Genomic DNA, 144179 nt, shown 5'->3' on the forward strand with positions numbered 1-144179 from the left:
ATTTTCAGATATCCTTACTTCATTCCAGAAATGCATCCAGATATGTTTCTTCTTAACAATCAGGAAACACATAATAAATGCCATCATTTCCATGGTAATTTGAGGCTTTTGTGGACCCAAGAAAATTATGTTCTTAAATTGGTTCATTGCTGTGGGAGTGAACTAATTATAAACCTTTGAATAGATTAGATTCAGTTAAGGGGCATTTGAGTAATGCTGAGTAAAGCATGGCCCAGGGTGGGTCTTAATCCTCATTCTGGAGTTCTTTATTAATGGAATGACTATACAAAGAAAAAGGTCTCAGAAACAGAAACTCCCAGAAGTTGAGAAGGAAATTTACATAAGTCAGAAGCTGAAATCAATGGAGCCCGTAAGCTAAAACAAAGCACTGAAGCCAGAAGCTAAAAGAAATGGGCCAGAGGAGAAAGAAAGAATGAGTGGAAGCATCCATGTGCCTGATCATCCACAGTTGCAATTTGGAGAGAAAACATTTGTAAGCATGTAAATTAATAAATTTCCATTGTAAAAGCCAATCAATTTCTGGTATATTGCTTTGCCAATGTTTAGCAAACTAAGTCAATTTCCCCCCATTTTGAAATTCTCCTACCCTTCTTCCCATTGCCTCTCTCTTGCTCTCTCTCTCACACATGTCCACATACAGACTTATACCTACACTGACCAAAAATTACCTCCTATTCACTCCTATTGAACAGTTTGAAGTCTTTCATCTATTTCTGTTTTAAGTTTCAGATAACATTGTATTTCATTTCTCTTATTTTGAAATTTACACAGATTTTGTTTTTATTTTGTTATAATTTATTTTTCTTACCTAACCACTACTGTATTAAAACTGATTCAACAAAGTCCTAGGAAAGTTGATATTTTGGAACTTAAATGATTGCAATTATATTTTTTAAAATACAGATTTTGAATATGCAATAACAGGATTTTTAAGTACTAAGAATGTATTGCTGTGTAATACAGGGACTATTTTTAATTTTTTTCCTGATTATTCATTGCCTTATCATGGCATTTTCTTTAGGCATACCATTAGAATTGACTTTTAGGTGAAAAGTCAGCCTGAGAATTTACTAATGTGTACATGAATCTCATAATTTAATATTGCATGAATGCATGACTCCCAAGAACATTTTTAAATTCCTGGCCTTTACTTATATGACATTCCAAAAAGCCTTGAGAGTAAGTAGAAAGAATTTGGACATCATTAGATGATAATAAAGGGAAAAGGCAGAGTCAGAAAATGAGATCAGGCAATGAGCTATATAATTTACAAATTTAAAAAATTAATATTATTCAGCACCTTGCTCTTAGCCTAAGCAGCTAAATGTTTCTTTCATTTTTATTTCCCCTCAAATATAAAAGATAATCAGGACCCAAAATAACAATAATCCTTCCCTTTTAAAAAATTTTTAAGTTTCTGCTTCAGTAGATGGATTAAATGTTATACACTAGTGTGGGCACGGACCTGATGAAATGAGATTCATAGGGAATGTGATATGAGGGAAAAAATACCATTTTCTTGGTGCCACGTTAACAGAAATTAAAATTGAGATATTCAATTATATATTTTAAAAATTTATATTCAAACCCATTAAGAGAAAGAAGTCAATTCAAATAAATAAATGATGTTTGCCTATGTTTTTATTACTATCTCAGTGATTTCACTGTTCTACAGTTGGTTTCCTTTGCCGAACCTTTCTACTGCCTACAATATTCTCTCTCTCTCTCATTAAATAATAACTGCTCCTTCAAGGCTCACTTTATATTGTGGGTTATTTTTTGTATTCTTTTTTTAAAATTACTTCCTCTTTTTTCTTTTAATTTTTTCTCATTTTTAAAATATTTTGTTTTCAAACTCTTGTGTCAGGGACTGACTTTCAATACCTTGCAGCAAGGGAGCTACTTAGAAGCAAGTCATCTGTCAATGGTTTAGCAACAGGTTCCCCATGAATGTACAGTGCATGACAGGAGAGGGGACAGCCCCTTTGCCAGATTGGTGGCGATTGACTCTGAGGCCAATTGAGTCAAGTCTCTCTTTATTTAATTTATTTATTTATTTATGCTTGTTTTTTGTATTAAAGTTAATAGATCACAAATAATATTACATTAAAAAAATAAGAGGTTCCCATATAACCCATTCCCTAAGTCTCACTTTAAAACTGAAATGATGCCTCTATTTCCTGCCCAACTCAACCCACAAAAATGTCTGTTCCAGAAATATCTTTATTATTTGTATTTTTAAAATAATCATAGACATGAAAAATATAGTTTATATGTTGTGTTTTCCCAGTTAGATTCAAAGCTTGATTATAATTCAAAATATTTATCTGTATCTTCGTATCCCCAACCTACATAAAATAAGCTTAACTTTTTGCTAGTTCCAATTTAATTCTAAAATAAAAATTTTTAGTACTAGGAAATAGTTTTAAAGACTGATATTACTGATTAATATTGAGCCTAATGCATTAACATTACAGTTGATTATTTAAATAGAAATCTTTCCCTGTGGGTTGACTGTTTAGAATTTTTTTTCCCAAGTGAGTAAATAGATCACAGGTAGTACTTTATGGGTTTATCTTCTATCAACAATCTCAATATCCCCTTTATGAAAAAGCTATCTATGATTTATGTTAGAGAAAAATGGTGCTCACTGGGACATGGAGACTGACACAATGTAGGCAGGAAGTTTATTGGAATGTTCTCCCAATGGAGGGGGTCTGAAGACTAGACTTCAGTCTACTCATGGAAAGTGGTTGAATGTAACTTTATACAGTACATCAATAGGTGGGGAAAAATTAGTCCATTGGGAGGAGGTTAGGGTCTGAATATAGCCTGTTGTTAATAAGGGGCTGTAAAATTGAATTCTTCTTTTGCATGGCTTGGGGGTAGTGGACTAGGAGGTGGGGAATTCTTGGAATGCAGGGGTCTGTTGGTCTGGAATGGATGAGTCTTGAAATGCAGGGGTTCGGTGGTGTAGAAGGGATGAGGGTCCTTATCTGCTCCATTCCCACTGTGATATGGCTCATACTTGGGGGGAAATATGTCCTCTGCATGTAGGCATCTCACTAAATCTTTCAGAATAGAGTCACAGACCTGGTAATCATTGCAAATCTTGTAAGGGGGAATTTAAAAGTACATACTTCAGGAAATGCTTAGCATGTGTAAGGAAATTAATAATGATTTGGAAAGTCATATTTGTAATCAGGTATGCTTTCTGATTATTTTATTTTAAAAGGTATATCCAGTAAATGGAGAGAACAAGTCACTTCCAAAGTATAAAATAAGTTATTTTTAAATTGCTGTATATTGTCTGTATGAAGACAGTGATTATACTTAACTTAGAGATCAGATATGAAATTATTTTTACTGGAGATCATATGGGGTACAAAATTCAGAGAGAAGGAAAAGCAAAATCTCTTTGATAAATTGAACTTTTAAAATTTTAAATAAGTCCACCTTCAAATTAAATGGCCAAAGGAAAATACCTAGGTAGGTCCCACAGAACTTGAAACGGATAGCCAAGAGAAGATGGGATCACAATGGAAACAATTTGGTTTAAAAAATTGTGGGAGAATTTCACAAAGATTGCTATCACTACTGTGAATATTTGGTTTCATATCAATCAGAGGAGACAGAGCAGAATATCTCTAAGACTTTTATTGAATGACAATGATATCTTTGTCCATAATTAATTCAGAAATCCAACTGTAATTTAATATTCACATAGATCTAAATTCTAGTTTTCTGTGGCAAACTAAAGCAGTTTGCACTTCAGTCTCTGAATTCATTTGTTTATTTTTGTTATATAGTTCAGGTCATGTCTTTGATAACCATACAAGGAAAGAAGTTATCATATAATATTTTAATATCTAGACAAATTTTATAAAGACTGGTGAATTGGAATGGGAACAAAAAAGAAACATGTACTGGTGAGAAAATGGAAGTGTGAAAGTTTGCATTTGTACTTTTATATAATATAAAAGAAGGCAGAATATGATAACCACTCCATAGAAAATATTTGACTCTGAATATCTATCTTAAAATGGCTAAGGGATACAGTTTCAGTCCAGGATTGTCTAAAGAAATTTGATGGTGCATGAGGGTTTTCATAATAAACTTCTGATCTGAGAAATAAAGTGTGCATCATTGAAAAGGATGGATGGATCAGAAAAAACATCCTTTGTCAGAGCTTTAATTTTATTTATTATGGAATTAAGAAAAATAAAGTACATATAAATATATATGTATAACTTAATATATTTCAAGTTTTAGACAAAGACTTGGGAACTAAGTGCAGATAGCTATAGAAAGCTGCCACAAATTAACTTTTTTCTATAGTTCAAGTGATTAGAATAGTATATGACATATAATCACACAATAGGGAATTATAAATATTTGTGAATATGGGTACAATTAATGCATAGCAAAAAATGAATAATATCTAAAGTTACTCTATATTTTCTCCTTTATATACTCATCACTACAAGCTAGTATTTAATAAACAAGAATTAAAGTGTAAACAAACAACTGTAATTAATTTATAAATATTTACTGAATATTTATGTTCTATGGAAGATACTAAAAACATTTTTCCTGACCTCTAGAAGCTTAAAAAAAGAGTATGGATTAGTAAAGATGTGAGATCTCCTAGTTGAATATAAGTACACATACTGGTAAATTTTGGGAAATAAGGTAAATTTTGGGCTGAGTGTAATCATGGTGGATCCTGACTGTCACAATGATTTTTACCTCATTCCAGAGGGAGGAAAATAGATACATTGTAGTTCTTGAAGAAAATAAGACTGATGATAATGTGGTTTTCATATTTAGATTAGCAGTATGCTTGGAGTAGATTGAAAAATTGAAAATCTAAGTTCCTTATACAGATCAGAGATCTGCTGATAAGGTCTTACCAAGTGGTTGGGAATGGAAAAGAAGACATGGGAGAAAAATACATGGAACGTTGTTATATACAAGGAATTATAGATAAGCCGATGACAAGTAAGACATAAGAATGAAGAGCATAGGAGTTAAAGAATTTTTTTTTCTGATTTTATATCTTTAAAGTGATAGCTAATAGAGGAATAACAAGGGCATCTGGGTTCAAAGAAAAGATGGGGAGGAATTTAGTCATGTGTACGCTAAATTGAAGTTAGTAGTTGAATAGTTCAAGTATAAATGTTTGAGATCAGGAGGGGTAAATACTTGGGATTCTTCATCTTCCTATACAGTTTGACTGTATATTCTTCTTCTACAATCATATTTAGAATCTCTACAGTTTAAGTAGTGATTTTAATTAGGTTTGGAATATGAAAATACACTTAGCACTTCTTTCAGAATTTATACGAATTATGCAATTCTTCTATATCAGACATATTGTAAGTAGTGGAATTCTAAAACTAAACTAAATTTAGAATTAGCCTGGTAAATGTCTAGTTTTTACTAGAATATGCATTTTTAACCCTCCTCTACTTCATTTGTAATCTGTAGGCAAAGAACATTAGCGTTATAATTACCGCTTTTAAAGTCTAATTTGCAAACATTTTATTGGTTGACTGAACTTAACATCCATTAGGAATGTCCACATCTGGTCAGATGGGGAATTCAGTGTTTCTGTTCCAATCCATACTGCTGAGTTCAGATGCTTTTTACTGGCTGGTTTATAAATCTTTGTTTTTTTATAGCTATTCAGTGGGCAGGTTTATATAGTATATACCTCCCTGAAGCAGTTTTTTTCTTATATCATCTGGTAATGAGAAGATCATTCACACTATATAAAGGCATGACATTTGGAAAGGAAAATTAATCTGATAAAATCAGCCAACTACCAGGAATGACCGTATTTCTATTTTATGTTTGGAAATTATTTAGTACTAAAATCATGCAAAAAATAACCAATGTTAAGTAAAAATAGGAATAAGTAGCACCAGCATACTCTTTATGCCTTCTGTCATGTACATTTTCCTAGGAAAATATCTAAATAAAAAAAAACCAACACTATAATTTTAGTGAGATTAATGTAAAATTTGAAAAGTGAAAGAAAAGAGTTTGGAATAATTGTCAACATCATTATTTAAAATAAATATTAGTCTTGTGGCAAGACTCTCATGCCTGTATATGTAGATCTTTGACAGATATACGTGACAGTCTAGCAGCAGTTATAGACATCAGAGTCCCTTAATGTGAGGATCAATTGTAATGGTATTTCGTGACTATATCAGGGATGAATGAGAGACTAAATAATTCATTCACTAAGGTCCCCATTGTTGTGTTTTCTATGTCCAGTCATTATTCTGGGAACCAAGGACACAGTTTTAAACAATGAAAAAGAACAATTTCAAGCAATATAGAAATGGTCCATGCTTTCAGAGGACATGCATTCTAATAAGGGAGAAAAAATTAAGGAATAAATTGATGTAAATAATGTATGCTACATCAGGAATAAAATGGAATGATGAGGTGGAGAATGACTGTTGGGTGGTGAGCACAGTGGAATGGGTAAGGTGGGGTGACTATATAAGACAGGTTGTTCCGGGAAAGGTCTCTAGCAAGACATACATTTAAGATGACACCTTATTGAATTATAGGAGAAAATCATGCAAATAGACTGGTAATCAAAGATCTCTGGAAAGAAGATGCATAGCCCTGGAAAACAATAAAAGTAGAAAGTATTGAGGAAAAGAAATTGAGTAAAGGGAGGTTGATATGAAACCATACTATTGGGCAATGAGAAGTAAGTGTTTACATTAAGACAGAGTGTTAATCTTTGGACAAGCTTCTGTTACTTATTACTACTAACAAACTCTAAATTTCTGTGATATACTTTCATACTTTTTTCTCATTTTAATTATCTGGAATATATATTATGCATCTGTGTATGTTAGTATAAACATTTTATTTTTGAAGTCAAAACTTCTTATTATTCCAAGTCATTCCAAGTCAGATGTTACCTTATAGTTAATAATCTCCTCAATTCTCCAAGGAGCAGTTATTCTCAATGAGCACCAAGCCCATGGGGTTGGAGAGTGTGTGTGCAGAAAATAATTGTGGAATTTTTCATAATAATAGTGATTGAGGAGAAGCTTCTATTATTTTGTGGGAAATGGTCAGGGATATAATGCATGAAACAGTCTTCCATAAATAATTTCCAACAGACTACACAACTTATAAATATTTTATGGACAATATTTGTCTCAAATGTAAAATGTCTGTACATCTGGGCATGATAATACTGAAAAACTTACTGGATATTTCACAGTCTAGTGATATAGGTGAAAATTAATATGAAGTTGGAAGGTTAATTAGATTACAAATATTTTATTGATGTTATTAAGCAGTTGAAATTATTCAGTCAAGACATCTATGGCTAGTCAGTGCATAATTTTCATATGCTAATAGTAATAGTAAAGTGAGACGTTTCATTTGCTAAAAGCTGCTGAAAACAATTGTATTAGTCAGTCAAAGGGGTGCTGATACAAAATACAAGAAATGGCTTGTTTTTATAAAGGGTATTTATTTGGGGTAGGAGCTTACAGACACCAGGCAATAAAGCATAAGTTACTTTCTTTTTTTTAAATTTATTTTTAATTGTTTTTTTTTAAGATACATAAATCACAAAAAAAGTTACATTAAAAAATATAAGAGGTTCCCATATACCCCACACCACACCTCACCCCGACTCCTTCCACAACAACAACCTCTTTCATCAGCATGGCACATTCATTGCATTTAGTTAATACATTTTGGAGTACTGCTGCACTGCATGGATTATAGTTTACATTGTAGTTTACACTCTCCCCCAACCCATTCAGTGGATTATGGCTGGATATATAATGTCCAGCCTCTGACTCTGCAATACCATTTAGGACAACTCCAAGTCCCGAAACTCCCCCACATCACATTTCTTCCCTCTCCCTGACCCCAATAATCCCTCTTCCAACTATTCTATTCCTCTCTTCCCCCTCCTCTTGGAGCCCATAGTGACAAACAAGCTTCACTGCTTGAAGGAAAGGATTCATAGATACCTGCAACAATGCTGAGGGCTTGATGCACTAGTTTGCACTCCCCCCCCGCCGGGAGCCACCCATGCTCTCGAGAGACACCTTCCCCTCTGCTCAAGAACACCAGGCCTCCCCAGGATGGGACATAACAACTTCCCACTCAGTATGGGTCTCCACCCACTGATATAATACACTATATCATGATGAGCACCCACACACTCCCTAAAAGCCTGCTCCAGGTGCACCCTCTGCCAGATGACCCCCATCAAACACCTTATAGCAGTAACTCTTCCTTATTATATATTCTAAAGAGTTTTCTCAACATTATACTTGGAACACCTACCCAAAAACCTCCCATGTACACTTGCTCCCCCATCCTTCCCCTAACTCTTTTAACCATCTGACCCATCCTCCCAAACCTAGCCTCCCTTAAGTCTGCAAAGCTCAACCCAATAGTATCCCTATGCCCATGCCTCATCCCTTCACTGCACAACTACTTACCTCCACTTTATCTTAGATTTTTCCCATGTGGGTATTGGCTCACAACCTTCCTTTCCCCCTATTTCCTGTAAACCTATCTTCCAATCTCTAGCTCTCTGAGACAGCTCAATTTGCTTACTTCATACCAGACAGGTCACATAGGATTAGCCCTTCAATACCTGGCTTGCTTTACTCAACATAAGGTCCTCAAGATTCACCCATGTTATCCCATTTTAGTACTATATTCCTTCTTACAGCTGAGTAGTTTTCCATTATATGTATCTGCCACATTTTGTTTAACCATTCTTCTGGTGATGGTCATTTGGACTGATTCCAACTTTTGGCAACAGTGAAAAATGCCTCTGTGAACATCGTTGTGCATATATAGGTTCACATCTTTGTTTTTAGTACTTGTGGGTATATACTCAGTAGTGGAATTGCTGGGTCATATGGCAAATCTATAGCTAGTTTTGTTAATGACTGCCAAACTGTCTTCCAAAATGACTGGATCCTTCTACTTTCCCATCAGCAGTGGAGAATGATCCATGTGCACTTGAAAAGAATGTATGTTCTTCTGTATTAAAGTGTAATGTTTTGTTATGTCTATTAGGTCCAGCTCCTTTAATATATTGTTCAAAGTCTTTGTTTCTTTATTGATTCTCTGTTGAGATGTTCTGTCCAAAGTTGATAGTGGTGTATTAAAGTCCCCTACTATAGTTGTAGAAGCATTGATTCCTTCACTTAATTTTTCCAGTGTTTGCCTCATGTATTTGGAGGTACTCTGGTTGGGAGCATAAATGTTTACCATTCTTCTTTCTTCATGAAAGATTATCACTTTCACTAATATGTAGTGTCCATCTTTGTCTTTCATAATAGTTTCACATATAAAGTCTATTTTGTGTGGTATTAATATAGCTATTCCTGCCCATTTTTAGATATTGTTTACCTATAAGATTGTTTTTCAGCCATTCACTTTCAACCTCCTTGAATTCCTGGGTCTAAGATGGGTTTCTTGTAGACAGCATATCAATGGGACATAGTTCTTTATCTATTCTTCCAATCTGTGCCTCTTAATAGATGAGTTTAATCCATTAAATATTATTGCTTTCAAGGAATTACTTACATTAGCCATTATTTCTTTTGAGTTGTGTATGTCATATTTAGTTTTTTTCTCTTTTTGTCTTTTTAGTTGTTCTTACGCTCTCCTCCAATTCTGTCTCTCCTGTTTTTTTTTTTTTTCTTTCCTCCTCCGAACTCCCTTTATATTTCTTAAAGGGCAAGTTTCTTGTTGGCATACTTTCTTAGTTTCTGTTTATCTGTGAATATTTTGAACTCTCCATCATTTTTGAAAGCCTGCTTTGTTGGATAGAGTATTCTTGGCTGGACATTTTTTTCTTTCAGTATCTTGACTATGTCATACCACTGCCTTCTTGCCTCCATGGTTTCAGACGAGGAATCAGCATTCAATCTTATTGAGTTTCCCTTGTATATGACGGTTCTCTTTTCTCTTGCTGCCATCAGTAATTTCTCTTGTCTTGAGCATTGGATAATTTGACAAGTATACATCTTGGGGCAGGCCTGTTGGGATTTATGCTGTTTGGGGTGCACTGCATTTCCTGCACCTGTACATCCATCTCCCTCAATAGGTTTGGGAAGTTTTTAGCCATTATTTCCTCCAACATCCCTTCTTTCCCCTTTCCCTTCTCTTCTCCTTCTGGGATAGCTATTGCATATGTTTGTGTGTTTTGTATTGTCATTTAGTTCCCTAAGTCCCTGCTGGATTTTTTCTATCTTTTTATTGATCAATTCTACAATCTGTTTGATTTCAGATTTACTATCTTCCACATCACTAATTCTTTCCTCTGCCTCTTCAAATCTTCTGTTATTTACTGAGAATGCATTTTTTGCCTTTTTAAAAAATTTATTGAATTACATCACTCTTACATAAACATATATAAACATACATAAAAAATGTAATAGTTGTGAACTTACAAAGCAAACATATATAACATCATACTAGACTCTTGCACCTCACCCTACCACTAATACTTTGCACTTTTGTTAAATCTTTTAACTAATGATAAAAGATAATTGTCAAAATATTACTGCTAACCAAAGTGTTTTCCCCAACCCCCCTATTATTATTATTATCTTTATATATTTATATATGAATGTACATAAACAATTAAGTGTATAGTAAAAGTTGTCAACTTACAAAGCAAACATGCATAACATCATATAGGGGTCCCATACATGAACCCTCCACCAATGCTTTGCATTGCCATGAGATGTTTGTTATAAATTATGAAAGAATATTGTCAAAATCTTACTACTAATTATAGTCCTAATCTTATCATTGATGTATTCTCCCCCAACCCACCCTATTATTATTTTTAATATATTTTTTATGACAGAAGTTGTAAACTTATAAAACAATCATGCACATGTGCAGAATACCCAAAAACACTCCTCTATCAACACACTACACTGTTGTGGAACATTGGTTACAAATAATATAATATCATCTGATTGTTATCACATCCATAGTGTACATTTGACATACATTTTCCATACTTCCCCATTATTAACACAGTACATCTTTGGCATAGATGCAAGAATATTATATTATTATTACTAACCACAGTCCATAGGTCATTCCAGTTGTATCTTTCCCATGCTTCTCTACTTTCTCACCACCCTGCAATAATAATATACATTTCCTCTAGCTAACAAAGGACAGTTTTGCGTCTGTACCATTAACCACAATTCTTATCCACCTCTTGGTTTACTGTGCTATTCTGTTCCTAGATATCTCTAGTATTCTGTTAATTGGCATTTACATACTTAGATTACCATATTTAGCCACATCTCCATTTTTAAACTAGCTGTTACTACATGTTATCATTCACTTTATACACTTTCACACTTTTATAGTAAAGCTAATTAAAACTGCTATGTACATTTACATCAGTAGTCCATATCAGTCCTCCTCTTCTCTCCTTTAAGAATCCACCACCTACCACCAGGTCTTGAAGGTATTTTCCTTCAATGTCTTCTGGAAGCTTTATGGTTCTTGCTTTTATTTTGAGGTTTTTGATCCATTTTGAGTTAATGTTTGGATAAGGTGTGAGATAGGGATCCTCTTTCCTTCTTTTGGCTATGGATATCCAATTCTTTCTGCACCATTGTTGAATGCACTATTCTGCCCAAGCCATGTGGATTTGACAGGCTAGTCAAAAACCACTTGACCATACATATGAAGGTCTGTTTCTGATCCATCAACTTGGTTCCATTGGTTTATGTGTCTGTCATTTTATCTTGATGGGTTTGTTCAGTTCATTAGCTTTTCTGTCTAGTCTCAGGGTTTATTTGAGTGCTTTTTTTAGGATGTGTGTCAATTCTTCTCTTTGACACTTTGTTCTTATTCTATTTCCCTGTTGTTGTCTAAGTTCCCTTGAAGGAAAATATTAGGGATGTGAAAGGAAAAGAGGTAAGAAAAGAAAAGGTATAATAGTAGTATTGATAGTAAATGTTAGCAGAAGAACCATATGAGACCTAAGAGAGTGAATATTAAACTCATGTGTCCTGTGTAGAGTTATAACAATAACAAAGTTGTGTACCTACAGTGAGATGGTAAACTGAATATGGAGAAAAATATAGCATGAATAAAAGCAAGTGTTTCCAGAAGAGAAGGAAAGAGAAAAGAAAGGACAATAACATAAAGAGTAAACAATAGATAGAATATAGAATAGAGATGTTAGAAATAAAAAGTCAGAAAAAATGGGGGATAAATAGAGAGAGGTGGAATGCAAGAGAAACAATAAAAGATGGATGCTAGAAAGATATAAAGGGAAGTGGATAGCATTGGTAGCCAAAATCAGTACACATAGAAAAGAGGAAATCAAGGATGAGGAAGTACAGCAAACAAGAAACACTACCTGCAGCATCTAATAGAAAGAAAAAAAGAAAAAAAAGAAAAAGAAAAAGAGAAAAAAAAGTGCAATGGGGGGATAAAGAGGAAGGAAAGATAAGAAAACAAACAAATAAAATAGGCCAGACTAGGCCTCAAGCAAATTGAAGTCCTCTTTGCAATTGAATAAACTGCTTAGGAGTCTATCCTTGCCCCTTTCTCCATTCCCCACTTCCCTTTATCCCAGGACAGCAGGAAGGCTATGTGAGAGCTCCCCTTGGAGATTCAAATGGGACCCTGGTGAACCAAGTTACTACAAAAAATAATGACTCTTAGTTTCTTTGAGAGAGAGCACACACAACTTCCTGGGAACCCTAAATATGCTATTAGAAACCTACCAAGCATGTCTTACTGTCCCCCTCCCTTAACTGTGTTGCACAGGACTAGTTAATTGCCTGACTCCACCTTCTCCCAGACCAATTTTCCCTATCCCAGGGTGTTTAGGTAAATCAGGCTCTTATCAGCAGACTCAGGATTTTGTCCCCACTCAGCTGTTTTTTTGCAGGAGACATGATGAGGATGCACTTACTCAGATGCCATCTTACCCCACCTCCCAAGAATAAGTTACTTTCCTCACCAAAGTTTATTTTCACATGTTGTAGCAAGATGGCTACCAATGACTATGAGGGTTCAGGCTTCCTGGGTTACTCTCTTTCAGGGTCTTGCTTCCGTTTGCTGAGAGCTAATTCCTGGGGCTCCAGCTTAAGGCTGAAGCATGAGACTCCAACATCAAAACTCCAACATCAAAAACCCTCTACTCTGTTCTTTGCCACGCCTTTTATGTGTGAGTCCCCACCCACCAAGGGGTGGGTACACAATGCCTTACTGAATCCAATATAATCTCATATGCCCAGAGGAAAAGACCAATTTACAAATATAATCCAATATTTCCTTTCGGAATTCATGAATAATATCAAACTGCTACACTCCACTCCCTGAATTCCAAAAAACAACATTGCAATATGTTAAAAAACAACCTTAAATCCGTTGTAATGCAAGTACTAAATCATATCACAATTTAAAGAAATACAGTTTGTGCTAGGGCAAAGTTCTGTCTGCTATAGACCTCTGAAAATTACAAAACAATTCATCTACTTCCAATACACAAATGGACAGACAGAGGATAAACATTTTCATTACACTAAGGAAAAATTGGGAGGGAAACATGAGTCATGGATCCTCTACATTTCATTCTCCATTCAATTTCAATCTGAGAGTCATTCTTAAGATGATAGTTTCTTCTTGGGGCCATATGGGGGCTCACCTTTTCCACCAGCTTGCACAATGACTATTTTCTTGGTTCCACCCTCATCAAGCATCTCAGTGTTGACCAAGCTTCAGATGTCTCCCTCCAAGAGTGTTGAGGTTATTGCCACATCTTATCCAATCTTAGGGTTAGGTTCTTAACCCCCCTAGTACAGTGATGCAAAGACAATATTCCTCCTAACCTTTGGCATACAGGCTTAACTCTCTCAGAGTAATAAGTTGGCCACCTGGCCTTCCATAACCTTTGGGGGACAAGTCCACCCTCTTAGACCTATGGGGTGCTGGCCTTGACTGTCTTCTCACGGAATGTGCTCCATTCTCTCTGTACTCTGGGGCAGCAAAACTCTCCCAGAACATCAGTCAGGACCATCCACCCTCTTCAACTGCTGGAGCAAAATCACCCTGTCTGTACATATGGGTGGGGTTCCTCTCTTGGCCCAAGGTGATGTCCTAATTCCAGATATCAGCTTCCATTGTTTTCCTCTTAAAGCTGTTTCTCCTTCAATCTCCCCTTTCCATGTCCTTTTTATTCCAGGCTGAGAGTGTTTTTGTTCATACAGTTCTCTTAAAAATTTTGTTGGTTTAGCATGCAGGAATTAGGGTTCTAAGCCATCAGGCAGTAAGAATTTCCACAAGTTCCTTCCTAAATAACTGCATCTTCAATCTTGATTTATCAGTTCCAAGTTTAGTTAAGTCCTCCAATGGTGCACTTTCATCTGGGATCTTGATTTCCAGAGGCTTGGAATTTCCAGAATCAGTTTTGTTTCCTTTATGCCCAACAGTTCAGTCCTCAACCTGTCTCACTTGTCTAGCATTTTGCTATAAGTTTCAAGCAGATGTCAAGCAACATTATCTGGGTTTACTTTGGAAATTTTTTCAGCTAAATGCCCAGATTCACCATTTTCAAATTCTATCTTCCATCATAAAGCACCAGAAGTTAATCTTGCAAAGTTCTCTGCAACTTTGAAATATGGATCACCCTTCCTCCAGTTTCCAGTAATAGTTTCATCATTTACTTCTCAGGCATCAGAAAAAGTCTCTTTAGCATCCATCTCACATTACTTCTTTCTAAGCCCTTATCAAAAATAACTTTATGTTCCATATTGCTACCAACAGTCTCTGCAAAAAAATTTAGACCTTTTCCATCAAGCAGTTCACAATTTCTTCAAAAAATATCCCTTACCCATTTATAAAACTGTTCCAGTATTTCGGTGATTGCAAAAGCACTTCCCTACTCTTCAGTACCAAATTCTGTATTAGTCAGCCAAAGGGGTATTGATTCAAAATACCAGAAATTGGTTGGTTTCTATAAAAGGGTATTTATTTGGGGCCAGAGCTTACAGATCCCAGGCCATGAAGCATAAGTTACTTCCCTCACCAAAATCTATTTTCATGTGTTGGAGCAAGGTGGCTACTGATGTCTGTGAGGGCTCAGGCTTTCTGGGTTCCTCTCTTCAGGGTCTTGCTTCTGTTTGCTCTTTGAACTTACTTCCTAGGGCTCCAGCTTAAGGCTTCAGCATCAAACTCCAACATCAAAAACTCTCAACTCTATCCTTTGCCATGCCGTTTATCTATGAGTTCCCACCCACCAAAGGGTGGGTACTCAATGCCCTACTGACATAGAGGTTTACTTGGGCATAATATCATATGTCCAAAGGAAAAGACCAGTTTACAAACATAATCGAATATTTCTTTTTGGAATTCATCAATAATATCAACCTGCTACAGCAATGCACCAGAAATGAGTTGGCTTTTACAATGGGGATTTATTAAGTTGCAAGCTTACAGTTCTGAGGCCATGAAAATATCTAAATCAAGGCATAATCAGCCCATGTTTTCTCCTGGAAAGTAGCTGCTGGCTGTTTTGGACATGTCTCTACCATGGCAAGGCACATGGGAGGTACATGGTGGTGTCCGCTGGTCTTTCCCATCACTTCCTGGCCTCCTTGCTTTCAGCTTCTGACTTCAGGGGCTTCTTCTCTCTGCCTCTCTTTCCATATTCATACTGTTCATAAAGGGTTAAGGTGACAGGATTAAGAACCACATTGGGCCACACCCTTCCGAAATAATCTGATCGAAAAGTCCCACCTATAATTGGTTTATACCTACAGAAATGAATTAGTTCCAAGGACATTGTTATCTGGAGTTCATCCAGTCTTAAACTATTATATGAGATATTATGAGTGATTTGATATACATACATACATATGTACATGCATATACAGGTTTACACACTTTTATTAACAATTAGAACTTTTATTGAAAACATAAGGTAAGAATCTCACATATTAATTTTTTCACTTTGGCAGTCAATTTGACTTGACATTATTTATTGTCCTCTTCTTCTTATCAGGTATGTCAGTACAGTATTTAAGTACTGATCTCAGTAAAATTTTTATTTTAATGTCTTCCTTTCTTTGCCTTCATTTTCCTTTATTTCCCATAAAGAATAACTTCCTAGTTCTGTTACTTAAGTAAAAATACATTCATTATACATTTTAGAAAAATCATATCATTGGATTTATATTTTGAAATGCATATTCTTTCATATTACTTTTTAATTTGCCCTTTGTTTTATAAGTAGAACATTATATTGTATTTTTTTTTGAAATATATATGTCAAAGACATTATCTCTGAATTTTTTTTCAATATAGTAGAAGAAAAGTGTACAAATATTTATTATTTAAACAGAGTTTGTGTCTGATGGAGTTGAAAAATTAAGCAGAGAGTGGTAACAGGCATTTTGGAGCAAATTCATTTGAAGCATGTATTTTAGAAAATGCAGTTTTAATAAAAGTTCTTTAGAAGAGGGCCTGATTGAAGGACATATATTATATGGCCTCTCTGATATGAATTAAGAAATCAAGTAGACTCAGAGAACTAGAGTCTGGAAGATAGGTTTACAAGAAATAGAAAGGGAGAAGAAGTTTGTGAGCCAAAGCCCATACGGGTGAAATATGTGATAAGGTGGAAGTGAGTAGTTGTGCAGTGAAGGGATATGACAGGTGTGTAGTGATACTATTGGGTTGGGTGATACAAGTTTGACAGGGGTGAGGGTGGGTAGGGGAGAAGGTGGGGAAGGTGGGTCAGATGGTCCAGGGAACTGGGGTAGGGTTGGGGGAGGGAGCAGGTGAACACTGGGGATTGGCAAGTATATGGTTGAAACTACAAGATTAGGAAAGCTTTTTTGGTAATATGACAAGGAAGGGTTACTGGTTTAGGGTGTTGGATGCAGGGGCATTTGGGATGGGGCACATCTGAGACAGTCTTCTAAAGAATGTGTGAGTGAACATGGTTAGTGGCTATGTTTCAATATTTTTACATCAATTGCAACAAATGCACAAAACACATATAAAAGGTTATTGATATGAGAAAGGAGAAAATGGGAGGATGTTGGTTGGGTATATGGGAGTCTCCTGTGTTCATAAATTCATGAATTCACAGTATGTGAAGTTACTGTGACTTAAAACTTCTTTGCAGACAAAATGAAAAAAATAAGACATTGGGAAGAAATGGAAGAAGATATCACTTTACAAAAATACAACAGATATTAGAGTGATGAAAGGCAAAGCATCAAAAAATTTTTAAAATATTTTTCATTATTTTTTAATATTCTAATTTCTAAACTTTATTTTAGTTTTAGTTTTTCTAAATTATTATATTTTATTTTTATGTTTAAACTTATTATTATTTTATTTTCCTATTAATTTTATGTGGCAAGATTTTTGGCTTCATTTTTGAAGAAATTTTGGACTGCAGAAAGGTTACAACTGTGGCAGAGGAGGATCATTGGTGTGGTTGTCAGTGATGGGGGTGTATGGGAAGTAGTTCACCTGGACATACATATAAGATATTTAAGTGTGTTAAAATGTTCATGGAGTATTGTCACAGTGGATAGAGATTCACACAAAAGCTGAAAGAATTTTGAATTCCTATCCTGGGGAGCTCTGCCACATTCTCTAAAGGAAGAGTAACAATCCACCAAGTGCAGGACAATGACTAGTGCAGAGGGTGGTCCATTGATGGGCCCTTGAAATTGACAATTATGCTTATAAGCATTTGCTCTTGAAATTGCAACTTAACCTAGTGCTGTAGGGTACCTAAGTGTTACCTCCTGAAAGCCTCCATGTTGCTCAAATTTGGCATCTCTCTAAGCCAAACTCAGCATATAAATGCATTACCTTCCCCCCAGTGTGGACATGATTCCCATGGATGAGCCTCCCTGGCACCAAGGGATTACTACCAAGCACCAACTAGCAATGCAACTGGAAAAAGACCTTGAATAAAAGGGGGAAAATGCAAAGACAAATGAGTTACCCAGAGGTAATGCTTATGCACATCTCAGCAGGATCTCATAGACTGCCAAAGTAGATACTACCTCAAATAACAGGGCTCCTGAGGACCCTGAAGACACCCAAGTCCCATGGTCATGGTGGATAGGTCTGGATTTTGGTGCCTTGCCAAACTTTGCAGTTTGTGCCCTACTTTGCAGTTTGTGCTCCTTAATGTGACAGAGTTGGTCTCAGTTGTGACTTCTCTACACATACCTTTTCTATCCCTTCTATTTGAACCCATAGTTGGTGCTGAAGGTGGTAGGTATACGTCCAAGATACTTGAGTCTTTGGTCTCTCCATGTTTCATCTGGGCTTTGAGCCTCAGGGGGGTTGCAACACCTACTCTCCAGTTCATTGGACTCGCCCAAGACAACTAACAAGGAAGTGAGGGTGGACAACCACCATACCAAGGAAATGAGAGAATCTACAACTGCAAAGAAGAGAGTCCCATCCACCAGCCTTATGGGATTGAGTCCCCCTCTCAATTAGAGTTGGGGTGGGCATCATCATCCCAGAATCCTCAGGTTTGGGAAATAAAATATGGACTAGAGTGAACTTACTGGTATTCTACTATAGACTTCTTGTGATTCTAGCAATGGAAGAAATTACATCATTGATATGGAGACAGTGGTTCCTGGAGATGCTTAAAGCAGGGAGAAGGAAAAAGAGGTGTAATATGGGGCTTTTTCAGGACGTGGAATTGTCCTGAATGACACTGACAGATACAGGCCATTATATACCCTGCCATAATCTACAGAATTGAGTGTGAGAGAGTGTAAACTATAATCCATGCTTACTGGCAATGCTTCAAATGTGTTCATCAATTGCAATGAATGTGGGGAAGTGTGGGAGGTGTGGGGAGTGAGGCATATGGAAACCCCTTATATTTCTGTGTGTAAGATTTTGTGTAATCTAAGTATCTTTAAAAAAAAAAAAATATGACAGTGTCTGTGCCTGAGTGGAATAATGTTAACATTAGAAAAAGGATTTTTTCCCAAGTTCTAATAAACAATACTATGGACTGTATTTCCCATATGATTAATTTTATTTTGCTCTTGTAAATTATTGATAGCAGAAATAAAGTGCTACTCTTCCTTTATATTCCCTGTAGTACTTAATTGTTAGTGGAGATTCGTACATGGAGTTTCCTTTAAATACACCAGATTTCAAGTTATAAGTACAGATTAGAGGTGGTATTGTTTGATTTATTTGCACATAATAATAAATAACCATTTGTAAAAACAAACAGTTGATTTCCCCAATGCTCGCATGTGGTTTTGATTTCTGGTGAATGGAAAATTCTGTCAATTTGGCCAGGTATAAGTGTAGCCCACACAATGGGAATGAAAATCCAGAATGTTACAGATCATTTGACATAGAATGTTCCATAGGCTCAGTTACTTCTCAAGAGTGGGGGAAATTTTCCAGGTAATATACAGTCTATAAATCATCTATTTCTTCCCCAAAAAGCCCAGTAAAATTTGTAAAACTCTTTCTACTGTGGCAGCTTATAAAGATAAAATTTTTGTAGGCATCAGGCATTTTAGAGAATATGTAATTTTCTTTGTCATTGCATAAATCTGGAGAGTTGCTCTTAAGAATAGCAGCAGCTAAATGTATATATATATATTTGATGAATATTCACTATGTAACAGATCTTCTGCTGTGCAAAATAATACAGGATATGGTACAACATTGTTGAAAGGAGAATGAATAAAAGATGCAAATTGGAAAGTAAACAATGAAATCTTAGTAGTGCCAGGACAAGAGTAGGTAGGAATAAATATGTTGACAATTCTACACTGAGGTTGGATTGACATTATCTCAGGAATTACACTGTTATGTGCTAGGTAACTATGTTTTATATGATCAATAGTTTAATTCATGCTTTCCCCTTCATATATATTATTTACCGACTTATACATCTTTTCATTAACAATTCTGACTATTAAAAAAGGGCCTGCATGTAAGTGTTTTATCACTGGGCCATAGGGTAAGTGGAATAGTTGAGAGCAAAGATTCCTGGCTGCAAATTTAATATAAGGTTTTATGATCCTTTATTGATTACTTATTGCATGTACATAATTTTATGAATTTGTCATAAAGATGATAAGTTCTCTAATTTACGTTGGAAGAGATAATTGAGTGACTTACTGAGAATGCAGCACAGAGAAAGAGGAATGGAAAATAAAATAGAGTTTAAGAGACATGGATGCTATTATTGTATTATTTACTGTAGTTCATGGTTATTGTAGAGTTTCAATTTGGGGTGATGAAAAAGTTTTGGTAATGTGTGGTGTTGATAGCATAACACTTTGAATGTAATTAACAACACTAAATTACATATTTAAATATGAAAAATAAAGAGAGGGGACTGTGGGAGGATGGTGAGGAGAATGATGGGAAGATGGCAGAGTAGAAAGCTCCAGGAGTAAGTCCCTCCATCAAAACAATTATTGAACTTATAGGAACTGCCTGTATCAACCACTATTTAAAGGCTCTGGAGTCTAGGGAAATGCTGTGCAGCATCCGGGGAGGAGCTGGAGGAAGAGACTGGAAATTGTGATAAAGACCATTAACTTTATTTTTGAAGAAGTTTTAGACTACAGAAAAGTTACATTGAAAATATAGTGGATTCCCATACACTCCTCCCTCCTCTCACATTTCCCCTTATTAATAGCAACATACATTAGTGTGTACATTTGTTACAATCGATGAACAAATATTGAGGCATTGCTATTAACCATGGTCTATGATATACATTATTGTTTACACTTTGCACCTTGCAATTTTATAGGGTTTGGCAAAATGTATAATGGTTTGTATTTATCTTTGCAATATCATGCAGAATAATTCCAATGCCCTAAAACTGTCCTATGTTCCACCTATTCTTTTTTTCTTATTTTTTAAAGATTTATTTTTTATTTATTTCTCCCCTCTTCCACCTCTCCATTGTCTACCATCTGTGTTGACTCGCTGTGTTCTGTGTCCACTTACACCCTTGGTGGCACCTGGAAACTGTCTCTTTTTTGTTAACGTCATCTTGTTGTGTCAGCTCTCTGTGTGTGCGGCGCCACTCCTGGGCAGGCTGCACTTTTTTCAAGCTGGGCGGTTCTCCTTATGGGGTGCACTTCTTATACATGGGGCACTCTCACGTGGGGCACCCTTGTGTGGCAGGACACTCCTTGTGCATGGCAGCTCTGCCTGTGGGCCAGCTCACCACATGGGTCATGAGGCCCCGGGTATCGAACCCTGGGCCCTCCCATATGGTAAGTGGATGCTCTACCAACTGAGCCATATCTGCTTCCCCCAACTATTCTTCACTCCATTTTCCCTCAGAACCACTGACAACCACTGTCTATAAATCAGTGTTACAAGTTCTTCCATTACTACAGTAGTAATAAGTCTACTATGGCCCATGGCTGTGTTCTTCCCTAATGTTTGTTAATTCCTCAGTCTTGAGGATTTGGGAATAGTGATGCCAACTCTGCTTCAGATTGAAAGGGGGCTTAGATCTTATGGGGCATATGGAAGAAACTGTTTTGCTTGCAGTTGTAGATACTCTTTGATTTTTGGGATGGGGTTGTCCATCATCATCATCACTTAATTAATTGTCCTGGGTGAATCCAGTGAACTGGTAGGTAGATGTTGGCTATAACTTTGTTGAGTTTTGGTTTCAGAACTCAACCAGCATATGAACAGACCAAGGTTTTAAATCTCTGGGACAAATATTTAATGGGTATAGTGCTAATTATAGGTTCAAATAAAGGGGTATAAGAATCACACAATTGGAAGTCATTAATGAGTCTAAACCTGTTACAGTGGGGAAATAGGTTATCATATATTTCAAGGTAAGACCCATGGAGGGCTGCTGATTTCATGGAGTTGTGTGCCTTGTCTATAGTGTCCAGATATCTCTAGAGACCTCAGGAAAATCCCTATTTGAGTCTGTTTATTATGGTAGTTGGTGAGATTCGCTTGAGAAGTGCATAACCTCTAGAATGACCTTCCAACTCACTCTGAAATCTCTTAGCAGTAAATACTCTTTTGTAGTCAAATTTTTTCCCCTTTTGGTCAAAGTCTTTTTCCAAATGTATCACTCGTTGGGGCTTGGTAATAATTCCTTGGTGCCAGGATGGCTCATTCACAGGAGTAATATGCCATGCTGGGGGTAGGGGGTGCGGGTGGGGAAAGGTAGTAAGTTTATTTGCTGAGTTTGACTTAGAAAGAGCCATATTTGCACATAAAGGAGGTTTTCAGAAGGTAATACTTAGGAATAGATATTATTAGGCTAAGTTTCAATTTTACAAGAATAAGATTCATAAGTACAAACATTACTATAGAGCTTAGCATATTGGTCTGTTTTCTTTTATTAGGCAGTACATATCTACTCTAGAGATTCTTGCCACTCTATTAAAGAATGTAGCAGGATTCCTCAGGATGGTAATTTAATATTTTGTTGGTTTTGTGTTGGTCTGCACCCAGTGAGATAACACCCTATGACCATATGAACACATTAATATTCCATGGAGAAATGTCCCAGGTGAACCTGGACCCACATGTCCCTCCACTCTGCACCATTGACCTGCCCCTGCCATAGTTGCCAAAAGAATACTTCCACAATTGTACTCTAAACCTCAGTCCTCCACCTCCCCAGAGTTTACCTGTTCCTTCCTCCAGACCTCTCCCCAGCTCTGGTGATAAACCTACCCATCCCCCAACACACTTACACTCATACTCCAGCATCATCAAACACATTCACATCACTGCACCACCCTCGTCCCTATCCACTGCCAAACTTTAACCCTATCAAAGATTCTTCCCTGATTGAGCCTTAGCTCACCACTCTCTACTTGCTTGCTTTCTCCTGGTAACCTATCTTCCAGATTCTACTTCTGTGGATCTGCTCAATATACTTAATTCATATCAGTGAGATAATGCAATATTTGTCCTTTAGTGACTGGCTTACTTCACTTGACATAAGGTCGTTCAGATTCATCCATGTTATCAACAGATGAATCTTAAAGACAGTAACCTTTAAAATTGCAGGAAACAGTTACAGGACTACATTAACCTGGCAAGTGCTGAATTAAGACAACTCTGCTACAAAAGCCATAGAAGAAGCTCCTGGAGTCCTTGCTGGCCTTTATCCCACCCTTTCCACAACACAGAGTGGAGCCAGCTTGTGCTCACATTTTGGGTCCATGGCCCTGTTCCAGCAGGAGCATAGTGTACCCTGTGTGCATACTGTCATAGCATACTGGGGCACATGTAAGTCAGTGCCAATTTATTGGGTAGAAGTTTGAGAGACTGATCTGGTAAAAATGTCTTGGGCTTATTTCCCAGAGATTGTCCTGAGAAGCCACTTTCAGATACCTTGACAACATTAGAAACAATTAAGTTGAATTGATCTGGGTTGAAAAACTATTTGCATTATGACTTAAAAGAGCTCTCAGGAGAAGATGAGATCTATTTCAAAGGGGGTAGTGGGGAATTCACTTAAAGATCTGTAAATGGAAAATTCCTAAGGCCACTAACAAACATAAGCCCAAGAGAAGAAGAAACTTCCCTGGCTCAGGCTAAACACAGTTTCAGAGAAGGCAGAGGAACCATGTGCTTCCCATTTGCTTTGTGTTGATCTGCTTGGTAGGAGGTCTAAGCTCTAAAGAAAAGCACCAGTCATAACAGAGCCAATTTTCAAAGAGAAAGAAAGGTGTTTTTGCCTTGGGTTGTTGTTTTGATTAGCTGCTGGCATACAGGTAAAATATCTATGTTATCACTAACTGGATACAAACATAAGGGACAGCCCAGAGAATAAATTTCAGAGTTAACATTTTAAAGACTGAAATGTAGAGGAAATGATGACCCATCCAAACATTTATAACACAGAGAAACAGGAAATGATGACCTATCCAAAGAACAAGAAAAAAATTGAGAATCCATCAACAAAGTTGACCAGACTTTGAATTTATTGGACAGAGACTTTAAAATAATGATCCTCAATATGCTCAAGAAGATAAAGGAAAACTCAGAGAAAGAACTAAAGATTATGAAGAAATCAATGAATGAACAATATGAGAATCAGTCCAGAGAAATACTGGAGTTGTAATTAAAATAGAAAATTCCTAAGATAGTTTCAAGACCAGATTGGAGATGACAGAAGAATCAGTGAATATGAAGGCAATATAACTAAAAAAATTTAGACTGAACAAAGATAAAAGAATAAAAAAGAATGAACAGAACCTAAGAGACCTGTGAGACATCATTAGCATACCACAGTATGGAAGTCCTGAAAGGAGTAGAAAGAGGCAGAAGATACATTCAAAGCAATAATGGAAGAAAATATCCCAAGTTTAATGAAAGACATCAACATGCACATTTAGAAGTCTTTAATGGTCCCCAAACAGGATAAATTTAAAAAGACACAGGCCCAGACACAATAATCAAATTGTCCAATACCAAAGGCAAAACAGTAGAACCCAAAAATATATGAAACTAATAATGACAGATTTGAAGGGAGAAATAGACATTTTTAAATTAATAGTAGTAGATTTCAGTACTCAACTTTAAATATCTAGATAGAAGTTCAATAAGGATACATAAGACTTGAATGATACTCTAAACCAGCTAGACCTATTAGACATATATAGAACACTTCACCCAAAAATAGCAAAACACACATTCTACTCTAGTACACATGTTTCTTTCCACATTATAGACCATATGTTAGGTCATAGAACAATTCAATAAGTTAAAAAATACTGAAATCACACAATGTATCTCCTATGAACACAAAGAAATGAAGCTAGAAATTAATAACACAGGAGAAAAAAGTCACAAATATGTGGAAATTAAACTATATACTCAAATCACCTATGGGTCAGAGAAGAAATCACAGGGAAAATGAGAAATCTTGGGGCAAATGAAACTGAAAACAAAATATACCAAAACTGTGGATGCAGCAAAAGCAATGCTGAAAAGTTAAACTATAACTCAGTTGCTTAGATTAAAAACCAAGAGATAATATATGGGGAATTGTGAGAAGATGGCATCAGACAAGGCAGACAGGGCACAACTCTCACAAAAACAACTGAGAAAGAACCACAATCTGCTGAAAGACTTGTTTTGTTGTCAGCGGAACAGAACAGTGCTACATAACTCCCAGAAGGTTGAGGGACAGAGAGACAAAGAACTCAAAACAATGAAAGTGCATTACTAAACCCCACAACAGCTGGGATGGGCTCTTGTATCCCATCCCCAAGATATTAAGCTGGGTAAGACCTCTGGTTAACAGCAGCTGGCTGAGAGGGGAACAGACATCTTCCTCTGTGCCAGCCATTACACGAGAAAAGGGAGGGTGATCAGTGGGCTATTCTTCAGTGAATTTGGCCAGTAGAGCCAGATTTGAATCTCAGCTCTGGCAAGACCAAAACATAGTAAAACAGAGATTTCCTCTCCATGGATAAGTGAGCCAACAAGCACCATTTGCTGGCCAGTATGGAAACTGCATGGATAAAATCTACTTTTAGGGTCCTCTGTATCCTAACACATGGAAGAAAAGCTGTGCCCCATTAGAGAGTTCCTGGCTAATCTCGATTAATTAAGCTGGGCAATTTTAAAGACTTAGAATAATTTGAACCAAATTTCAAAGAAGAGCTGTGAAATAAAAATAGGCAAGAGAGAGAAATTGGCAATCGGAGTAAATTCATTCACATATTCAGATACCTGGGCATTAGCAAAATATTATAAGCCATACCGAAAAACAGGAAGAAATGGCCCAGCCAAAGGAACAAACTAAATATCCTGAAGAGATACAGCATTTAAGACAATTAATCAATGATATTCACACAACTCTCTTAAATCATTTTAAAGAATTGAAAGAAAATATAACTAAAGAAATAAAAGATATTAAAAGACACTGTGTGAGCATAAAGAACAATCTGAATTCTTGCAAAGAAAAGTAACAGATGTTATGAGAATGAAAGATACAATGGATGAGATTAAAATATATTAGAGGCATATAAGAGCCTATTTGAATTGCTTGGAGGACTCTCAGTTCCTGAATTTAGAGCACATTGCTTAGCTATGGTGATTTAAAAAAAGCATGGAACTGGAATAAAGCCAGATATATTGATCAATGGAACTCAATCAACAACTCAGAAGTAGGCCCTTACATCTACAGTCAAGTGATTTTTGACAAAGCTATTAAGCCCACCCAGCTGAGCCAGAAAAGTCTATTCTCAAATGGTGCTGGGAGAACTGGATAGTCATGTTCAAAAGAAAGAGGAGCCCTATCCCATACCATATACAAAAATTAACTCAAAATAGATCAAGAAATTAAATATAAAAATGACAAGCATAAAAAATCCTAAAAGGAAATGTAGGAAAACTTCTTCTTGAAATTGTGTAGGTAGTGATTTCTTAAACCTTATACCCAAAGCATGATCAACAAAAGAAAAAAAATAGAAAAATGAGAAGTCCTCAAAATTAAACACTTTTACACCTCAAAGGACTTTGTCAAAAGGGTGAAAATGCAACTGACTCTATGGGAGAACCCAGTGAAGAAATCTGGTATGAAGGCCAAAAAGAAATGGTCTATAGGCAAAGTTTGAGGCAAGCTCAATAACTTAGTCTTGTTTGATAATGCCACTTAATGACAAATTCTGTAAGGAAATTCCCAACTACAAGCTTGTAACTCCTGCTGTCATCTGGCAGGCTGAAGATTCACAGTACCCTGGCCAGAGAATCCCTTAAGAAGCTGCTGAGTACAAGAATTATCAAACTGGTTTCAAAACTCAGAGTTAAAGTATGCTACACCAGAAATAAGGGTGGAAATGTCCTAGCTGGTAGTGAAGATGCATGAACAGGTCCAACCAACTGTACATTATGATAAAGGAAACTTTATTAAATCAAATTAATGGTTGAATAATATTTATTTTGAAGAAAGACTGTTGTGCCAGATTTTATGAACAAATAGTGTACTGAGGTAGGGGTCTGTTGACTTGGCTTTGACCCTAGGATAAATGAAAGATTATTAGGACACTATTAGCATTTTTCTTTATGCTCTTTGTTCATTGCTGCAGCGTCAGTTTTAAATTCATGCCTGAAAGGAAATGATGGGTTACTAGTATGAAGGAGGTTTTCCAATGGGGTACTGGGTTGATGTCCTGGAAGTAGACTCATACCTGAAATGTCAGTGATGGTTGTTGTTCCAGACTTGGTCAAATGAGGGCAGCCAGCCTGCACTTGTGCTAGAACTGTGACCAAATTTGGCACCAACATTGTAAGGGGGTAGTTTCTTCAATTACTGTTGTTCCACTATAGTGATAAAGAAACAACTACATTGGAGTGGGGAGATTTAAATAACCCACTGACCTTCTTGAATTAGTTACTTGCTTTAAGAAATTTTTAATAGGAGGGTTCTATTTGTTGGCTCCCAGAGCTGTGTTCTTCATCTAAGATTATCCAAGGAGGTATGGCACCTGAAAAAGGAAAATCCATTAAAATACAATTAGATGTTTTGACAAATGTAAATACCTATAAAACCATCATCACATTCAAAGTACTGATTATCACCTCCAAGTTTTCATGTGTCCCTTTGAAATCTGTCTCTCCCAGCAGCACCAGTACCACCGTGCATCAAGCAACCACTGACCTGCTTTCTGTCACTATAGTTTGCATTTTTAGGCTATTATAGAAATAGAATAATGTATTATGTGCTTTTTGGTTTGGTGACATTTATTTATTTTGAAATTGATCCATATTGCATATATCGAGAGTTCATTTTTTTTTAATTGTTGATTATTTTCCATTGTTTATCCATTCACCTATTGATGAACACTCAAATTGTTCCCCATTTCAAGCTACTACAAATAAAACTGTCATGAAGATTTGCATACAAATTCTTTGTCAGAAATAGAAAAGTTAATCATTAAATTTATATGGAAGGGTAAGAGGCCCCAAATAGCCAAAGTCACCTTGAAAATGAAGAACAAAATTGAAGGAATCAATCATACTTCTCAGTCTTAAAACTTACTACAAAGCAATAGTAATAAAAACAAAGAACAAAGACCAATGGAATCAAATTCACATTTACAGACAACTGTATTTTGGCAAGGATAGCAAGTCCACTCAATATGGAAAGACTATTTAACAAATGGTGATGGTAAAACTGGATATCTATGTGCAAAGGAATGAAGGTAGAGTTATCTTGTCACAGCACATACACAAATCAACTCAAAATGAATCAAAGACATAAATATAAGAACCAAAAGTATAAAACTAAAAAAAGAAAATGTAGGGCAGCCTCTTAATCTAGGTAACGGTTTCTTAGACTTTATATCCAAAGCACAAGCAACAAAAGGAAAAATAGCTAAATGGAATGTAATAAAAACAAACAAACAAAAAACAAAAAACCTTTTGTACCATAAAAGTAAAAAGACAATCTACTAAATGGGAGAAAATATTTGGAAATCACTTATCTGATATCGACTTAATATGCAGAATATATAAAGAACTCCCACAACTTAACAATAAGGAGTCACACAACACATTTTAAAAAGACTTGAACGGACATTTCTCTAAAGAAGATAAACAAATGACCAAAAGGCACACACACAAAAATGCTGAATATCACTAGCTAGTAGGGAAATGAAAATCAAAATCACAGTGAGATACACTTTCATACTCACTTGAATGACTATTACTAAAAATAAAAAAAAAAAACAGAAAATTACAGGTATTAGAGAGTATATAAAGAAATAGTAACACTCATTCACTTTTGGTAGGAATGTAAAATGGCACAGCTGTTGTGAAAGACATTTTTGTGGTTCCTCAGAAAGTTATAGAATTACCATATGACCCACCAATCTCATTTCTAAGTATAAACCCAAAATATTTGAAAGTAGAAATCAAACAGATATATGCACTCTAATGTTCATAACAGCTCCACTCAGAATTGTCAAATGATGGAATCAACCCAAATGTTCATCAACTGATAATAGGTAAATAAAATGTTGCTTATACATACAATGTCCTATTTTTTATAATATACTTTTTTATTTTTCAAAGATACTTAGATTATATAAATGTTACATAAAAAATATGGGGGATTCCCATATGCCTCACTCCCTACCACTTCCACATTTTACTACATTAGCAACATCCTTCATTAGTGTGTTACATTTGTTACAATTAATGAACATATATTGGAGCATTGCCCTGAGCATGGATTATAGTTCATATGGTAATTTACACTCTCTCCCACACAATTATGACAAGATATATAATGGCCTGTATCTGTCATTGCAATGTCATTCAGGACAATTTCCAAGTCTCAAAAATGACCCCACATTACACTTATTTATTCCTCTCCCTCCTGCCCCTCAGAACATCCAGTGACCACTGCCTCCACATCAATTATAACAAGTCTTCCACTGCTGGAATCACAATAAGTGTAGAGTAGAATATTAGTAAGTCTACTCTAGTCCATCATTCATTCCCCAATCCTGAGAATTCTGGGATGGTGATGCCCACTCTGCTTCTTATTGAGAAGGGGACTTAGATCCCATGGAGCAAATGGATGGGACCATCTTGCTTGAAGTTGTATACTCTCACTGTTTCTTAGAATAATCTTTGTCCATCATCATAGCCTTGTTAGTTGTCCTGGGTGAACCCAATGAACTGGAGAGTAAGTATTGTGATGCTATTGAGATTCAGAGCCCAACTGGCACATGGAAAATGCAAAGATTCAAGTCTCTTGAACAAACACCTATCTACTCTAGTACAAACCACAGATTGAAATAGAAGGTGCAGAAAAGCCAAGTGTAAGGAAACTATCACTGAGTCCATCTCTATTACACTGGGGAGCATAAATTCCAAACTAGGATTCATTGGCAGGACACAATACTACTGAGCTATCTGCCCTATATATAGTGTCTGGATGTTTCTGGAGCCCCCAGGAGACCCGCTAGTTGAGGTAATATTTACTTTGGCAGTCAATGAAATCTTTGCTGAGATGTGCATAATCATAACCTCTGGAATGACCTGGCTCATTTTGAAGTCTCTGAGCCATATAAACTCATTTGTATTTACCCTTTCCCTCTTTTGTTCAAGATCTTTTTCTAGGTGCATTGCTAGTTGGAGCTTGGTAGGAATCTCTAGGTGCCAGGGAGTCTCATCCCCAGGAGTCAAGTCCCACCCTGGGGGGAAGATAATGCATTTATATGCTGCATTTGGCTTAGAGAAAGGTCATATTTCAGCAACATGGAGGCTCTCAGGAGGTAATCCTTAGGCACCCTGTAATACTAGGCTACGTTTCAATTTCAAATGTAGAGGTTCATAAGTACAGTTATCACTATCAAGGGCCCATCAATGGTCCATCCTCATTCACTAGTCACTGTCCCTATACTCAGGGGATTCTTGCTGTCCCATTAGAGAATGTAGTACATCTTCCCAGGATGGGCTTTGATATTCTTTTGATTATTGTGTCAGTCTCCACCCACTGTGACAATGTCCCATGAACACTTGAACTCATTCATATACCTTATAGGTAAGCTTCAGGTGAACCTTCTTACAGAAAAATTCATGCATAAAACAAAGAGTTCCCATATATCACCCCTTTATTAACACCTTGTATTAGTGTGGTACATAAGTTATAATTCATGAAACAACATTTTTATAATTGTACTATTAACTACAGTCCATCATGCACAATGGGGTTGATAGTGTTTACGTTCAAAGCATTTTAAATTTTAATCTAGCAGTACATATACAACCTAACCTTTCCCCTGTGGCTACATTCAAATATATAATTGAGTGCTGTTAGTTATGTTCACAATGTTGTGCTTCCAACACCACCATCAATTATCAAAACTTTATTATCAGCACAAATAGAGACTTTGTACACTTTAAGCATTAACTACCTATTCACTATCCTTATTTCTTTCCCTGGTAAACTATACTCTAGAATCTGACTCTATTTGCTTACCCTAGTATCATACGTTATTTGTCTTTTTGTGTCTGACTTCTTGAACACCACATGATGACTTCAAGGTTCATCCATCTTGTCACATGCATCAGAATTTCAATTGTTTTAAGGCTGGATAATATGGCTTTGTATGTATATATTGTGGTAACACGGATGAGCGAGTCTAGTCCTTATATTCATGAAGTGCAACATATCTCAAACTGGATAAATAAATGTAAGCCAGCCAAAAGACACATGATATTAAAAGTGTTGCAACAAGTCAAAGGAAAAAATGTTATAGGTGCCAGAGGCACTGGGCAGATTAACCATATATTGTTAATTCCCTGACAAGAAGAAACAGTGCCAGTCATCAAGAGTATAATATATCCAAACAGCAAAGTTCCATCTAGAATTGTAAGGCGATGAAATAAATATATTTTTCAGACAAAGAATGTCAAAGTAGTTCCAACAAATTCACACTAAGGAGTCTATAATTATATATATTGCAGAAAGAAGGAAAATAATTTTATTAGTTGAACCTAAAATCAAAGATTGCTGAATAAAGAAAAAAATAAAACTTGTAGGTAAATCTAACAAATATTAAATGTAAATGAAAGTAAAATTATGTCATTTTGATGGAGCTAACAATAAAGATAAACATAAAATCTTATACAACTTGTAGAAATTAAATTAAACATAAAATCTTTTGCAGCAGTAGCTGATTAAGAGGATAATCAAGTCAAAGCATTCTAAGATATTTAATTTTCTATGAGAATGGAAATATATAGACAGCCTTTAGTCTTTGTTAAATTAAATGTTTATATTAAGTTGAATGTGGCAACCATTAAACAACATGAATTAATTCTAAATTCTAAAATTGTTTCATACAATAATATATCAGATAGAGAAGCAATTATATATATCTTCTACAAATATAAAGTAAAAAATTGACAAGGCTAAAAGGAAAAAATGAGAATGCATTTAACAAAGCACTCCAACACAGATTTTAGAGTGTGGGAAGCTGCTTCCAGCACTGGTGTTGTATTGGCAATCTTATTGCTAAGCGCTATTTTTAGATACTAACCCGGTTAAGTTTCCATTTCCCCACCCTCGCTGTAGTAATTAAGTTTCTATCCTCATGTTGTTTTGAAAAGTCAGTGAAAAGACTTTGTGACGTGGACCAATCAGATCTCTGGTGCGAAACCTCATTCATCCCTGTCTATAAATACCCCTGATTGACCCTCAATATATGAGACTTGATCAGAATCCTGTCTTGCCTCCATTCTTTGTGTCTCTTGTCCCTTTTTCATTCCCACTCCCTCCCTCAGGTCTTGGTTCGACTGATCTGCTGCGGGTCGGGTCATTAGAGTAATATAGAGATTCACTATTACAAAAAAATCAGTAAGGTATAAGAAGATTGGAGCAACATAATAAGTTTAACCAAATAGTCAGTATAAATTCCTCCAACTAATGAGAGGATTAAGTGTGTCTTTTCAAGTACACACTTAATATTCCTAAAAAGCTTTAAACCGTACAATATCATACCAATACAAAATAATTTTTATTATAAATGTCTAATATCCAACACATCATGAATAATTTAGATATCATAACAGAAGTTACCTAAAAACAAAGTAACCAATCAAGGTTTGAAAACAAAGCAAAAAAGCAAAAGAATAAAAGAAAAAAAAAACCTTAGAACTTCTAAATAATCTTTATTTCTTTTTACCAATAAGTAAAAAATAATGAAGCCCAATCAATGAAATGAGAAATAGCATTTTATAAACAAACTAATTTCATTAAGTGATAGCAAATGGTAAAATATGATTCATAAAACTGCTACTTGTTCATGGTATAGGCAAAATCAAGGAAAAACAGCTTTGTCTAATTCCCTTAAAAACCTAGTTAAGGAAACGGACTTTGGCCCAGTGGTTAGGGCGTCTGTCTACCATATGGGAGGTCCGCGGTTCAAGCCCTGGGCCTCCTTGACCCGTGTGGAGCTGGCCATGCGCAGCGCTGATGTGCGCAAGGAGTGCCGTGCCACGCAAGGGTGTCCCCCGCGTGGGGGAGCCCCACGCGCAAGGAGTGCGCCTGTGAGGAGAGCCGCCCAGCATGAAAAGAAAGAGCAGCCTGCCCAGGAATGGCGCCGCCCACACTTCCCGTGCCGCTGACGACAACAGAAGCGGACAAAGAAACAAGACGCAGCAAATAGACACCAAGAACAGACAACCAGGGGAGGGGGGGGGAATTAAATAAATAAATAAATCTTTAAAAAAAACAAAACAAAACCTAGTTAAGTGTATCTGAGTGTTTTTCAGTGTATTTGAGTATTGTTCTCTGTTTTGAGCAGGAAAAAAAACACAAACCAGGGCACAGGTGGGAGGAAAAAGAAGTTTTCAACTTCTAAATTAAATGTGAAGGTCTCATTTTTATCCACCATTACATGCATCTATCTCTCAACAACAATAGGAAGTGAATTGTATTTTTAAGCGGTCTCTAATAAAGCTTACTTCCCTTTTACTTGTAGAATTTGTCATTTTCAGTCACAACTCGATAAAATAAAATAAAATAAAATAAAATAAATATTGATTTTCAGTTTTCCTACCTAGTTTTCAACATATGAACACTTTTGAAACTATTTAAGAAACAATTAAGGCTTACAATGAATTGCTTGACATTTTATCCTGAGATATCTCAATTGAGAAAAATGAAGGATAAATCTCTAGAAAAATCCAAGATGCATAAACTAAGATAAACTAAAGACATGTTTTTTTCATTTAGTCATTTTCATATTCATTAATATTTTATCACTGAGATTGGACATACAGTAGTCTCAAGTGTACATTTACAAGTTTAGCCTAATTTTTTAAAAAGATTTATTTATTTATTTTTTTCTCTCCCCTTCCCCCCCCCACCCCACCCCGGTTGTCTGTTCTCTGTGTCTATTTGCTGTGTCTTCTTTGTCCATTTCTATTGCGGCACGAGAATCTGTGTTTCTTTTTGTTGAGTCATCTCATTGTGTCAGCTCTCCGTGTGTGCGGCGCCATTCCTGGGCAGGCTGCACTTGCTTTCGCGCTGGGCGGCTCTCCTTACAGGGCGCACTCCTTGCACGTGGGGCTCCCCTACCTGGGGGACACCCTTGCGAGGCAGGGCACTCCTTGCGTGCATCAGCCTTGCCCATGGGCCAGCTCCACAAAGGTCAAGGAGGCCCAGGGTTTGAACCACAGACTTCCCATGTGGTAGGCAGATGCCCTAACCACTGGGCCAAGTCTGCCACCCCAAATTTTTTTATTTGAATAATTTTTACATGTGAAGTCATCTTAGTATATATTTCCTTAGCTGCTATATTTATCCTTTATACTTCCAGCATTTGTAATTAATAATTGTTTCTCAACTGTTTCTCTTTCAAATTATACTGCAAATACTATTACTACTAGTCAACATTTTATTGCCTGGAACTGGTCTAAAATCCTTTATATGTATTATGCCATTTAATTTTTTTCGACTACCAAAATGATATTGTAGATTTTGGAGCAAGTTGTTATATGATATGATATAGGAACACCAGCTCAGTCACACTCAGAGATTCTTAACAAATGATTACCTTATATTTACACAGCACCAAAAGTCCAAACGAGAAGGGGAACAGGTCCAATGATGGCTGGTCCCCTGGAGAGGCCAACTTCTCATGTCATGTTCAGTGGATCATGGCTCTCATGCCCTGCTTTGTGTCAGAGATGAGGGATCCTGTGCTGCCCAATTGGTGGATTTTATATACCTCAGGGAGAGGGGCCCTGTCCATGAGCAACAAGCACATATCAACCAAAATCTGTGCAGAGTTTCTACTCTGGCAAGCAGCTAGGACTCTTGTTCCCAGTTTTGGTTTCAAGGTACAGTAAGGCCATTCCATTTCTGGGTAACTTATTTTTCATGGTTGAGAGCTAACATCTCCCCAACTACGAAATGGATGCATCTCAAAACATCTGCGTGGAAACAAGAAAGAGGTGGAAAGAGTGAATGATGGCCATTGAGCATGCTCCGTGTCTTCCCTAGCATAGGTACTCTTATGGTTCATGCATTATGCATGAGGAAACTAAAGCACAGAAAGGATAAGTAACAAGATTGGGTAACACAACTAATACATGGTAGAGGCAGGATTTTAAACTCTATGAGGAGAAGAAACATAACCCATTTGTCTACAATGTCTAGTCCAGTGTTTTGAGCTCAATTAATATTTGATGAATGAACAAATGAATAAGTGCAATTTTAAGAAACAATTAGTGGATTACATACCAGATTTACTTGCTTAGCCAGATCTAAACAATGATGCAACTTCCAAAAAAGTTAATTTTACGTGTGCTCTGAGGAGTGTGAGTTCTCAATAAAGAATTAGTCATGTCCATATGGATACAATAAATGTACTACAACATAACAAATCTCCCATTTATGCTCTCTTCAGATAAATGCAGACTTTCATATAATTCATTTGACCTTGGAGATAATAGTAAAATTAGATTCACTGTCTATCAGACTTAGTTAGAACCTAATACTGAGGTTTCTGTAGCCAATTAATAGATAAAATCTTTGTTTATGGAGACATGAATGCAGTTCACTCACATTCAAAGAGAGAGTGCACATCACAGTTTGTATGAAGAATTCAAGAATTGAAATGTGTTTTATAAGGTCATTTAGAAATATTTGCAGTTATAGGAAACCAAAGAAGATTGAGAAAAAAACAGCTGAACATGTATTTTAGTGAAAAATAGATAAGAAATGATGGAGATGACTACATTATTACTAAAAGGAGTAATAATATAGAATATAGGAACCTTTCAATATTTCTAAAGCATTTAAAATGCCCACTATTTTTGAACTCTTCTGGGAAACTTATAAGACCAACTTGAATTAAATAATTCCATATCTCCAATTTTTATTCTACCTAGACAAAACACTTTTCTAATATAGGAATATATGCTTTGATCTCTTAAGTTAACATTTCGGTTCTAAATGAGATAACACCCTATATGATTTTCCTACATACTTATGTTAGTAGGAAAGTCTGAATTGGCTTATTTCAACATTAAAGCCAAAAAAGGCATAAAATATGGCAATTTACTTTTATTTCTAATCTTGTAGTAAAGCAATACTTTAGTCCTAAAGAAATAAATAAGAAACATTTTTAAAAATATACAGCTCAATATGTATATATACTTCTTATAACAAAAAGTATATTCAGTATTATAAACCAAAAGACAATTGGCAAAAATGAAGACATGTACTTAAAAGGAAGTGCAATTTGTTTTAAATTAAACATGCTGAAAATGCATTCTTCTTTTAAAATGTGAAGCAATTTTATAGGGTAACACTATTTTAATGTAAAATATTTGCTCTGGGGTATTACACATGACATACACCATCTCTGATAAAATTTTATATGAGCAAGTAACCAATGTAAATAACCAGATGTGAGATAAATCATAGAGACTTTGACAGATTTTCTTCATTATGACGTATATTGCAAGTTATACATTGTATCCATCCTGTCTCCTCAAAACATCCCTAAAATGGAACACTTTGAAAAGAGGTCTCTTAAATCCAATCATGCAACTTATTCAAATTCTCAAAATTGTGAAGATGAAAAAGTCATCTCACAGGAAAGATCCCCTTAGGTGAATTAAGTGCAGTTTGACAGTCTGCACAAATGCAGAGACATTAGGCTGTTAAGTGGCCACATGTGTATACACATGTTTAGTGTTAAGGCCATAAAGCAAACATTAGCAATCAAGAACATCAAATTGATTAAGGAGCATATGTCTGCCAAGACCCCACAAAATCTGGACAACAGCTTGGGAAAGATTCAGACTGGTCCTTGCACAGTATGTCTCATTCTCAACTGCCAGAGTTTGTGCTCATATGCTAAACTCACTGAGAGACTATAAAAAATTATCCTTATCTTTGATAGAACCAAAAAGTGAAAATTACAAAATCTTTAACATCACTGATCTCCATCATACTTAACCAGAAGACAGGAACCAGTAAGTGCCATCAAACCCAACTGCCTCTCCTGACATATTCAGTTACGATGGTACATAATTTGCTATGATACATCACTTTTTGTGCAGAGGCTCATTATTCTAGTTGTGTAGTAATGAGGCATTCTCACATATGCATACAGCATGTTCTCACCAGGCATGGTCATCTTTGGCAACTCAGGGACAACAAAAATGCTGTTTTGTTTGGTTTCTATGGTTTCAGACAAACCTTTCCAAACCTATCATTTATTAAATGAAGTCTGCACAGTTGTGATTATCCCAATGAATTATACCAAAAATAGCCATTTTAGTTGATTATCCAGAACAGCAGTTTTCACATTTCTTTCTTGTTTTTTTGGTTTTTTTTTTTCAATCAATGAAATCCTTTATTCAAACAAATCTTGTAGAGAGATGAAGTAGATGGGAGAAAAGCTTTTGCGGTTGAAGTGTGGGGTTGGGAGGGAGGGAGAGTTCCCTTCTTTGGCCACTGTTTTATTTCTCCACTGCAGCCCTGAGGCATCTCTTAATTACTTAAGCGCTATGTAGGACACTGAAAACTACTTATGTCTAGAATGGAAGAAAGTGCAAAATTTTTCTCTTCCTACTTTAGACTAGTTTTCAAACAGAAAATGAGATCATTACTGTTGAGACACAATAATGAAGGTCATCTAATAACATTCAGGCACAGGATATCTCACCTAGGGACTAATTAACACTATAAATATTATCTTCTGCATAAGACTCACTTTGAGGTGGCTATTGGCAAATTTAGTGATCAGACACTGTTCTAGCCACATGGAGCTCATTACAAGTCATGACCATGAAGTGGCATGTAGTTAGAATGGGCTAAGTTCCAACTTGGGGATGACTGACTCATTAACCAAAGTAAGGAAGTGATGAACCAAGTAAATGTCAGGAGCTGACATCACCAAGAAGTTGGTGCAGGACACTGTTTTCTAACAGAATGCAGGGTTTAGCTTTTAACAGTGAATAGGGGCAACAGAGATAAATGTGGATACTAGAAATGAGAATTCTGTATCCGGTGTCTGGATTATCATTAGAGCACATCATCCTCAGAATGTAAAGACTTATCTGATCCTCCATCACTTTAAGAAGCAGGGACATTCTTGTCAATTAATTACATATTGTCTTGGATCCGGTGCTATAATTTAGGAACATAGTTGGACAATGAATACTGGAATCTCTTATCGAGGAGAATATACTGATAAATGCAGCCCAGTTAGATTAAGGACATGAAAGTGCCGGCTGCTGTCTAGTTTATGTAAGGTCTGAGCTGTAATTTTAAAAGATTATTTAAGGTCCTTTCATTACTTCCATGAAAACAGGATAGGAGATTTGTCATTTGTCAGGCCAAAAGAACATGACAATGATATGCTAAAGTTTGCTATTGTATCATACCTTGAATCTCAGCAACATATCTGGGGAAGGTAAATATATATATATAATGTTACAAAAGTTGAGCACAGGGTACTAATTTAATTGGTCAGGAAGTATTATATCAGAGGTCCATGAAAATAAGAAAGGCAAAGGGACAGATAGTAGAGCTCCTTACAATATTTTGCATACCTGGAATACTACCCTTTTTATTTGTGGAGAGAGATTTAAGCGAAGTGGACCTAGTCAATTTTCTGAAATGAATGTTCCTCCTTATTCAATGTTTCTAGAAAGCTAAGAGTTTAACTTTATGTGAGTAGTTATACAAAATAAAATATGTTTACCTTTCTTTCAAATTTAAATTATCCATATTTGCTGTTGAAAATGTTCAATTCACTTTGATTTTTTTCATTTAAAAATTATTGAAGTATATCGTTCATACATGAACATACTTAAAAATGAGTGTGTAGTAATAATTGTTACAAAACAAACATGTGTAACATCATACAGGGTTCCCATAAATCACCCAATCACCAGCTTGTATTGTTGTGAAACATTTTTAAGAAATTATGAAGGAACATCATCAAAGTATTACTCCTAACTGTAATCCATATCTTATATTTGGTGTATTTTCTCCCAACTCACCTTATTATATTTTTTGTTGTTCATAAACCATATAATTTATCTAAAATGTAACAACCAATGGCATTTGGTATAATCACAGATTTGTGCGTTCATCACTTCAATCAATATTTGAGCATTTTAATTACTCCAAAATAAAAAAAGAACCAAAAATAAAAACAAAATACAAACCACTATCACGTACATGTTAGCGATACTAATTACAAATCCTATGATGTGCTTTCACAATTTCTATTAATTTCCAGACCTTTACAAATGCTTTTTTACCAATTCTACACAGATTAAATGCCAGCTTTCCATTCTCTAACCACATTCTATTCTCTTGTGACTTATATTCTAGCTGCTAATTCTGTGAGTTTGCTCATTATACTTAGTTCATAATAGCAAAATCATACAATATTCATCCTTTTGTGCCTGGCTTGCTTCACTTAGCATATTGTCCTCCAGGTTCATCCATGTTGTTATATGCTTCAAAATTTCATTTCTTCTTACAGTTTAATATTCTATAGTATATGTATACCACAGTTTGTTTATCCATTCATCAGATGATGGACAACTAGTTGGTTTTCATCCTTTGATAATTGTGAATAATGTTGCTATGATCATCACTGTGCAGATGTCTCTTCATGTACCTGCTCTAAGTTCTTCTGGGTATATGCTAGCAGTTGTATTGCTGGGTCATGTGGTAAATCTATATCTAACTTCTTTAGAAACTGCGAACTAGACTTCCACAGTGGTAGTACCAGTCTACATTCCAAGTAATAGTGAATAAGTTTTCCTATGTCTCCACATCCTCTCCAACACTTGTAATTTTCTATAGTTTTAATAGTGGCCATTCTGGTAGGTGCGAAATGATATCTTTGTAGCTTTGATTTGCATTTCCCTAATAGCCAGTGACACTGAACATTTTTCCATGTGTTTTTTTCACCGTTTTTCTTTTTATTATTGAAATGTAGCATATCTTTATATATCATTGCTATTAGAACCTAGTCAGCTGTAGGATTTCCAAATATTAATATTTTCTCCCATTGTGTGGCTGCCTTTTTATCCACTCCACAGAGTTCTTTGAGGTACAGAAGTGTTTCATTTTGAGGAGCTTACATTTATGTAGTTTTTCTTTTGTTGCTTGTACTTTGGGTGTAAGATTTAAGAGATCCTTCACTTATTGCAAGGCCTTATAGATGTTTCCCTACATTATCTTCTAGGGATTTATGGTCCTGGCTTTTATATTTTCATCATTGATCAATTTTAGTTGATTCATGTATAAGGAATGAGATAAGGGTCCTCTTTTACTTTTTTTTTTTTTCCAGCACCATTTGTTGAAGAGATTGTTCTCTCCCTGAAAATTAGACTTGTTAGGCTTACCAAAATTCAGTTGACAATAGAGATAAGGGTTTATTTCTGAACTGTCAATTTGATTCCTTTGATTAATGTGTCTATCTTTATGCCAATACCATGCTATTTTGGCCACTGCAACTTTATAATTTACTTCAAGTTCAGGAAACATTAATTCTTAACTTTACTCTTCTTTTTTAGGGTATTTTGGCTATTCATGACCCTTCTCCTTCCAAATAAATTTGGTAATTACCTCTTCTATTTCTGTAAAGTAGGCTGTTGGAATTTTGATTGGTATTGCCTTGAATCTATAAATCAATTTGGGTAGAACTAATGGCTTTACAATGTTTGGTCTTCTAAGCCATGAACACAGAATGTCCTTCCATTTGTTCTGGTCTGCTTTGATTTCTATTAGCAGTTTTTTTGTTTGTTTTTTGTAGTTTTCTGAATACAGATCTTTCACATTCCTGATTCAATTAATTCCTAAATTTTTGAGTCTTTTGTTGTTATTGTAAATGGATTTTTTTTCTTGATTTCCTCCTTAGCTTGCTCATTACTACAAATGCTACTGATTTTTGCACATTGATCTCGTGTCCTGCCAATTTACTGAACTCATTTATTATATCTGTATCTCTGATAGCTTTGTTGTAGATATTCTAGGATTTTCTAAATCTGAAAATAGTAAGATTTTTACTTACTCTTTTATTTCTTTGTCTTGCCTAATGCTCTCTCTAGAACTTCTAACACAACGTTGAATGACAGTCAATTCACTTTGATTTTACTATGTACATTTTTCTCCCCAACTCTGTGAAAGCTCTGTGGGGGCAGGGTCCTCCTTGAAGTAACTTGTTGATCAGTATCACTATAGGCTTAGGCCCAAGCACAGTTAGTTCCTTGAATATGTAGTCAAAATTTTTGCAACTGCTAACATGTATAACCCAGATTTAAGTATCCAAGGAAGCTTTTGTTAGGGTCAGTCCAAATGAAGGTGTCTTTTTATATAGTTGAGTGGTAAAGTAAGTCATTTTTCTTTCAAAAAATTTTTCTGTGAATTGTTTCTGCTGGTTGTCTCTTGTAGTTCTTATTTCCTTGTGTTTTATAAAAATTGTGCTGCCAATTTATATTTTTAGAATGGGATCTGTGGGCTTCTTTGAAGTCAGTATTGACTGTGGCTTTCTTGAGAGAGTCTCTTGGTGTGCCCCTGGGAAAACAACCTAACTGAGACCATTTTAAACTAAATTATCAGTTTGAAGTATCTAGAATAGTTTTAACTCTAATCACATATGAGTGTCATTTTGTGGGGGAAATTTGCAAGGGAGATTTTTTTTTCCTCTTTCATTTAACTCAGTGGCAAAGTCTAAAGGAAAACTATTTAATTTAGTCTTTTCTCTAATGTCTGCTTCACACCATCCCCCTTGATGTGGGAGGTTTCCTCTTGGGCCCCCAAATTTCGTCAAGTCTTCCTCTTTTAAAAATTTCTCCCTGTCCCTTGGGTTCTGCACAGACAAGTTCACCAGGGTTGAGCAAATTCCTCAGGGTAACAGCTACCTTTGGTGTTCTGCCTCTCCCAAACATTTTTTTTCCCAGATCATCAATTTGTCTTAGAAAACTTCATGCATTTTTCTCACATATTTTAATTATTTTAAGCAGGGGCCTGTCTTGTTAGTCAACAGCTAAAAAATTAGAATATGGTAACTGCTAGTGCCTCTGATGCTAAGCCCCTGAGTTGCTGTTGGCATTATGGTGTTCAGTAATTTTGCACAAGAAATGTCCTGTCCCTTAAATAGCACCTCATATTCTAGGAAAGAAAATCTTCTTGACAGAAAAAGGGGCAAAATTCCTCTTCTATCTTTAAAATACCAAAAGTGACAGACGGAATGGAGGTAATGAGATGGCACAGAAAGGAGTTGAAAATTATATATCCAAAAAATGACGAAAAAACTCCAATATGAACCTTCTTATCATAATACCTGAAATGTCACTATCCCACCTTTTTCTCCTTACAATTCCCCTAAAACATAGTTACCAAAAAAAATAATAACTTGGCAATTTGTTCCCCTACTTCTAAATCTAGAAAATTGCAAATGCATAGCCTTGAGCCATTGCCTCTAAGCTTTTAATTTAGATATTAGTTTTACCACATCTTTACCAATTTTGTTCTCCATTCACAAGTTCATTCTGCCTTAAATTTCCAATTTTCTATTATATCTTTTAATCCAGTAAGAGGATTAGATGCGGGGGATAAATCTGTTTATAGCTATGTAGTTTAGGAAAAATGGGATGCTACAGTACACTACACTGAGGACTTTTAAAATTTTATTTTTAAGGAAGTTTTAGATTACATAATGTTATATCGAAAATATAAGGGATTCCCATATACACCATACCCTCCCTCTCCTGTAATTTCCCCCATTAACATCTTTCATCAGTGTGGTTCATTTATTACAACTGATGAACATATTTTGAAGCAGTGCTATTGAGCATGGTCTATAACTTACCTTATGGTTTACACTTTGCACCATACAATTTTATAAGTTTTGACAAAATATATTGTTGTGGAATTTAAGAGAAGTTCAATTATTCGAGTATAGAGAGGCCAGGACTCAGGAATGATTTTGAGAAGGAAAAATGGTTTATTGACGGCCGGCCGGACTCGGGAGCTTTCTGTTTGAATCCCGAGCCCTGAACAAGATTTTCAAACGTCTTTTATACAGAGAGGAAAGGCCAAATGGTCCCTTTGTTTCAGTTCTCAATAGGCTTCAATTAGCATATATCTCTTTCACATCTTAGGTAAGCTTTTAGCAAGGACTCCAGACATTTTAGATAAGCCTTGGTTTTTGCATTTCCCCTAAATACTTAAAGTTTATAGCTCTTGCTTCGTTAAACATTTCCTGGGACTGGAGCCTGCTGGTCCCTAAGAGCAGGACTGCAGCCTCTTACCGTTTCACACCCACAAGTCAAACAACTTAGTTATCTCTGAAGAGACAAAGAGCCTTCCACCCATAGCCCACATCAATATAACGGACTGCATCTGTCATTGCAGTGTCATGTAGGACAATTCCATGTCCCCAAATTCCCCTTGTTACACCTATTCTTTCTTCTCCCTTTCTTCAGAATCTCTGGTGGCCACTTCCTTTACATCAATGATACGAGTTCTTCCACTGCTAGAATAAGTATACTGTAGTCCATAGTTACATTCCCCCCTTATGTTTGTTCATTTTTCTATCTTGAGAATGTTGGGATTGTGATGCCCACTCTATTTCTGTTTGATCCCATGGTGCAGATGGATGGTACTGTCTTATTTGCTGTTGCAAACAATCTCTGTTCCTTGGGATGAGCATTATCCATCATCATCTCCTAGTTAGTTGTCCTGACTGGGTCCCATAAAGGGGAGAGTAGGTATTGCAGCTCTGCTGAGATTCAGGACACAACTGGCATATGAACAGACCAAAGACTTAAGTCTCTGGGACAAGTATAGTACTTATTATAGGTTCAAATAAAAGGGTCATAAAAGCAATGTGTAGGGAAATTATAAATGAGTCTAATTCTTTTACATATGTGCCCGAAACCGGCGGGGGCGAGTCCAGGGGCCTGTGGAAAGAAGCAGGGGTAGGGGCAGGAGTCGAGAGAAGAATGGAGGCAAGACAGGGTTCTGATCAAGCCTTGTTTATTGGGGGTAGAACAAGGGGATTTATACTGAGGGGAGGGAACGTGTCCACAGGTGGTAGGCTGGTCTTGCGGGTGGCAGACGTCCAAGGAGCGGATTGGCTGAAAGTTTGTGCCAAGTCTGCAGAGTTTCGCGCCTTGCACATGTGTGCTGCTGTGGTTACCAGAGTTGTGGCAGGAAGGGGAGAACAAAGAAACAAGGAAGAAGAAGAAGAAGGGAATGGCGGGGCAGGGTTGTAGTAGTTATGAGATTCGCCATGTAGTTGGAAGCTGTAAACAGACCTCACAGCGGGTGGCTCCCCACACATATGGGCACATATATTCTAAAGTCAAGCCCACCTACAAGGTGCTGCTTTCCTGAGATTGTCTGCTTTGTCTAGATGTCTCCAGAGCCTTCAGGAGCCCCACCGTTTGAGGCACTATTTTCTGTTGCAGTCAATGAGATCCTGTTGAGACACGAGTAAGTGTAACCTCTGGAATGACTTCCTGATTAATTTTGAAATCTCTTAGCCATAAAAACTTATTTGTATTTAATATTTCCCCCTTTTAGTCAAAGTCTTTTCCAGATCAATTGCTAGTTGACACTTGGTAATAATCCTTTGGTGCCAGGGAGGCTCATCTCCAGGAATCATGCCCTATGCCAGGGGGAAGGTAGTATGTTTATATCCTGTATTTGGCTTAGAGAAACCACATTTGAGCAAAAATGAGGCTTTCCAGAGGTGACCCTTAGGCGATATATAATATCAGACTACGTTTCAATTTCACAAGAGAAGATTCATAAGTACAGCCATCAACATCAAGGACTTGGCATAATGGTCTGTCCTCCTTCAGTAGGCACTGCTCATGTACTCATGGAATTCTTGTGGATTTGAGCCAAATCTTCATCTTTAAGTGAAGTACACTTAGATTTCCATTTTCTATTTTTAATTTTATGCATACCACCATCTAGGTCTTTTTGAGGGGAGCTAATGGACATAAAGTATGGTTAGTTTAAGAAAACACTAGACAATTAGTGAGGGCAGAAGATCATATATATTGAATTGTTGAGAAGAAAATACAAGCTCTATGAAATCTCTGGCTATACTACCACAGATAGATGGCATTCATGAGAGGTATTCTGAGTAGTTTTATTAAATCTTAAAGAATATAGTGACAATTGCAGGCTAGAAAACAACTTTGTTAATCCTGGGAAAGGACATTCATGAAAAAGAATCATGGGAGATAACATTCTAATGATTTGAAAATGTTGGAAGACTAAAGGGATGGGTTTAGGCAAGATGTTGAAAACATAGAAGCTAGGTTAGCTCTCTGTGAAAGATGAAAGAAATATCCAAGTCCTGATTTGTTTTCATATCAGTCTATGGAAGTTAAGTCTTAAAAATGCAATGAGGTTAAGAAGAAAAATAATGAAAACCAGGAGACCATGCCTCTTAAAAAAAAAGAGTGAGATGTAACTTTCTTTCTACTCTCTAACAATTCCTATTATGTCTGACTTTAATACATACTCTGTAGAGGGTGAACTGCTATGGATTTTTTTGGATGTGAGGTAACATTGAGTATTCACAATCCAGAGTAAATATATTTGTATTCTCTACCTCTCTTATTCACTCATGGCAGGAGTTGTGAATAGGCTGAGTTTTCTCCATAATTTGTATTTTTATTTTTTGATGGCCAATGTGTGTATGTATGTATGTTTGTATATGTGTATGTATGTATGTATGTATGTGTTATTTCAAAGGCAAGTGAATATTAGCTGAAAAATGCAGAGCAGTTCCCAGTCTGCATAGTCTGCTTCCATTAGATTCCATAGTTTTGGAAAGATGGTTGCTCCACAAGGCCTAAGTCAATATATCAAAAATTTTTACCTTGGAGTTTTTTTTGTCCTACGAACATGATATTGTGGATTCAATTTGCCATTGCTCCTAGTGTTTATGTCATAGTTTGGAGGGAATTTGGGTAAAAAAACATTTGGGGCTGAATTCAGACATTTCTGAGCTTCAAGAAAAAATATTATCTTAATATCATTTGATAGTTCAGTAGTTTGAGACTATACGTATCCCAGAAAATCATGTTCTTGATACTGTTCCCTTCCCGTGGGCTTGAAACTTTTGTAGGTGAGACTGTTTGATTTGATTACTTCAGTAAGGCATAGCCCAAGGTGAGTTTTAATCCTTTTACTGGAGTCCTTTATAAATGGATGAATATGGAGAGAGACACAGAGATAACCCTCTCCCCCAGAAGTAAAGAGAGAAAGCCCCAGAAGCCAGGGAATGAAATCAATGGAACACAGGAGCAGAGAGAAAACCATGAAGCAGAAAGCTGCTGAGGGCAATGGAGCCTGGAGGAGGGGGAGAGTTCCAGCAAATGTCTCCATGTGCATTGCCATGTGAGAGGAGTTCAGGATCACAGATAGCCAGTCTTTTGGGAGAAGAAACATTGCTTGACATTTTTCTCAGCCTAGAATAATAAGCTTTTTTTTTTCTTTTTTTAAAATATATTTATTAATACCTTTAACTTGTTTTTGCGACTTACAATAAGCTTTTAAACTAATAAATCCCCATTCTAAATGCTTATCCATTTCTGGTATATTGCCTTGGCAGACTTTAAAAAGCAAAATCAGACAACATCCTAGGAATTAAAACAAGCTTCTGTGTATACACTAACCAGGAAGAGAAGGTTAAATCTGAAACTAATAATAATGTTAGCAATAATTGGAACGCCAGACATTTATATAGCACTCACAACTTGTCAAGCCAGTGAAAACCAGAACTACATAAAATAAGCCATGTTTTTGCCTTTACTTTTTAATAGAAGGAGAAACTGAGCCCAGAGATAAACAGGCAATTTCCCAAAGTTAACCCCAACATAAAAGAGTAGACTGAGATTTGAACCCAGGACACCAAACCCCACCATCTATGTTCTTAATCCAATGCAATACCATCATCTGGACAAGTTCTAAATTCATAAGTATGGATACAGAATGAAGAAAATCAAAGCACACAGACATAAATAAACTTTTTTGAGATGATGGGAAACAGAATATTTCAAGGTATTTCTGAAGGAAAGATCCAGTTCTACTGGAACGAAACTGGCCTCCATGTGGGTTTGAAAACAAATTTTATTTGAATTTGATTAATGATCATAGGACCTTATCTTTGGGATGTCTGATATAGATCAGGAGTGCCTTCATCGTTTGTCTATGCTCTAATTAATTGTAATTTTCAGTGCAATGACGTAAGCTTTCAGAACTTCAAGAGAAAAGAACTCTTATTTTTTATCCAAAATAAGGTATAATAATATTAGGCATTAGTCTCATTAGATTCTTAACTTATTGCTAGTTAGTTTTCACTTTTGTTTCAAATGAGCAACTCCTATGTACATTACCCTCCCTCCTCAATTCCAAATTTATCAGCAGCCTTTGGAGATTTGGACAGAAAGGAAAGTTCATTCTAAGTTAAGTCGATTCAAAATCAATTTTACTCTGACTTAACTTCTGTTTCCATATGACAGCTAATTGCCACTTTATGGGACTGAAAAGAGACATTCCTATGTTCTAAATTAAAAAAAACAACATAAAATATGATGAGCATGCATTTGTGTTGTTAGTGGTGTGTTGTTATTCCAGACCAAATTTATTTGGTGTGTTATCAACTGACCTATGTGGTTTTCCTTCCTCCTACTACTGTCTATGACTCTGCCTGCTTCCTCTTTCTGGGAAAGATTAGTTTTATTTCCTTCTCTAGTGGTAACACACATAAATTATCTCTTGATAAAACATTGTTCAGGCCATTTATTCATTTCCAAGCTTCTTAGGTGATAAATAATTAAATATGTCAAATACCCACAATGTTGCCCAGATTTCTAGGAAGATTTATAATTTCACAGCATAGGGTGCACATCGAAGTGGTTCTTCTGAAAGAAGGGAGTTAGTTTGGGGATTGGGATGAAGTAAATGGAGGTAAAAGCACCATATTTAAAACCAACACAGAGTAAGTAGGCTCTGGAGAAACAAAGAAGATACTGGTTCGGGTTGTTTAATTCTTTGCAAATATGAACTGTGTTGAAGTAACAATTATTATATGATTGACTATCATCTACAAGAAAGGAGATTGAAATCTAAATTCTTAGGGGAAATAATTTCTGATTTTCAGAATTAAGGAAACACAATGACTGTATTGATTGGTCTGTGAAGGAAATAACAGAACAATTATGTAAGGATTGTCAGAAGTGGTCCATGAAAGATATAAATATGAGCCAAATTAGTTTAATAATAAAGATATTCTATATACTGGTAACCTAACTGAAATACCCTATCTTGCAACTCCTATGAATTAATAAAATATTTTTATGTTAAATTTTGGTTGCTATTGTGTGATGAATGAGATGGGTTTATTTTAGAAGAGGGGTTCTTTGGAGAAAAGAGTTTAGTAAATCACAGGTGCTTAGCCTCCCACAAAGAGAATATTAGCTTTCAGATATTAGCAGCAGAAAATTACTGAGGAGACTTTTGTTCAAGAATGTCTTCACCAGGATTCTTTATCTCCTGATGCCCCGCTTTGTTCTGCTAACCAGTCTGGCCTGATTCACACATGCTCTCCATGGGTCTGCACTTCTCAGAAGAGGCCAAAGGCTTTATGTGGTCTTCGGCAGATTTGTGGCATTTCGTATGTTCACCTGTAGTCTGCTCCATAACCCCAGTGGTATTTGCTAAGTAGAGTTTTAAAATATCTTCTCTCCAAATAATGAGCTCTATTCCTTTCTATAAACTCTGAGTCCTGCTCAGCCAATTTATATTAATTAACAGTTTTGCTTGGTTCTGACATTTTTTAATTACCTGTTTCAGCCTTTTCCCAATATTCTACTTGTTCTATATCCACTACTACAGAGCTTTGATCAGAATGCTAAACTCTCAGGCCACAGTTTGAAATATTACACTTTACATTCTGATAGGAGCATAATAACTTTAGTACCTGGGTTTTCTGTTAAGGATCACTATTAGTGCACATTACAGAAAAGGGGGTTTCCAAGTTTTAGGTTTCTAAATGTCAGATGATTGAATCAGAATCTAATTAGTTTGTCTTAAATAGCATTGTACAAATATATGTCAAGAGTAACATAAAACCACAGAGTCTTGACTGTAGTAATACCTATATTCATCAATATTCATTTACTGTTCTCAATTCATCAGCCTACCTTCTCTTAACTTCCCTTTTTTGTACCAGATTAGGTTACATGGAACACAAACTTCAATAACATGCTCCAGCTTCTCTTTTTTGTTTGTTCGCTTGTTTTGTACTTATCATCATCTGCCCATACAATGCTTAAACTGCATAATCCCAACATGCATTTTCTCTAGACCTGCAGTAGAGCACATAGGAAGAGGCACATCAGAAGAGACAAATTCTGTTAAAAATTCATCACCACTTACTTTGAGAGGTCCAGCTTGATACACTGCTTGCTATCTTGCCAAATTTCTCAGGTCTGCTCATCCACACAGTCTATGAAGAATTATGTTAACCTTCTAATTGCCCTTGTTCTCCTCCCTCCAATTGTTGGAAAACCATTTCTAATTAACAGAAAATTATAGCCAGATGTGGGCAACTCTTCTCTTTCTCAGTACCAAAGGGAAGCAAGAAAACTTGCTACTCCAGATGTGGTCTGCTTACCAGAGGAATAGCCTGTGTATTTGGTAGAAATGCAGAATCTCAGGCCCCACCCCAGATATAATGAAAATCTACATTTTAACAGGTCCCTTGTTGATGTTTGTGCATGTTAAAGTTAGAGAAGTGCTACAATGAAGGTAGACGCAAATCCTTCCTTCATTTTCTTTTAAAAAGGAGATTTTTGGCCTTTATAAAGCAAAATTCTTTCTCTCTTCTCTCCAATTTTTTTCTGAAATTTACAGAGATTATTCCTTCTCTCCCAGCACACTCAATTTCTCTTTGTCAAAACACATTCATTTTTTAACTGTCAACTTTTCCCTAATTAAGCCCTCACATTTCTCAAATAAAATACAAATAAATGCAACAGTTAGCGACCTAATTTTTTTCCCCTTACTTTCAGAGCCAAACTTCTTAAATATAATGTTTATAACCAGTGTGTCAGCTTCACTCACTCTTCAATGCATGGTAAAATGGCCTCTGGGTCATCACTCCACTAAATATGGTTCTCACTAATTTCACCTACCACTTTCAAATCTCTTCACATGTTTTTCATTCTTCTCCTTACTCAATCAGCAACGGTGGATATTATGCAAAGCATGTATAAATGAATGAAGGATAACATAAATGATCGACGACTCAGGAACCTTACCGAATCACTTCCTTCCAACAAGTATAATCTTTCTATTCATTTCCTCTTATTTCCTCTGATATGTAAGCTAGTAAAGTAGCAGATAATAAGGCATATGCAATAACTGTCAGATTTTTTGACTATTCTATGTCCAGCACCTAGAACAATGCCACATACTCTTCAAATATTCATCAAAAGTATAAATATATGCTTTAGGTTACATTCTTTTCTCCCAGTCATCTACTAAATGTTTTACTTCCTTCCTTATTTACTTGATAATTACCCACCACAGAAGTCTTTCTTTTCTGTTCTTTTTTTCTCTTTGTGTTAGACTTATGCTTATATCAAAGAATGCTCCTTTATGACAAATAAACAAGGATGAAGATAAGAAGGCTTTCTACCTTTCATCCTTGAAAATTTATCCTTTAACTTTAAAGTACCTTCAGGTTTACCAGCTGATATTGGGTTTTGAATACTTCTATTACTTAAATATCTGTTAAAATTAAATTAAAAGAAAAGAGAATTTTCTAATTTTATAGAATTCAGAAATTTGGAAGCCTTAGCCCAATTTTATTTCCAAATACTATTGGGAGTCTTCTAGATCAATTTAAGTTTTCCAAATGCCTGTGTCTTTATAATTCTCTAATTTTGCCACGTGAACTGAGAAACCAATTCAATTTCTGATTTTCTGCCTGGAAGAAATAATATAAACTCATTACAATTGTTTTTTCTTGGGATTTATTTATACCCCATAGGAGAAAAAAAAACCTAAGATTAAAGTAGTTTTGGAAATGTTTAAAATGTATATTAGTATACTACCATGTTAGAAAATTCATACTTTACATTAGTGTATGATCCTTAATTTAAGGTATTACTACTTTTTGTTTTGTAAACTTAGGGTTTTAAAAAGTTAAGGTGTGAGACTCACTACTAAAAAAAGAAAGTCAAAAGCAAAAGCAACCATTAAAATTAGTTATGACTAAGAGACCAGTTGTTTTAATAATAATAGTTACCAGTTTTGGAGTTCCCACTCTCTCAGAACAATTTGCATATATTTGTGTTTTTATCTAGACATGAATATAGCATAGTTACATTAATAATTTTAAATATTGTCTCTGTTTATTTTATAAATGAGGACAGTAAAGGTCAGACAATTTAATTAACTTTATCAAGTTATCCAAGATCTCCAATTTAGCCATTGCTGAGAGAGGGCTGAAACCAGAATGATCTGAATAAAAAATTTACATTCTTTCCACCTTGTCTTCATTTCTTCCCTTTCTTTTTCAAGTAAGCCTTTAGAGTAGAAACACCATCTGCCTTATGGGAAGTTTCACTCTGTTTTCATCCAGTATTTTAGCTTTGATTAGGAACTTCTGCTTCAGCTGATGTAATCTCTGTGTACTTATTTACTTGGCTTTTCTAAAGAAATAGCAATAACATGATGGCTTGATTGAGTGTCCTGACAGAAGTACCTTCCAAGAGTGTAAGATAAAACCTGCAATTTTCTGCAAGATTCAAAGTTATTTTCCACTGACCCTGGTCAAAATTGCTCCCTATAAAGAGAGAAATTTCCCATATAAGGCATTAACCAGCATCATGGTAAACCTCTCCAGCTTCTATTGTTCCCTTCCTCCTCTGCAGCCTACATCACTGGAAAAACAATCCCATACTCTCTGTACAGATTTTCTGATGTGAAAAGACTCCGAAATTGCTGCATATATATGAACCACCTCTTTTTTTCAAGAACCATTGAAAATGTCTCCTTGTATACTTTAATGGCTTTGTGGTGAGGATTTATCTTAAGATACTTAATTAGCATTAAGAGAAAGTAAATTCTACTGGCTATAACTTTTTACATAATTTAATACCATGAAAAGAACTTCCAAAAAGTGCTCTGAAATTTATTCATTAAGTGCAAATTATAAAATTCATCCGAAGTGTTTTGAAATGTCTCCCCAGATAATAACCTTTGTCCTTTAAGGGTAAATATGCAGGGCTTGGATCTTTGAGCTCATATCCAGTCTTGAACACTTAGTAAATGGAACTTAGAGAAGTTATTTAGTCTTCTAGAATTTCACTTCCTCATTTGTAACATGGAGTGATTAATCATTGCTATAGTTATGGGCTGTTCTGAGGAATAAATAATATGTTTATAAATTGATTGGTATAAAGCCTGGTACAGAGTATGTACATGTTTTAGGAATTTGGTCCATCATCTATTCTCCCCAAAAAAAGCATAGGTTATGAGCTTATTTTCAGAATAAAATACAATAAATTATTTGATTACTTTCTGCTTTTTCTCATACGACACAACTGGGAGTTATCTTTTTGTGGTGGTTGTTATTTTAAATTTTTACTAGAGATAGAATCCACCATCACTCTTCCTATATTATTTGGAGGAACTTTTTTCTGCTATCATATCGGCAATCTCCCAAACCTCTCCACCCCCCACTCAATCATAGGATTCATGAAGCAGCCTTAGTTCAAGCAGAAGATGCAAGCAGAAGCTAAAGACATTTTTAAGTGATATACCTGTCATACTTTATGACCTACTACATTCCTTTTTAACCTAATATTAAAATCCTCATACTTAAGCATTATATTCATTTTTTATCTCTCTTGAGGACATTCTGAGATCAAGGACTTGAATCTATAGAAGATAAGCTGATGTTTAAGAGATAAATTTTGAGAGTTGAAACCCCATTCTGAGCCTAAGCACCATGCCATTTGTGTTTGTTGTGTTTATGCTTTGAGTTTCAGATATCATATCATTATTGTTAAAGGTATTAATTTTTTGCATGGCAGTTATGTACTGCCAATACCTTGGGTTTCTCCTTGGAAGTTTGGTTCAAAGCCTAAAAATCATAAAATTTAGCTTACAAAAACTTGTTAAAAAATATTTAAGATGAAACAAGATTTTTTTTTTAAATAAGAAAATCAGTTTTCTTTTATTCATTTTATCCTTCAATTATCTCTGAACATCATCATAGGTATAAACAATAAAAATCATGTGAAGAATAGCATTATTCTACAGGACAATTTCCAAGCTCTACTAAATACTGAATTCTGCCTTCGCGCACGCAAATTCTGAATTTCAGTATCTGTATACCAGATGGTTCTATGTTCCTAATACCAGTTGTTTCTCAGTGTCATAGGTTAGACATAAACTCTACATTTAATAATAAAATAAAATATATAAAATCTGCATGTACACATGTACACATGCTTAGCTCTTTTATGACATGTAGCCTGGCAGATAGCAAAACTTCAGCTAGCTTTTGGCTGCTTCTGCTAAATTTCTCCAACTAGTGCAATCAGGGAGAATTACCATACCATTTGCTTGCATTTATGCCATATGAGAAAGCTTTGGACATAAGCTGTGCAATTCATTCTGATTGCTACCAAGTAATTCTTTACAGACCTGGAAATCAAAACTGTGGCTGAGTTTCAGCAGCATGATTGTCATGGTTTTTAAAAATTTGGCTAATTAAAACGTCATGAGAGGATAATTAAAAGGAAAGGTCTTGTTATTTGAGAATTAAATTAAGACAGTGGCTAGACAAGAATGTAAATTTTTACCACAATGCATATATATTGTATAAATGTGAGTTTCTTTATTTGGGATAGAAGATAAGGTTATTAATATATTCAAATGATAATTTTTAATTATTGTTTAAACCTTCATTAAGTCTCATTTGACTTTGCCTTTTAGAAGCAAATCTGCTTTGTTCTTTCAATGATACAATGATACTGTGATCTTGTATGTCACACTTTCTTAAGTTGATACTCTAAATTTAACTAAAGTAAATATGGAACTAGTGGGCAGGAATATTTTAATTGGATGTCTGAAGCTATAAGTTCTTATAAAGAGTCTATAGAAAGCCATTTTCAAGTGTTCCTTAACCAAAAATAAAAGATAATAAACATTTTTAAAGAAGGAAAGAGAAAAGCCTGAAATTTGGGGAATTGCTTTGTTTTGTTTTGGTTTGGTTTTTAGCTCTCCAATGGCCTGAAACTTGTGTCTTTGACAAACATAGCAGAGACGACATAAAATTTTACTTAGTGGTTTACTAATGATAAGCCTAGTAGTATTTGCCTGCATATTTATTCAGGAATGCTGGTTCCCATTTGATTCAGATTCTCATTTATAAAACTGTTCCAAATGTTAGGAAGAGGAATAATGAAATAAACAAAAAAACAAGGTGGCATTTGTTGTGTGCTTTACACTATGTAAAATACCTCACAGTTGTTAATTTTGGAAACACAGCGTAGGTGCCCAGGTGGGAAGAAGCCTCTGGAGGAACCTCTTGTATAATTTATATTTAGCACACCTATTTTAGGTCTCCTCATTTATTCTTTTTCCTTGCAGTGGTGGCATTTTAAGATATCAGCCATTTAAACATCAGAGTAAAAGCATTTGAGGGCGTATTTTGAAATCAAGAAAGGAAAACTGACACTAGAGACAAAAAGAAGAAAATCATAATACCCAAAGGTAACTCAGAGGCTTTTTGACACCAAACACAAATGTTAGGGGTTTCAGGACTACCCTTACTTTGGACCAGCTGGTTAAAAATTCAGGGTTCCCACAACCACCATTGAGTTGGATCATTTACTAGAAGTATTCACAGAATTTAAGAAAATTATATACTTAAATGGCTGCAACTTTATTATCACGAAAGGATATAATTAGAACCAGCCAAAGAAAGAGATGAATAGGACAAAGTCTAAACAAAGAAACTCACCTGAGTTTTTGGTGACCAAAATGTGTATTGAGGCTCGATCACATATTGCTCACATGGCTGACCTTTATTCTCCAGCCCCTCCTGGAGATTGGTCTAACACCTTTACTAGGTTTCTCTGGCATGGTTAGAACTGGTATGATGGGGCCCAAAGCCCCTGTCATAAATAATATTGTTAGACTGTCTGGTGGCCAAAGCCCCCAGTTAAGCAATATTCCTGAATATTCCTGTCAGGTAGGACATTCCAGGGGTCTAGAAAGAAGCAAGGCTTCTTTTCTGAAAAAGTTAATTTTCCCTATACAAGGATATATGATGAAAGGGGATGAAAGATACAATTCAATGTATGCTTTGTAATGAAAGAAACTAAATTGAAGTTTTGAATTCATGAGAAAAGATTACAGGACTTAGTCCCCAATATATAACACCTTGGATAAATCACACCCGTTGAACCTCAAGTGAGAGAACAAAGGTTAGAATAAGAAAGGGTTCAGTCAGGTGATCGTAGTTGTGCTTTGAAAACTTTAAAACATTACACAAACTTGTATTGGCTTGTAGTTTTGTAGGAGAGAAATCGGGTGTGCGTGGTATTGAAGGCCAGGACAGGAGAGCGCCGAGAAGGAAATTGGTTTATTTCAACCGGCCGGGCTCGGGGGACTCTTGTCCTAAAATAAACCGAGCCCGGAATAGCCTTTTTCAGACCCTTTTATACAGAGGGTATGGGATTAGGGCGACAAACAGTGATGGTATGCAAACAGACCTTTGGTTAGGTTCTTCAGTGTTTGATCTTAGTATCAGATAGGTTATTTCCTTCAGGTGAGTTACATATTCTCCACATCCAAGCCAGCTTGGATTTAGCATATCTTCCACATTCCGTCTGGAGGCAACCTTGAATACACATTCAGTCTTATATCCTTTCCGAACATTCAAAGACTGTAGGGCTATATTACTTATTTGGCCATTTTGGGGACTAGGTACACTTGGAAACAATTCTGGATTTATGCACAGGCTACATCATATTAATTCTTGAAATTAGATATGAATGTTGCAGTCTGTAAATGTGAATCTCTCCAGTCAGAATCTAACCATGTAAACAGGCATCACGTCTTGGGCAGAAGAAAGTTTGTTCCACAGGCCAAGGATTTGTGAAGATTAGACGATATTTTTACAGTTTTGCAAGAGTTGTCAGGCAGTGTGCTTGTGATGAAAGAATTATTGTCAAAATCTCAAATTAAAGCCACTGGACGTAATTCTATCCTTTTTTGTTGTCTTTCATTTATTCACTCTCATAATTTTAGAAGCTTTAGGAAACTTTTCAGAAAAAAGTTAGGTGGAAGAAGCAACCGAAGCACTCACCATGCCTCTCAGTTCTCGAATCAGTTCCCCCTTTAAAAACTAATGCTGCTAGTAGGCATCACGATAATTTTGATGTGGAGGAACAGGAGGTGAGCGAGGAGTGGAAATAATTACAAAATACTGTAAGATCAAAGACAGATTTTGTAAATAAGAGTCACTTCATGAGTATGTCTTCAAGTGATTCTTAAAATCAACAAATAGGAAACATAATCAAATTAATCTTTGAAATATATATGATATAATTTATAAAGACTTTCCTTAAATACCAAATTGGAGGTCATGATGGGTGAATGATTTCAAATCACAATATTTATTCTACTCTAATTTTCATACTCTATGTATCCCTTTTTAATTGAGACGTGTTTTCCATACCATAAAATTCACCCTTTCAAAAATGCATGTTATTGATTTTTATTTTATTCACAAGTTAGGCACCTATCACCAATATCTAATTCCATCAAAAAGAAACAACATGCCCACTAACAGTCACTCTCTATCCTGCTCCCCACCTAGCATTCCTGACTGCTACTAGTCTTCATTTCATGTCTGTAGATTTGCTTATTTTGTATATTTTATACAAATAGAATTATATGGGAGACTGCACAGGTACAAAATAATGGAGTAGGAAGTTTTACAGATTGTTCCCTGTTAGAAAGAAATCTTCTGGAAGAAAATAAGGCTCATTCGATTGTGGAGAAGAAAAGAATTTATTCTCAATCTTGCAAGAAGGGGCGCACAACCAGAAAACGTGGCTGGCACCCCGAACAAAGAAAAATGACACAATTTATACCCCTAAGACTAGCACCCAAGTCCTTCCTCTATTTCTCCATAGATTGGATACTTCAGAAGTTACAGCCTTTTTGAAAAGATCTAACTTTCCCGCGCAAAAGTTTGTGATTCACTGCTTCCCCCATCACATTGCAACCATTTTAGTTTTTACCAGCTCCCCTTTGTCAAATAAGGAATGGAATTTAGTGCTGAATTGGTATTGACTTAGCTCTTTCTCAGGCATCTCATCTTTTTTACTGCCTATAGGACTGGTTTAAGCTGGTTTCCTTTGTTGCTGTTTAACCCGGGAGTGGGAGACTGAGACAGTAGACTGCCAGGTTACATTAGTCAATATTTTCTTCCTTTATGTGAAAACAAAACTAATCTTCGTTTCTTACATTCCCTGGACTAGAAAAATAAATGAGTCAGAAAAAGAGATTGGAATTACCTAGATGGTAATTCGGGCCAGAACTGACATCTAGAACAACTACAGAAGTGCCAGAGGAAATGAGAGTATGTCGAGAATTTTGCTCTTGTAAGTGGAAACATGAACCAGTGATTAGCCCCTGGTCCTCAGTCTCACAGCAGGACTGTGAAAACAGCAGCATTGTGGGAATGCAGCCAGGGTCCTTGAAGCAACAGTCCAGGACAGTCAGAGGAAACCTCATCCTTTGGTGTAACATGGGGACATTTTCAGGATATTGGAGTTGCCCTGCATAACATTGTATGACGGATACAGACCCTTGTATATTTTGTCATAGCCTACAAAATTGTGTGGGACAGAGTGTTAACTATAATGTAAACTGTAGTACATGGTTGGTAGCAAAGCTTTAATATGCATTCATCAATCGTAACAAATGTACTGCATTAATGATAGATGTTGTTGGTGTGGGAATAGGTGGGAGAGGGAAGGAGTGGGACATGGGGGAATTCCTTACTTTTTAAATGTAATATTTAGGTAATCTAAAACTTCTTTAAAAATAATTAAAAAAATAATTTAATAATAATAAGAAAAAAGTTGCTAAGAGTCAAGTTTGGTCTGGGGGATCCATGAGGGAACACAGCAGATCCTGGCCTTAGTTTTGGCCCTCTGGGTTGGGTAGCAGCAGCTTCTGGCCTGCCACCAGCAACTATCAAGAGGTAAAAAGCCAGTGCACCCTTTTTTGTTGGTTTCTGTTCTTTCATGTAAGAGATTTCCTTTGTTTGGTGGATCCCTAAAGATCTTACATAATTGTTGGTGTTGGTTTTGACATTCTGAGCAGTAATGATTTTTGGCCTTATAGCAGCATCCACCAAGAAGCAAAGAGTCACTGAACCTTTTATTAGTTGGTTTTCTTTTTCTCGTGGGTGGGTGTTTCTTGGTCTAGCAGATTGCCGAGGACCCAGAGCAGAGGCTAGACTAAATTTCAGCCTTCTGGGCTGCATTATATTAGGGCCTCACATCAGCATCTACCAGGATTTAAAGAGCCAGGGCACATTTTTGTTGTCGGGTTTTTTCTTTCTCTTTCTTGAGTTGTTAGATCTGGTCAGTCACTAAGGACCCAGCACAGGTGCTAGCTTCAGTCTTGGCCTTCTCAGCAACAGCACTTCTGGCCTTATATAAGCACATCAGCACCTACCAAGACATAAAGAACCAGTGCATGCCCCCTACCCCATTTTTATATTAGTCTGTTGATTTTTTTTCTAGTTTTTGTGCCTTTAGGTCTGGCAGATTCCTGAGGTATGAGCATGGACATTGACCTAGATTTCAGTTTTAACAGCAGCAGTTTTGGGCTTCACACCAAAATATAACGATAGACTTGAAAATGTAGTGCACTGTGTTCTTTTTGCCTGTGTGGATGTTTTGTTACAATTTTTTAGCATTTTTGTCTCTCTTATCTTTCTTTTCTTTTTCCTTTCCTTTGTTTTTCTCTATTTTCCTAATTTTTTTTTTCTTATTCTTGATCTGGCAGACTAAAGAGTGGGATAACAAGATTTCCAGAGTAACCAGAACTTAATGCTTAGAATGTCCAGTTATCAACAAAAATTACAGAACAGTGGTAAGAGTGGACAAAGATTTTTAAAAATTACACAGAGCCTGAGGAACCTGTGGTACACCACAAAGCATACCAAATTACACATCATAGGAGTCCCAGGAGGAGAAGTTAGAGATAAAAGACCAGAAAAAAATATCTGAAGAAATAATGGCTGAAAATTTTACAAGTCTGATTAAAGATGTTAATAAACAAATCCAAGGTAGGATGAACCCAAAGGGAGCTATATGGAAGTACATTAAAACCAAATAGGTAATTGCCAAGAATAAAGAGACAAAGTTAAAAACAGCAAGAAAGAAATGATGCATCACAATAAGGAATCCTTAATAAAATTAATATCTTGTTTTTCTATTGTAACCATGGAAAGCTAGAGAGAAGTTGGAGGACATATTTAAAGCACTGAAAGAAAATAAAATGGTATCCAAGAATAATATAACTGGCAAATTTATCCTTTGAAAAATAAGGAAGAGATTCAGATATTTATAGATAAACAAAAAATTATGTCCTACATTATCACTAGACCATTTTAGAGGAAATGCTAAATAGAGTTCATTTTCAAAGGAAATAACATGATACGGTAACTTGAAGTTGTATGAAGAAATAAAGACCTCTGGTATAGGTAAAAATATGCTTAAAAATAAATGCCAGTATTGTTACACTTTTCATTTGCAATGAGGTCTTGTATTTTTTATATGGCTTAAAATTCAAATGCATAAAAAACAAGCATAAACCTTTATCACTGGTCAAACAATGCATACATATGTAATATGTATCAAGAATAACTTAAGAGGGAATGTTGCAATGATATAGGAACAGAGTGTGTGTAAGCTATAAAAGCCAAGTTAAAATCAGCATAAGCTAAATTGTAAACATAATATTAATATCCATGATAACATATAGAAAATATCTTAAAAAATCTACAAAAAGGAAAAGAAAAGAAAAGTGATTAAAAATGGCTCATTATAAAGAATCATCTAAACAAAAAAAAAAGAAAGACAGTAATGAAGAAAGGAGTGACAAAAAATTAAAACCCTTAAAAAAGCAAAATGTCAAAAATAAATCTAACTTTATCAGTGATTACTTTGAGAGTAAATGGATTATACTCTGCAATTAAAAGACAGGGAGTGGCATAATGGAAAAAGAAGCATGGCTCAACTATATGCTGTATTTTTGTTTGCTAAAGGTTGTCAAGGAAATACAACAGAAATTGTTGGCTTTTACGATGGAGATTACTAACTTTTACTTCTGAGGCCCTGAAAGTGTACAAATCAAGACATTATTAAGAGATCATTTCTCCCTGAGCTGCAGTTATAGGCAATAAGAGACATGGCAATGTATGATCATCTCTCTCCTTTCCTGCAGGCCTTGTTTTCAGCTTCTAGCGTCAGTGACTCCTTCCAGCTACTATGTTCCATTGATTTCAGCTTCTACTTTCTGGCGCCTTCTTTCTCAGCTTCTGAGTGTTTCTCTCTGTTTCTCTGGGTTCTTCTCTCCCACTTAAAAGGTATTCCAGCAAGGGTACCAAGATATTCCCTGGACTATACTCCACTGAAATAATCCAATCAAATTGCCCTCAACTGAATCCAATCCAATCAAAGGGCCTCACACCCACAGGAATGGACCAGTTTAAGAATATAATTTTCTGGGGTCCATAAAAGGCTAAAACTACAACATTCTGTTTAAAAGAGACACATCTAGATCCATAGATACAAAGAGATTGAAAATGAAAGGATAACAAAAATATTTCATGAAAATAGTAGCAAAAATAAAGCTGAGTTGGCTATATTAATATCAGAGAAAATAGACTTTAAGCCATAAATGGTTACAAGGGAGAAAGAAGGACATACTATATCAATAAAATTATGAACTCAACAAGAAGATTTAACAATTATAAACATAGATATACTTACATATATATGCCAAAATATATGAAGCAAACTGACTACATTGAAGGGAGGAATAGACAAATAACAATTTATACATTGGATAGACTATCTAGACAGATTATTAACAAGGAAACAGAGTACCTGGCCAACAGTATAAACCAAGTAACTCTAACAGACATATAAAGAAGTCTTTACACAACAAGAGCAGAATACACATTCTTTGCAAGAAGAGCACAGAGATCATTCTCCAGGGTAGACCACATGTTAGGCCACAAAGAAATCTCATTGAATTTTAAAATGTTGCAATTATACAAAGTAATTTCTCCAACCACAGTTGAATAATCTAGAAATCAGTAACAGAAGGAAAACATACAAATGTATAAATATTTCATATCACATATATAAGTGATGACTAGAAATAATAAATTCATAGAGATAGAAAGTAGACTAGATGTTATTAGGAGAAGGGAGAGGTGGTTAGAAGAAAAGGTGTTGGTAAAAATTAAAATAAAAGGAGTCATACAATATATGTCCTTGTGTATCTGGCTTCTTTAACAACATAATATGGTTCATCCATGTTGCAGCAGGTAGCAGTACTTTAATCCTTTGCATTTTTGTGAGGATATGTTTTCAGTTCTCTTCAGTATATACCCAGGAGTAGAACTGCTGGATCATTTGGTCAATGTTTCACTTTGTAGGGAGTAGCCAAACTGTTTTTCAAAGCAGATGCATCATTTTACATTTCCACAATCAATGTATGAGGGTTCCAATTTATTCATATGCTCACTGGTTTAGTTTCCTAGGCTACTCAAAGTAGATACCATGAAATGGGTTGGCATTAAACAATGGGAATTTATTAGCTTACAGTTTCAGGCTGAGAGAATGTCCAAATGAAAATGATGCTTTCTTCCCAAAGACTTGCTTCCAGCAATCCTTGGGTCTTTGCCACATGGCAAGACACATGGTGTCATATATTGGTCTTTCCATTGTCTTCTGGGTTTTGCTGCTTTCAGCTTCTTACGTCCATGGTTTTTCTATCTCTCTCTTTCTCTCTCTTTATTCATCCCATTTATAAAGGATGCCAGTAAGAGAATTAAGACCCATCCTGAATGAGGTGGGTCACACCTTAACCAAAGTAATCTCATCAAAAGACTATACCTACAAGAGGTCCACACCCATAGGAAAGGATTAATTTTAAGAACATGATTTGCTGGGGTACATAGAGTTCCAACCCACCACACCCCATACCCTGCACTTCAAAAAGACATCATCTTTCCATATGCAAAATGCATTCATTCCATCACAACATCCCCAAAGCAGTAATTCATTTAAAAAGAAATACAAGGTACAAAGTCTCACCAAAATTGGTTATAGGGGTGGCCTACCCTGAGGCACAATTCCTTCCTGTCTGTGGATCTACGAAACCAAGAGAATAAGTTCTCTGCTTCCAATATATAAAGGAGGGACAGTCACATGATAAGCATTCCCATTCCCAAAGGGAGAAATTGGAAGGAAAACTGGGGGCATGCATCCCAAACAAATCTGAAACCCTGCAGGGCATTCTCCATTAGATTCCTTCATCTATAGACTGCTGCTTTGTTCTCAGGGCCTAATGGAGCATCAGCCCTGCCTTTTAGTTACTTTCACAGTGGCCATGTTCTCCCCAAATACTGGGGTGACCAATCCACCCTTGTCAAGCATCAGGATACCAGCCACAGTCACATTCATCAAAAATTAGGTGGCTGCCAGTCTTTCCATAATCCCTCAGGCATCTGATAAAATCAGGTTGGTATCACTCTTCCTGAGCAATGGGGCAAAAGCCCTATTCTGTCCAAGTGCCAAGACATACTCACCCTTTACATACACATGGGTGAGTCTGCTCTCTTGGCCTGAGAAGATATCTTAAGTTCAGACTTCTGCTTCCATATTTCTGTCTTTGAATTGATTTTTCCTTCAGTTTGTCCCATTCTTGTCCCTTTTAGTCCATGTCAGGCTGGCGGTGATTCTGTTCATACAGAATGCTCAAAAAACTTCCTGGTTTTGTATGTAGTACATAGTGGCTCAAACAATCAGACAGTAGAACTTTCTACAGATTCTTCTTGTACAACCACTTCTCCAATCCTGACTTACAGTGAAATGACTAACTGGTTCCATGTTCAGTTAAGCCTTAACATGGAGCACTGTTCTCTGGGAACTCACTTTCTAGGAAGTCAACATTTTCCAAACCATCAATTTCTAGTTTGTTTGTGTGCAGGAGTTCAATTCTCAGCTTATCCATGTCTCTCACATTTTACTAGAAGCCAGAAGGAGAAACCAGGCTGCACTTTTCACAATTAGTTTCAAATTCTCCTCAGCTAAATATCTAATTTCATTGTTCTCATATTCTGCTTTCCATATGACATCAGAACACAATATTGCCAATTTCTCTGCCACTTTAAAGCAGGCATCAACTTTATTTTTTTTTCTGATAACACATTCATCATTTCTGTTTAAGTCCTCATCAGTCATTTAAAAACAATCTATGAATTTTCCATCTCACAGTTCACAATTCTTCCAGCCTATACCCCATTACCCAATCTAAAGTTGTTTCAAAATTTTGGTATTTGTAATAGCAGCACCCCATTCTCCTGGTACCAAAATTTGTTTTAGTTTCTAGACTACTCAAAGCAGATACCATGAAATGCATTTGCTTTAACAATGGGAATTTATTAGCTTACAGTTTTAAGTCATGAGAATACCCAAATCAAGGCATCACCAAGGTGATGCTTTCTTCTAAAGATGGCTGCTGGCAATCCTTGGGTCCTCTGCCATATGACAAGGTATATGACAGCATCTACTGGTCTCTCTTGTCTTTTGGGTTTCATTGCTATCAACTTCTTGCTTCCATGGCCTTTTTTTCTCTGTCTGTATTCATCTCATTTATAAAGGACTCCAGTAAGAGGATTAAGAACTACTCTGGGCCATTCTTACTGAAGTAATCTAATCAAAAGGCCTCACTTACAATAAGTTTATACCCACAGGAATGGATTAGCTTTAAGAACATGATTTTCTGGGGCACATAGAGTTCTACATCACAACCCTCACCTACACTTGTACTTCTTTAATTACCTTGTAATTATATGAATCATATAAAGTAGTACCTCACATTGATTTCGATTTATGTTTCACCAATCACTAATGATGTTGAACATCTTTCCTTTTATTGGCTAGTTGCATATCTTCTTTGAAGAAATTTCTATTAAAATCATTTGCCCATTTTTAAATGGACTATTTATATTTTTTAGTATTGATTTGTAAGAGTTCTTTTCATATTGTGGAAAATATTCCCTTGTCAGATATATGAATTTAAAATATTTAAATTCATTGTACATGTTGTCTTTTCACTTTCTTGATAGTATTCTTTTAGCACAAGAGTTTTTAATTTTGCTGAATTCCAATTTATTAAGCTTTTTCTTTGGTGGCTTATATTTTTGTGTCATCTAAAAACATTGGAAACTGAAGGTCATGAAGATTTTTATCTATACTCTTTTCTTAGAGTTTTATAGTTTGATCTCTTATATTTAGACCTTTGCTTCATTTTGAGTGAAGTTCTGCATATGGTGTGAGGTTGGCATTTAACTTCATTCTTTTTCATATCCAGTTGTTACAGCACTATTTGTTGCAAAGACTATTTTCTCACCATTGAATTATCTTTACAATCTTGTTTAAACCAATTGACCATAAATGTGAGGGTTTAATTCTGTATTCTCAAATCTATACTGTGGCAGTTTGGTATTGTTTATGAATCCCAAAAATAGATATTGGAATGTGTTTGTAAACTGTTCTGTTCCTTCGGGCACATTAGATATTATTAGAATCAGAGGTTTCACTTTTACTTATTAAATCCAGATTAGGGCTTTTACTTGAGAGTGACTCAGTTAAAGTCCTTGCTACCTCCCCCTGCTTTGTGGGCTATATAAACAGATGCTCAGTCAAAGACAGGAAGGTAAATACACAGAGAAGAAGAACACAAAGAAAAAGAGACAGTTCATTAAACCTAGCAGTGGCTCTGGGAAGAGAGATAAACCTGATAGTCTAGAGCAGATCTTGTGAAGAGAACAGAGCAGCTGAGCCTGGAAGGGAATGAACCTTGGGGAAAGAGAGTAGTCTTATACCTGCCTACAACTGAGATAGAAAGAAGTTGGGTCTACAGAGGCTTAAAAGGAAAGAGGAAGGTTGAACTCTTGCAGACATTACCAGTCATCTTGCTGCAATACAGGACAAAAAAGTTTGGTGAGGAAGTAACTTTGAGTTGTACTCCTTAGGGTCTTGTAACTAAGTTTCCACCCCAAATAAATACCCGTTATAAAAGCCAACTGATTTCTAGTAGTTTGCATCAGCACACCTTTTGGTTGACTATTACAAGAACTGTATGTTCTTATTACTGTAGCTTTGTAGTGAGTTTTGAAATCAAGAAATATGAACCCTCTAACTATGTTCTTTGTCAAGGTTGTTTTGGCTATTCTGGGTACCTTGAATTTCTGCATGAGTTTTAGGATTAGTCTGTTAAATATTCAAAGAAAGTGGCTGGGATTTTGATGGGGATTGCTTTGAACCTGTAGATAAATTTAGGGAGTATTTCTACCTTAACAATATTGTCTTCCTGTCATGTACATGAAATATTCCCTTTACTTAAGACTTTGATTTCCTTCACTAATGTTTTGTAGTTTTCAGCATATAAGTTTTTGACTGATTTTGTTAAATTTATTAAATATATTATTCTTTCTGATGTTGTCATAAATTAAATTATTTTCTTAATTTCATTTTTAAATTATTCATTATTGGTATATAGAAATATAATTGATTTTGTATATTGATCATGTGCTCTGCACATGATTATTTATTGACTTTAGTAGGTTGCGTGTGTTTGTGTGTATGGATTTCTTAGGATTTTCTATACATACAATTTATGTATCCAAAGACAAATTTGTGTATATCTTCTTATCAATTTAAAATTTTAAATGAATTTAATAACAAAAATTTTGCAGCAGTGTATTTTTATCCATATAGTTTGTTGAGTTTTCAATGAAATTTGAAATAAACCATGGTCAGACTCAAAACTAAAAACCCTCTCAAGTTTTATGAAAAACTCTTAAGTTTATTATTTTTCCCTGCTTAGAATAGATTGATTAGGCACATATCTAAAAATTGTGCTTTAGGAACTTAATTTTTTCTTAACCATTATGTGAGCACCATGCTTAGAATTTAACTTACCCTCTGGAATGACAAGGGAGGGAGTCTGACCAAATCATTTATCCTTTCCCATGGTTCTTTCCATATCAGATTCAGTTGTATTTTCCATGCCTTAAATACAACCCTGCCTGAATTTAAGGAATCACAGTGGGATGGACCATTTATTCAGAAAGGGATAGTGGGGAGACCTTCAGGTCTAAACTTCTTCTAGTTTGTCCTTTCAGAATTCCTCCTGCTGATTTCTCTTTGTTGTGCCGGAAACAGGCAGGCAGTCATTAAACAGTAGGTGAAGGGTGAGCAGGGGAAAAGGCAATTCATTTTGATCTCCATAACTGGCATTTACCTCAACTCCTGCTGAGTCAGCATCTCCAGGAGGGATAAGATGAGGCTGTTAAAAAAAAAAAAAAAGAGCAACCATAGAATAGCTATAAAATGTTTATAGAACACCTATAAAATGACCCCTAAGGCTCAGTGAAAAGACTGCTTTACTGTTAAAGCGTAGATTCCAGACTACTGGCTGACCCCCTGCTCTATGGAGAGGCCACCTTCACACTCACTAAGGACTTCAATCTAAAGATTTGCTTCCAGCGTTCCTTTCACCTTCTTAGTGAGGAGCCTATAAATTATGTAAAAATTACAAACATTAGGACTCTGAATTCTTTAACATACTTAAGTTTTTAGGCCAGTTCTTCTAATAGACACACTTGTATTTATCTGTCTAGTCCAGACGGAATAAAAGGACCTGGGTGGACTGAGTTGCTATGGCTCCTTATCATGTCTAGGCCATAGTTTCTTGATCCTAGAAATATGGTGTGGGGTTTATGTGGGCAAAAGTGAGATTCCCCCACCCAAATTTAAATTCTTTAAGTAATGTTGTCCTCTGAAGTGTGTTAAGAAAACTAAGAAATTACTGAACGTATGAGTAAAATTTGGACTTTTGCAAGCTATAGATAATGTGAATGTTAAGTAACTTCTTTCCATTATTTACTATATATTATTGAGAGCTTGGCATCTGAAAAATAAATAATATTAAGTGATATTTCCACTATACCATGATGAGGTCAGGTGATGTATTACTAGCCACCTCACAATAAATGACTTCTACAGTAACTAAAGCATTCAGGTCTGATGACTTTGGTTTCTCGTTCATGAATAATTTTGGACATTTTCTTGCTTTTGTGATTTGGGAACATCACATTTATTTTCTCCTGCAACAATATGACACAATTAAATAGATTTTACATTTTTAATTATATTTCATCCTGCCTTTTTTTTCAATATCACACTTTGGTGTATATAAATTTGTGTCATGAGATTTAAGAATTGAACTTCTGTAGATACACTAGATCCTGATGTCCTGACGTGGTCTTCTTATGATTTCTCAGAAAGATGGAGCAAATAATAGCCTATAATATTATATCAAGGACAATAACTGTTGTTCTGTTCTTAATAAATCAAATTAATTAAAGGCAAAGAAAAAATGGTATCTCTGAGGTTATTTCTTACTTTCTAGAATATCATCCTGATAACTGTTGATACATGTGCCCTTTGCTTTGTCAGCATAAAATATTTTCTATTAGTTGTATATCATTTCCTATCATCATTTCAGACTGTGGGAGAGACAAGTTTGGGATAGTCTTCCTCCAAAATTTAGAATTCTTTATTAGTGTCTCTGTAATCACAATAAGATGAAACAACTGAAAACATGTTAGGTTATAATTGTCTGGAACTTCATCTTAATGCTTTACATTTAATAAAATCCCACATTTAGATTCAATATTAGAATGCATTTTGTATTATGAAATTAAACTTTCACATAATTTTTTAGCTAAGTCATCAGGTAGCCTCATCTATAACAATGTTTACAGGTTTTCTTTAAATAAAATACTTTTAATCAAAAAAGAGCAGCTGGGAAGTAGGTGTGGTTCAAGTGATTGAGCTCTCATCTACCACATGTGAGATCTCTTTTCAGTTCCTGGTGCCTCCTAAAGAAGACAAGCAAGACAGCTAGCTGGTGTGGAGAGCTGACACAATAAAAGACTCATGGAGGAAAACATAATAAGAGATGCAAAAAAGTGGAGATCGAGGTGACCCAAGTGATTAGGCACTTCCCTCCCACATGGGAGGTCCTAGGTCCAGTTCCCAATGTCTCCTAAAAAGAGAAGACCAGTACACAACAAACAGACAGCAAATCCAAAAAAAATGAGGGGGTGGGGAGAAAGAAAGAAAGAAAATAAATGTTTTTTTTTTTTTTAAAAAAGAGCACCTGCAAACTATAAAAAATATACAGAAGAATATTATGTTATCATAATTCTAGGTATCTCTATTATATATATATATATATGCATTTAGGTAATATGATTTTATTAGAGAGATTCTTCTTTGTAAACTTTTTTTAATTAACATTTTTTTGGAATTTGTTTCTATATACAAATGTAGGCATTCATCATAATTATAATGTCTACCTTATGTTATTATTTAAGGATGTATCATAATCTATTAACTAAGTATCAACTGATGTTTAAAATTCAAAGAACATCTATGTACATACATCTTTGTATATTTGCAAAATTATCTTCCATGAGATACATTTCAAATATTGTAAATGCTCAGGTAAATAATGTTTGCATTTTAAACTTAGATAATAAATGCATATTGCAAAAAGGGCTTCCAAATAGGCTGTGTCTATTAATAATCCTACCAGTAGTTCAAAGACAATATCTGTATTCTCAAGCCTGACCTGTACTGAAGTTGGCAAATATTTTATCACTTTTTATTTTATTGGCAAACACACACACACACAAATAAAAAAACATACTTGCTTTGTTTTTCTTGAGATTCAACAAAATTATTTCATTTATTTGTTATTACTATTTCTCCCTTTGTGATATGTCTATTTATATCTTTTGCCTATTTTCTTACAATATTTGTCATTTTTTCCATTAATTTGTTTACCAATTCATTATTTTATGCTTTATTGGATTTTTTTAACTTTAAAATTACTTTTAATTTTGAATGTTAAAATCCATAGTTCTTCAGGAGTGGGTGTAGCTCAGTGGTTGAGCATGTGCTTTGCATGTATGAAGTCCTGGGTTCAGTCATCAGGACCTAATAAAAAATAATTATAATCCATGGTTCTGTGTTTTCTGGCATTCAGTTATAACCCTGGGCTTCTCAGAGCTAGTTTTTAGCAAAAACTAGTTATTTTATATATTGTACATATATAAAGACTAATTGGATTAGCGCAGACATTTATGTAAGAATTTGTTATTGATTTGATAATTTAGGAAAGGTGTATGAATAATTCCTTTTTCAGAGAAGAAAACAAGTTTAGTTTCTAAATCCTTTTTAAATCATTTGGTTCTATCAAAACTCTATTGATACTGTCTGATTTTTTTTTCAGGCATTTAAAGTTTTTGAGAGGATTGTGGTCATCTTTATTTTCTATTCTTTGTGAATTAATCTGCTAGGATACTTAGAGAATTCTTTTTTCAAACATAAAAATGAAAGATTTCTCTTATAACTCACTGTCATTAACTTTTCCTGATTTAAGGCAAGAGATACAAGTCTGAAAATCCATATCTGCCCTTAATTTAGGAATAATTTCATTACATCTGTGAATATTCTCAAATATGTCAGTAAATAGTCTAGGTCTCTGTTTACTGACTGTTTTCTGTAGCTGGAGTGTCAATCAGTTTTTCAGAGAAACAGAAGCAGTAGTATTGATGTATCTATCATTTCTGTGTGTGTCTCTTTCTATTTCTCTATCTCTCTTTCTTTCATCTATCCATCTATATAGATAGATTTAGAGCAATGAGTTAATTTATGCAATTGTGGGAACCAACATGTGAAATCCTTAGGGCAGATGTGTATGTTTGAAACCCTTAGGCAGGATCTTATGCTGCAGGTTTGAGGAAGATTTTCTTCTTCTTTAAAAAAACCTCGGTTTTTCTCTTAAGGCCTTTCACCTGATTTGATTTGGCCAGCCCAGATTATCAAAAATAGTCTCCTGTATTTACAGTCAGCTAACCGTATCTACACCATATCTATAAATACACTTCGTAAGACCAGAATAAGTGTAACTGAATAAGTATGGTTTAGAAAAACTGACACATAAAGCTAAACATTACTCCTACTATTCTTTCTTTTCACCTTTTTGTTTGCTTTTCTCTGTTTCTATAGCAATTTTTTCTCTTTCTTAAGTCTGAACTCAATATCACAGATCAGATGTTCTTATTAGATTTTAATTCTGATCACATTTTTTCTCTTTATTTAATTTACTTTGCTCTGACACTTCCATTTAATTTTAATTTGTTTTGGTATCTCACTAACTTATTTGACATAGAAAACAAGTTGTCAATAAAATTTTAATTTATTACCTGGAATAAATATAATTTTTCACCAAAGGAAGTTCTTAAATATATCCTTCACTGGTCATGTTTTTCTAATTTTCATACTAAAGAATTTTTGTCTAGGCCTATTTTAATTTTTCTTCTTGCCACAAATTTAAATTGGGACAATTCTGATAAACCCAAAATAATTGGGCTAGAAATCTCCCTGATATCCAGCCATTTTAACATGAGTTTTGATGGAATATTATTCAAAAAATTTTGCTTGAAATTCTCTGTACTCTAATTTTTAATTTAATCAGTTACCTGTAGATTTAAGGTGGGTGCCTGGACCAGAAGTATTTTGAGAATATTTCCACCATATGTTTTGCCTCTAAAACTGTTAAAACCTCTGCACCAGGGATCAGCACAGACAATGCTTTTGTGGAAGTTTCTGTAGTGGATGCTTTGGGTTTGGCCTATATTGCTACTTTGGTATGAGTTAGCTACTGTGGCAAGAATTCATGTGGTGAAACTTATGCTGTACATGACTAAGGTTTTTTGGTGAAAGGTATATGATTTTTCTCTGAATAATTTCATCCATATAATTAAAGTTATTTTTAAATTATGAATATGATTCTTGATTCTTATCTCCAAATCTTATTGTGGACATCATACTTCTATAAGTTGATGGCAGATCAGGAAGATTTTCCTGATAATCCTATCACCATTTCTTCAACCATTCCCTCACATTTAACACAATGTCTGTCTGACAATGTTAAAACATACAATTCTTACATTAATTTTCAATTTTCCAAACACCTGCCATATGTCTAAAGACACCCCACTCATAAAAAGATTCTTAGAATGAATCTACAAAAAGAACACTCTTGAAAATCAGTGTAATAGGTATAGATCACACATAGTGAAATTGTCTTTAATTCTATGTATCCTCCTCCAATATACTGTCTATTATATTTTTACATAAACTACTTCTCAGAAATAGTGCTATTGGCACATCTTCTCTAATTTTAGTTCATTTGGTTATTTTTGGTTTATTTTAAGGAGTGTTCTGGAAATGTGCTCTATACTGATAGAAATTTCCCAGAAGTTTTCCTAAAACATTTCATTTTTTTTAATGAACTCTAAATCAAATGTGTATTGGGAAATTAATCTAGAAGTGTATAAAATGGACAGAACATTCTTATGTTCTAAACTTCACTTTCTTAGGATTATTTATAAAATTCCATATGTTAAAATAACTAACTTTAAATAAACTTATGATTCTTAAATAATATTTTTTTTGGAAGATATAAAAGGTATTTGGAAATATCAGCATCTTTACTGATCTTTTAGAAAGGGCAATGCAGAAATCAGAACAACTAATAATAACTTTATTAGTGACAATCTATGTGAAAAATTATACATAAGTTTCATCTTCACAACAAAATTAATTATATGTGGTTATTTTAAGTTTCCTTTTGAATATAAGAAAGGTCACACTCCTAGGAAATTGAGGAATGTGAATATTCCAAATATGAATGACTACACTGTTTTGCTCAAACCTTCTATTGATAGGAGGCAGAAAATCTGGGAGTAAGTCAAAATACAACTTAACAACATTTCTGGCATGCAATGAAAGTGGTGCTTAGAGGGAATTTTATAACATTAAATCATATATAAGAAAAGAGAAAAATCTAAAATCAATTATCTAAGGGCCCACCTTAAACTTTGAGTAAAAAGAGCAACATAAGCCTAAAACAAGACAAAGGAAAAAAATATATAAAAATTAGGGAACAGACCATGAAAAGAAAAGGTTTTGGATAGCCAACATATTATTGAAGAAGAAAAACAGTTTGAGAACTCTTATTAACAAATTTCTTTTTTTCTTTTAGTCTTTATTTATTTTTTTTAATGTTACATTCAGAAAATATGAGGTCCCCATATACCCCCCACCCCCCCTCACCCCACTCTTCCCATAACGACAACCTCCACCATCATCATGGGACATTCATTGCACTTGGTGAATACATCTCTGAGCACTGCTGCTCTGCATGGTCGATGGTCCACATTATAGTTTACACTCTCCCCCAGTCCACCCAGTGGGCCATGGGAGGACATACAATGTCCAGTAACTGTCCCTGCAGTGCCACCCAGGACAACTCCAAGTTCTGAAAATGTCCCCACATCACATCTCTTCTTCCCACTCCCTACCCTCAGCAGTTACCTTGGCCACTTTCTCCACATCAATGTTACATTTATTTCCATTACTAATCACAATAGTTCCAGAATAGAATATCAGTAAATCCACTCTAATCCATACTCTAATCCTCCATTCTGTGGACCCTGGGATGGTTATGCCCACTCGACCTCTATATTGAGAGGGGGCTTATATTCCACATGGATGATGGATGCAATTCTCCTGCTTGCAGTTGTAGGCACTCTGGCCTCCCTGGTGTGGTGGTTGACCTTCTTCACCTTCCTGTTTGCTGGCCGGAGTAAGTCCAATAAACCAGAGGGTAAGAATTGCAAGTCTGTTGAGGCTCAGGGCCTGGCTCTCACATGGACAGTCCAGAGATTTGGGTCCCCTGAGTATACACTAAACCCCAGCACCAACCATAGGTCTGGTAAAAGTAACAGGAGAGGCTTGTGAACAAAGATCACATCTGAGTCCAACTCCATCACACTCAGGAACACAAACTCCAAAGTAGGGCCAACTGACATGGCACTGAATGCATCCGCCATGATCATAGAAACTGTGGGTCTCTGTAGCCCTCAGAAGAACCAATACCAGGGGTTGTATCTACTTTAGCTGTCTCTGGGACTCTGCTGAGGTGTTCATCAGGGTGACCCCTCTGATGACCTCCCAGATCTTTTTTGGAGACTCATTGTCATATAAACTCTTTTGTTCTTTCCATTTCCTCCTTTTATTCAAGGTCAAAAAGCATTTTTAACTCTGATATTACATGTAGGCTGAGATATTCTGCTGGTCTGAGTTGACCCTTTTATTCAAGGTCTCTTTCTAGTTACATCATCAGCTGGTACTTAGTAGTAATCCCTTGGCACCAGGGAGGCTCATCCCCAGGAGTCATGTCCCATGCTGGGGGCAAGGTAATGCATTTACATGCTGAGTTTGACTCCAAGACTGGCCACATTTGAGCAACATGGAGGTTCTCAGGGGGTAACGCTTAGGCACTCTGCAGCTCTAGACCTAGTTCTTATTTAAGGAGCACAGACTCACAAGCATAGCCACTAGTATCAAGGGCTCCTTGCTGGATCATCCTTGTTTATTGGTCTTAGCCATTGCACTTGGGGGATTGTTGCTGTTCCATTGAGAAATGTGATAGAGCTCCCCTGGCTAGGAACTCAGCACTTCCTTAGTTGTCATTTTTAACTGTAACCACAATGAAAACATCCAAACATTTTTATGTACACTCTATATATGCCCTGGAGAACTCCCTCCCAACCATGTGTCCCCTATTAATAACATCCCATACCAGTATTCCTCCTTTGCCATTGTTGTACCTCTCTGTGGTCCAAAACTTCTTTGAAAATGAAGTCTAATATATTGCCAGGTTCCATTAATAGTAAAATGGAATATAGTGATGGGTTTAAAGGTTAGATATAGAAAACATACTAATTTGGAAAAATTAAAGTAAAAATAAATTGAGGTATCAAAAAATTAAAAAATTAAAAAGTTTTGTTTGTGATGTTTTGCCTTCCTTCACTGCAATAAGTATTGCCCTGTATGCACATTGGCAGGGCAACTTCTTCCATCTCTTCCTCAGTATCTATGTATTTTCTTTTTCCTTGTATTTTCTAATTATTAAGCTTGTCTTCACAGAAGTCTTAGATCACAGTAATTCATATGTACAATATACAGTACTCCCACATATCCAACATCAGACACTTTGTCCCTTCCTCAGCAATAATCTTTTTATGTGTTCATACTATATTTACTGCAACTGATGCACCAATATTGAGACAATAGCTTTCCAACAAGGTTATACTTGGGTTTACATTATGGTTTATATTTTAGGCTATACAATCTTCTAAATTTTTAGTTATGTTTTACATTATGATTTACATTTTAGCTTATAGGCACCTATACATTTTTAGTGTAATTTAATATGTCCTAATCCATCCTTGCATAATCTTGTGGAACACTTTCATTGCCCCACAGTTATACTGATTCCATCTATCAATACCTCTTTCCCCCTCATCTCAGGGCCCACCATGACAATCAATCTTCATTGCTTGAAGGGCCATGTTCAGAGATACTTACAACAATATTGAGGGCTTGACATGCTCGACTGCCCTAACACATTGGGAGCCACCATTTCTCTTGAGAGATATAATTCCTTCTATTTGAGAACTTCATCCTCCCAAAGATGTAGGTATACCTTCACTCTCATTGTATGGGTCTCCATGCAATGATATAACCCACTATGACAAAATGAGCACTCACACACTCCCTAGAAGCCTGTCCTGTGTAGGATTCTCCCCTTTAAGCATCTTAAACAGGTAACCTTCCTTATTATATTTTTGAAAAAGTTTTCTCAACGTTATACTCACAACCACATACCTGACAATTACCCATCCTCCCATCCCTAGGCCCCTCAAGCCTGCAAAACCCCACCCAAAGGTATCCCTCTGCCCCCATTTTATCCCTTCCCTGTATAAATACTTCCCTCCAGCTTATCATAGATTTCACCCATGTAGGTGTCAGCTTGCAACCTTCCTCTAACCCCCAACTTCCTTTAAACTATCATCCAGTCTCTAGCTCTCTGAGGCAGCTTTGTTTAATTATTTCATTTCATTGAGGTCATGTAGTATTTGTCCTTCAATGCCTGGATTGCTTCACTCAGCATAAGGTTCTCAAGATTCATCCATGTTATCACATATGTTTGTAGTGTATTCATTCTTAAAGCTGAGTAATATTCCATTGTATGTATATGCCACATTTTATTTATCCATTCGTCTGTTGATTATCATTTGGGTTGATTCCAACTTTTGGCAATAGTGAACAATACTGCTATGAACTTTGGTGTGCATATATTGGTTTGTGTCCTTGTTTTCAGCTCTACTATAAAGCAACAAAAATTAAGACAGTGTGTTTTTGGTGAAAGAATAGACACATAGATGGTTGGAACAGAATAGAGAGCCCAGAAATAGACACACGGAAATACGGTAAACTTATCTTTGACAGAGGAGAACAGGAAATTCAGTGGAGAACGGACAATCTCTTCAACAAATGATGTTGAACAATTGGATAAATATTTGAAAATATGAATGTTGATGCAGATCTTACATCTTTCATAAAAATCAACTCAAAATTGACCAAACATTTAAATAAAAAATGCAAAATTATAAATTTTTTAGAAAAAAGTAAATGAAAAAATCTGTGACTTTGGACTTAGCAATGAGATTTTATATATCAAAAAATCATGACACATGGAAGATAAAAAATTTTTAATTCATTACAAAAGACACAGTTAAGAGAATGAAAAGACATGCCACTCACTGGAGAAAGTATTTGCAAAACACATATCTGGTAAATGGCTGTATCCAAAATGTACAAAAAAACACTAAAAACTCAAAAATAAGTACCCTCATTTTTCAAAAACTGAAAAAAGAGCTGACAAATATCTCACCAAAGGAGGTATACAGGTGGCAAATAATCATATGAAAATATGTTCAGTGTTATATATTGTAGGACATGGAATTATGTACTCTGACACAAGGCATGTTCTTAACTTTAATCCACACCCTTACTGGTATGAATCCAATGTAAATTGGAAATTTTCAGAATGTTCTTTTTAGTTAAGGTGTGGCACAACTGAATCAAGGTGGTCCTTAACCTGTAATACTGGAAGCTTTATGAAGAGAAGTCAGAGAAAGTCACAGGGAGATAAAAGAAGCCAGAGTTTGCAGAATCTACGAGAGATGACATAGGAAGAGAGATCAACACGTGACAGTGGGCAGAGAGGAGATGCAAAGCAAAGAAACCTAAGGACTGCTATAAGCCAGCACCAGAATGCTACAGGTTTCAAAAGCATTGCCTTGATGACACTTGATATTTAGCTTGCAACCTTCTGAACTGTGAGCCAATTAATTACTGTTGTGAAACCAAAACAACTGGATGCCATATACTAGCCAAGTTGACACATACATTTAATCATTACTATGAAAAAATAGATTGCAGACAAGCATGGAGGAAATATCAAGGCAGTGTATAGAAAAGAGGGTTTCCAAAAATGCAGTGATGTATATAAAGGAATTTTACAACTCAGGGCTGCTCTTAAACTTTGTCTATACTGTTTTACAAGGTTCAATATGGCCATACCTCTGCCTGTCTCTATAGTGTAGTGAATAGTTCTCTAAATTTTAACCTGATAGTTAACCTTGTATGGATGTTCTGTGTCTACTTCTTGTTTATTTCTCCTCTACTTTTCAATCCTTTACTGCCTTCTACTCTTCATGCATTCTCTCCAGTAGAATTTGAATATTAGCTATTTTTAGATGTGGAAAATTAAACATTTGAAGATAATTTGAGAAGTTCCTCGCCTGTGTAATTGCTCAAAATATGCTTCATATCCACAATATGTTTGAGTGATATGTGGAAATATGAATAGTCATAATTTACAACCAAAAAGACATTTGTTGATGGTAATATGTTTAATATGTTTTAGCATGTTTTATGTGTTAATCAGCTCCCAAAGTTTTCAGCTGATTTGTTGCACTTGCAGAAATAACACAAGTGAATTAAATCCTTCAATGAAAATAGTGTAAATGATTAAACTTTGCCATTATGTTAATACAAATCTATAATTTTATAAAATGATTTGACAAATACAATTGACCTGAATAAACTTCATTCCAATCAGATAGGTTTATAAAAATGGTTTTATATATCTGTTGATATAGATTGATGATACATTTTTCCTTTCCTGTTTTATTTTTCTCCCCCAGATTGGCAAACGGCTAGAAAAATAATGTGTCTGTTCAAGGGAACTTAAACAAGAGAACTTTGTCATGATGAAGTCTGGTAAATGGTAGGCGACATATAATCCAGAGATTATATAGATGAAGCAAAAGTTACAAATAATGCCTAGTTACAAATAACTCCTAATGGAGATAAATAATGCAAGTTATGGAAAAAATATTTTTCAATAAACATAGTTTTCAACAAAAATTCACTTATTAAAATACAAGTAAGAAAATTTTACCACATGTGCTAAGGATGAATTCCCTAATGATAAAATTGACATGACTATATAAATGAACTAATATTTTATTGAGTATAAAAGTGACAGACAATTTTCCAGTGTTGAATGTATCTTGTCTTTCTTTATTCTCAAAATAAGTCGATGGGGTGAGTAGAATTTTGCCATCTTACAAAAAAGGAAACAGAAGCAAAATTACCACACATAAAGTTGTCAGAGCCAGTATTGGATCACATCATTTATCTGACACTAAATTAATGCTACTTCTGCTGTACCAAAAGAGACAAAATTCAAGAGAGAGAGAGAGATGATATTGTCTATGGTCTGAATATATTTAACTGTATATATTTAACTTATAACAGTATAAGGTTTATGGTAAACATAAATAATCTGTAATAAAAACTTAGTATGAAATTGTATTGCCAAAATATTCTTCAAAATTGCTTGCCTCCTTTACTCATTTCAGTGGTAATTTACCTCTTCTGCTTCATCTATATAATCTCTGGAATATATGTCACCTAGATGATCATTCATCACACTAAATCAACTCCACACAAAAAATTTTATGCCAATGTTCATAGCAAGACTATTCATGATATGCCAAAAAGTAGATACAGATGTCCGTCAATTGGTATTCCACTATACAAATATTGCTGTATCCATAAGGTATGATACTCTTTAGCAATAGAAATAAATACACTGCTGTTACATACTACCACTGGATGAGCCTCAAAAAAAATTATGCTAAGTGAAAGAAGCCAGACATAGAAGGCTGTTTATTATATAATTCTATTTATAATAAATACCCACAAAAAGCAAGTGCCTAAAAGACAGACAAACAAAAAAACCCACATAAATGAAGTTGCCTGGGTCAAGGGGTAAGAATCTGACTTGACTGCAAATAGACATAAGGAATCTTTTAGGGGTGGTAGGAATTTTCTAAAACTACATTGAATAATGGGCACACAAAACTGAAAAGTTATGAAAAATCATCGAATGTACACTTAAATGCATGAATTAAATATTAATGTAATATTAATGGCATATAATACACATATTAACATTAAATGAAATGTCATTTAGGCATATTGTAACCATATTCAATAAAAAGTCATGCCTATTGGTTGAAGGGAAAACAGGTGGGAAACAGAAAGATTTCATTTCTGCTTGGGCAGTGTAACAGTATGTATTATGTATAGCAATGCATTGCAAGTTGCTGATTCCTTCACTCCATTAGTAGATTTAAGAGACATTATAGCTGCTGCTGACTTTTCTGGGGCTCAGCTGGTTCTCCTTTGTCTCCTAGTGTACTGGAAAATTTTGGTCCTCTGCCTAGATTCCACTGGACCTTTATTTAGCATTTTGGACATGCCTCATTCCCCAGTTTTGGTTTACTCTTGTTTATAATTACCAGCCTGGTTTTCAGAGAATTTGTCTTGGACAACTGGGGTCTGCTACATCCACCTGCACAGGGAGATATATGTGGCTTGGAAATTATATCTTCTCATGTGTGGCCCTTGATCAATGATGCTGGTCATTACTTTGTTGTTTTGTGTTGAGAAAATATGGCTACATAGTTTACACTCCAGAGTTCCACTGTGGGATCTAGTACTACACTTTCTAGGACTTTTCATTAAATGCCATCCATGCTTATCTTCCTCCTCTTTTTGTTTATCAAGTTCCTCACTCTCTTTACTGATTTATCCTAGGATGACTTCCTCAATAACTTTCACATGAATTACTATCTCAGTCTTCTTCTAGGAAAATATAATATATGTCAAACAAACCAGAAATGGCTCTAAAAAGCAAACTCTAAGAAGGATTTTGGAGTTGGGTGACTCAGTGGACCATATTTTAATATGAATCTCATCACTAATCATAACTGTAGTTTTTGTAGTCCATAACATATTGTAATATTGTATTTATTAAGACTTTAAGCTTTGAAATTTGAATGTGATATGGTTATTCCTCACTCATGCATTATTTCTCATTTCTGAGAGATATGCAAGAAATAGGATTCTAAGAAGTATGAAAATGATTAGTTTTTGCTTAACATTATTAATACATTGAAGAGAAAAAGAAGACTGGATCAGGTCAGCCAAATATCAACTAAGAGTCCATTGTGAAGTAAAATATGAAAACAATAAAAAGAAGGCAAAATCATAACAAATATCAGCCTAAAATGTTACTGGAATAGTTCATAGAAGAAAAAAATAAACAAATGGCAAAAGAATATATAAAATGACTAATCTTAAACCTAATTAAAGGCAAGCAAATAGAACCAATAAAGGATTTACCCACCAGACTATTACCCAGGAATGGTAAGGGTGAAGGAAGTCAGCTGTTCCTCTTACACTCTTGTTAGGAGTACAAAATCATTGAACCCTTTCAGAAGGAAAATTGGGCCACAGCTATGTATATGTGATTGTATTTATATTTTGATACAGAAATTGCTATTATAGAAATTTACTCAATTAAGATACACTTGTATAAATACACAAAAATATAAGTAGAAGGGTTTTATTTCAGTGTTAACTGAACATGGTAATGATAATATCCATCAAGAGTAAAGCTGTTAATATGCCATGATATAATCACATAAGACATATTATGCCTCATTTAAAAAGTGATGTATATGTATCTACATTTATATGGAAGTTTTAAAATATTGTAAAAACAAGGTTTATAATAATGCTAAATTGTGATCCAAATTGGGATAAAAAGTGTATGTGTGTGTGTGTACACATCAACTCATTCAATTATGGAAATGAGATTATTTTTGGAGTAAAGGGATATATACAAATATATATCATCCTTTTCTACTGTTTTATTTTTAACCACGAATATCTAGTATCATATTTATAATAAAATGAAATTTTAAAAAGGAATAAGGTATGTAAAAAATTGAACATGGATGATTCAATGAATTATAGCCAATAGTATTTTATATAACTATTATTTATTGTAGAGAAACATTCAAATGAGAAATTTTCTAGGTATATTCTTTTATAATTAATTAATATCATTATAATTTTTTCTATACATTAACTTTAAATAATTAATAATAGAGAAAATATCTAATTAAGTTTTCATCAGGCTCCTGACATATTTGGAAAAGATGCTTTTGCCTTAATTCTGATTTATCTTCTATTCTTCTAGGATATGCTGGATGATTTCCAAAGATGTTACTTAAAATTAATATAGATAACATTTGTTGATGGCAGTTATCTTCAAAATGTCAAATCTATTAAAATGTGCAAAATATTCCAACAGATGCAATAATGAGAGCTTAAGGTCAGAGTGAAATAAAAAAATTAATTTTGCCTTGAACTTTGAGAATATTTATGAAATCTTTGTTATTTCAATTCATATAAAGGGTGACAAAAAGCAAATATTTGTGTAGAGATGGAGAGGGTGCAGAAGAAAATGGCTTGATCTTCCTATAAGCATTCCAAAATGATGAATAAAATAATAAAGAATATTTTTGTTTTTCATTTGACAAAAAATAATGTCTAGGAATAATGATATTTTACATTTTTAAAAATTATTTATTTATTTTCCTTATTCTTAAAGGAGCTTTAGATTATATAAATGTTACTTTGAAAATATAGAGAATTCCCATATATCTCATTCCCTACCCCTTCCACACTTTCCCCCATTAAGAATATCTTTCATTAGTGTGGTACATTTGTTATAATTGATAAACACATATTGAAGCAAGGCTACTAAGTATGGTCTATAATTTACATTATGGTTAACGCTTTGCACTGTGCAATTTTATAGATTTTGACAATGTATAATGGCTTGTATCCATTACTGCAATATCATGCAGAACAAATACAGTGCCCCCAAAATGCCCGATCTTACACCAATTCTTTCTCTCCCTCTCCTCAGAACCTCTGGTGATTGCTGTCTTTATATTGATGATAAAAGTTCTTCCATTACTAGAATTATAATAGGTCTACTTTAGTCCGTAGTTGCATTCCCCCCTTTTGTTTGTTCCTCAATCTTGAGCATTTTGGGATGGTGTTGCCCACTCTGCTTCTGATTGAGAAGGAACCCAGATCCCATGGAGTAGTCAGATGGAACTGTCTTTCTTACAGTTGTAGATACTCTCTGTTTTTTGGCATGGGCATTGTTCCTCATCATCCTTTTGTTAGTTGTCCTGGGTGAGTCCAATGAACTGGAGAGTAGATGTTGGCTGCAACACTGCTGAAATTCAGGGTTCAACTGGCATATGAACAACATGAAGATTTAAATCTCTGGGACACATATTTAATGTGTATAATGCTAATTATAGGTTCATATAAAAAGGATGGAAGAACCATTTATAGGAAAATTATTAATGAGTCTAACTGAGATACGTATGGAGTTAGGTTATCATATATTACAAGGTAAACCACCCACCAAGGGGGTGCTGGCTTCCTGGGGTTGTCTGCCCAGTCTAGAGTGTCTAGATGTCTCTAGAGCCCTTAGGAGCACCTCCCTTGCTTTAGGCAATTGTTTACTGTGGCAGTGAGTGAGATCCTACTGAGAAGTGCATAAGCATAACCTCTGGAATGACCTCCAGACTCACTTTGAAAACTCTTAGCCATAAAACTCATTCGTGTTTAATATTTCCCCCTTTTAGTCTAGGTCCTTCTCCAAATGCACTGTTAGTTGGCACTTGGTAATAATCACTCAGTGACAGGGAGGCTCATCCCTGGGAGTCATGCCCCATGCTATGGTGGGTGGGTGGGGAAGGTAGTGAATTTATATGCTGAGTTTGGTATAGAGAGAGGCCACATTTGCATAACATGGAGGTTTTCAGGTGATAACTCTTAGGCTAGGTTTCAGTTTCACAAGAAAAGTTTAATAAGCACAACCATCAATATCAAGGGCTTGCCGTATTGGTCTGTCCTTAGCAAGGCACTGTCCATGCACTCTAAAGATTCTTATCACCCTATGAGAGAATGTAGCAGGACTCCCCAGGATGGGAATTCAATATTCCATTAGTTATTCTGTGGTTTTGCACCCACAGAGACCATACCCCATAACCACTGAACACATTCATATTTCATAGAGGCATGCCCCAGGTGTACCCTGGGCGTATCCCCTTACCACTAATATCCCACTCCAGTCTTCCTCCCCTGTCAAGTCACAACTATTCTGCAATTCACAACCTCCCCCAGAACAAAGACAAAAACAACAAACAATAAAATTAAAAATTAAAATTTTTTTTGTATTGTGCCTTTCATCACTGTAAGTTTTGTTATCTTTAATATATATTGACAATTTCTCCTGTATGTTCACTCAGTGTCTTTTTTTAAATTTATTTTCCAAAAAGCTTACAGAAAAGTCACATAAAAATATAAGAGATTCCCATATGCCCCACCCCTTAAATCCCCTATCCTTCCCTAACAATAAGATCTACATAAGTATGCTACATTTATTTCAATTTGTAGACAAATAGCAAAGGATTGCTACTAATCATGGTTAATGGTTTACATGGTGGTTTACCTTTTGCACCATATACTTTCATAGGTTCTGACAAAACATATAATGGCCTGTATCTGTCATTGTAAGATCATACAGAACAAGTCCAATGCCCTATGTTCCACCCATTCTTCCTGCCTCCTCTCCTCAGAAACTTTGGCAACAACTAAGTTTAAATTTTGGAAGAGTAAGGTTCATATTGCATGCATTTTTTGAAGGCTTGACATACTGGTCTGTTTTCTTTTATTCTGTGCTTCCAATGTATTTGAGAGGTTATTTCTCCTCTAATTGAGAACATAGTAGGATGGGAGTTTAATATTTTCTTGTTTATTGTGTGGGTCATCATTCACTGATATAGTACCCTATGCCAAGTTGAACACATTCATATTCCATAGAAGGTTGCCCCAGGTACACCCTTTCCCATTTATCCTCCCACCACTGGCACCCTGCACCAATGATCCTCCCCTGTCATATTTGCCCAAAATAACCACCATTCCCACCATTGTAGTTATAACTACAGATGTATAAATCCCCAGAGTTCACCTGTTTCTTCTTCTAGTCCTCCTCTCAGTTCCATGGATAGTCTATCCCCAAACCCTACACTGTTCAGTCTCATAGTCCAGCACCATTGACCCCATTCATATCCCTGCACCAACATTATGCCTATTCACTGCCAAACCACCTTATTCCACCTTATCATGAGTGTGGCTTTTACCATTTCTTTTTATTTCCAAAAATTTCTAGATAGAGGATCATATCATCAGTGAATAGTGAAAGTTTTAACTCTTCCTTTCCAATTTAGATATCTTTTATTTCTTTATGTAACTGAATTGCTCTAGCTGGAATGTCTGTCACAATATTCCGTAACAATAGTGACAGTGGGCATCCTTGTTTTCTTCCTAATCTCAATAAGAAAGCTTACAGTCTTTCACTGTTGAGTATAATACTAGCTGTAGGTTTTTCATATATGCATGTTACTGTATTGAGAAAATGTCCTTGTATTCCTATCTCTAGGAGTGTTTTTATCAAGAAAGAGTGCTGTATTTTGACAAATGCCTTTTCTGCAATTGAGAGGATCATGTGATTTTTGTTCCTCAATTTATCAATGTGGTGTATTACATTAATTGATTTTCTTATATTTTTCATAGTATCTTTATCTGGTTTTGGTATTGTGATCATGTTGACTTTATAGAAGGATTTAGTAGCATGCTTTCCTGTTCACTTTTTTGGAAGAGTTTGAACAAGATTGGTAGTACATCATCCTTGAATGATTGGTGGAATTCACCAGTGAAGCTATCTGGTCCCAGACTTTTCATCTTTGAGAGGTTTTTAATGACTGTTTCAGTCTCTTCACTTGTGATTAGTTTGTTGAGGTCATCTATTTCATCTAGGTTCAGTGTAGATAGTTTGTGTGCTTCTAGGCATTTGGCCATCATCTCTATATTGTCTAATTTTTTTAGCATACAGTCGTTCATAGTATCTTCTTATTTCTGCAGCTCAATGGTAATGCCCCCCATCTAATTTCTGATTTTATTTATTTTTGTCTTCTCTCTTTTTTTTCTTTGTCAGTCTAGCTAAAGGTTTATTGGTTTTGTCAATCTTCTCAAAAAACCAAAGTTTAGTTTTGTTGGTTTTCTCTACTGTGTTTTCACTCTTGATTTCATTTATTTTTGCTCTGATCTTTATTATTTCTTTCCTTCAGCTTGGTTTGGGATTAGTTTTCTGTTTTTTTTCTAGTTCTTCCAGGTGTGCATTTAGATCTTCAATTTTAGCTCTTTCTTCTTTTTTAGTGTAAGCATTTCCCTTTTAGCACCTCTTTTGCAGTGTCCCGTATGTTTTGATATGTTGTGTTCTCGTTTTCATTCATCTTAAGATATTTTCTGAATTCTCTTGCAATTTCTGCTTTGATTGATTATTTAAGAGTGTGCTGTTTAATCTTCATATATTTATGAATTTTCCCTTTTTGTCTCCATTATTGATCTTCAGCTTCATTCCATTATGATCAGAGAAAGTGTTTTGTATCAATTTACTCTTTTTAAAATAAATGAATCTGATCTTGCAACCCAACATGTGGTTTATTTTGGAGAAGGATCCATGTGCCCTTGAAAAGAAAGTATATCCTACTGTTTGGGGGCTTCATGCTTTATAGATCTAGTTCATGCTTTTTAGATCTAGTTCATTTATCATATTATTCAACTTTTCTGTTTATTTATCCTCTGCTCAGATGTTCTATCCAAAACTGAGGGGGCTACAATGAAGTCTCCAACTATTATTGTAGAGATATCTATTTCTCCCTTCATTTTTGTCAGCGTATACCTCATGTATCTTGGGCACTCAGGTTAGGTTCTGTAAATATTCAGTATAGCTATTTTTTCTTGGTGAATTCACACTTTTAATCATATATTATAATGAACTGCTTCAATCCTTATAACAGTTTTCCATTTGAAATCTGTTTTTTCTGATAATAGTATCACCACTCCAGCTTTTTCTTTTTTTTTTTTTTTTTTGTTACTACTTGCATGGAATAACTTTTCCCAGCCTTTCACTTTTAACTTGGTTGTGTCCTTACATCTGAGGTGGTACTATTGTAGTCAACATATAGCTGGCTTATATATATATAAATTTTTCATCTATTTTATCAGTCTATGTCATTTGATTGGAGAGTTCAAGCCATTAACATTCAATGTTATTACTATAAAGGTATTACTTACTTCATCCATTTTGTCCTTCAGCTCTCTATGGTCATATCATTCTATTTTCTTTCTTCTTACAATTTAATGTATCCTTCTTAATAACCTTCAATTCTACACTATTCTCCAAATCTCTTGCCATTGTTTTTTTTCTTACAGGCTACTGTACTCCCTTTAATATCTCTTGTAATTCTTGTCTTTTGGTAATATGCCATTTGGGTTTTTTTGTTTGTTTGTTTATCAGTGAAGACTTTGAACTCACCCTCATTTTTTCAAGGACAGTTTTGCTGGATACGGAATTCTTGGTTGGCAATTTTTCTTACAGTACCTTAAATACAGCATACTATTTTCTTCTAGCTTCCATAGTTTTTGATCAGAGGTTGGCGCTTAATCTTATCAGTTGTCTCTTTAAGTGATTCTTTGCTCTTCTCTTGCTGTTTTCAGAATTCTCCCTCTATCTCTGATACTTGTCATTCTGAATAGTAAGTGCCTTGGGGTAGGTCTATTTGTATTTTTCTGTTTGGAGTTTATTGTCCATCTTGGAGGGACCGTGCTCCATTTTTTCCATTCTCTTCTCTTTCTGATCTTTTTAAATTCAGATGTTCTCTTCTCAAAATCACTAATTCTGTTTTTGAGCAATTCAAATCTGCTCTTAAGTACTTCTAATATATATATATATATTTTTTTTTTTTCTTCCCCTCCCCTTCCCCTGCCCTGCTGTTTTTGCTGTCTGTGTCCATTTTCTGTGTGATCTTCTGTATCTATTTCTTTTTTTGTCTTCTTTCTCTTCTCATCTTTCTTCTCTAGGATTCACTGGGATTTGATTCTGGGGACCTCTGATGTGGAAAGAGGTTCCCTGTCAATTGTGTCACCTCACTTCCTGGTCTCTGCTGCACTTCTCCCTGAGTCTCCCCTTCACCTCTCTTTTTTTTTGCATCATCATCTTGCTGCATGATTCACTTGCATGGGCACTGGCTTACTGTGTAGGTACTGGCTCACCACATGGGCACATATGCAGGCACTTGACTCACTACTAATATATTTTTAATCTCATCCATTGTGTCTTTCATTCCCATAAGTTCTGTTACTTTTCTTTGCAGGCTTTCAAATTGTTCTTTATGCTCATCCAGTGTCTTCTTAATACCCTTTATTTCTTCAGTCAATATTTTCTTTACATTCTTTGAAGTGATTTAGGTGTTGTGTGATTATCAGAGATTAATTGTCTTATATCCTGTCTCTTCAGAATATTGGATTAGTTCCTTTTGCTGGGCCATCTCTTCCTGTTTACTAGTATGGCTTGTAATTCTTTGCTGATGTCTAGGTATCTGAATATGTTGGTGAATTTACTCAGATGGCAAATTTGTCTCTCTTCCCTATTGTTTTGGATTTTTTTACAGCTCTTCTTTGATATTTGATTAAACTTATTCTAATCTTTAAAATTGCCCAGTTTAAGTCATCAAAATTGGCCAGGAACTCACTAATGGGGTGCAGAATTCTCCTAGGCATTAGGGTACAGATAGAGCCAAAAACAGTTTTTGTCCATACAATTTCCAGACTGGCCAGTAGATGGTGATCATTAGTATACTTTTCCAGTGAGGTATTTTAGTCTGGGCTCTCCTGTGTTCTTGCATTAAATCTCCATAGTGGAGATTCAAACTGGGATCTGCTGACTGAATTCACTGAATTCACTGAAGGAAAGCCCCTAATACCCCCTACCTTTTCCCTTGAAACAGCTGACAGGGAAGAGGATGCCTGTTCCCCTTTGTGTCACTGCAAGTGAGCCACAGGTTTTATCCCTGCTTAATATCTTGGAAATAGGGGAGGGGAGCTCTTGCTGGCTGCCACGGGAACTTGGTAACACACTTGTTGTTTCAGCTTCTTTGTCTCTCTATCCTTCACCCTCCTGACAATTGTGTGATACTGTCCTGGACTTCTGACTCCCAAAACAGGTCCCTCAGACAGCTTTTGTTTTTGTGAGAGCATTGAGGTCTGCCTGTTGATCTGATGCCATTTTCACACAATCCCTCTCTCATTATACTTTTGATCTGCATTTTCCTAATAGCTAGTGATATTGAGCATCTTTTCATGTGCTTTTTAGACATATATTTATCTTTGGAGAAGTGTCTATTCAAACATTTGCCCATTTTTACATGAGTTGTTTGTCTTTTTATTTTCAAGAGATAGGCTTTCTTTATATATGGTGGATATAGGCCTTTTCAGATAACTGTTTCCCAAATATATTTTACATTGAGTAGGCTGCCTTTCCACTTTCTTGACAAACTCCTTTGAACTGCAAAAGTTTCATATTTTGAGGAGGTCACATTTATCTCATTTTTCTTTTTTCTCACACTTCAGTTGTAAAGTTTATGGAACCATTTCCTACTATAAGAAATCATAAAAGCCTCTGAACATTATCTTCTAGTTGTATTGTCTTGGCACTTATACTTAGGTCTTTGATCTAACTGGAATTAATTTTTCTATAGGATGTGAGATGGTGACCCTTTCATTTTTTGGATATGGTTATCCAGTTCTCCCAGCACTATTTGTTGAAGAGAACATTCTGTCTAGGTTGAGTGGTTTTGGCGCCTTTGTCTTATATCAGTTTACCTTATATGTGAGAATTCATATCAGAACTCTAAAATTTGTTCTGTTGGTTAGTATGTCTACCCTTGTGCCAATATCATGCAATTTTCACCACTGCAGCTTTGCCATATTCTTTAAAGACAGGTAGCATGATTCCTTCAATTTTGTTTTCTTTGTTCAAAATATTTTCAGCTATTTGGGGTCCCTCACCCTTCCAAATAAATTTCATAATTGTCTTTTCCAGTTCAATAAAAAAAGTGCTGTTGCAATTTTATTGAGATTGGGCTAAATTTGTAAACCAGTTTGGCTAAGACAGACATCTTAATGATGTTTAGTCTTCCAATCCATGAACATGGAATATTTTTTCATTTATTTAGGTCTTCTTTGATTTCTTTTAGCAATTTGTATAGTTTTCTGTGTAAAAGTCCTTTATATCTTTAGTTAAGTTTATTCCTAGATACTTGATTCTTTTAGCTGCTAATGTAAAAGGAATTTTTTTTTCTTGATCTGGAGCAAGACAAGGATGCCCATTGTCACTGCTCTTATTTAATCCACTAACATCCAATGTTATTACTGTCAAGGCATTACCTGCATTAACCATTTTTTTCATCAGGATTATAAATGCCATGTTATGGTTTTATTTCTCTTTTTAGTTATTCTTACTAGTAATCTTCCTTTCTACACTCTCCTCCAATTCTCTCTCTCCTGTTTTCTTCCTTTCAACCTGCAGAACTCCTTTTATTATTAAAGGGCTGGTTTCTTATTGACAAACTCTCTTATGTTCTATCTGTGAATATTTAGAACTGCCCCTCAATTTTTATTACCACTGTGGCAGTTCAAGACTATTTATGAATTCCAAAAGAGAGATTATATTTGATAACTGGCTTGTTTTTCTGGGCATGATACCCTCTGATTGCGTTAAATTCAAAGGTTTTGCATTTACTTGATTATGTTAAGATCAGGGCTTTGATTCTACCATGTCATTAGGGCATGCACGGTTGAGTCCTTGGGCCCTTGGTGGGCTATCTAAATGGATGCTCAAACAGAAGTAGATACACAGAAGAAGATATATGGGAAAAGAGAGTGCCATAGACACAGAAGAAGAGAGAGCTTTATCCTGAGGGCCCAGAGAGAGATGAGCAATTCTCTTGATAGTTTGCAGCTGAAGATACCAGGGCCCTGAGCAGCTGAGAAGGCCTGGAAAGAAATAAGCCTTCCAGCCTACAGCTGAGATAAGAAGGACCTCTGATCTCATACTGTCCTGGAGTATATATCTCCTTGTGGAGCCTTAAGAGAGAGAGAGAGGAAATCTGAACCCTCATAGACTTTACCTGCCATCTTTCTTCAATATGTGGCAAATGACTTTGGGTGAGAAATCAACCTTGAGTTGGACATTTTAGGGCCTTGTAACTGTATGCTTTTACCACAAATAAGTACCCTTTATAAAAGCCAACGGATTTCTGGTACTTTGCATCAGCAACACTTTTGGCTCACTAATACACCAGTTTTACTGGATACAGAATTTATGGCTGGCAGTTCTTTTCTTTTAGAACCTTAAATATGTCATACCACTGCCTTCTCAATCCATGGTTTTAGATAAGAAATCATTGCATAATCTTATTGAGCATCCTTTGCAAGTGATAGATCTCTTTTTTCTTACTGCTTTCAGTATTCTCACTTTGTCTTGCATGTTTGACAATTTGACAAGTATATGTCTTGGGGTAGACTGGTTAGGATTTATACTGTTTGGAGTGTGCTGTATTTCCTGGATATGTATGTACATGCCCCTCAAAAGAGTTGGGAAATTTTCAGCCATTATTTTCTCACTCTTTCTGTCCCCTTTCCCTTATCATTTCTCTCTGGGATGCCAATAATGCATATGTTTGTATGTTATGTGTTGTTACTCAATTCCTTGATACCATGCTGAACTTCCTCTACCTTTTCATCTGTTCTGTCTGTGTGATTTCATATGTATTATCTTCAATGCACTAATTCTTTCCCTGCCTGTTCACATCTGCTTTTATGGGTTTCCAGCATATATATAACTTCTTGCGTTGTGATATTCATCATCATGTGATCTTTTATCTTTTTTGTATGTTTACAATTTCTCCTGTATATTCCCCCAGTGTCTACTTAATATACTTTATCTCTTCCTTCACTTCATTAAGTTGATTCATGATACTTGTTTAGACATTCTTGAATGTTTATTCCATGTTCATCTCCTATTTTTTCAGTTTGTTCATTAGATTGGACTATGTCTTCCTGTTTCTTAGTATGGTTTGTGATTTTTTTGTTGATGTCTAGTCATCCATTTATTTTGATGGGCTTATTTAGATGGTTAGGTTCTCTTTCAACTCGAGGGGTTTATTTTGTTTTGTTTTATGTTAAGACTTTTCTTTGACATTTGTTTCCACTTATTCTATATCCTTGTAGTTGTCCATGTTCCCCTGAAAAGATATTAAGTCCAAAGAAAATGAAAGAAAGGAAAAGAGAAAAAAGAATAAAAGAAGAAAAACAAAAAATGGAAAAGGAAACTTAAAAGAATCAGGAAGAAAAAAATGATAATGAAAGTTTAAAAATCATACAAAATAACAAGTATTAAGAATAAAAATTGTTGAATCAAAAAAAACCCAGGAAAAAATGGAATAAAATAAGACCATAAAAATGAGAATAGAAGGAAATGAGAACCGAACAAGAGAAGGTAGAGTGAAAGAAAAGCAATGGAACAGGGGAAAATGAAAGAAAGGAAAAAAATAAACTAAAGAGAAAAGAGAGCGAAAATAAGCAAAAAGATGCAACAAAAAAACCCAAAAAGAAAACAGAAGAAAAAAAAAACCTTCCCTTTCAGGTCACTAGCCTAAGGTCTCAGACTGCCAGTGCTTACCAATCAATCTCCTTGCAGCCTTGCAGCCTGCCCTCCCCAGGCAAGGTACTCAGGTATATACACAAACTGTATATCAGAAATAAAATAAAATAAAATAATAAAATAAAATAAACAACTAAGAAACTCAACACCTTTTAAAAGAAGAACCACTAGAACATATCATTCCAAGGTCCTATATCCAAAAAGCATTTACCAGGCATGCATAAAAGCAAGAAAATATGACTTATAATTATAAAAAAGAACAGTTGATAAAAACTGGTCCTGAGGTAATTATGATATGTTGTAATTAATTAACAAGAACTATCAAACAGTTCATATAAATGCATTTATTTATTTATAGTAATAGATGGTTATGATGAATGTAACATGGAAAATCCCAACCAAAAGTAAGAAACAATAAAAAAGAAACCATTAGAAATTCTATAGCTTAAAATTGAAATATATAATAGACAGAATGACTTGGGTGGGTATAATAGCAGACTGGACATATCAAAGTAATGATAAATAACCTTGAAGACAGATCAATGAAATTATCCAATCTGAAGATGAGTGAGAACAAAAATGAATAGAAAAAAAGATCAGGGTTTTAATTTCTTGTGAGAAAATAGCAAGCCGTATAATATATTTAAAATTCGAATACTAGTAGAAAAGGAGAGAGAGTGAATGGGGCAAAAATAAAATCTGAATAAATAAGACCTGAAAATTCACTATATTTTAGCAAAAATATCAATCTACAGAATGAACAAGCTCACTGAATCTCAGATTGGAAAAATACAAAGAAAACCATATTGAAAACATACTGAAAAAGGTCAACTCTGAAAAGCAGTCAACAGAAACAATTGAGACCTGACTACAATGGGAAAACTTATTGAAAATTAGTAAGAAAGAAAGAAAGAAAGAGTGAGAGAGGAAAGGAGGGAGGGAATGCGAGACAGAGAGAGAGAAAGAAGGGAGAGAGTGAAGATGGGAGGGAAGGGGAAGAAAAGGAGGAAAAGGAACATAAGAAAGATGAAAAAGGGAAGGAATAAGGAGGTAGGAAAGGAAGAAGAAAGAAGAAAGAAGAAAGAAAAAAGGGAAGATATAAGGAAAGAAAGAAAATGGAAGAAGGGAAGAAAATCTGTCAGGCTAAATTTCTCTTCACACACACAAAAAATCTCTTTTCAAAACTTTGAACAAAATGAAGACATGTAATGCTAAGATAACTTGTCTCCAAGAGGTCTATACTATAAGAAATGAGAAAGGAAGGTGTTTGGACTCAAAGGGAGTGATACTAGATAAAAACTTGGATATTGAGGAAATAACCAAGAACAGTGGAAATGAAAAATAGAGTAAATATGACAGATTATCCTTTTCTTTCACTTGTATTTATTTAAAAGTCAATTTTCCTATAAAGGAAAGACAATACCAATGTAATTTTGGAATTATAACATACATAGAAATATAGCGTATTAAAATAATAGTACCAAAAAAGTATTAGTAATTGGAATTACACGTCTGGATGGCTTAGGTGAAGCAGTGCAAAGCTAATCCTATATAAATAGTGATAAATTAATAATACATTATTTAATTCCTACAATATCCACACATACATAAAGACAAAAAAGCATTTAACTAAAAGTCAAATTTAATAAAATCCTATGTGTTTAAGCCAAAAGAAGGTAGGACAGGAGAAATGAAAGGGGAAAAATAACATATCTGGGGAAAAAAAAATGTAAATACCTGTATGTCCCTTAAAAATCAACAATTGCATCAAGTGTAAATGAACTGAACACTCAATAGTCAAAAGCTAAATGCCACTATATTCTGTATACAAAAGACCAACTAAAGTACAAACACACAGAAAGATTGAAATTAAAAGGATGAAAAAGATAAACCACTTAATTAGTTTGCATAAGGATTTTGAGTTGTTTATATTAATACAGACAAAAAGGATTACCAGAGGTAAAGATGGTGTTGAAAAATACAACAAAATGTTGTTTACAAAGGGTCAATTTATAAAAATGACATAAGTATCATAACTATTTGCCTAATAAGAGAGGTTAAAAAATAGAAGGGGAAATGGCCAGAATTTAAATGAGAAAGAAAAATCCACCATATTAGAAAGATATTTCAACATCATCTCCAAATTCTTGGTGAAAAGGTAGACAAAAGAATCAGTAAGGATATAGAAGACTTGTGTAGCACTATCAAGCTAACTGATATTTATTGAACACTGTAATCAACAACTGCAAATAAATATTGCAAGAGCACATAAAATATAATAAAAAATAAGCCATATGCTGGGCAATGAAATGTCATAATAAATTTCAAATATTGAACTTTTGCAGATTATGTTCTATCACTCCAAATGTATTACATTTGAAATCAATAAATATTTAGAAAACCCCAAATAATTGGAAATTTAAGCAGCATACTTCTAACTAACCAGGTAAAAAAGAAATCAAAATGGGAATTAGAAAATATTTCAGAGTGAATTAAAATGAAAAAACAAAATAACAAATTTAGTGAATTGTAGCTAAAGTTCTAAGAGAAAATTAGAATTTCAACTGCTTATATTAGGTAAAAAATAAAGATTTTTAATAAATGACCTAAGTTTTCTCCTTACAACTATAGAAAAATAAAATAGCAAATGAGATCCAAAGCAGAAGAAAAAAATAATTAGGATAAGGACAGAAATGGAATAGAAAATGAACAAAAATAAGAGCCAATAAAGAAATTTATAAAACCTAAAAGTCAGCTCTCCTAAAGTATTTTCAAAATGATGAACAGTTGCAATAAATTTAAAAAAAATAGAAAGAAAATGCAAACTGCCAATACCAGGAATGAGGAAAAGGATGTCACTATAGATTTCACAGTCATAAAAACATAATAAGGCAATATTTTGAGCAGTATCATTCCAATAATTTTAACAACTTAGATAAAAATTTTAAGCCTTACAACTAAGAACACACACATCAGGAGTGAAAGAGAATGCATTGCATAGTTTCTACAAACTTTACAAGAGCAATAAGAGAATATTATAAACCATTTTATGACAAAAACTTTGATAACTTAGATGAAATAGACACATTTCTTGAAATGCACAATTTACCAAATACAAGAAGAATTAGGAAATTTGTTATAGGAAATGAACTTGAAATTAAAGATGACATAAATTAATGGGGAATACTTGTACTGACAGATTCAATATTATTAAGATGTCAATTCTCTTCAAACTGATCTCAAGAACCAAAATACACTCACTTAAAATTCTAATAGATAATAAAGAGGGTTACCTGTTTAGAATGCTCGGAGGGGAGGGTCTGATGCAGGACGGGCTCCTGGGGAATGTCTAAATGCTCATTCTGCCAGAGTGGGTGACACCATGGGGTAGAATCCCAAGTAGTGAGAGTGGGGGTGGACCCACATCCTGGGGAGGACTAATGCCACCAAATAGAGGGAACTCTATCCCTCGAGAGAAAGGGTGGCTCCCAGGGCATTGGGGCAGATGAGCAAGTTAGGCCCTAAACACTATTCCATCTATCTCTGGAAGTGGCTCCTCAGGAAACGGAGGTTGACTGTCACTGTGGGCACCAAGGTGGAAGGGAAAATGGACGTTAAATGTGTGGAACCAAAGTAAATGGGGGGCAAGGGAGGAGTTTCTTGAGAGTACACAAGGATGGATATAAAACATGTAATGTTACACCATAACATATAGGAGACGACAGACTGATAATGTAAACCATAATGTAAAACATAGGAGAACTAAAAATGTAAAGAACTGTGTATCCTAAAGTATGCACCATAATGTAAGCACAGGTATTACCATGTTAGAAAGCTAATATCTCAGACTCTGTACATCACCTTAAGTAAATATGATGTGAATAGGGTGTAAGAGTATCGCTGTGGAAGGAAAAAGATGTTGTGGTGGATGTATGGGAGTGCTGTATATTATATATATGCATTGCTGTGGTCTAGGACTCCTACGAAGAAACGCTGAATAATTAGGGAGGGGGGGGAAAAAAAAAAAAAGGATAGGATGTGGAATTTTTTCAAGTCAACATTCTTTATCTAAGTTCTTTATCTAACTTTATCCAAGTTCTTTATCTATCCTTTAAACCCATCGCTATATGCCATTCCCTAGTAAGGGACCATGACATTATATTGGGCTTCAAATTTCGGGGAGTTCTGGATCACAGAGTGTTTCAACAATGGCAATGGAGGGATACTGGTATGGGATACCAATGACAGGTGATATATGGCTGACAGGGAGCTGTACAGAACATATGTCCAGGGTGCATGGTAATGATTGGATATACTCATAGTGGCAACAATTAAAAACCCAGCAGGGGGGGTCCTGGGTTCCTGGCCAGTGGTGCTCTGTCGTGGTCCCTAGGGGAGCAGCGATAGTCTCACAGGTACAGCGGCGGGGACCAGGAGGGAGTGAGGGTTCAACAGTGAGCCCCTGATGCTAATGACTATGCTTGTGAGCTGATAAACCTAAAACAAGAACAAGGCCTAGAGCAACATTGTGCCTGGGAATTTCCTCCTGTCAGCCTTCATGTTACTCAAATGTGGCCAGTCTCGAAGCCAAACTCAGCATGTAATTGCAATGCCTTCCCTCCAGCGTGGGACATGACACCCGGGGATGAGCCTCCCTGGCAACGAGGGACCACTATCAAATACCAACTGATGATGCAACTGGAAAAGGACCTTATATGGAAGGTTCAATGCGGATCAACAGAATATCCATGTCTACATAAAACAACATGACTTTAAAATGCTGTTTGACCTAAAGTAAGGGGGAAATGGAAAGGAGAAATGAGTTTATCTGGCTACGAGTTTCTAAAAAAGAGTCTGGAGGCTGGCAGAAGGATTGCCCTCATGCACAACTGAGCAGAGTCAAAGAGACAGATAAAGCAGATACAACCCCCAGATATTGGTTCCTATGAAGGCTAAAGAGACCCATGAGAGTTATGGTCATGGCCGATGGGGTTTACTACCAGGGCAGATGGCCCCTCTCTGGAAATGGTGTTTATGTGTGATGAATCTGGACTCAGATGGGATCTCCCTTCATAAGACTTTCATACTAATCTGCTGGAGGTGCAGTTAACGTTGGGGTTTAAGATATAGTTAGGGGATTTGAATCTCTGGACTGATAATGTGATAGCCAGGTCCTGAGCCTCAACAGACTCCAGCACCTACAATCTGATTTATTGGACTTACCACACTCAGCTAAGATGGAGTTAAAGAAGGACAATCACCACACCATGGAGCCTAGAGTGATTACAACTGAAAATGGGAGGATGGCAGCCAACATCCACGTGGAATCTGAGCCTCCTCTCGACATAGAGGTGCAATGGACACAACCAATCCAATGTCCACATAGAAGAGGTGGCATTGGATTGGGAAAAGTGGACATGGTGGACGATGGGTATGGGGAAGGGCAGGAAGAGATGAGAGGTGGGGGCGTATTTGGGACGTGGAGCTGCCCTGGATGGCGCCTCGGGGGTGATCACCGGACATCGTGGATCCTCACAGGGCCCACTGGATGGAATGGAGGAGAGTATGGGCCATGATGTGGACCATTGTCTATGAGGTGCAGAGGTGCCCAAAGATGTACTTACCAAATCCAATGGATGTGTCATGATGATGGGAACGAGTGTTGTTGGGGAGGGAGAGGGGGTGTGGGGGGGTGGGGTTGAATGGGACCTCACATATATATTTTTAATGTAATATTATTACAAAGTCAATAAAAAAAAATCAAAAAAAAAATTCTAATAGGCTTTTCAGTAGAAATTTTCAAGCTGATTCTAAAGTATATGTCAATATATAATACCTACAATATTCGATGTAATTATAAAGATAAGAACATATTTTCAGGAATTATCCTACCTGATTTCAAGAAGCTACAGCAATGAAGACTATGCTTTCGGCATAAGGGTAGACAAAGAAATTAATAAAACAAATAAAGTGTGTAGAAATGTATACATATATGGTCAATTTTTAGCTGAAGTACTAAGTCAATTCAGTGAAAAAAGAAAAATATTTAAAATAAATGGTTCTTGAAAATCTGAAAAATTGTATGGGAAAAAATAGTACTTTGTTCTTACTTCATACCATAAGCAAACATTAATTTTAAATGGGCAAATCACATGAAGTTCAAGAACAGGTAAAACAAGAATGGTAATAGAAATGAGAATTCTGTTTGCCAGTGAGTGATAGATTTGTGAAAGAAAATTTTCTAGAATGATAGAAAGGCTCTCTACATCTTAAATAGTGAGTTGGTTACATGGGTGTATAGGTTGGTCAAAGCTCATCATTTTGTACATTTAAGATGTAAGGTTTTCACTGAAGGTATTTTTACCTCAACAAAAAAATCATTTAAAGAAAGGTGCTAACTCTGCACACTTCCACTTGCACAACACCCACAAAGAAATTTTGTTGTGTCCTAAGTAAATGAAAAGCAAATTTGGCACTTGAAATCTGTTTTGGCTTAGAAATAGATTTAGAAGCATAATCTTCCCTCTGAATTTGGCCAAAAAGGGGGAAAAATGGACCAAAATAAAGACAATACTAATTCAAGACTTGGACAAAGAAATCAAATATTTAAAATAGGAAAAAAATTGTCATCTCTCTGGAATAAAGCTGTGTCTATTTGACACTAAGATGTCCAAGTGAAAAGGAAAATATTCAAGCATGCAGACATTTTTCTTGAACAGCAAATGTTCATATGTTTTCAACTCTCCAAAGATAGAAGTCTTTGTATAAAGTTCAGTTTTGTTGGAATGAATGTAAGTATATTAAACAGAGGTGAAAGAGTGAAAGGAGCGGCTAGAAATAAAATTACAATTAAATATAGACGAAAGTTGACTTTTAGAAAATATTGTGTCTTCCTGAAGTAGAAGAATCCAAAAAAAGAAATTTGTGAGAATTCGAATTGAAATGGATCATGTTTGTGATTGCAGCTCTGCTACTTATTTTTCCCAATTTGTGTTTTATGCTTTTTCCAAACATATATAGGATTTAATTTTCATGAAGTATTTTACTTAAAAAGAGCTAATAATAAAATATTTTAAAAATATCCACTAACTATCAAATCTTGAACAAGTTACAACTTCATTTATTTTTTCCTACCTATAAATGAAGCCTTCCTCCCACCTTAGAGAACTATAAGACTCAACTGGCAGCATGTTTGTAAATGGATTTTCAAAACTATAAAATGCCATAATACCATCTGTGTCATTGTAAATATTATAACTATATAGTTATTTAGGGTTGAAAAAAATTAATAGTATCTTATATAAATCTGTTTTAGGGAAATGTTTATATTTATACCTATTATTTTTCTTCATGTCCCATATATTATATTTTGTCTTGCCTATAGTGTTTTTATACAAGTCCTTCTAGATATAGACATTTAGATTCTTAACCTGTTGCTCCTGGTTTTCGTTTTCTTAATCTTTTATACTTATTTTCAAATGTAAGTCAGTATACTTCATATGTTATACCTGCCTATGCATGTCCAGAATCATTCTGATGCTCAAAATAAGTATAGATGAGTCAAATAGCATTAGTTGGTAGAACACAGTTAGCATTATCTTCTGTTAGGGTTTTAAAAAGAGTGAACTCTAAGCAGAAAGGCTGAGAAGCTAGTTTACTTAGATTTAAATTCTTACTCTGCCACTCTGGCAGCAGTATGACTTTCAGAAAAAACCTAAGCTCTTTGTGAATCCGTTTTCTTATCCTTAAATTCTTATTTTTAATTCTATTTCATTGTTTTGTGAATTAAATGTGTTAATATGTTTAAATTGCCTGAGAGAAGGATAAAATGCAATGCATAGTAATTTTTATTATTGTTATCATTGCCAGGAATATTAAATGTATATAAGTAAAAACAAACCATATGTGAGAAAGAGAGAGAGCCATACAAGGAAGTTGATTCTTGGAGAAATTTTATGTTTGTAGTTGGTTGATATCTAAGAGTTTCAATGTATTAAGTAATAAGAAAGCACTTGAGTCTGGCTGCATATTTCCATTCCAATTCATTCTTGCAGATTATTGGAAGAAATCTGACATTAATAGCTGAGTTGTTCCCCCCTTCCACATGGCTTGACTTCAGATCTTTGTGGAATTAAATAAACCTGTAAATCTACTTGAATGTTCAAAAATAAAATGAAGTAAAAGTCAAAGTGTTAGTTTTTATGTTTTCAAACGTTCGAGCTGCTGACTAATTGATCTCATCACAAAGATAGATTTTGGGATGGTTAAATTCAATTGTCAACTTGACTAGCTAATGGTGTCCAGATTTTGGTCAAACAAGCACTGGTGTGATTGTTAGTATGATGGTGATTTGTGAATTTAAATCAGTCAGTTGATTGTGTCTATGGCTGATTATTTACAATCAACAAAGGAGCCTGTCTTAAGCATTAAGAGAAGTTTCATCCAATCAGATGAAGGACTTAAAAGGAGAACTAATTATTTCAGCAGTCAGAAATAATTTTTATCTTTACTTCAGTCAGCCAGCTTCTCCTGGAGAAATTCATCAAAACCCTTTTGAGAGCTCCCAATTTATGGCCTAACTTACCGAATTTGAATTTGCCAATCCCCATGAACAGTGAGCCAATTATTAAAATAAATCTCATAATATTTACATATATTTTACAAATATAAATATATTCTGTTTTTATTTTTCTGGAAAACCCTAATACAGACTTCCAGAAGGAAAACAATGTATTAAACATATTAAAACATTAAAAACGGTTTACCTTACCCATTTACTTATCTTCATGTTCTTAACATACAAACACTAAGATAGCTGGGCCCTGAGCCTCAAGAGACCTGCAACTCCAACTCCTACCCTCTGGTTTATTGGACTTACCCCAGCCAGGTAACAGGGAGATGAAGGAGGTCAATCACCACACCAAGGAGCCAAGAGTGCCTACAACAACTGCAAGCAAGAGAATTGTACCCATCATCCATGTGGAATATAAGTCCCCTCTCGATATAGAGGTGGAATGGGCATAACCATCCCAGGGTCCATAGGATGGAGGAATAGAGTATGGATTAGAGTGGACTTATTGATATTTTATTCTGGAACTATTGTGATTAGTAATGGAAGAAAATGTAGCATTGATGTGAAGAAAGTGGCCATGGTAGCTGCTGAGGGTAGGGAGTGGGAAGAAGAGATGTGATGTGGGGGCATTTTCAGGACTTAGAGTTGTCCTGGGTTGTACTGCAGGGACAGTTGCTGGACATTGTATGTCCTGCCATGGCCCACTGGATGGACTGGGGGAGAGTGTAAACTATAATGTAAACCATTATCCATGTGATGCAGCAGTACTCCAAAATGTATTCACCAAATGCAATGAATGTCTCATGATGATGAAAGAGGCTGTTGATATGGAAGAGTGGGATGAGGGGGTGGGGGGTAATGGGGACCTCATATTTTTTAATGTAACATTAAACAAAATAAAAATAAAAAAATAGCAATATTGTAATATTCTTGCATCAATGCCGAAGATGTACTGTGTTGATAATAGGGGAGTATGTATGGAAAAAGTGTGCCAAATGTATGCATGAAGCATGGTTGGTGGTAATAGTCTGATGATATTATCTCATAATCTGTAACAAATATTCCACCACTGTGTGGTGTGTTGGTGAAGAGGTGTTGTATGGTAATTCTATACATGTAAATGTTTGTTTTAGAAGTTCACAACCTCGGTAATAAAAATATATTTTAAAAAATAATAGGTTGGGTTGGGGGAGAAATACACTATCTGTAGGATATGGACTACAGTTAGTTGTAGTATTGTGATGCTGCTTTTGCATATGTGTAACCAATGTTTCACAAGAATGCAAAGTGTTGGTGGTAGGGTGATGTATGGGACCCCTGTATGATGTTATGCAAATTTATTTTGTAAGTACACTACTTTTACTATACACTTATTGTTTATGTATGTTCATGTATGAATGATATACTTTAATAAAATAAAATAAACAAATTATGAAAAAAATAAAAGGGTTGTATATGCCATGCTGCTCTTTCAAATGTTTGGGAGGTTTTCCATTCTTTTCTTGAAGCTAAAGGGATACTGGTTCTACAATATATGAATTGGAGATGCAATTATTTGGAGAAGTAGACTTGTCTTTACAGGTGCTTCTTGTATTAGGTTCAATATTTATGCTGTTTTTCTTCTGCTTCACTTTGTTCTACTGACATTTGATAAATTTTGAGATATACTTCACACCCATCCATGTGACACACATGCCCACACATAAATATATATAAAGTACTTGGCATGATGATGGTAATCTGGGCTGAAAAATACATGAGGAGGTAATGAAAGTTGTGGGATTCACTTGAATGTACTGAGAAACTACTTCGGCGAAAAGAATGTGGTCTGCATGATGACACTGCTGTTTCTTTTTGTACTTACTGCTTTCTAATCTTTAACATGTGCTTGAGATATCACGGACATGTCATGTTTTGAGTACAATCACCTTTTTTATTCTCTGGGTCACAGGACCTTAGCTATTTTACAGTGTTACTAAGCTACTGTTCCTCTTTTCACTGTTATTTAAAACAGAATTCTCCAAAGTAAATCTCTCAACTAATGGATCTCCTTAGTGATGAATATGTACACACAGAAATGATCATTGAACAGTGTATTTAAATCATGCTGACCTTTCTTAAATGGCTAAATAATTGTGCACCCCATGTGTGTCTATAGTGTATAGGTATAACTTTGTAATAGCAGCTGTGAAAATATTTTGCTTTCCTTATGTTTAGATATCTATTACAGGTCATGGAATAATTGAAAATTAAAAATTCCAAAATGTAACAAGCATAAAAAATATAAAGTACATGTATTTATCTTTAATCCTACTAAGAAAATGCAATTTGTACACCTTTTTTTTAGAATATTTTAAATATGTCAATTTTTTTATAAACCATATATGCCGTGCCTCATGTTTCAATACTCAAATGTACTCTTTATGGTTGAATAACCAAGCAATACAGCCTTAACTTCAGAAAGTGAGGGATAAATGGAAAATTCCACTATATTAGAATTTTCAATTATAGGGTACTTTGCTGAAGTTGGAATGTAACAAAAAGAATTTCTAGGGAAGGACTGACATTTTGTTTTAATGAAATATTCCCCTTTATTAAATCCTGTCAATCTTCATGCAGAATGAATGTTTGAATTATGATAAAATAAACTATGTATATATAGCAATGTGTTTCACTAGACTTCATGGGTAATGGGAGAGAAACAATACATATATATGCAATAAAATTTTATTTCATTTATTTGAATTAAAGGATACATCATTATGTATCAAGATAAGAATTAGTGAATAAAGGTGTTTAGTTTTTAGATGAAATTCCTTTGTTTAAGTAACACAAATTAATTTTTAGAAATAGTTGGTAAAGAACACATTTGGAGCAATACTACTCTAGGTGCTTTTTAACAAAAAAAAAGTTTGCTGGAACATTGAAATTTATATATCAATTTATTATGAAAGGTAAAAACCTTATAGCAAACATTCGTTTTGTGGGTCTAAATATAAACTAATTCAAATCCTTCTCTCCCTAATCAAAAAAAAAAAGTCAGAAATGTGTGACTTGAAGACTTTGAGTTTCCTTGTACTGATGACAGTATCTTACATATTCACATATTTTTCTATAATTTGCATATTTTAATTGAGAGATGAGGTACATAGTTTTTCTGGAATTTTAAGAACAAAATAATATACTGAGTAAAAGAGCAAATAATATATTTTAAAATAGAGTCATGTTCCTGAGAATAAAAAACATGATACTGCATAAAATGTTTGCGGCATGTTCTTGGTTACAGGTATAAATGATATATTTGGTTATGGGGATTAAATCTTAGTAACCAAGAGCAGAAAAAGAAGGGAGAAAAGTTCAGTGTGTAATTCCTGGAAGGTAGGGCTGGCAGAAAAATTCACCTAGATCAAACAACAAAAACCTTTTTTCTGGTTGGAGAGAATGGAGTTTAGAAGAAAAACTGTGTGCATAGCAGCAAAAAATCATAATTAATAGAAGATTGGTGAAGCTGACAGCATACTAGGGGATTAAGAGAAAGTGAATTTTTAGTATTTTGAAAATCTTCTGCCTATTAATAACTTAGATTTATCTTATATCACTCATCTCATGAACACTTACTGCTACTTGAGACTATTTAGTATAATGTAAAGAATACACATTTTGAAGTTGAACACCTCTTAGTTTTCTTCCTGTCTCTACCATGGTAATATAAATTTAGGGTAATCCTATAAACTTTCTGACAAATACACTAAATTTACTTGATTTTAATAGACACTTCTTTCTTTTTTATCCTGTCTACCTACAAACTCTTTAACCAACTCCTCTAGGGTTTACAAAGATAGTCTGTCCAACTCCATTAAACTATTTAGAGTCAAGTTATTGATGGATACTTCAAATAATTAGAATTTGCAAACAAGTTGATTAATTTTACTCTTTGCCAATTTAGATAGGACTATTTTAACTTTTTGTTTCTTTTTCTGGGATATACTTTCCCTTTTCCATAAGCTATTGTTACACTTCAGGTAGGATGAGGGAGATAATTCTTTCTATATTTCTAGAGCAGAGGTACAAACTCAAATGTCTATCTGACCAAGTCATATAAGAGAAATGAATGGTGTGAACCAGGAGAGTACATGGCCATGGATACATTTCAGTCAACTCTTGCTAAGTAAAAATGAGGGTTTCATTTTGTCCCATGCTCTCATTTTTAAGAGAAGCTGGAAATGCATAATTTTATGTGGAATGTTCTGATTTTTTTTCATGCTAGATGGATATAAATATTTTCAAAGCACTGCATGAACTTAAACAAAATCGATGCTGCTATTAAAAAGCCACCATCATCAGTCATAAAAAAACTGTGATAGGGCTACCGCAGGTTTAAATTCTCTGGGAGTGGGAGGAAGAGATGAGATGTGGGGGCATTTTCGGGACTTGGAGTTGTCCTGGGTGGTGCTGCAGGGATAGTTACTGGACATTGTATGTCCTCCCATGGCCCACTGGGTGGAATGTGGGAGAGTGTGGCTATGATGTGGACCTTTGACCACGAAGTGCAGCGGTGCTCAGAGATGTGTTCACCAAATGCAATGGATGTCTCATGATGATGGAGAACGTTGTTATGGGGGGAGGAGTGGGGGGAGGGAGGTGGAGGGTATATGGGGACCTCATATTTTTTGAATGTAATATTAAAAAAATAGAGACAAAAAAAGAAAAAAAATAAATTCTCTGGAAAAAAAAAGAGTAAACCATCTCTATGTTAAATAGGCTGACTTTTGAGCCTCTCTACTTCCAGGGTTTTTCCCTGGTTCATCCTCTTCCCCAGAAAGACTTAAAATTTACTTTCTCAATTTATCCATAGCATTCATACCAATTACAGATATGTAATATTACCATTCTAAAATACAATTAGGGAATGAGGTATAGAGATACAAATATAATGATGAGCATGTAATGAAGAAAATATGGAACATTCACTCTCTTAGAAAAATCTTTCAGCCTTATCTTTTATGACAGAATATATATCACAATGTTATCACATTCTAAAAATACATTTTAGACTATAAAGTTTTAAGGGGAAAATGAACTATAAATTCATCTTTGTAATCTTAATGTTGTGGCCAGAAGATTTAATGTTTAATATTTGTAGAATTGAACTAAATGTAGTATTAAAAGTTTCTTCTGATTTTCCATGTCTTACCCACTAAGGACTGGTGACTCTTGGCACTCAATATTGGGGAAAGTATCAGTGCATATTCATTCTTTGGCTCCTTAAAAATATGCAACTTGCTATTATTAAAGCAAGACTTCAGTATAATGAAAAACTTGGCTGGTCTTTGTCCTTAGTTTCTGAATTTTTGCTTGTCTTTGAGAGGGACGTCTTTTTTCTTTATAGTAAACCCAGGACTACACCTGACAGATCATATATTAATGAGATGACAGGGTTGGAGCAACCACATCTGCAGTCTTAGGGTGGAGCCTGGATCTACTAGAAAGACCAACCATGTGCTTAGGGTGTTGAGGCTTTCAGGTAGGTCATATGAGCCCACCTCCTCAACCTCTGGGAAGAGAGGGGACCTGTAAACTGAGTTCAAACCTGTGGACATTGATTCCATAAATCCAGTCTATATAATGAGATCTCATATAATAACTCAGGACACTTGAAGCTTGAGTGAGCTTCCATGATTAAGAAAATATATCACTGCTGTGCCTGGAAGGTAATGCATTGTGATCCCAAGTGTAAAAGACAATGGAAACTTGTGTTTGAGACCTTGACCACCCTCTCCCTATGTGCTGCTTCTTTCAGATTCTTATTATTTGTATCCTTTTACTATAACAAAGATAGAATCCCTATAATCGTAAGTATATCACTTTCAGTGAAAACTGAGTCATTCTAGTGAATTATCAAATCCAAAGGGGCAGTGGGAACCTCCAAATTTGTAGGCAGTTGCAACTGGAGTCTGAAGAGCAATCTTGCCAAGGACGTCCTTTGTCTGTGGGATCTGGTCTAACTTCTGGTATTGAATTGAATTGATTTACTATGGTCTTTGCAGTTGGTATTAGGAGCTGTTTTTGAAGTCATTAGAAGGTTTCTGATAACACACACACAAATATTCTTGAAAGGGTGACATATTCCCAAAGGTGTTAAACCTAGGATTTTAGGAGGGAGCTTGACTATTGAGTGAAAAAAAACCCAAAAACAATGAAAGATTGCCATCATTTCATTTTTCTTCAACTGTGGAGAATCTATTCCAACTCAAACATGAACCACAGAGACCTTTGGATCCAAGTCTTATTAAGTCCCCTATGAACCTGTCCAACTGATAGCTGTTGCCATTTATCCTCAAGTTTTCCAGGCACTGTTATTGAAACTATTCCACTGTTTCAGTCTTGCATTCTGAGAGTGCACACTTTCTCTTGAATTATTTTGTTCTGCCCATGATTTATTTGCACACACACAGGGATACTGAATTAATGCATTAGACATGAAATTTTCTTTTAAAAACAATTACTGAATTCATTGAAGAAGATTATGAAATAAGGATAATGATGAAAAATGTCAAGATATATAAATGTTTATTTGTGTCTATCAGGTCTTAAACCTTATTTCTTTTCTATATGTATTAAATTGAAAAGAGAATATAGGAGAAGTTTTACAAATAATTACAAAAATGTATTTACTACAGCATGACCCCAAATCAATGAGCACACTTTCAATTTTCTTCTTACTTTAAAATGATCACCAATATATTTTTAACACAACAGTAAAAAGTAAATCACACAAACATATAGATATAAATAAGTGCTTAAAAATATAAGAGTTAAAAAAAAAGAATTTGAAATCCAAACCTGCTTAAACAATTCTTTACTACATACATAAGTTCACATATATCTTTCAAACATTATGACAGTGATAAACTGTGAACACATGGTATGCCATTATTGACAATGACAGGAGGCTATATAAGTTGATATATATACTTTCTCAATAGGAAAAGCAATTAGACTTTATGGAAGAAATAAGCCAAAGGGTGTATAGTTGGCCTTTTTTGGAGCCCTTAAGAGAACTTTACTCTCAATTCAAAGAAAAGCTTGGTTCAGCTTTATCTACTAAATGAGCTTCTAAAGTTTTAAATTTTGAGATGTTTTCAAATTATTATACTTTTTCATTTAAAGTTTCTGAAAAAATATCCTTTGAAAAGACATAAAAAATATTTAAAAATAAACATTTATGATGAATATATACTTCATGAACAACTTGCTTATCTGAAATGAATCATTCCAATGTCCATGAAAAAAGATTTTGACCCAAAACAAAACACCGTCTTAAAACACAAATACATAGGTTTACCTGTGTAAAGTAAAATACAAAATTACTTCATCATTTTTTTTTCCATATGCTGTCAAAATTTTGTCAAATGAACTAGAATTAGGATTTTTGGCAATTTGGTTTGAAAAACAGATTCTTCTTAACTGGCTGGAAAAAAATAGTGTTTATGTTAAGAATTTAGACCCTGCCACTGTTTAGAGCTTCATTTTTGAATGTCTTCCTTAGTAATATTGCATCAGGGAACATTCTAGATATTTAAGACCTTCTAGATATTTAAACTCCTGAATACTTTCACAGATTCATAACACATTAGGGTTGGAAGCTGTTGATATGTTAATATATTGAAATTGTATAGAACTAAATTTTTACCAACAAGAGACTTTATTTTTAAAAAAATGTCTATAGGTTCTGGAATCTCCCTGTGTTGTTCAGTTGGACTGTTCCTTAGGGGATATTTAATGTTATTGTTTCAGTTAGATAGTCACCCAGGCAACAACTAAAGACTTCTACCCACGTGATCAATATATTGTGGTGGAACTAATTGTAAGATGATCATAATGTATTTTTAAATTGGTAAAATTGACTTTTATCTTAACTAAAGTTGAGAATCAAGTCTAGTTGAACACATGAATTAAAGTTGTAATTTTAATTCATAAGATTCTAAATTAGCTGAACAAATAAATGGAAGAAAATCAGTGAAATTGTCATTTAAAAAGTCAAATCAAAATGTGTAGCACCACTGGGGTTTAGTGTATACCCAGGGAACCTGAATCTCTGGACTGACCATGTGACAGTCAGGCCTTGAGCCTCAACAGACTTGCAACTCCTGCACTCCAGTTTATTGGACTTACCCCACTCAACTAACATGGAGGTGAAGAAGGTCAACCACCACACTAGGGAGCCAAGAGTGCCTGCAATTGAAAGCAGGAGAATTGCATCCAGCATCCATGTGGAATCTAAGTCCCCTCCTGATATAGATGTGGAGTGGATACAAGCATTCTAAGGTCCACAGGATGGAGGAAAAGAGTATGGATTAGAGTGGACTTACTGATATTCTATTCATGAACTATTGTGATTAGTAATTGAAGAAAATGTGGCATTGGTGTGGAGAAAGTGGCCATGGTGGCTGCTGGGGGTAGGGAGTGGGAGGAAGAGATGAGATGTGGGGGCATTTTCGGGACTTGGAGTTGTCCTGGGTGGTGCTGCAGGGACAGTTACTGGACATTGTATATCCTCCCATGGCCCGCTGGGTGGACTGTGGGAGAGTGTGGGCTATGGTGTGGACCATTTACCATGAAGTGCAGTGGTGCTCAGAGATGTATTTACCAAACGCAATGAATGTCTCATGATCACGGAGAGGGTGGTTGTTGTGGGGGGAGGGGTGGGGGGAGGGGGGTGGGAGGTATATGGGGACCTCATATTTTTTTAATGTAATATTAAAAAAAATAAAGACAAAAAATGTGTAGCACCAAATTATTATTACATTTTGTCCTTATATAGATTAAACTTTAGGAAAATGTATTTAAAAGTGCTATAGAAGACATTCAGTGTTTATAAACACAACAGGGTATAATTGTATCTTAAAATTAAATTTTTAACACTTTTTAGCAGAAACCAGATCTGTTAGCAAGTTTGGCTCAAGTCAGTGCATCAATGTCATTTTCTGAAAAGCAAGACATATTGAATATTACTAAAGACTTAACTTTAAAAAAAGTATTTCCACCACCAGTGTTCAAATATGTATTAAAGAAGAATAGCTGAGAAAGCTGAGAAAAATGAAAATTGAAGTATATTATTTACCATGCTTATACATAGGTAAAAACAAAAAGAGCTGAACTTCAAATATCTAATTTTTGGCAATAGCCTTGATTGAGGCCAACATGGAAATTTTCAACCCAAAATGGTTTTTAATAAAAATGTCTTTCTTTTTCAAATGCTGGTGCTGTAATAAATTTATTTTAAAGAAATAAAGTGTGGAAAGTTACCTTTCTTTTCAAGAAATGATTTCTAGATGGTTAGATAAATACACTACATAGATACATATATAGAAACAGGATAATAATACTGCAATGTGGCAAAATGTTAAAGTTGTTAGATCTGGGTATCTGAGAGATCGTTAGGGCATGGTAGAGTTTTCTGTATGGGTTTTGTATAATTTTGTAACTATGCTGTGAATTTGAAAGTATTTCAAAATAAAAAGTAAAAAGAAAATACTAAAAATAACAGCCGTATTTTTCCTCACATACGTTTTTATTTATGAAGCATAAAATTGTTAGAGTGACAGAATGCTAGATTGATTGATAGAAAAAGAGAGACAGAGAAAAAGCAAGCAAGCAAGCAAGAAAGCAAGAAAGTAAAAGAGAGAGTGAGAGAATAAATGGGAGAAAGAGAGAGGAAGATGCTGAGACCAGCTCAGCAATAGGTCTGCATGAAGGGAAGGCAAAGCAGAACTGAAAAAATAAAAGGACAGAAAAAAAGACACAAGAGAGGAAACAAAGATGGGACCAGGGGGTTTCACAGCTTCTGAAACTGAGAGCCTCAACCCCAGTTTCTCCATCATATTTATCTGAAAGCCAATGAGCAACTTGCAACATAAGAAGCAACTTGCAAAATTTACAATAAGGTACAGGAACATCTTGTACAATAACAAGAAGCAACTTGCAACATCTACAATAACATAATTTACAATAACAGGAAGCCACTTAGAACATCTTGTACAATAACAGGAAGCAACAAATAGGTAAGCCAATTTCCCACAACAGGGAGGGATGGAGGGAGGAAAAGAGGAAGGAAGGAATGAAGGAAGAAAAGAAAGAAAGGAGGGAGGGAAGGAGGAAAGAAGGAACAAAAGGATACTTTATAAAAGTATCTAGAATTTTATAAAAACATGCAAAATATAGAAAAATTGTCCTTTTTTATACTATGGCAAATAGTTTTAATTATAAATTTATACATTAATGTACAAGATAAAACTAAAGAAACAAACAAAAATCCCCACACAATTTCAGATACAATTTTAACACAGCATGCATTAGAATGTAGTAAAACAGCAATATATAGAGAAATACATAAATAATCACTACAAAGTTTCCTTTGCTTTTAAATTTATGGCAAGGCTATAATTGCTAGGTATCTAGACCGAAATAATAAAACAATTGTGCGAATATGCTGAATATTAAATAAAACATACAGACCTTTCATTTCCTTCTTCATTCTCTACTCTCTTCATCCATTCCCACTTAGCTGGCATTTTTTCAGGGATATCTATTCTTCACATATCCATCCAATTAACCTTATTCAAAAGAATTTGCAAGTTAACAGTCTGGGTGTATTCCTAGCTGTCCTTCCATAATATTTTAATTATAGAACCACTGATATCCAGAAAAAACTTAATAATCAACACCACCATTAGCAATAATAATAATCACAACAGCAACATTATGAACAACAGCTGACAAGTGTCATATATGGAATTCTATAGCACATTTAGTTCCTTATATATTATATATTAACCCATTTGAATTTTATGACAATCCTATGAGATAGTTAAAGAAGATGGCATTACTCCTAATGTGTAATGTGGAGACAGAAGCTTGAAAAAGTTAAAATATCTACACTAGCTCACATATATAGCCATAAAAATTAGAACTTCTGATTTCAAAGTAAAAAAGTGAATTGAGATAATATTCTTTTTTCCCCTTTCAAATGAAAATATTATTTTGAACTGAGATTTAAGGCTTTATTTCTAACTCACAAGTAAATAATAATATGAATTATATAACTGTGTAGATTTCATGCTTTTTATATTTCATAAATGTAACTCATCTTTGGTTAATGTATTTAAGATCAGTGAATAAGTCTTGGTGCTACATGAGCTAACAAGTGATTACTGCTTTCAATTCTATTAGTTAAAACAGAATACTGATAAATCAATTTGATAATTTTTTCCTCTTGAATATATTGCTTCAAATTGGCATACATAATATTTAAACGATGTTTTGTTAAAAGAAGCCTGCATTGAATGGGTTAAGAAAAAACATGAAAACTAAAGATAAAAATGTAAAACTCAAACCAAGTGTGAAGGAATTAAATTACTTTTATGGGTAGATTTGGAAATGAGAGAATTTTCCCCTGTACTTTCATTTTTTAATGAGAGGAAACTCAAGCCAAAATAGGAAGGAGAAATAATTTATTCTAATAAATAAGAAGGTTTTAAGAGATTTCTGCAACTATAAAAATTTCTGTTAGTTTAGAATTTTTTCAGCCAGAAAAAGTGGTAGTCTTCCTTTTTGATCTCAAAATCAATAATGTTTTGTGATTAAATTTAAAGAGATTAAATTTTGATTTGCTGTATTTTAACCAAACAAAATTTTTTTAAATTATAAAGCAGATTATATACAATTTGGTCTTTTCATGGTCTGAGTAGGTCTTTAATTTTCCTTTTTCCTTCTCTTTACTATAGCATGCTACTTGGCTAACCATGTCAAGTTTACCCTTACTATCAATTCTTTCTCTGTGGTGGGAATTGGGTTTATGTGAGGTGTATAAGTAGTACTACTATTGCCAGATACAGGCAGCTTAAATCTTCTAAGAGAGTTAGAGAATGGGTGACATATTTCTCTACTGCTTGCCTGTCTTAGCTACAGGGTGGTCTCAGAGCATTATTGGATTTTTATCTGAAAAGAGCCTCTTATTAAAATAAGGACCCAAGCAACATATATCATTTTCTTCAATTTTGAAATCTATCTGCTAGATTTCCACATTACCGATTTTAGTGCAGGTTCTAGAAAGACAGACTTTCTGCATAAAACGAATTGTGTTGCTTATTGGGGGTAATTTAAACAATAGAGTGGTCAATGCGAAGAGCTCAGACTGAAATTTACATCTATGTGACAGCTTAGAGCATAAGTAATCAAAGCATTAAAAAATGTCCTCTGTCATGATCATGTTTTGATTAAAATGACAGGATGGAGAAGATGATGAAAATCTGCTTCCCCTTTTTTGTTATTTCTAGAATTAAACCATTCTTCCATTTTTGTTAGTGTTCATTGCAGAAATAACTAGTTTTCTATACCAGAATTCATTCTCCTTTTATCTGTGCACCAGAAACTTGCTATTTTGCTATTTAGTTTAGTTTTCTTTTGTGTTGTTGTTGTTGTTTTTGCCACTGAATTAAATACATTGTTTCTCTGTTCCTCCTGCAGTTAAGTTGGATCATGTGATGAAATTCTGGCCACTGAGATGGCAGTGAAATTCTTCGATCAGGTTTCCCAGAAGATTGCTCAAAGGTAGCTGTCTCAGCTGAACAAGATCCCTTCTTTTACCCCTTTCTTCTGCATTGGGACTGTTAATTAGATGTGATGATTAGAGAAACATCGAGAAATTAGTATTGTGAAAGGGAAGATGTGTTGGAGCTTGGCACCTTCCGATTTAGTAAAGCTCTGCATTACATGAGAGAGAAATAAACTTCCATCTTATTTAAGATATTATGTTTACATCCATATTCAGCAACACATATCTCCAATTAATACATACTTCTAAGTGATAATATAGTATTATAGTGCTAACTTTCTTTTCCTAAATTACATAGCCCTGCTGTTCTCTGGAAGTACCACTCTAATGAAGTGAAACGTGAAGAGAATTTCTACTGTAGGAATTTAGATGGTAAGACCTCTGTTTTAGATTTATTCCTTAAATAATACCTTTCAGAAATTTTTCTTTTTTATACTTCTAAAATTTAAATATTGAAGCTATTTTATGTAACTACAAGTCATACTTAAAGGTAGCTCATTATTATAATGCTATAAAATAAAGAAATTTTATTCTTAGAATTCTCTTCTATATAAATTTCGAGACAGATTCTTGCATTTCTAAAAGAAAAATTGGTCAAATATTTCATAAAGTGTGTCTTGATTATTGACTGACTTGGGGCTTGAAATTGGGAAAGTATACCTAAATTGTGCTTGTTAAGATTGTTTAATCTCTTGTAAATCAATATGCATTATTTGAAGCTCACTGAAAGAGCTTCAAAGTCATCCTCCTTTTCAGGTATTGAAATAGCATTGGCTGTTTCTCCCTTATCGTATATCAATCCTGGAGAAGCTAGGGGAAAGAGAGAACCATGGCTTCCAGGAACTGACAAAAAGCCAAGAAAAATGCCATGCATGAATGTCGACTAAAATGGGTCAGGGGTGGGAGATTTTGAGGCTTAGGAAGAGAGTACAAAGGAATTGAAGGAATGCTCCTCTTTGTCTCCTGTGTTGATCTAGGAAATTATTGTTTGCCTCTTATGTGTTGAAATTGGTGACAATTCCCATGGTACCAAGCTGTTAACCACAGGCTTCTGGCCCAGGGTAACCATGAAAATATCAGTAATTCAGATCCTACTGGGGAGGGCTGATGCAAACAGTCAACATGATAAGCAGTATGTGTTTCTTCCTCTACTCTTTTTTTTTAAATACCAGGTTATTCCTCCCAAAGGGTAGGATATAAAATCATGAATGAAAGAGTTGCGTAGTTGAAAGCAAAGCAATGGCAAATAATCCCCAGAGGTTAAGTGATGGTCTTTAAATTCTCTGTGAGTGGCACACCTTAGAGCTTTTCTACTCTATTCAATAAAACTAGCTAAAGAAGGTACCTAACAGCCAAGGGAAAGATAAGTTCATAGGTGAAAATATTTTTCACTTTATCACATGAGAAATACTATACAACTAGTTATCTTGGTCAGCCAAACGGCTGCTGATGCAAAATACCGGTAATCTGTTGGTTTTTATAAAGGGTATTTATTTGGGGTAGGAGCTCACAGTTACCAGGCCATAAAACATAAATTACTTCCCTCACTAAAGTCTTTTGCAACATGTTGGAACAAGATGGCAGTCAACATCTGCCAGGGTCAGGCTTCCTGGTTCCTCTCTTCTCTGAGCTTTCTTCTCTCTGGGCTCAGGGTTCCTCTCTTCCTGAGGCTTACTTCTCTTTCCTCACAACTACATTCCTCTGTGTGCTTACTTCCCAGCATCAAAACTCCAACAGCAAAATTTCAACTCTGTCCTTTGCCATGTCTTTTATCTGCTCACCAAGGGACTCCCCACCCTACTAACGTGGCCCAATCAAAGCACTAATCATAATTTAATCATGCTACAGACCAGTTTACAAGCATAATCCAAGATCTATTTTTGGAATTCATTAACCATATCAAAATGCTACACTATATAAAAGACAGCAATGAGGAAAACATATTTTATCTTAATCAATATTGTTTGAGCAGTTTAGCCAGGCAATTAAACAAAGTATGATTAATTATTTAAAATTAAAACTATTGAAAAGATTTATTAACATACCATCATATGAACAGTGGTTTCCAAATGGACCACAGATATAATTAAGAAAGGTAATACAATAAAGTTTATGGAGAAAAATATAAGAGATTTAGGGGGGAAAAGAGAGTTCATAAGCATAATTTCAAAAAATACATATAAGCAAATATGATTCATTTTATTATATCAATATCAATCATTGTGTTCAATGAAGTCTCATGGACAAAGTTAATATTGATGGAGTAATGGGAGGTACATTAGCAATGTCTAAAATCCCCAGTGAGTTAATACCTAGATCATACAGGGAACTTTTTCAAAGCATCACTCTGCCCCAAAATGGGCAAAGGATTTGATCCAACAAATCACAGAAAACTCCAAGGCTAACACATATACCAAGGGACATTCATACCCATTAGAAGTGAGGGGAATAGAATTTTTTTTAAAGGCTATCACTTGATACTGTTAGACTGTCAAAAATTAGAAAGCTTGTTAACGCCAGTGTTGGTGGGGATATGGGGTGTAGACCACTACTTCTTTGCTATTTCAAATTATTTACACAACCTCTGACTGATCCAGCTACTCTACCCCTAGGCATATATCTGAGAGAAATTTATACACATTTTCATAAAGTGTTTAAGGATCTTTATTGAAGAATTATTTGTCGAGGAAAAGAGTGGGAGGAATGCTGGATATCCATCATCAGGAGAATAAGTAGGTAAAATATGGTGAATTCACATTGTGAAGTACTAACCATGCAGCAGTAAGGAGCAGAAGGCCAGATATGCACACAGCAGGTGCTCGGATCTGAAAAACAGAGTGCTGAGTCAAAAACAAAGAGATAGCTTTATAACACTGCTGATGGAAATGCAAAGAAATGGTCACAAAATAGCACACATTTTGCTGGCATGCATAAAAGCAAAATGATAATCATTAAGCACATTTGAAATCTAAGAGAAAGGAAAAATAAAAGAGGAATAAACTAAAACAATAGCAAATAAGTCAGTATTTGTTAATTGCTAAGAGTAAGATAATGTTCAGGCTTGGAATATGGCTGATATCATCTGGTCCAAAATTTTCTGTGTTCCGTTTAAGAACTTTATGCCCAGAAGACATAAATATGAACTATATAGGGTTGAAGCAGGAACCCATATTTATTGACACTCCCTCCTATGCTCTCTTGACCACACAGCACTCTTTCTCTTCCCTGTTACTTCAAGTGAGAAACTGATTATCTTGTACATACACTTACTACACCCTTAAAATTATAAATATCTTCTTCTTGAAAAAAAGTTTTGACAAATTGGAATGGAATATTGGTACATTATTGAAAAGTCAAGCAAGAAAAAAACGTTTGTATTACTTTATTAGATTCTCCAGAAAAACAGATTTATTATAGGAATTGTCTCACATGACTGTGCAGCTTGGCAAATTTGCAGGACAGACTGCTAGTTGGAAACTCTGATGAAGGTAATGAATTCTCCAGAGCTAATATGCCGACTGAAGTAGAGTTAGGAATACTTCATTCTCACTGCTGAAATCTTCAGTTTTCACTTTTAAGGCCTCCAACTGATTGGATGAGAAGACTCTTCTCATTACTAAAGACATTTCCCTTTATTGATTGTAGAGGAAATCAGCCATAGATGGATGTAATCAAATGATTAATGACTTCAAACCATCTACAAAATTATCACTGTAATAATCAGGCCAATGCTTACTTGACCAAACAATTAAACCTAGATACCATAACCTACCAAATTTGACACATGAAATTAACCATCACAATAACTGTTCACAATATTGCTTCTTAAATTTTCTTAGACTGTATTCCTATCTGATTCATATTAAGCAGTTTAGGTTGGTGAGTCTTGTCAAAATTTGAGGAATGAAAGAATTTTTGATGTGATTTCAATTTTTGGTGTTTTGTATAATAATATCTTTTCAGATAAAAATCCCACAAATTTCCCCCTCAAGCAGAACTAGGAAATTAAAAGATGAAAAAGAATACTAATTTCAGTTAAAATTAATATAATAAAATACTATTGATATGTGTAGTGAAGAATTTTTATAAGACAACAATGAACTAAAATAGTAACAATGCTGAACCTGCAGAGGAATTAATTATGAAGGTATGAAACTCTTTCTAACATAAACATTATACAAACAATTTCAGAATATTCTGCTGCTAGGAGGTGAAAGTTCAGGAAGGACTTTTATATGCGGTTGATTGTGGTTTGGATACCAAGAGCTGACCTTATTTTTCTTGAAAAACAAAAATCAAGAGGAGCCTCAAATTATACCCTTTATCCAAACCCAATACCTAAAGCAACATTGTGACCTCTTCAAAAGTTTTGTGAGGATATAAATTCAGAACTTATTTTCCAAATGACTTTGTAATTAGACTTTTAATATCACTTTCTAAACAGAGTTATTTTCCTTGTGTGTCCAGTGTGCCGTAGCCACTTTTAGGCTCTTGGTTCCCTGCTGATTGGGTTCCAGAAGAAAGTGGGAGGGCTTCAGACCACAAAAAGTAAACTTAGTTTTCACTTCACTTTGAATAAGTAGAATTACAAATTTCAGTTAAATAGAAGGTGTTTCAGAATTCCTTGATGCTCACAATGACTATCCTCAGTCTCTCTAAATTAGAGTCTATGGAAAATAATGTTACCTCTTCTATATTGCCTATATTTAGACAAAACAACAACAAAAATAACAGAAAAACACAAATAGCAATCTGAAGTGGTCAAAAATCTCCCATGATTGGATCTAAAGTATGAATCCAGAGTTTTGAAAACAACAAATTCTAATGGGTTTGTGAGTCTACAATTGGTCAAATCAGTTTTTTCCCCAATATTACAAAACCATTTTGAGCACATGAATGTACTTAACATTTGTAAACTCTCTTCCAGAGACAGAACAGTCATTTTTTAAAAATGCAAGCTTTTCAGTAAGCAAAGCAAAATCAAAAAAAAAAAAAAGAAAAAAAAGAAAAAAAGAAAAAGAAAAAATACTTTATTTCATCATCACAGTCTATTTCCTGGCATTGGGTCCATCCAAAAATGACAGAGTTGAGCTACCACAAAAAAAGGCTTTTGTACTGGAATTCCCAGCCAGGCAAAACCAAAGTCTACTGGAAACCTCATGGGAAAAAAAGGAAAGGTTTCCACTCATCAGAATATCAGTTGATCATTTGCGTCAGCAGGTGATTCAAAGGTCATCCATCACTAATTACAGATGTTTATTTTTATTATTTAAAAAAAGGTTCATATCAACTTCCTTGAACATATGCTATGAGAAAGTTACTAAGGTTAGCAAAAGATACAGCACCAAATAAAACAATTTCAGAAAACAAAGAGTTTTCTTAAGTATTCCACAACCACAGTCTCTCAAAGCAACATTACCTTTCTTTACCACATCTCAAAATTTGAAGAGACCTTAGTAACAAAGGGGGAAAATGGAGAAATCACTCTAGTTTTATACTTTTTTCAGTATGTTCAGGCAGAAAATGTTGGTAATGTAACATTTCAGGGTAAAGATAGAAAGAATACCAGGTTGTATGGTTGAAAAGAAGAGACTGAATAATCATTGGTGATGTGGAGCTCCTGTCCTGGACAGTTTCACTGCCCACCCCTTTCTTTACTCCCTGAAGCCCTTGAATTTAACCTGTATTCTCTTCCATTCCTAAATCCTTTTGTTCCCCTTAGAAGAGCTACAGAGGCAGGCAGTATTTCCCAATTCTTCTTTTTTTTTTTTAAAGATTTATTTTTATTTATTTCTCTCCCCTTCCCTCCCCCTTCCCCCGTTGTCTGCTCTCTGTGTCCATTCCCTGTGTGTTCTTCTGTGTCCACTTGCACCTTCGGTGGTACCGGGAAATTGCATCTCTTTTTGGTTGCATCATCTTGCTGCATCAGCTCTCCGTGTGTGCAGTGCCACTCTTGGGTGGGCTGCACTTTTTTCACATGGGGTGGCCCAGCAGCTCTGCACATGGGCCAGCTCACCACATGGGTCAGGAGGCCCTGGGTCTCAAACCCTGAATCGTCCCATATGGTAGGCAGACACTCTACCAGTTGAGCCATGTCTGCTTCCTCCCAATTATTATTCAAATCTGCTATCTTTGCACCTAGCACTAAAGCACTTTTTCATTAAATTTTTTTTTTTAATTCAAGAAGTTGTAGGTTCATATAAAATTTATGTAAAAAATACAGCATTCCCATATATACCATCCCTCTTTTATCAACACCTTGCATTAATGTGGTAACTTTGTTACAATTAATGAAAATGTAATTGTACTATTAATTATAATCCTTAGTTCACATTGAGTGTATTTTCTCCAATATATTACTAACACCTTCCATTAGTGTGGTGAATTAGTTATAAGTCATGAAAGAAGATTTTTATGATTGTATTATTATTTATAACCCATCATTTAAAATAGGGTTCATTATATTGTATGGTCCTAAGTTTTACATTTTAATTGTATTCAATAACACATATATGAAATCAAATTTCCCCATTTAACCACATTCACATATATAATTCAGTGCTATTAATTAAATTCACAAAGTTGTGCTGCCATCACCACCATCCTTTTCCGAAACTTTACAATCAAGCCAAATAGAAATTCTGTGCAAATTAAGCATTAATTACCCTCCATTTCCTACCTCCAAACCATCCCCTGGTAAGCTAGATTCTAGATTATAACTGTAAGTTTGCTTATTCTAATTCTTCATATCAATACAATAAAATATTTTTCATTTTGTGTTTGCTTATTTCATTCAACATATTGTCTTCAAGATTCATCCATGTTGTCACAGGAACCAAAACTTCATTCTTTTTTAATGCTTAATAATATTCCATTATATCTTTATATCACAGTTTTTTATCCATTCATTGGTTAATTGACCCTTGGATTCCAATCATTTTTTGGCAATTGTGAGTAATGCTGCTATGAACATCAGTGTTCAAATATCTGTCCCAATCCTTGCTTTCAAATCTTTAGGGTATATACCTGGAAGTAGGGTTGCCAGGTCATATGGTAATTCTCTAGTTAATTTCCTGTCTTTCACAGTGACTGCACCATTTCACTTTGCCATCAAGAACAAATGAGTGTTCTTAGTTTCCCACATTCTCTCCAACACATGTAATTTTTTTGTTTTTATAGTAGTAGTCATTACAGTGGGTATGAAATTGTATCTTGTCATTTTGATTTGCATCTCACTAATACCTAATGATGCTAAGCATCTTGTCATGTGTTATTTAGCCATTTATATATCCTTTTTGGAAAAATGTTCAGTCTATTCACAACTTTTGCCCATTTTTAAAATTGAGTTTTTGTCTGTTTATTGTTGAGATGTAGGTTTTCTTTGTGTAATTTGGATATTAAAGCCTTATTGGATAAGTGGTTTCCAAAATTCTCTCCCATTGAGTAGGTTGTTTTTTCATTTTTCTGATAAAGTCCTTTGAGGTAGAAAAGTTTTTATTTGATGAGATTTCATTTATGTACCTTTCTCTTTCGTGGCTGGTACTTTGGGTGTAAAGTCAAAGTAAGCATTGTTCATTGTTTAACTCAAGATCCTGAGATGCTTTCCTATATTTTCTAATAGGAATTTTATAGTTCTGGCTTTTTTTTTTTTAACTTTTAACTTAAAAGAATTTTATTGAGATATATTCACATACCACATAATTAATCCAAATTATACCTTCAATGACTTTGCTATAATCACAGAACTGTGCATTCATCACCACAATCAATATTGTAGCATTTTCATTACTCCAGAAAGAAAAAAAATACACCCCTTTTCAGTCACTCTCAATACCTCTATCTTCTCTGTCATATGTATCCACTAATCTAATTCCATCTCTATAACTTTATTTATATTTACAATGTATATAAATGGAGTGAAACAATATATAGTACTTTGTTTTCTGTCACTTAGGATAATGATCTTTCTTTTTTTTCACAACTGGGAAAACATATTCACTATAGTCTATAGTTTGCTTTAGGTTCACTTTACTCAAATAACACCCTATTATTAACATTTTGTAATTGTAATGTACATTTGATCTGGTTCATGGAAGAAAATTCTTACATTTTTACTATTAACCACACTTGCAATCTGCAACAATGTTCATAATGATAATTAATCCCAGTTTCGTCGTTTAGCTTATCTTCTAGTGATATACGCAACCATAAATGTGTGGTGCTGCAATTATATTCATTCACTGTAAAATGTAATCATCACCTATATCCAATTCCAAATCTTTACTATCAACCTTACTACAAATTCTGCATAAATTAAGCTTTTGCTCTTCATTCCCTATCCTCATTCTATCTCCTGGTGATCATCTTCTTAATTCCATGACTTTGCTCTTATTTGCATCTTATTAATTCCATGACTTTGCTCGTTATATTTAGTTCATAATAGTGGGATCATACAGTGTTTCCCCTTTTGTGTCTGGCTTGTTTCACTCAACATAATGGCCTCAGGGTATATCCATGTCGTCATAAGCGTTATGATTTCATTTTTTTACAGCTGAAAATATTCCATGTTATGCATATACCACATTTTGTTTATCCATTCATCTTTTAAAGGGCACCTGGGTTGTTTCCATCTTTTAACAGTTCTGAATAATGCCACTGTGAACAGTAGAGTGCAATGTCTGTCTGTGTGCCTGCTTCCAATACTTCTGATTATATTTCTAGGAGTGGGATTGTCAGATTGTATGACAGCTCTATATTTAACTTTCTGAGGAACTGCCAAACAATTTTCCACAGTGGCTGTGCCCTTCTACATTACCACCAGCAGAGAATAAGCATTCCTATTTCTCCAAATCCTCTTCAACACTTGTAATTTTCTGTTTTTCTTTTTTTTTCTTTCTTTTCATAGTGGCTGTTCTAATTGGTTTGAACTGATATTTCATTGTAAATTTGACTTGTAATTCCCTAATAGCTAGCAATGTTGAACATCTTTTCATGTTTTATTTTTCCTTTTGTATTTCTTCTTTGGAAAATTGTTTATTCAAGTCTTTCCCCATATTTTTAATTGTGTTGCTTATATATTTAAAATTGAATTGTAATATGTCTTTATAAATCATGGATATTAAACCCTTATTGTAGTTTCCAAATACACTCTTGCATTGAGTTGGCTACCTTTTCACCTTCATGACAAAGTACTTTGAAGCACAAAAGCATTTAGTTTTGAAAAGGTCTCATTTATCAATTTTTTCTTTCATTTCTTGTTTTTTGCATGTAAGATCTAAGAAACCAATCTCCACCACAAGATCTTGGAGATGCTTTCTTGTATTTTTTTCTAAGAGTTATATCGTTCTAGCTTTTATATTTACGTTCTTGATTCATTTTGAGTTAACTTTTTTATAAGGTGTGAGATAGGGATCCTCTTTCTTTCTTTTGCATATGGATATTGCAGCACTGTGTGCTGAATAAACTGTTCTGTGCAAGCTGCATGGGTTTAACAAACTTGTCAAAAATCACTTGGTCATATTTTTGAGCAATTTATTTCTGAACTCTCAATTTGAGTCCTTTAGTCAATCTGTCTATCATTATGCCAGTACCATGTTGTTTTTACCACTGTAGCTAAGTAATTTTTAAAGTAAAGTGGGGAAGTGAAAGTCCTCCAACTTCATTCTTATTTTTAAAAGATCTTTTTGGCTATTTGAGAGCACTTACTCTTTAAGATAAATTTGATAATTGGCTTTCCCAATTCTGTAAAGTAGGCTGTTGGAATTTTTGGGGGGTTTGCATTGAATCTGTAAATCAATTGAGATAGAATTTACTTCTTAATGATATATAGTCTTCCAATCCATGAACACAGAACATCCTCCATTTATTTAACTCTTCTTTCATTTCTTGTAGCAATGTTTTATAGTTTTCTGAATACAGGTCCTTTATGCCCTTGGTTAAGTTTATTTCTAAATATTTGATTCTTTTAGTCACATATGGAAATTTTTTTTTTACTTCTTCCTCCATTGGCTCATTAGTAGTTATACAAATACTACTGATTTTTGCATTTTTACCTTATATCCTGCTACTGTGCTGAAGTCATCTATTAGCTCTAGTAGCTTTGTTGTGGATTTTTTGGATTTTCTAGGTAAAAGGGTATATTATCAGCAAATAGTAAAAATTTCATTTCCTCCTTTTCTAATTGGATATCTTTTGTTTCTTTTTCTTGTCTAATTGCTCTAGCTAGAACTTCTAGGACAATATTGAATAACAGTGGTGATAGTGCATATCTTTGTCTTGTTCCCAATCTCAATGAGAAAGCTTTCTGCCTTTGACCATTCAGTACAATGTTAACTGTGAGTTTTTCATATATGCACTTTATCATGTTTATAGTTTACTTATTCCTATATTTCAGAGTATTTTTATCAAGAAAGGATGCTGTATTTTGTCAAATATCTTTTCTGCATCAATTGACATGATCATGTGATTTTTCTTCTCCAAGTTATTAATGTGAGGTATTACATTGATTTTCTAGTGCTGAACCACCCTTTCATATGTGATATAAAATCCATTTGGTCATGGTGTATAATTCTTTTAATGTGCTTCTGGAATCAGTTAGCCAGTATTTTGTTGAGGATTTTTGCATCTATATTCATTAGAGAAACTTGTCTGCAATTTCCTTTTTTTAAAGTAATATCTTTATTTGGCTTTGGTATTTAGTGATGCTGACTTCATAAAATGTGAAGTTGGTAGCATTCCCTCCCTGTTCAATTTTTTGAAAGAGTTTGAGCAAAGTTGGTATTAGATCTTCTTTAAATGATTCTTAGTATTCACCTGTGAAGACATCTGTTCCTGGGCTTTTTGTTTGGGGAAATTTTTGAAGACTGTTTTATTTTCTTTGCTTGTAATTATTTTGTTAAGGTTCTTCTATTTCTTCCAGGATCAGTGTGGCTTGTTCATGAGTTTCTAGAAATTTATCCATTTCATCGAGGTTTTCTAGTTTATTAGTGTACAGTTGTTTTTAGTATTTTCTTATGATCTCTTTTATATCTGCAGGGTCAATGATAACACCCCCCTTCTCATTATTGATTTTATTTATTTGCATCTTCTCTCTTTTGTTGTCTGTTAGTCTAACTCAGGGTTTCTCTATTTGTTTATCTTCTCCAAGTACCAGTTCTGGTTTTGTTGATTCTTTCTAATGGTTTTTTATTCTCCCTTTCATTTATTTCTGCTCTAATCTTTGGTATTTCTTTCTTTCTGCTTGCTTTACATTTAGTTTGCTGTTCTTTTTCTTGTTCCTCCAGATGTGCAGTTAGGTCTTTGATTTTAGCTCTTTCTTAGTTTCTAATGTAAGCATTGAGGGCTATAAATTTTCCTCTCAGCAGTGCCTTTCCTGTGTCCCATAAATTTTGTTATGTTGTGCTCTCATTTTCATTTGTCTCAAGATGTTTACTGATTTCTCTTGCAATTGCTTCTCTGACCCACTGATCGTTTGAGTGGGTTATCTTTTTTCCATATATGTGTGGATTTTCTAGTTCTCTACCTGATATTGTTTTCCACCTTCATTTCATTGTGGTTAGAGAAGATGCTATGTACAATTTCAATCTTTTTAATTTTCTTGAGACTTACATTGGGACCCAACATGTAGTCTATCCTGGAGAATGATTTGTGTGCACTTAAGAAGAATGTATTTCCTGCTGTTTTGGATTGCAATGTTCTTTATATGCCTGTTAGGGCTAGTTCATTTATCATATCATTGAAGTTCTGTATTTCTTTATTGATCTTCTGTCTAGATGTTCAAACTCTTGATGAAAGGAGTATATTGAAGTTTCCAACTCTTATTGTAGAAGTGCCTATATCTCCTTTAAGTTTGCCTCATGTATTTTAGGGCACCATGATTAGGTGCATAAATATTTATGATTGTTACTTCTTCTGGGTGGACAGTACTTTATATTAATATATAGAGTTCTTCTCTTTTTTCCGTAACAGCTTTTGATTTACATTCTATTTGTCAGATATTTGTATAGCCACACAAGCATTAATTTTTTTTTTTTTAATATTTGCATGGAATATCCCTTTCCATACTTTTACTTTGGACCTAATTCTGTTTTTGCTATAAGATGAGTCTCTTGTAAACAACCTATAGTTAGACAGTTGGATCATGCTTTTTTTAAAATCCATTTTGTCAGTGTTTGTTTTTTATTGGGGGAGTTTAATCCCCAAACATTCAGTGTTATTGCTGTAAAGGGAGAACTTACTTCAGTCATTTTGGCCTTTGGATTTATATGCCCTATCTTTCTTTCTCTTTTTCTCTTTTCCTTTATTGCAATTTCCTTTTCTGTATAGTTGATCTTTATTTATGTTTTTGTCTGGTCACATTCTCATTTCTGTTTCTGTATGGTTTCTTAATTATTTCTTTGCAGTTAATCTGGGATTTTTGTTATACAACTGCCATCTATAATCTGCTAATTAGAAGAGATACCAACTTTGCTTCAATAGCATACATGTTCTCTGAACTCTCAGTACTCTCTTTATGTTGTTTTTGTCCTGCATTACCTCTTATAATTTTCATGTCCATTATCAGAAAATATGCTTTTTCCTTGTTCAATTACATTCTGACTCTTACAAGAACTAAAGAGTTGAGGTCTTTATTGTTGATATGGCACTACTGTGTCTTGCATTTACCCTTTTATTTACCTTTACTGAAGATATTCATTTCTTCACACTAATCCAAGGCACTCTCTCCTGTTTTTTTGTTTACAATCTGAAGAACTCAGCATATTAATTCTTGGAGGGCAGGTTATTTGTTTGCAAAGTCTCTCCAGCTTCTGTTTATCTGTGAATATTGTAAATTCTCCCCTATTTGTGAAAGACAATTTTGTCAGATAAAGAATTTTTTCCTGCAATTTTTTGCTTTTCATTCAGTAATTTAAATTTATCATACCACTTCCTTCTTACTTCCGTTGTGTGATGAGAAATTGACAATTAGGTTTATTGAGGATCCCTTAAAAGTTAAAATTTGCTTTTCTCTTGAGGTTCTCAGAATTCTCTGTTTATCTTTTGCATTTGATATTCTGATTAGTATGTGTCTTTGTGTAGGTCTATTGGGATTTATTCTGTTTGGAGTTTGTTCCTCTTCTTGGATGTGCATATTTATGTCTTTCACAAGAGTTGGGGAATTTTTAGCCCTTATTTCCTCAAATATTTTTCTGCCCCTTTTCCTTTCCCTTTTTCAGGGACACCCATGATGCATATGTTTGGATGCTTTCTGATGTCACTCAATTCCCTGAGACACTTCTTAATTTTTTCTTTTCTTTCCTCTATCTGTTCTTCTGACTGTATGAGCTTGAATGTCCTGTTCATGAATTCTTTTTTCCTGCCTGCTCAAATTTGCTATTGAATGCTTCTAATGTAGTGTCAATCTCTATTTTTGCGTCTTTCATCCCCATAATTTCTGCTATTTCTTTTTAAGTGCTCAAATTATTCTTCACGCTTACATATTATCTTCTTAATATCCTTTATAACTATTTCCATATTTTCCTTTATCTCCTTGAATTGATACAGATTTGTTTGAGCTTCTTTGAATGGTTGTTCCAAATTTTGTATCACCTATGAAGTTTTAATTTGTTCCCTTGACTGAGTTGTATCTTTCTGTTTCTTAGTATGGTTTGTGTTTTCTTGGTTTTTTTGGTGATGTCTGGGCATATGATTATTTTGATAAGTAAACTTTGAAGGTCATTTTCTCCCTCTTGTCTAGAGTTTTAAAGTTGTTTGGCTTTGTGTTACATCTCTTCTTTGATTATTGGTTCAACTTATTCTGGAATTTTATAATATATCCTGTTTGATCAGCTCTTCTTCATTTGATTCTTCCTGTAGATATGTAGTTCATTTTTTAAAATTGCACTTTTTGTGCAATTCTTTCACCTCCTGGAGAATGCTTCCTGTACTCCATTCCTTCTGTGGAAAACTTGATCTAATCTGAAAAATTAAAAAAAAAATTAAAATATATATATGAGGTCCCCATATACCCCCCCACCCCCCTCACCCCACTTCTTCCACATCAACAACCTCTTTCATCATCATGGCACATTCATTGCATTTGGTGAATACATTTTGGAGCACTACTGCATCACATGGATAGTGATTTACATTGTATTTTACACTCTCCCCCAGTCCACCCTGTGGGCCATGGCACGACATACAATGTCCAGCAACTCTCCCTGCAGTACCACCCAGGACAACTCCAAGTCTTGAAAATGCCCCCACATCATATCTCTTCTTCCCTCTCCCTACCCTCAGCAGCTACTGTGGCCATGTCAGTTGGCCCTACTTTGGAGTTTGTGTTCCTGAGTGTGATGGAGTTGGACTCAGATATGACCTTTCTGCACATGCCTCTTCTGTTACTTTTACCAGACCTGTGGTTGGCACTGGGGTTGATGTATACTCAGGAGACCTGAATCTCTGGACTGCCCATGTGACAGCCAGACTCTGAGCCTCAGCAGACTTGCAACTCCTACTCTCTGGTTTATTGGACTTATCCTAGCTAGCTAATAGGGAGGTGAAGAAGGTCAACCACCACACCAGGGAGCCAAGAGTGCCTACAACGGCAAGCAGGAGAATTGCATTCATCATCCATGTGGAATCTAAGCCCCCTCTTGATATAGAGGGGGAGTGAACATCATCATCCCAGGGTCCACAGGATGGAAGAATAGAGTATGTATTAGAGTGGATTTACTGATATTCTCTATGGAACTATTCTGTTTTTTTTGTTCTGAATTTTCTCCCTAGTTCTTATATTTGTTTAAATTCTCTCCCTCTCTCTAGTTCCCCATTTTCATTAAACTTTTCACTTCTGTGAGCCATTTTGTCTTACAGAAGCTCAGGCTCCCTCCCCCCCCCCCCCCCCCCCCCCGTGGTGCCTTTCAGCCTCCAATTTTTTCTCTGGGTATCTTGCACTTTGTACTCAAATTGGGTCAATACAGAAAGATTCATTTATGATTTAGTTGGTCCAGTGAACCAAGACTGAATTGAAAGTTCTCACCTCTTGCCAACACTTCTGTCTTAGTCTCTCTCTTTTTTCTTCTGGGGCCTTTTGTGTGTGGCACTCCTCAGTGGCTTGTATTCTACCTTGGGTCTCTATGGTTGGGTACCTGTATCTAGATATGCATGGACTTCTAATTTGCTTCTGTGGTTGGTTCTATAGTCTGCATCCATAGCAGATGGAACAGGGTCCCTGCTGACTTCCACAACTCAACATGCACAGGTACCATGTGTGGAGGAGGAGTCTGGACTGGCAAGTCCTGAAGGGAAATCTCTTACCCAATTTTGGAGATAATTTTCTTTTTCTTCAATTTCTAATCAAGTGAGATTTGTCCTTTTATTTGTTAATACCGAAAGGAGACTTTTCCAGGGGATATCCTACATCACCATGTTGGTGATGTCACTCTTACCTTACATTTTTAAAAGATTCTTAGAGTTTCCAATCAACAGATACGATTGAGTGAAACAGTAAACTTAAAAGCAGTTCCATTATGTGACATCCAGTAAAAACCTGGGTATATGATGTTCATATTCCTAATTGCCATGCAAGTTACACCAGTCTCATTATCTTTTTCACTGTTCATCCTTCAATTTATGACCCAATCACAAGATTCAATCATTGAATAAAACATTTATAGGTCTAGTCTTGCCTGATGAAATTCCAGAACAACTTTCTCTTGCCAAAACCTAGCACCCAATGCTCTTTCTCTTCAGCATCTTCATTTGAATATTCTATATTGGGCCATTTCCATAAGCATTTAAAAATAGATGCACCATCTCAAGCCCTTCTAAAATCCCTTCTATTACATCGCCCCTAAATTACTACTACATTTCCTTCATAAACTCTCTGATAATGCTCCTTGCCTTTGCTTCTTCACTTCTCATTTACTTATTTTGTTTGTTTTTTTCTTTAAATTCATTTTTTTAAATTTACTTATGTATTTTTTAAAGAAAGTTTAGATTACATAAATGTTACATAAAAATATAAATGATTCCCAAATGCCTCACTCCCATCCTCTCCCACACTTTCCTACATTAACAACATCCTTCATTAGTGTGGTACATTTGCTACAATTGCTGAACACATATTGAAGCATTTCCAATAATCATGTGTTATAGTTTACAATAGTAAGTTATGACAAAATATATAATGGACTGTATCTGTCATTGGAACTTCGTGCAAGACAATTCCAATGTCCCCAAAATGCTCACATTTTATACCTTTCCCTCCTCTCCAAAACTCTGGTGGCCACTGCATCCACATCAATGAAAAAAATTCTTCCATTGCTAGAATAACAATAAATCTATAGTTGAATAATAGTAAGTCTACTTTAGTCCATTGTTCATTTCCCAGTCCTGAGGATTTGGAGATGGTGATGCCCACTCTGCCTCTTACTGAGAGGGGACTTAGATCCCATGGGGCAGATGGATGAAACTATCTTGCTTGCAGTTGCAGACTCTCTCTGTTCCTTGGGATTGGCATTGTCCATCATCATCACCTTATTAGTTGTCCTGGGTGAGTTCAATGAACTGGAAAATAGGTGTTGCAACTCTGCTGAGATTCAGAGCCCAACTGGCACATGGATGCACCAAAGATTTAAATCTCTTGAACATATACCTATCAAGAATAGTGCTAACTATAGGTTCAAATAGAAAGTGCAGAAGAACCATGTATAGGGAAACCACAAATGTTCTGGGCCCTTGATATAGTACTTATGAAATTTTTCTTTTGAAATTTAAGCTTAGCTGAGTATTATATACTACTTAAGAATTATCTCCTAAAAACCTCCTTGTTGCTCAAATGTGGTCACTCTCTAAGCCAAACTCAGCATATAAATGCATTACCTTCACCCCTGGCATAGGACATGACTCCTAGAGATGAGCCTCTCTGGCACTGAGGGATTATTACCAAGCACCAACTAGCAATGTCCTTGGAAAGGACTTTAACCATAAGGGGGAAATGGTAAATCCAAAGAGTTTTTATAGCTAAGAGATTTCAAAGTGAGTTAGGGGGAAACGGACTTGGCCCAGTGGTTAGGGCGTCTGTCTGCCACATGGGAGGTCTGCGGTTCAAACCCTGGGCCTCCTTGACCCGTGTGGAGCTGGCCCATGCACAGTGCTGATGTGCGCAAGGAGTGCTGCACCATGCAGGGGTGTCCCCCGCATAGGGGATCCCCACGTGCAAAGAGTGCGCCCCCCGTAAGGACAGCTGCCCAGCATGAAAGAAAGTGCAGCCTGTCCAGGAATGGCGCCACCCACACTTCCTGTGCCGCTGATGACAACAGAATCGGACAAAGAAACAAGACGCAGCAAATAGACACAGAGAACAGACAACGGGGGGGGGGGGGGGGGGGGGAAGGAATTAAATAAATAAATAAATCTTTAAAACAAAAAACAAAGTGAGTTAGGAGGTCATTCCAGATGTTGCACTTATGCACGCCTCAGCAGGATCTCAATGACTGCCACAAAAATAGTGCCTCAAATAGTGAGACTCCTGAGGGTTCTAGAGACATCCAGACACTATAGGCAGGACAAACAACTCAGAAGTTTGGCATCCTGCCAGTGGGACTTACCTTAGAATGTGTGCTCCCCTATGTGACAGAGTTAAACCCATTTACTTTTTTTTGTATCCATTTACTTTTAAACCCATTACATTTGGTGTCTTATCTCTCCACTCTACTGAGAGTGCTCTTGTTGAAATACCAGTGAACTCCATGTTACTACATCCAATGTCTACTTTTTAAAACTCTTATGTCTAATTTATATCTCTCAGATGAACTTGGAAAAGTTTCTCTCTCTTTCTCTTTCTCCTTCTCTGCCATTTCTCTCTTCCTGAAAACCTTCTCTTCTATTGCCTTTGGTGACCTCATATTTTCTAGGTGCTCCTTCTGTATCATCAACCATTTTTCATTTTTCTTTGGCAAATCATCTTCTCTTTTCCCTACATTTAAAGTATTTTGTAGATTTTAGAGGTCTTTACACATTCCACAGATTTACCAAAAACAGTCTTGTCAATTTCTGTCTCAAAAACACCATCAGTTTCTGAAAACTCTCCAGTTATTACCACTCTGATTTCTCTTCTGAGAACCACACACCAACATCCAAATGGCAGCTTAGTATATAAATTTTAATGACTAACAGGCATCTCAAAATTTGGATGCTCATACTGAAACCTTGATATTTCCTTTCCAACCTGGTATTACCCCAGACTTCTCCCAAAATCAGTAATTAGCATCGATGATATGGCCAGTAATCTAGAAATTTCACCTTCTTATTTTCTTTCCTCCACCTCACAATTCATCTCCAGATATCTTGGATTTCCTTTCCAAAACAAATATAAGATCCTTCCATTTGTTTCCACTTTCATTGCTTTCACTATATTTTATGGCATTCTCTTCTCTCATCTAGGCTATTGCATTAGCCACCAAATCATCTAATCATTCCATTCTCGCTACTATCCAATGTACTTCTTTTTTTTTAAAGATTTATTTATTTTTTTATTTCTCTCCTCTTCCACCCCACCCCGGTTGTCTGTTCTTTGTGTCTATTCACTGCATCGTCTTCTTTGTCCGCTTCTGTTGTGGTCAGCGGCACGGGAATCTGTGTTTCTTTTTGTTGCGTCATCTTGTTGCGTCAGCTCTCTGTGTGGGCGGCGCCATTCCTGGGCAGGCTGCACTTTCTTTCGCGCTGGGTGGCTCTCCTTATGGGGCACACTCCTTTGCGGGTGGGGCTCCCCTACAAGGGGGGACACCCCTGCGTGGCACAGCATTCTTTGCGCGCATCAGCACTGCACATGGGTCAGCTCCACACGGGTCAAGGAGGCCCGGGGTTTGAACCGCGGACCTCCCATGTGGTAGACGGACACCCTAACCACTGGGCCTAGTCTGCTTCCCCCAATGTACTTCTTGTCCAACAGCTAGAGTGATCATGCTTAAAGGTAAAGAAGGGCATGGCAGTCTTAAGCTTAAATCTATTCAATGATTTATTTATTTATTTGTTTGTTTGTTTGTTTGTTTCTAACCACCCCCCCCATTTGTCTGCTCTGTGTCCGTTTGCTGTGTGTTCTTCTGTGTCCACTTGTATGCTTGTCAGCGGCACCCTGAATATGTGTCTCGTTTTTGTTGCATCATCTTGCTGTGTCAGCTCTCCTGTGTGCAGCACCATTCCTGGGCAGGCTGCACTCTTTTTGCACTGGGTGGCTCTCCTTGTGGGGTGCACTCATTGCGAGTGGGGCTCCCCTTCCTGGAGGACACCCCTGCATGTCACGGCACTCCTTGCACGCATCAGCACTGCATGTGGGCTTGCTCATCACATGGGTCAGGAGGCCCTGGGTTTGAACTTGGACTTCCCATGTAGTAGGCAGAAGACTTAGCCATTGGGCTAAATCTGCTTCCTGTAATGAATTTAAAATAAGAGCTAAAATCTTTATTATTGCTTAATCATCCCTGCATGATTTATCCCATTTCAATTCTCATTTTTTATTCAAGCATCTCTCTACATGTTTGTTTGTTTTTCCTGCTTCAAGCCCACTGGTCTCTCAGTTCTTACACAATTAAAGTGCTTTTATTTCTCAGGACTTTTGATTATTCTGCATCTTCTGATGTAAATAATCTCTCTGACTCCCCACCTGGTTAAATCCTATATTTATGCAGGTCTATAGCTCAGGATTTTTCTGTCTCCAGATTCTAATGAAGATGATTTGGCTGACTTATTTTCATCCATAATTTCACACTACCTAGTTCTTACTTTTAGAGTTGGTAGCATAGAATATTAAAGTGGATTTTTTGTCAATCTCGCATGCTGGACTATAAACTACATTAGGTGAGGGGCAATGCCCAGTTGTCCAATGGTACACACTCAGCATTTGGCTTAATAACATTGGGCTGCAGAATTTTTGCACTAACATCTTTTTCTCTGTGACATTCTTTATTGTCATCTTAGTGCATTTCTATCTGTACTAGGTTTATAACTTAACACATTAAGCAATTTCTTGCTGGACCTCATTCCCTATTCTACTTCTAAAATTATTATAACTCTTGTCCTTGAAATATGATGACCAAAATGATAATGCTTCTTTGTGATAACTCCAAATATCTGTTGTATAGGCTATGGCTTTAGCCTCTTGTATAGACAATGATGCCCAGAACAAGCAGCAGAGTGTCATGGCGCATTTCCAGTCAGTGATACCAATTTACTGAGCCCTAAAGGAAGGGAAAACAAGAACCAGAGAGTTGGAATGTGCTGGGAGTTGCTCCCAGATGACCAAGGGCACATGCCAGTATCAGTCCTGAGGTCAAGTGAACACATGGTCATGTCCTAGAAATTCACTTTCTTCTTTGCCTGCATGCACCCACTCAAATAAATAAATAAATAAATAAATAAATAAAATAAACCAAAAATAAGATAATTTGGAGTATCACAGATAGTAAGTAAAGAAGATTTAAAGTCAGGTATTAAATATCAACTGCCAGTACTCCAAACCTGATAACTATACAAAATGCTTATTGGATGGGAATGATGAACTCGATCTGTTTCTGATCCAGGGTTTAATCTCTGCAGGCTCCATATTGCTTCTACATGTGCTAGACTGTCTGTTATTAAGTACTTATATTAAGTGCAATTTTTAGTTTTGGGATTTTATCATGGAAGAATATGCCATCCTCAGTGTGCAATTTGTAACTACCTATGGTTTTTAACAAACATGAAAAAAATTTATGTGATGCTATAGTTTCTCAAAACTCTGCATTTGCATTCTTCCTCTATTATCTGTGCACTTAGTCATGATACTGTGGTGAAAGGGGGACTGCTTCTACATATTTGGGTGATTACATATTCTTGCGTTATAAGAAAATGGATTCTTATTGAACAATATACTTATCATATTTTTATGTCACAAGATTAAAAAACAGGCACACATACAATAGGAATAACATAAACATTCAAGCACTTCATTAACAATATAGTATAGATTATATAATTATGATAACTTGCTCTGCACATCTTTCAAAATGATCACAAGAAATGTTTTAAAACTCTAATTAATAACATTCATAGTTGTGTTAGTGACTTAACCTTTCCTTTTAATAATACTATATTTGGCAGGGGTCTGGAAAGTGTTATTGTTCCCACAAATTAAAATGGTGCTCATGACACCCCCTGCTTTAATACATAAATTATGCTGAATTTATACATATCCTTCCCCCATATGTACAAATGGGAGTCTACCACACTTCCTTAGGTCTCTCTGAAATTTACATATCAGTGAGAATTTCCGTTATCAACCTTATTTAAAATATCAAACCTAATTCCATTTTGATACTTCCTATTTCCTATACATTGCTTTGCAATTCTTCCATATCACTGAAGATCTTCTTACAGTATGTTTTCATTGTCTGTTTCCTACTATTAAAATGTGAAACAGTACCTGTGACTTGGATAGACATTTCACCAAAGAAGATATATGAATGACCAATAAACATATGAATAGATATTTAATATTATTAGTCATTAGAGAAATGTATTTCAAATTCCAGTGAGATTCCACCTCACACCAACTAGAATAGTTATAATCAAAATGACAGAAAATAACAAGTACTAATGGGGATGTGGCAAAATTGGAACCCACACACATTTTTGTGAGAATGTAAATTGTACAATCACTTTGGAAAACTATTTTTACTAGTTCACTATTTTTTTTAAGTTAAACATAAATTTCTTATATAGCGAGAAATTCCACTCCTGTATATATATACAATTGAAATAAAAGTATATGCCCACAGAAAGACACATGTGCAATGCTCATAGCAGCATTATTCATAATAGCTCCAAACTGGAAACAATCCAAATGTCAATCAATTGCCAAATGTATAAACAAAATGTGTTATATCATACAGCAGAATAATATTCACCAATCGAAAGAAATACACTATTGATACATGCGACCACATGGACCAGCCTCAAAAACATTATGCTAAGCTAAAGAATACAGACTCAAACGACCACTTATTGTATGATTCTATTTATGTAAAAGGTTCAAAAAAGAGAAAGAGAGCAGATCAAAGGTTTCCTAAGGCTGGGTGGGGAAAGGGAAAAAACCGCAAATGGACACAAGGGATCTTTTGGGGACTGGAAATGTTAAAACAGAACTGAATTATGGTGATGACTGCACAAATTTGCAAATTCACTAAAACTTGAATTTTGTTCTTTAAGCAATCAAATCTTAAATTACACCTGAATGTATCTAATTGAAAAATAATAAAACCTGATGCAAATTAGAGCCTCATTGTTTGTTGAGCCAAAGAAAAATTAAATACGGTCCTTACTTAATAATGATGACAACTTCAGTACAAGTAAAACACAGAGTTATGTGACCTATGAAATGTTTGTATAACATGGCATGCCTTTATACAAACTAAAATGTACCTGCTTTTTACATAAATGGATATGTACATAGGGAGAGCTGTATGTGTATTCCTGTGTTTGTGTTTAAATGTATTCCACACATGCTACAATGTAAGAGGAATTAGGACCTCATATATGCAAATGATGTTTTAGATGCAGTTATAAATTAGAAACAAACATACTAGCCAATATTCCATTATAATAATGGCTTCTATAAAAAAGTGGTACCACTTCTACCCATCTACCATTATTGTGGTTTGAAAGATAAAGTCTTAATAAAGAAGTTATTAAAAGTTTCCATACTTTAGCGGAATAGTCAAATGACCAAAGGCTGTTCAGACTTGATGGTCTGCTGAAGACATAAGCACATAGGGCTTCTGCAAAGCCTCACCTCTCTATGTCAGAGGTTCTGATACAGTTTCCTCTTAAAAGTAGCCAGGAACACTCAAAGAAATTATTTGTCATAACAGTGAAAAATGATATCACTATATATCATTCTGAAATCACTCATACAGTGGAAGGAAACAAATAACCATAAACCATAAAACAAAAATAGCAAACTTTGAAAATCTAAATTATGGCTCTTGATAAAGCGGACATCTTTGAAAGAAGTTCTGTGTGAGTTTTAAAACAGAGACTCTACTAAGTAAATTATTTATTTTTAAATAAATCTTTGTAAATTTTTTTTCAATAATTGAAACTTGCTTTGCAAATTAAACTTTGACTTTATATTCTTTTGTTAATGAGTTAAAGCCATTTTTCCTTCTACTTTTAGTAATTGTTACAAGTTTTATCATATCCTCCATAATAGGAAAATATTAGAAAAGGTTACCTTATTCTAGCTCATATATATTAGACTCATTATTTTCTCCTGAGTACTTCAGAGTCAGTTAAAATTACTACTTTGAGTGGAATAATGAGCTTAAGGTGCTGGTTCGTGAAAAAGAAAATATTACCTCAGAACAAATGACCGATCTCCTATCCTAGGCTACATCTTCAGTGTGAGGTCACTGGCACTGAAACACATCAAAAAATATTTCATCTTCAATTGTAATATCTAGTTTAACAACAAAATTATTATTAAAATTAAGAAAATTAAAAAAAACATTCAGAGAGAAAAAATTTTATTAATGTTTAGAAAGTAGCAGATTGGTTGAGAGAAGTAAAACATTTTCCTATTACCTGAATGTTTAGGTTTTTGTAACTGACTGATTTCATTGGGCACAGTCCACTCAAATAAAAGCTGGCATGTTTGCCATGTGTGAGCAGAGCTATGTTCGTCATAATGAACCAGTCAAGGATTTTAAAATATTCTCTTCTTATGCGGATCCAAAAGACTATCTGCCAGAATTTACTAATTGGATATTTGTTCTACAAATCATTTACATATCTGCCAAAAGTGCTTTGAAATTTTTGGCATGGGTTACTCTGGATAAAAAGAAATTGGAGCTTAAAATAATAAAATAAAGTTGAAAATACCAGTTAAGTGTGTTTGATTTCTTTATGAACAGACAATAATTCCATTATTCAAAGTAATCTGAATCTTTTATAAAGAATGTGTATGGGGTAAAAGGATAAAACAACAACAGAAAATCTATCATAACAATACTCCTTATATTTGAAAATTTGCTACAAGAAGGATCCATTTGTTATTCATACAAGAGGCATTAGTTATAGAGGTTTGAAATTGACTTCATTAGATGATTTTATTTTTTAGAACACATATGGCAAGAAACCAAAAGAAAGCATCAGAGAAATGTTCTAATATACATGGAAAAATGAGCTCTTCAGAGATAGTATAAACAGAACATTTATTAAAGTATTTCTTAAAATTACAGAGTATTTAGAGAAAATTTTTACAGAAACATCTGTAAGGAAGATAGTTTTGGCCAGTATTCAAAATGGAAATAGTTCTTGGTATTTATCTATCTGTATATTCCCCACCTCATTTTTATTCAGTCCTAGATAATACAAACAGAATAAAAAAGAAGATATTCCCTATACCAAATCTAAGTTATTTTTCACCTGCTGACTTTAAGACTTTGGAGCAATTTGACTTAAACTTTCAAACTGTTCAGTCAAATGATTTCAGACCCTTTAATCTATTTCAGTGAGCATGGCCTATAGTGAGGTCTAGTTTTTGTAAATTCTGTGATAGTACCAAGTAGTATAAGGAGTAATTTATCAAGAACTAGTTTCAGGGGATAAGAAGACAAGGCCAAGAAGTGAAATTCCAAAAGAGATGATTTGCATTCTGAGTTTGAAATGGACTTTCAGCTCATATAACGATTCCTAAATTTTAGTTTGAGGACCTATGCTAATCTATGATGATTTTTAACTACTATGTAGCAATAGAGAGAAAAATAATGTAGTGATTCTTTTAGGTAAATTTTAATGACTAATTTTAAATGACCATAATTTCTACTGACGTGTGTGTTTTGCAAATGTGGCAATGGTTAAAAATCTCCTTTTTAATGAAATTATGGCATCTATTTGGTAGTAGCAGCTTAATTTGATTTATTAAATGATTGATTGACTGCTTGGTTTTAATACCCTGATGTAACAAAATTAAAAGTTGACAATACCAAAATGGAAACTTTAATTAATAATCCATAAAATTTCAATTTTGAGAATTAAAGTGTTAGATCAACCCTAAGCAAGACCACAAAACAGAAATTTGTACTATTTCTGTGGTACCCCATATTTGGAACTGTTTCTTCAGATGTTAGTTCCAACTATATCTGATAGCTTTGAAAGGGGCACATTTTATTTAATCACAATGTAGTGTGAATTTAAGTCTCTGCTCTTTCACTCCCAAGTTTCCTTGAAGAATTAAAAGTGAAATAAACTATTTTCATCCATTAAAAGACTGCTGGGCATAAACCACATTTTTGCTTGTAAGTAATATATTATTGCTTATCACTGCCTAAAATCCCTCAGGTGTATATCTATACTGGATGGTGATTTCTCCCCAGAGGAATCAGAGGAAAGATAAATGTGGTAGAGACTATTCTTCCTTCTAATATCTTAACTCTTGACTCATCAAAATAATTTGCATTTGGCCGAATGACTGTATCAGATATCAATCAAGGATATTATATAATTAAAGGAGGTAATTGCATAGAAAGATAATTTCTTTTGAATGTACTTTATCTTAAAGTCTCTACAATTCTGCTTTCTTAGCTTTGTTTCTTTGCTCCCAGGTCTGCCTCACTCTCAAACAAATTTCTACAATTTAAATCTCTCCCACCTTCTGAGAGCATCTTTCATTCTGGTTTTATACTAATGGATGGAACTCACTATATGACCCCTATTCTTCTCAGTGTCACATTTCACCAAACTTGAGGTCTTCAGTCTCAAATAACATTCAACCAGCTTCAACCTATACAAACCCAAATTTTGTATGCATATTAGATATTTTCCTGCTTGGGTGATGTTCAGATTTACTCATAATGGTTCCTGGTATTCAACAAGTAACTTTTGGATACAAAAATCTTTAAGAGATAGAGATAGAGAGGGAGATTTAGGTATTTATATATTTGAATATACGTTTTTGTTTATCATGGCATAAGAATGAGGGGATTTTAGAAACAGTATAATCTAAATCTATATTTAAGAAGAGAAACATTTTCCTAACTGTACTTTAATTTGTGCAGTTTCAATAATGATCACACCTCAAATGATTTGGGGCTATTTCAGAGCCATTTATGCCTTAAAATTGCTGCCACTTAACTCTGAGAAGAAATGGTGCTTGCCCTTGCTCAAGAACAAGGGAAATTCTTAGAAAAATATTATTCTCTTACTATAATGTAGTAACAAAAAGTAGGTTATATGACAGAATATGATTTCTGTCACAAGCCATCTTCAGAGTTGAGTGGAAGGATATTATTTTAAATTAAGAATTTAAAATGAATTTCTCTATGAATTCTATCTTGATTGTTCAGGATCCTCTATCCTTTTCCCTCCCTTTCAAAAAAAATTAAAAATGGATGAGAAAATTTTTACTCAAACACCATTTCTAATTGACTCTTTTCCACCCTTTGAAGGACATTGTAATCCTTGGAAAAATGGGTATTCAACTCTCTTTGAAATGGTTATCAGGTACTTACTTTGGCTATTGATATGAAAAATGGAGGGTTCAGGAAAAGAAATAAATAGGAACTATCTTGGTTGCCTTCCCCAGAGAGGGTGATATATTGTTACCCTTTTAGGACAGTTAACCAAAACTTGGACATTTTAAATATTTTGTTCAAGAGTTTACCTACAAAGCATAAAATGAAGCAGAGAAGAACACATATCTAAAATATTATCTATTTTTAATAATTTACAACAATGATTGAGTACCAAGATTTTCAATTTGAAAATTAGGGAACTCAGACTGTTACCTCTGGGATTTCCTGATAGACAGATTCCTTGAATTTTTCTCTGTAGAAGGTCTATAAATTCTATTACATTCTCAAATGCAATTCATAGCCCTCAAAGTACTAATACATATTAATGGTACAAATTACAATTATTAACACAAAATTAACTGTATAATTCATGTGCAGATTATATTTTTGTGTAGCATATTCTTTCACTGTAAACTGTCCTTGTTTGGGTCCCACAAATGAAGAGCCTAAGGAGACTACTTAGGTGCTAATGTATTCTATGAAAGGTGATTGCAGGAAGAAGTGGTGGGGAAACTGGAAGTGAGAGAAGGAAGGAGGAAAGCCAGTAAATTATTAAGGTCACTTTTATAAAAAGCATACAGCTGTGTGCCTCTGTGGAGATCTCTGAGAGTGTACAAAATGCCTTTCTGCATTATCCATCCAAAAACAGGAGGCTGAGGCAGTTCTCTGTTGGCTCTCACCATCCTCATTGATTGTCATCCTCATCAGCATTAACACCCACCCCCATTTTGGGTTATCATCACAGGAAGGAGAATAGAGTTTGTCTTAGGAGAAAATACAGAGGAACAAAAGCAGAGAGGTGAGACATGGTTAAGGTGAGATGGTGTTGGCATGTTCAGAATTGCCTACCACACCAGAAACTGAAATTAGAGTGCATCTGATATGAAGCACAGAAGCATCAGTCTCAATGGCCAGTTGGATTTAATTGCTTATTAAAGTACAGCTCAGCGAAATGTCAAAATACTAGACATCATATACTGGAAACATCTATGGTATGGAAACGTACATTTCAAACTACTTAAACTCATGACTTGTTAAAATTCCATGTACAATTGGAACCACTTATGCAAAATAACCATGTGCTTTTATTCTAGTTAGTCTTATACCAATAAGATTTACTTACCAAGATTATGAACAATTCTCCGGTGTGGTATGGGTAAATATTTTTAAGTTAATCATGGAATAGAAAAATAAGAATAAAGTATTTTCAGTTTCCTGCCATGTTTAGAGTTTCTCCTTAAAATATTCTGTAAAGACTTTGGAATTTTTAATGTCCAAATCAATTTGCTTATTTTTTTCAACCCAAACTGAGTAAAATAAGAAAAACATAAAGCAGTGCTGGTTCTAGACAGCCACTTGGTTTAACACTGGTGAATTAAAACTATACAAGTAGGTGGCCGTATCTATGATGCATGGGAAAGAACAGAATCTTGTGGAAACATGTGGCAGTTGTCCACATAGCACAGAGTAATGCCCACATGGTACGTTAAGCCTTTTCTCTGTCAGAGGAATGTGTTGTATGAGGTGTAGGAAACATGTTTCTAAGTATCTGTGCCTACTCTAACAGGAACTAAGTTAAATTTTGTTTACCCATATTGTCTGAATATAATGCCAATGCAGCTGCAAGTCTTGAATTTGTTTATCTTAAGTTTAGGAGGAAGAAAGTGTCTAGACAAAAGAACAATTTGTAATGTCTTGCCATTGTCATTCAAAGCAGCATGTTCTTCATGCGATGGTGCTGCTGCTAGGTGCACACGCTTCTGAATATATCAAGGCTGTTGACGTTGTTGATACAGCCAGTACACTTGTTGAAAAACAAAAAGCAACTTTCTCTCCTGCAACAAGAAAGCAAAGAACAAGCATAAGTTACAGCTTTAAATATTTGAGACTGAGGATCAAATTCTTTTATTTCCCTTCTCTTGCTGGCACCAACACAAATGTGTAGATAAGTCCAAGAAAAATATAAAACATCCAAATATTATGAACATAAGTTATGCTTGTCTCAAAATCCTTACAAGATACATCATACATAACAGTGAGCACACATGTCCTTGAAATGAAAAAAAAAAATGCTGACCAGCTTTCAGTATTCTATGAAAAGATTATTCAAAGATGTTGACTATTTTTTAAAGTAATTTGGCCATTTTTTAAGAAATGTAGAGTACAATTGGGAAGTTTCCTTCAGCTAGCTTCCCAGCATTTTGATAGCTCAGATTTTTTAAATATTTAAGAATCATAGTGCTATATTCAAATAGGGTTTTTAAGAATAGTGTTGTAAAAACAAAACTGCTTTATAAATACTGGGCAACAATTTTCCTCAAAAATAACTTTGTTCTATATTTGTTTACCTTAGTGTATTCTAAAAATTAGCTGTTTTTATATTTTGTCCACTTATAAATTTTCTCATATGATCTTGAATATAGGAAATATAACTTTATTCCACTGTTCATGTTGTATCTAAGAACTCATTTTCTTAATTGTCAGGAAAATGTTTCTCTAAATCATCTAAAAGAAAACTTAGCTAGTGTTAAAAATGTATCATAAGAAACTCACATCCAAGCAGAACTGTAGAATAGGGATATGCCAGAGTCCTATAACCAACAGACATTAATGTGTAATAAAAGGTTAAATATCCAATTCCTTTCTATGTTAATATCCCTGAAAACAAGAAGAGAGGGCTAGATTTTCTCCCCAAGAAGCTGTTTGTGCCAAAGACAGAGAGACAGAGTATTATAAAATCTCTATTCCTGGAAATCTTTTAGGTACCATCTCCAAAATATACTCGAATATATCTACTTTCTACATTTTGTACTTCATTCACTCTAGTTCAAGAAGCTCTGAATCACTTCCGTGAATTACTAAAATTGTCTCACTTCTGTTTAGGTAACCCAATTGTCCATTTTCCACCAAGCAGCCAGTTAGGTTTTTTTTTAATGCATTCTTAATATGTTAAAGAGCAGTAGTTGATAAAGTGTAAGTAAAAAACACTTTTATTTCTTCTTTCCTCTGAACACATATATACAGAGACACACGCACACGTGTGAGCTCACAAAGGCACACAGTCCTTTATTCTCCTTTAAGCTGGTCCTTACCTCCCTCTTGGATTTATATTTGGGCAAGTTTCATGTTTTTTGATCATGCTTTAATAATGTATTGCCACCTTTAGTATCAAGAATAGTTATGTTTGATTATCAAAATGAGCAGTGAAAACTCCAAACAGTATTTAAAAATAAAGCCTCTTCTCTCCCTCACCTGCAAGGAGAGTGCCTCACAAAGTAGGCAACTTCTTGTATTCCCTCTGTACTCATTTCCTCTCCCCTCTCCACTCCAACTAAGTGGCCTCAGGGTCCTCCAGGTTTAGATCCTGACAGGGAAAAGACACAGGAAGCAGGAGAGCCCGCCCTTGACTGACAGCCTCCTGACCCAATCTGGGTGCTCTCATGGCGGGTTTTCAATGCGACTATCTAGTAAAGCACTTTCAAGCACCTAGAGGAGTTCTCACTGAATAATTCTGGCTAAAATTCCTGTTACGTAAGTAGTTTATCTTCTTTTGTTAGTTACTTATAAACAACCTTAACATTTGGGCAAAGGGCAGTTAAAGACACATGGACTATACTTGTCACACTTCAAATTTAATATTTATTTTAAAAAATTTCAGACTGGCTTATTTGCCTAAGAAACAATGACTCCTTCTTTGCCTCCCCTATCTGTGAAATGACAGCACAATTTTCCTCAATTGGAAGCCTCAGGCAGATAGCGACAGCCTTTCAGCTTCAGATTTCTCAGTCGGAATTACTATCCCTGTAAGGATCCAAGCCAAGCCAAGCTTTCTGAGTATTTGTCACATAACTTGTCACAATTGAATTTTTATTTTAGTGACATATATACAACCTAATATTTCCCCTTTTAACCACATTCACTAGATAATTTGGTGCTGTTAATTAATACTCACAATATTATGTTACCATCACCACCATCCATTACAAAAATTTACAATCAACCCAAAAAGAAATTCTGTACAATTTAAGAATTAACTACTCCTACCCATTCCTTACCCCCATTCTAGTCCCTGGTAAATTATAGTCTAGGTTCTGACCCTAAATTTGCATATTCTAATTATTTCATATCAGTAAGATCATACAATATTTGTCCATTTGTACTTGGTTTATTTCACTCAATATAATTCCTTCAAGGTTCATCCATGTTGTCACAAGAATCATAACTTTATTCCTATTTAATGCTTAATAATATTTCATATATATATATACCACATTTTGCTTATCCATTTTATCTGTTGATGGATACTTGGGTCCCTTCCACCTTCTGTCATTTTTGTGACCAATGCTGCTACTGAAAGTGAACCCTGTGTGTTCTCTAGGTTCTTACCTGGCACAGAGGATTGAATTCTACACCAAGACTGAGCATACATGGAAAAAGCTTATTAAGAAGACAGGGAAACTGTAGCAGACTGTTTGGCAGATCCTATGGAAGCTGACTATAGACCTACCATGTGACCTGGCAATACCACTGCTAGGTGTATTCCCAAGAGAACTGACAAGAGTGACACAAACAGACATCTGTGCACCAATAAAAAAATGTTCATAGCAGTGTTAGTTATTTGCATTTTCCAAAAGATGGACACAACCCAGATGTCCATCAACTGATGAATGGACAAACAATTGTGATATATGCACATGATGGAATAGTATGCAGCTATAAGAAGAACGAAGCTGTGAAACATGTAACAACATGAATGAAACTGTTGGCAAGTATGTTGAGTAAAACAAGCCAGACACAAAAGGAAAAATACTCTATGATTGT

Source organism: Dasypus novemcinctus, chromosome 1 (genome assembly GCF_030445035.2).
Source record: "Dasypus novemcinctus isolate mDasNov1 chromosome 1, mDasNov1.1.hap2, whole genome shotgun sequence".
NCBI classification, from domain to species: domain Eukaryota; kingdom Metazoa; phylum Chordata; class Mammalia; order Cingulata; family Dasypodidae; genus Dasypus; species Dasypus novemcinctus.